The 144,179-nt window shown below is 36.3% G+C and overlaps 2 protein-coding genes across 12 annotated transcripts; one reads left to right on the top strand and one right to left on the bottom strand.

The window, feature by feature from the left end:
- Positions 1–87,832: 87,832 nt before the first annotated feature.
- LOC139116753 (INO80 complex subunit D-like) lies at positions 87,833–115,788 on the bottom strand. 5 transcript variants are annotated; one of them, XM_070679389.1, is made up of 10 exons: positions 115,633–115,788; positions 107,078–107,315; positions 99,851–100,566; positions 94,760–94,853; positions 93,953–94,177; positions 93,232–93,335; positions 92,304–92,437; positions 91,561–91,738; positions 90,632–90,988; positions 87,833–89,865 (listed from the first exon to the last, which is right to left on the bottom strand). In XM_070679389.1, the coding sequence occupies exons 1-10, from the start codon at positions 115,664–115,666 to the stop codon at positions 88,994–88,996; spliced, it is 2,952 nt and encodes a 983-aa protein (XP_070535490.1). In that variant the 5' UTR covers positions 115,667–115,788; the 3' UTR covers positions 87,833–88,993. The 5 variants fall into 5 exon arrangements, with proteins under 5 accessions (XP_070535490.1, XP_070535493.1, XP_070535489.1 ...); XM_070679392.1 differs by lacking the exon at positions 115,633–115,788 and adding an exon at positions 115,206–115,342; XM_070679388.1 differs by having other exon boundaries at positions 88,083–89,865; positions 93,232–93,338.
- Positions 113,130–143,977, top strand: LOC139116754 (WD repeat-containing protein 37-like). Of its 7 annotated transcripts, none has more exons than XM_070679397.1 (13): positions 113,130–113,149; positions 119,837–120,062; positions 121,214–121,339; positions 122,523–122,578; positions 126,017–126,158; positions 127,059–127,175; positions 127,871–127,938; positions 128,539–128,608; positions 129,392–129,568; positions 130,116–130,257; positions 133,548–133,682; positions 134,608–134,722; positions 136,661–136,988. In XM_070679397.1, the coding sequence occupies exons 2-13, from the start codon at positions 119,846–119,848 to the stop codon at positions 136,793–136,795; spliced, it is 1,500 nt and encodes a 499-aa protein (XP_070535498.1). In that variant the 5' UTR covers positions 113,130–113,149; positions 119,837–119,845; the 3' UTR covers positions 136,796–136,988. The 7 variants fall into 7 exon arrangements, with proteins under 7 accessions (XP_070535498.1, XP_070535499.1, XP_070535496.1 ...); XM_070679398.1 differs by lacking the exon at positions 113,130–113,149 and adding an exon at positions 116,225–116,444 and having other exon boundaries at positions 128,542–128,608; positions 136,661–140,959; XM_070679395.1 differs by lacking the exon at positions 113,130–113,149 and adding an exon at positions 116,237–116,444 and having other exon boundaries at positions 136,661–143,977.
- Positions 143,978–144,179: the final 202 nt, after the last annotated feature.

Raw genomic sequence — 144,179 nt, 5'->3', positions numbered from 1 at the left:
ATTGTGAAAAAATGAGCACAGTGACCTACCGAATTTTTTTTTTCAAAAGTACAAGACATATACAACTTAGATGCCACTTATAAATTTTTTACAAAATTGGCGATACTGGAAGGTTAAAATATTCCAGGAAATTAATGTTTTAATCTCAGAAATTTTGGGTGTAATAATGGCAAATTTGATAACAAATAAAACACTCCATTTAATCACACATTTTTCCATTTAAATTACAGTCTTTACTGTTCAGAATTTTACTTTTGTGTTATTGGTACAATGAGATGTGAAAATTTCATTCACTGCATGAACTTGAAATGAATGGTTTTATATATTGATTTTAAGTGATTTTAGAAAAACTGGTTTTTCATCGTACATTTGTATAAGATCAAATATGGTGACCCCATCTTTTTTTTCTAATATTTGATGGTTCTCATATGCCAGAATTCAAAAATTCATGGTAACTGTTAGTCCCCTAGTCTTCTATGTGTTGCTCTCTGGCTGGATCTTGTGTACAAGTATAAGATGTATGTTTCACTGTCAATTGAGTGTCCTATGACCGAAACTCTTCTTAAACTACATCAGAGTCAGAGCTACATGTATCACTGTCACTGCCAGTATGTAGTAGCAGGGCAGTAGTTGTATTAACTTTTCATTTTGACAATATTTTTGTTCAGTTTGTACAATTGTGTTCTTGTTCTACTCCCTACAGAATGTTGAGCTATCCAGCATTCATCTTGCCAACACAGCCTACGTGTACCGTGCATTTGCATCATTCAATTATCACCAATATTTAGACAAACGGGCTTTGTTGACCAACTGAATATTGTGTTTTTCAGCAGCATGCTGTAGAAAGACACCAAGAAACTGTGTTTGATACATTGCATAGAAATATTGAACAAATTATCAACAGTTGTAGCTCCTACCCCATTACAAGGCCAACTTGTTCTATGAAAATTTAATGGCATTCATACATTTTTAGACTTTTTCGAGATTAATGGCATTCATACATTTTTAGACTTTTTCGAGATTAAAGACATAAAATATGACAAAACAGTTCTAGATTTTGTTTAATTATTACTAACATTAGAAGCATTGGACGACATCAAAATGTTGGGAGTCAAAATATTTTCAGGTCCCCCCTATAGGCAGAGCAAAACTTCCCCCCCCCTCGACTACCCCAAAAATTTTCGAATCCCCCCTGAATTCCTCCAGCCCCCCCCCCACCACTTTTTTTGAACGCGGCCTTACTTGTATCTGATACATATTCTCTTAAAATTGATAGTGCCTGGTAAGAGTGAAGACAGTGTTAAATCAGAGAAATATACAATTATCACAATTGGAATAATAATAAGATTAACAACATAAATTTCTTACTATAGGGACATTTTATGTCAGAAATATTTTCTATTAATTTTAAAACACAATTCAAATCATGTCCGTTCCTTTTTTCGGATAGATGAAGCTATGCGCTTGTCCACACATCTTTTTCTCCCAGAAAAAAACGTTTTCAAATTCCCTTTCCAATTTTCATCATGTTGTCGGCAAATTGCTGGATCGGTTTAGGTTATAATTTTCGACAAAAATGATGGTGATTAGTTTTAAAAAGTAGAATAGTACAGTGAGGGCCTACCACTTATTATTTATATTGTGATAATCACAAACGTCATCAGCACGAGCCTATTAAGAGTAAGGTGTGTTTTAATGCTCTCGTTCTTAGTCACACTAGAATGTCAAACTTCACGTTATTCAAAAGACAGCACATTTAATATAATACTAGCGCTGAACTTATAAGCTCGCGCAGTTATCTCATTTCAGTTGAGTGACAGTTTACCTTTCGTAGTAGATCGTTTTAGATAAAGATATATTTAAGACTCCCTCTTCGTCACAGGTGTTGATAGTCTCATGGCCAGCGCAATGCAAGCTCGCTGAGCTAAGATGTATATCGACAACTTAAGGCTGCATGCAGCGTACTTTGTGCCGCGGCGGCGAGCTGAGCGGTGACCTTTGACAAAAGATGGTTGCCAGCGTGCAGAGCGCACAAGGCTGATGTTTCATACGAAATGAAAATATGTGGATTTCTTGTGATTTATATTCATCTTTAATGTTAATTTACTAGCATCATAACTTTATTGCTAGCAAATCTTGCTCAAAATACAACACAATCGAAGCTGGGCCGTGACGTACGATGACGCAATCACAAGAATCACATGATACAAAGAATATTAAAATCAAGGAAACTTGTTACGTTTCTTAAGTGCACGATTGGTGTGTCAATAAACCAAAATGAATGAGATATCAGCATTACATTAAACATAAAGTATCTTTTCATAATGCCTTGATTTTCTCGCAACTTTCATTGTACATGTAACGAACTTGTAAATGTAACCCATGGATGCTTTGGTTGTGTTTCAATACAAGCGGAATCATGTTATATATTTTTAGGGTTTCCTGGAATGTCCATATTGCCGATTGATGGACTTTATCCTACTACTGAAAATATGCCAGTACTTATGAATAATATTGACTGTTCTTCAAAAGTGTCGTATCAAAGTTTGCTTGAATGCCATTACAATCAAGAATCACAAACTGGAAATAGTACTAAGGTTAAATGTGAAGGTAAGGAAATTTACTCATAAAGATGATTGTGTATGGAGTTAAACGTCAAAAAGCCTATGCAATACAGTAATGTCTTCATCGAGTTCGAACTCACAATGTCAAACAAACAAACACCACAGTCAAAACCGCTTGCCTAATCACTTTAATGTAGCAATTTTAGTGGTTACAAATAGTGCTGCCTATTTGTAATATTTACTTGAAGTCCGCTCTTGAGCATACATTTCCCCTCACTCTGATACACAATTTTTAAATTAGTTTCCTCTTCCCATGGTACGAAACCTTCACAAATATATTTGAATATTGAAATGTCATCTGAAAGTCAGAGATGTTCTGAAAATGAGGCTCAGCAAAAAATGACAACGCAAGGCCGGGCAACGGTGCAACATGAGTTTGCCAGTGCAATAACACCTGTTTTATTGTATATGTTTGCTATCTTTTTGTAGCAGCTGCCCTACAAGACCCCTGTAATTACATAAGATTGTAAAAGGCAATTATATACAATTTGATTCATGCGCTAATGATTTATCACATTTGCATGATTATGAATAAAATACAGGGTTCAATGATTTATTATATACATAATATTCCTTTAATTACGGTGTGTATCTCAGATTAAACCATGATAGCAAAACATGTAAAAGGGTATGATTCCAAATATTATTTTGCAATATCACACTTAACCTGTTCTCTGCTTTCCAGCACGGGTAAACCTTACAGATGGTTATGCCTACAATGATGGTTTTCTTGAACTATATTACAATAACACCTGGAAAGGAATATGCACCAGTGTCATTGACAATGAGATGGGTGATGCAGCTTGCAAGGAGCTAGGTATGTCATTCTAAGTCAGCATCGAACAAGTTTAAATAATTATTATGTATTTCTTAATATTAGCCATGACCATTCAACAATCACAAAGCGTTTTAAAGGGCTGTAAATTCATTTGTATTCGATTTCTACGATGAGAGAAATCTCATCTTATACAATTGAACAGGCGTATTTAAATTGTCTAAAGGCTCGGAAACATCCATTTAAAGATTTGAAACTTGTTTTACAGTTCATGAAGTTATATATATGTGATACTTATACAAGTATCATATTAAGGGGACAGCTTAGGGATAGCTGCCATAAAATATTGGTGTCACACATTGAAAAGTGGAAACTTTGTCGTATCAGAAATTTCTTACACTTTGTAAAAGTTTGACTTAAAATGGGCTGAAGAATGATGATACTGTCTTCTCCACTGATGTGTGAAAATGCGTTCAAAGTTCATATTTATTGCTCGGACGAATGTCAAAGTAGGAGTAATTACTATCATATTTTGAGGGACGTTCTGCTTAAAATATCAGCAGAAGCAGTTATATTTGATAAAAGTTCAAAGTTATTGCGTGTAAAAAATACAAAAAGTAAAATGTCATTAGTTTTCGGTGGTATCAGCCTGCAAGAGAAGTAAACGGTAACCATGTCATACCCATGCTCATCTACAGACCTACTAGACTTTGAATAAGAAAAGAGTTACATGATTTGCAAGTGTCATCACGATCCTTGCACAGTGTCAACCCTCGAGTAATGATGTTTAGATTATTGTTATAGTGATTTGTTCACAGTTACCTAAAAAAGACCACAAAATATCAAGTTTCCTGTTGAAACGTTGAATTACCACAAATGTTTAGGTCACTTCAAAAATCAACATACATCACAGAAAACCGTCGTCTATTCGTCCTGCTGTACATTTATTCATGCATCAACGTTACTTCCATATTGTCAGACCGCTGACAACTGCCGGCTGCTAGATACCTGGAATGGTCATCTGAAAATGTTACATTTATTTTTACTGTTTTTAACAAAATGAAATATAACTATTTTTTCATGCATTACAAGTATTTGAGCAGCATCGTTTAGTGTTACTGAAAGACCGATCGCTGTTTGAATACCTATTTTACGACAGTTCAAAGGGACCCTTAACGTAATTATCATCAAATGTCTTCGTAATTTCTAAATCGTATGATTCATTTTGCCGATGGATATTCCTCAATATGTTCATGGAGTGTTCAGTTACTTTGATAAAGTTTGTGTGGGATTTGTGATAGCGAGTGTGTGTGTATGTGGGTGTGTGAGTGTTTCATGAACTCTACAGAGTGTGGAGGGGTCGCAGTCGTTGTAAAAACTTTGTTTGGTTAATGAAGGTCTCTTTTTAGCTACTGTGCTTGGCCAACAAAATGCAGCAAAGTAGAATGTGGTAATCTTAAATTGGAAAACTGTAAAGGTTCTAAAGGATTGTCAAATATTATCACGTAGCAGTGTTAATATTCATAATTGTACGTCAAATCAACAAGCCTGATTTCAAGCTTCTACGGAGATAGTTTGGAAAATAGGCGTTATTCTCTTCATATTTTTCTTATCTGAAGTCATATCACTGTTGTCTGTATACATGTTATATCCGTCTTAAGTTAAATTGTTTTACTTATGTAGTATCATTTCATGTAATCAGTGGGTAAATTTGCGTGCACGTTTGGTGATTATGTTGCAAATTCGTAAATGGTAAAGAGAACAGAAGAGAAGCTATCATCGATTGCGCATTGCGTTACTTTTTATGAATCACCGAAAGAGAAATAATTTGTATAAGCCTCAGATAAAGATATCTATGAGAAAATGATAAACAAATTTTGAATAGATATATTTATTTTTTACAATCCTTCTCTCCTTTATCATACCGATTCTCAATTAGATTGTCAATATGTATATTAACTTTATATGGTCACAGGATGTGTAGCAGTTTTAATAATATTATAAACATTGTGTCGGTGTCACTGAATAAGTGACTTTTTAGGGTTGTATGATTGAAACTTATTTGTAGACACATTAACTTCCTTAAGTTATTAATATCATTCTGGGACAGCTATGTTATAATGCGTTATTACTCAATATAATTCATTTCTTGTGTCTCATTAGAATTTCGTGCTATTTGTGCTGTACCCGAAGAAGAATGTCTAATGTAGCAACAATATTGTTAATGTTCTTATGACAAAACACATCATGACAACTATTATCAATCTATGTTCACTTTCAGGATTTGATGGCATGGCACAAATTCTATCAAAGTTTACACATAAGGCAGTGTGGATGTCACATTATGATTGTGGTGAAACAAACTCACAAAGTCTTGACTGCCCTTTTGGGAAGATTGGCTGCAATGACAATGGACTTGTGTACCTCATATGTAAACGTAAGTTTAATTTGAAGTGGCTTACAATCAAGTTGCATTAGTTAAAATATTTTTGAACACAGCAGTCTGGCTGGTGCATGATTTAAAGCATTCTGTTACCCATAATGCTTGTGGCTTATGATTGGTCGTAGTCCGTAAATTTACCTGTCTACCATTTTATGTCGTGTGATACCATACGTGGGATTCACAATTAAATAGCTATGCCCTCCAACTGTAGCAAACGCAAATTACAATGCACACCCTAACTCATCAAGCGTATGTGACATTCCTATCCCTTGCGGCCAGGTAGAACACCCTCTGCCAGAGAACGCTAACAACATCAGCTATCCAGCCTGACATCCAATTAAACTGTTGAGACACCTATAAACATCAACTCTTTAGGTTCAGGTGAAGAGGTTATCATTATGATGGAAATGAAGAATGGTGAACACGGTGGCTCATATTGGATTGCAACTATCAACAACAGTAGCATCCAAACTATGTAACTAACCCTTCGAAAGTAACCCACCGCTATAGTTGCCAAATTCGCACCTTCCTCCCCTCCCAAGGCAATCTGATTACCCGAAATCAATCACATGTCATTACAATGACAAGCTGACAAAGCACAAAATAATTATTCATAATATGGAAGAGGTGGTCACATACCAGTTATAAATCTGAGCATAACTATTCGTAGCATATATTTTAATATGATATAATATATATATTATATATATATATATATATATATATCATATTAAAATATATGCTACGAATAGTTATGCTCAGATTTTTAACTGGTATGTGACCACCTCTTTCATATTATGAATAATTATTTTGTGCTTTGTCAGCTTGTCATTGTAATGACATGTGACATTGATGCCATGCAGCAATTTTCTTTTGAAAAATAAGTATATATATATGTAAAAATATATTACCAGTGTTGCCAGTACAAACACCAGTTCTTATAGCTTTTGTCTAAATGTATGTATCATTTTGTATTCGTATCATGTTGCATCAACCAGAGTATCATATCCAATAGAATTGAGAAGTCCTCGATTTGATGTCGCTTTTTCTAAGCATTCAAAAGCTTTCAATTCAACATCACACACAAAACGAATGGTCACATTTTATGGTCGAGCTTGCCAGCAAAGACAATGTCTTGGAATAAAGCCAGCATTCATGGTTTAAATTGATGAATAAATACAATAACTTTTTGTGCCACTAAAATCAAAAAGGTTCTGATCAAATATGAGGCTATTATACATTAGTAAAACATAGAAAATTACTGCAGTCTTCAGGAAATTCAAAGGGTTATTTCAATAAATCTCCAATGACCCAACAATGATAAACATGGTCCGACATCAAGCAAATATTAAGTGATGTCAAGAGGTATATTTAAGTATATCATTATATACAAAATTGTTTATACTTGTGCATCTACTTTTGTTTACGGCTAGGAACGAGGAGCTTTCGCCAAATTTCACTTATTGAAACGTGTTATCAGCAACACTTGGACCTGATTATATCGAGCAGCATTTTTGGCAACCGATCACTTAATTGTCACTAAAAATTCAAATTGACCTCTGAAAATAACTTTGAAAACAACAAAGATATATATTCATGCCATCTAGAGTTCAGCCTATTTAATCTTTGACAAGCAGATACATACTGTTCTCGTATGGTTTCATTATTTCAACACGATATCGATAGTGGTAATTTGATATTGCTTATCACTCCTTTACAGCACACATTAGAATAAACGGTCAAGTTCCCTACAAAGGCTATCTGGAAGTCTATAAAAATAACCAGTGGTATGCAATGTACCCAAATGATGATGACGACTATAAAACGCAGGGGAAAGTGGCCTGCAAAGAACTCGGTAAGTACTCTTTCGATACAGATAAATCAAATAGTAGCAATCATGTTTAGTGTAAGCAGTTTACTATCATGCAGGTTCATCATTCCCAAAAAGCAGAAGTGAAACTGTGTCAAAGATTTAATGTACTTTCCGTAACAGCCATAATGTTGATATGCTGTGCATTTTGCCAAAACAGATACATGCTGCACGACTAAGGGGAGACGTCGAAAATCATAACCCAAGCCCCCTTCCCTTTAAACTTCTACGCGGTAAAACTGCCAACCGTACTTGAACATATAAAAGATAAGTGACATTGCAAAAACCAACAATTTTCAAATTAACAGCAATGTTACTTCTTTCCCATAAATAATATAAACACCAATGACACAGTGTCTACTTCAAACAACAAAAATTGGTATTCCAGTGGTAATATCAATGCTATATGTTTGATATTGTCGATGACACAGACGTCGTACGATGTCAAACGTCTTTTGGCTCCATAACATCAGAATACAACTATAATTTTCTGCATAATTTTTATCGAGTTAATGTAGCACTGGTAGAGAAATGAACATGTTCAGATTGGTTTGATTGCGCAATGGTTGCGTGATTCCATAGCTAGTACGAATTCATATCTGAATGGAACACTCAGATAATATGATTCACCAGAATAAGAGGCGGAGATTTACTGAATTAGTTGAGATATTGAATTTAATGATAAAAACACCAAGTGACTAGAGGGTTAATTTTGTGACTTGCTAACCACTTTCTCTCCTCTTTATATTTTGATTGACAGAGACGATTGGCAACATATAAATTGCTGTTTCAGATTTATATACAATAACTGATTTTCACCTTTAGCTCACTAATTGAAAGGTTTAGGCTAAATGTAAAGAACACCAGGCAAAACCTGATCCTGGCTTTATCAATAAAGCAAACAAACCAAATAAGGTAATTGTTAATGTAGCGAAGAAAACGAAAAAGCAATACTTGAGTTCAAAAGACACCAAAATATGCAAGGGAAGAAAGCAACTAATGCTCTCTCGGTAACAAAATTCTCAGGGCTTCGACTTCAAATTATACCCAAGGCGACAAGAAAGCAAACAAACAACCTGATGTCCTGAACTGCTCAAATTTTATACAATTGCTCATGTTTCATTACTAGTATAGGTGGGACACTTCTTGATTTGTCCGCTTTTCTTGCCGGTGTGCGATATATGCAATTCCTAGTTCACCAGGTTGGGTTAGCATAATGCCATCGAATATCTGTTCATCTAATTTTGCCAGACAGCCAACACTTATAATCCGCGATTTTAATGGCAACATGTCAAGAAAAATAATGTGGGCAGGAAAACAAAATTATTATCATGTACTTGCAATTATTTATGCAGCTAATGACTGTACACATCAATTATAAACTAACATTTTGTTCATTTTTGCTTAAATGTCTTATTTGTAAATTTTTGAGCAAATTATCCTGTAATTGAATCACAGACTTTGATTTCTCATCTGGGGATTTTGCCGAGCGTTTCGATCTCTGAATTATGTGCTCGATGTGTAGATACTGTATGTTGTCAGTTTGAATCCGATCACGACAGTGGTGAATCATTTTCTAATTATTTCATGCTTATGTTCTCTATAAATCAATGTTGAATGGCCTCTCGATTGGTTCCAAACATGATAAAACACTAGAAAAACTGTTACATGGTTACTCAGATTATATTAGATAATATTTTGATTTGTAAATTCACGGGGAATAATTCATTTGAAAGCTAATGTCCAAATTATAATTCATTGTTTTTTACTCAAAAACGATAGCAGACTTACTTGAAAAGGGGACATTCACGGAGATTGACACCTGCGGTCTTGTTAATGTTAGAAAATATGAATTTTCTGGCTCAGCCCAGAATATTCAGAATTACAAACCTGTAGCTAAATTTGAAATATATATTTAGTAGATGGACATGGATATTAGATGAATTTGATTTTTAGATAAGCATATCCAATTTATATGTATACAAACAAGGATTGGACATCTAATATACATTAAGTAGTGCAACATATATACATGTACGTTCATTATGATCCAAGGTGAGTACAGCATCATGCATACTTGTTGGTATTGTGATGTTTTAATATAAGTCAGATGAATTCATTGTATTGATGATAATTCTTAGGTTTGTTAAAGGCAACAAGAAGAACTGAAAACTATACGTACATTCTGTATATTTCTAACATATAGGATATCCTGGACTCGTGAGTTCCCAACTCGAAAGCTTATCTTTGAACACACATCAACAGCGATATGTCGATTGTACAGGAAATGAAGTCAGAAGCTGCATTGAGTCGTCATTTACTGAGGCAGTTAATGGGGTAGTTCACGTAGAATGCAAAGGTAACTATAAGTTCATTTACTTGACATACACAACTGAAAAATGAGCTTTGTCGATATGTTTTAAAAGATGCCGGTTGATATATTCTGGCACTTGTCATGATACTTAAAGTCAAATAATTTGCTTTTCAAATAGTTTCACGCTGATGATACGCACACTCATAAATCTAAAAACGTTCCTTGTTCAGGAACTCACCGTGTATCAAAATTATCTAGACTATGATATCAAATTTATAATTAAGATGAAAAAAGATGTCTCTGTTGCCCTCAAATTCTACTGAAACCCAACATACTAATCAGTGTTTGATTTTTATAACATTACGTCGCACAAACTTGTTACATAAGCATGACTTTGTCATTACCATTGCGGCATATTGTGTCGAAGATAAACAACACATAATGCAATCCCCCATTTAGAGGATATCCATCCTTGATGTTCAATCGTGTCACCAAACAAAAAAAAACAAACAAAAAAATTTAAGAACACATTAGGCCGGGGTCATAAAGGACAGATTTTTATGCCACATGAGAAGGGCATCTGTGAGGCCCGAAAGCAGGCTTTCTACAGCATGAGGTTTTGTTTCACTCTACCCAGACAGTACGCCCATTACTTAGACCCAAATAATATACTAAAAAGACATAGCATGCCATGTTTATATCTGATTCCATGTTAATTCGAGACTGATTAAAGCCCCCAATTGGAATTCTTGACTTGGGAAACAGAGTTCACCCAAAACGACATTTCTTGAATAGCGATGAGGTGTTGACATTAAATACATACTTTCCGTTTTGATTTTATTTCTGTGAGAATCATCCTTCACTTGTAAAATCAGAGACTTCTACCGGTACATCATAGTTAACACAATTTTCAAGTGCATTATAACATTTCAATGTACCAATTACAGGAAAAGTGTAATAATGGTTTACCTGAGAATAACACATGTCATTGTTCCCTTCGTGCGCCCCTTCGATTTTAATAATTCTCTCCGAAACTCCATAAGCAAGGTGCATCCGGCCTTTTTGCTCGCAACCAGTACACAACGCACTGCCTTTGTTAAGCCATAATGGATTCCTCTTGCGTGTCAGTAAGCCTCCTGTATGACCTCGAATATAGACAGTGCACAACCCTGCCAACAACTGGCAACTGACCGCAAACATGACCGTCACCATGCAAATTATCTTCTAAACACCTATAACAGCATTTCAGATGCATCATCCAACAAGTTATAGCCACAGCCATCGCGACCCTCAGTTGCTCCAATGTATTCCACAAACACAACACTCAGTCCAGTTCACTAGAAGGACCATTAAGCTTACTTAGCCCCGGGCTTCAGAACACGAAGCCCACTGTCACCTGCCTACGCAATTGTAGCGTGACATCAGATTCAACTCCCGCGGGTCCATAACGCGCGCATCTACACACTCAGATCAAAATATTGTAATCTTGATTGAAGTGCCTCGTGGCACTGCCAAACGCAACGAAACGCACATTTCATTAGCCAAGATAGTAACCCCTATAGACCCACAATCATCGATAACAGCAGAGCACCATATTCGTATAGCTGCAAAACATGCCCAAATAGACGCATTCACTTGTTTTCACTGTGCAGCTCCTCTGACCTTGAAGTCAACCAATACTAGATCAAGACACCTCATACATACACATCCCATTGAATTGAAAGTAACAGCCTCATAGTACATCACTGGGCACCTTGATGTCCATTTTTTCAATTTGAGGGAAATCTTTGCTCTGAGTTCATCAGTTGAATAACCACCATCGATCATCGCACTTAACAGTTAAGTGGAGCGCTACAACATGTTTACTCATATTGATGAGGGTGAACATGGAGAAAAGGACAGACTCATTGTTCCCCCACTGAAAATTTCCATTTGAACAGCTCACTCTAAATTTGAATATAAGAGAGTGTTTAAAACCCTAGAGAGAGTTTTCTTTGTAAGGGTTATATTAGCCTGTTGTCCATGACGACTTTGAATACCTATACAGAATGTTTTAGATAGGTTCTCTGCTGCCAAAGTTAATGTAAATATATTTTTAAACATCGCTAGGCTGGATCAAACGAGAAATTAAAAACCAACCAGAGAAAATAAAAAATTGGTGACGGTTAGCTTCACTGTGACCTTATTAGTACATATACTTTGCCAACCAGACAAACTGTGACAAACGCATAAGATAATGTAACTGACATTCGAAAGTGTTCATTGGGGTAGCTTACAGTCTATTGTTTATTGGTGTGACTATTAAGTTGCTTCCCATCAACCTAATATGGAAAACAGGGCTCAAATAAAGTCATAAAATATATTGGAAGCTGGCATAATGAGCCATGCGTGTGCAGAAATTGATTTCAGGTTATACTCTTACTCGATAAAAATCATTCGAGGTACTCAGTCATGTTAAAATATTGTCCTGCATTTTCAGTCCCATTCCGGTTAGGAAATGATACCGTGACAGACTCTGAAGGCACCACAGGTTGGGTTGAATATTATCAGCTTGGAAGATGGGGTATTATATGTGATGACTATTGGCACATTCAAGATGCTGTAGTGGCTTGCAAAACATTAGGTGAGTATGTTCATAATTATTTTATTTTATCCATGGTCTGCATTTCATCTATAGTAAGTCATAGTCAATGACACTTTCCCACATGCTACAATGTATCTTGATTATATGAAACTGAATAAAGGTCAGTGTGGTGTATAGATTACAATGTGTGAAGTCACAGCGCATTATCTTCAACAAAACCGGCCAAATTCAATTTTACCATGACAAAAGTGCACGTTTATTGCTTACTGGCATAGCACACGTTATTGTCCTATGTTGTACTAAATTTACAAGAACTCGTTGGCCGATTGGTCATTAGGGTGTGTCTTCTAAAGTTTGATTCATCCAAACCTATCCAAGCGGAGCTGTATTGAACCAAATTGTCTTGCGTAATGCTGCATTTGTTGCAAAGACTGATAGGAGAGTTTTTTTCAATTCTGCTGTCAATTGATTGAGCCTATCAGTACAATTAAGTGCCGTCAGCGATACTGTTGGAGCCATAACATTTAGTTCAATAAGTAAAAGAAAATATACAAGCCATGCAAGATATAGTTGCTGTAACAGCTAACCGTATTTCAAGAGTTATCAAAGTTCACTCCTAATCTTGGAAAGAAATAAGATCCTATACTCTTCCATGTCCAACAAAACTGCCGATTAAATCTCCGTGTCTTCAATTAGTTTAGCAAATGTATAATGGGGTACGTGTATTCCAATTAATAAAGACGTGGTGTGCCTATTACAAATTAAAAATGAAACTGTATCTGTCGCATATGCTGAGATCTGGCTATGAAATGTTAAAGTGTTTCTAATGTGAGACCAGTCAAACACACCTTTCCGAAATACCGAGGGTTTTTTTGCCAAATTATTTCCAAAATGAATTTCAAAATAATACATGTTATATGCACTGGCCTCGTTTCCTCAGAACATAGGAGAAACGACAGGGACTCGCTATCATCAAAAGTGACCCTTCACACAGAAAGACTAGGTGAAGTAAACTGTCTTCAGATTTATTGCATATTGGTCGGAACTTGTAAAGGTCATTCATATTCGTAACCCGGATTGAAAATCTGCCTAATCCGACACTGTCGGGTCGACAATAAGTCACTTGTCACAAAAATTTAAAATCACGTTCGGAAAGCTCGAATACTTCTCCTGTATCATTCCCTCATGTGTGGATAAAAATTCTGATGAACGTGAAGAGAAGGTGGTTTCAGGTGTCACGAAACTGCATGCGAATATTTTCTGAATTGAATTATTTTCACTATTATTCTGATTGATACCTGTCAATTTAAGTTCGGTTCGTAGCTTTTCTTGGTGTAACTTTAAAATGATAGGTGTTTTTCGATTACTGTTCGACTGGGATACCATGGATTACATCATTTTCAATATACACTGTAAATCTTTGTAATTCTAGGTATGAGTCGAACTCGATTAGTGCCCAGGGTAATTATTTTGAGTCTTGTTCTCACCATCAATTTGTCATAAATAGAAATGTTTTCTTTAATTAGCATATGTTGTTTGCAGATGGCATTTACATGAGAACAAATATTATGTACAAGCATTCAGAAAACGTCAATCTTTTAATTTTACTGCTACCTGACTCTAGAGTTTTGAGATCTCAGAATTTCCTGGTATTACGCGGAATTACGAGATTCCAGCATTTTAAAGAAACTCAGTTACCAACGTTTTAAATAGGTTCAGAAAAGAAGAACTCCACTGGATACTTATTCAACATTGTACATAGCGTATTCAGAGTTCGTTGTTTGTGGGCATGTAGTCGTTCTGGGTTATGGAAGTGGTGATGAAGTTTTTACACGTGTTACTTTCCATGAGTATTTATTTTTGGTTGAATTTTTTCGTAAAGGAGCTTATAGCTTGCAGATACCATGAAAATTTGTTATTACAGTTGTGTCGAAATGATAATTTTCTTATGTAATGTTTTCGGCAAATTGTCCCTTTTAAGTTTAAATCTTTCCTCTCATCCCAGGTTTTCGATTTAGTATGCAAGGCATATTCGTTCTGACTAAGTATTAAGAAATATCATCACAACCAACTTATTCTTAAGAGAAGTATCAGAACTTGTCTGTAATGATTTACTTATGTATCATACTTCATCTCAAATGCTCCTGCCATTTTATCCTTGGTTCGACTTATACCACTCTTTGTGTTATACCCATTGGTCGAACAGTAGTGCCTACTTGAATGCTGGCGAGTCTAACACATTGTTCATTCCTAGTTCACAAATCCTATTTCACATGAAAGAAATGCACTGACTGTAGCTGTTTTCTTGTTTGAATGGGCGTCAACAATTTTGTTGCATCATTTGTACTTTTTTAATTTTAAAATGCCCCATCCTTGCAGGTTTCAAGGGCAGTTTTGATGCTCTACACAAGACGCCTCATAACATTGAAGATGCAGACATCTGGCTTGCTAACATTGACTGCACTGGAAGAGAGAAATATTTGTTAGACTGTGACTATGATTCTTCCAACCAATGTGACCCAGAAGAAGCAGCAGGAGTCATTTGTACAAGTATGTCATCAAAATCGTATGTGAAATACCTAAACGACTCGGCCACAATATGGCAAAGTCAGAGGCTGGAATGAAAAATGCCTGTGTGTATTAACAGAGCTTAGGATAAAAGTTAAAAACACCTCGATATCAATATACTTCTATTCTTGATGACCCGTAAAATTGCTGTATGCTGATTTATTCAACATTGGACATGCTTGTATGAATTAAGCCGAGGATATAAAATGAATAAACTTTCTGCTATTATGTAGAACAATACAATATAATTGCCAATCGACAATTTAGAGAGACAGAGACTTTCATTTTCAACTACGCTATAATAGTGGTTGTAACTGACCTTTCTTTGTGCCCGAGCAACATTTCACTCATGTGCAGTATTCAGTAAGGTATAGAACCCATGTTAATGGAGCGCCCTGGGAATATTTAGACTGTTAAACTTTAACCGCTGGAGGGCGGCTCATTTTCAGGTCATTGAGTAACTAACGTTTTCACCGGCAAATGTTTGGTAAAATCTAAATTTCTATTTTCGCCCAAGAATTAACAAGTCGATATTTGAATTTCAAGTGTTGGCATATCGGGTAATTTGTTTCTCTGGTACCAGATTTTGCACATCAACCCCTTATTTATGTTCTTTATTTCAAAAGAGAAATTAAAGCAAAAGTTTCAATTTTAAGGTCCATACTATCATAAGACACACTAATGGTACGAGATTTTTTTTCATTATAAATACATAGAAGTTGTAGGAGTGTTCTATTTATATCAATTGTGACGAGCCTATACAACTAAAGATGTCGTTCAGAATATGAATTCCAAATTTTCTACAATTTTAATATTATGACGTGGTATGACATCCTTGTGCAAAATATGAAAGAATCAAGTCAAGAAAGTAACAGATAGCTCTATTTATTAACAATATCTACCAAATGCATATCTTCAATATATATCAGCATGAGTCTTCTCTCAGAAGAGCTAATTCAAGTAATGAAAACATTGTTCTCAACTCTCATATCAGATGAATTCGGTGATGAGTACTATTGGCCCCTGGACGAAGCTGCTTCAACACCATCCAGCATCCGTATAGCAATGCAAAACAAAGTCAATGGAGATGCATACTATGTAAGAGCTGACAGTACTGAGTTTGTTGTCATTCGTAATGCCAGTGACTGGGTGGATCTTGGTACTTTACCAGGAAGTTGTATTGAAGACATCAGTAATTGCACCATTGGACTCTTCACGATGTCGTTTTGGTTGAGAACAGGTGAACTGAATCGACCACAAGTATTTGTATCAATGGGAAACAATCAGTCAATCGGCGGAATCACGTTTGAATATGTAGACGATTACTTTGAAGTAACACTTCGAAAGCATGACCGATTCTGGCAAGTATATATGTATGGAAGCTTCAGCTCGTGGTCTGAGATCACCTTAATTTGTGACAGAAATACTGGATTGAAAGTATTTGTGGACGGTAAAGAAATTGCCTCAAACTCAGTCGGAAAACCAAGGATTGCTCACTCAACGGAAGCATCATATATTACAGATTGGGAAGCCAATCAATGACAATTGGCATGAAGGGATAGCAGAATTTTTCTTTGATGAGTTGCATTATTATGAACGCTCATTGATTCCAAGCGGTAAGTATCGTTATAATAATGAATGAAAGTTGCAGAATTTAATTCCTCAAGTACTATTGCAGTTCATTTTGACAGAGAACATAATGTATTACAGTTTCTTAAATTACACGTTCTTACCTATGATAAAATTCACACTTAAATTGGACAGTGCTATTAATTAATGATTGTTTAATGTAAATTTTCTTATATTTGCTTTCTTTGGTCGGAAATTTGTTATCAAATAATCGTGTTTAACATCAATGCATATTTGTCAAAATACTGATATGTGCACATATATTCACAACTATGTTTTGAAGTCTTTTAATCCACTTTACAGGCACACCGGTAAACATTGCATTTGACAAACGAACCAGTATTGGTATAAGCAAGAATATGATTAGCAAAACCTTAACGGACTCCTCTGCAAATGCTGTAGATAGTATCCTTGACACTTACGTGTCTATCAGTGTTGAAAGTGAAGAGAGATTTCTTCAGATTCACTTTGGTGATTTGCGAGCTGTTTCACACTTTGTTGTCTTCACAGCAGGTAAAGTACAACTTTAACATTAAAAATCTGAGTTATGCGTTTATGTACTTAAACACTTCTACTCAAATAGTACAAAGTACACGCTGCCTTACGCTATCAATACCTGCTACCATTCATTGCCATAAACATAATTTTTTGATTTTATAGATGACTGTACACTCTGGTTAACACTTAAAATACAGAGTAAACAGTAGCAGTACCACCCACACTTGCTTGTAGTAAGGTACACTCACTTATGCCCACAGACGTAGAAGAAAATAGAAGCTACTGAACAGGATCGCCATGATAAACACCTATCGCCAATTTCGATCAGTATTCTCTTAGTAGCAAAACGGCGCAATTTATTCAATCAGTCAGCATCAATGGCTTCCAATCATACCTGTCTTATTCTATTTCCATAAAAAATCGACCTCTCTGTATTTGGTGGGTGATTTCCGTTCTCAGCACAAAGAAGTCACTATCACACAAAGGCTGCTGTACATGTAGCGCGCTAATCTAATCTAAGTGTTTCAATTGATCGGACCCTACCAGCGGACAGTCGATCAAAACATCATGAATGTATTGTTGTCAAAAATAACTCAATGCATTGTCATTTTCAAGGGAAATAATAATCACATGGTTGGAGATGCCGACGTTTGACCATAACAATTTAATAAACGGTCAAATTTCTTTGTCCAGCATATGTCTCTTTTAAAACATGGATCGGAGATGCCCAAACTTGACCATAAGAATTAAACGAACGGTAAAATACGTTTGTCTAGCATATATCGCTTTTAAAAACTGAACAGACAAGGTTTTGCAAAATCCTACCATTTCCAAATGGTCAAACAGCAAATAGTGACATTGATCACGCCATATTTTAATCTATTAACTCACTATTGGGGCTGTAGCATTAACTAATTGAATTTCTATTTGGATAATTAATTATGGTTAGCACAGAGGAAGGACGCATATCCAACGGCTATGTCCTACAGTGTTTGGGCCGTGTCACATGGTGGCATATGTGTCACACTATTCATACTCAACTAACATCGTATCAATGCAGATCACATTTGCTTCACATTCATTATTTACTGCCATCTTGCATGAACGTCATGTATACAGTTGAAAACAATTAATCAGTTTCCATCGAATCGCAATCACCAGCTTGCATACTCTCTCTCTCTCTCTCTCTCTCTCTCTCTCTCTCTCTCTCTCTCTGCAACGTTACAGCCATTTCAACTTCTGTATTATAACTCTGACGGTCTAATTGCACTTCCTACCTACCAACTGCCTTGGTCATAGCAGTTAAAGAAATGCCCTGATAAAGGACTGTACCCATAAATAGACAAGAAAAGGTAGTATAGCGACCAATATAGCAACCACAACGAAACGCATGCTGTACTTGTACCAGATTCGACATCAACGACATAGTACACTACTGTCAAAGTTCTCTACTTAAATGCTCAAGGTTCATCAAAAGTTCCATAGGCGTATTGTTGAGCGTCTAACAAGGAGCAAAATACGATGTAGTCTACCATGCAACACCCTGCGCCTTGCATGGCAGTAGGCACACCCAAAGCAACAGGCTGCTCGTAACTTTAGGTCAACCACATTTCTAACAATCTTCCAAGGAAACGTTCACTAATATGCCTAAATGTGCCCAACGCTCTTTGAATTAAACTAGTATGCGTCTCGAAAGTGAAAGACTTGAACTTTTGCTCAAACTTTTCTCAAGAAATCTTTCAACCAGTCTCATTAAAAATCAAGAATAAAAATCGTAATTTAACATTCAAAATGGCCATAATCCCTGCGTTAACTCTAATGAGAAAAATAACATTTTCGAATTTCGAAAAACTAAATCAGAGAAACGTTTTCTTACACCGAAAAGAATTGTAAAACTTTGAGAGTCCGAATATGTGTTCCAAGGTGCGTTGTACCTTCAGATCCACCCCTTTCTCTGAGTTGCTTCTTTGCAACAAGTCACTGTTATTTGCCAGTTCTGTGTCAGTTCATCTCTTAGAAGTATTGTCTGTTTAAAACTGTGTCCAACTATTGCCTTACCATATTTATCTTCACAGATATATCACAGTCCCTGCACATTTTTATTGGTCTGAATAACTCCATGAAAGAGGAATGTGGAGGACCATTTGAAGTACAACAGAGTACCATTTTCACTCAGCGTTGTGGTGTGGCTATTCTTGGTAGTTATGCTGCAATCCAACCAGCAAATCGTACGAAGGATAACCATTTAAGATTAGGGGAAATCCAGTTTTACTATGGTGAGTTCATATCATTAGTGCAATTGTTTTCCAAAACCTAAGTACGTATGTTTCCTTCATAGCACAGGCTTTAATAGGTGCATCTGTCAATCCTTGCTGCACTTTTGCCAAACGGAAATTTTACTGTAACCTCAGTCCTGTCACATTATTATTTTGCTGTATATATTTTTTATCATTTGATATTATTGTTATGGGTGTATTTGTTTATATTTTCTTCGAAAAAGTGTTGGTTCAAATGTTTTACCTTATTTTAAATGTTCAATTGATAATGCAATTTGCATATTTTTGTTTTAGGTGGCATTGTCAAATAATTAGATCATTTTGATTTTTTTAGGTGTTGAAAATGTCCACAAACTTCGCTTCTAATTCTATGAATATGATTCTCCATCATACTGTATAATGACACTTATTTCCAAACTTTTCGAAGATACCTGTGCGTAATGATCATAGAACTGTAACAACTTCTTGCTTGCAAGTCGATGATCAATTTTGCCGTAATAATCTATCCCTTATGACGTACGTAAAGTCTTCACTGCCGGTATCAAGTTTTATGAGATGAAATGTTTGAAGGTCAATCTCAATTTGATTGAGGCATTACGATTTGCCATCTTTGCTTTGTAGTTGTTATTTGATGTTGCTGCTCTGGATCTGACAGAGTGTTAGAGAAGATTTCATTCAAGTCTTACATATCAACCAGAACGCCAAACAACTTGAAAAGAATTTACAACACATACTTCTTTTGATTACTAGTACCATGAGGGGTAGGCAGCTAAATTCGAAGGGTAGTTTGCCCTTATATTCATAGTACCACCACCACCGACAATAACAACAACAACAACAACAACAACAATAATAATAATAATAATAATAATAATAATAATAATAATAATAATAATAATAATAATAATAATAATAATAATGATGATGGTTTATTCTCTTTCAATATGGTGACCAATCGGTAAAATTTCATAGAGGTACATTCTAAAAACGTCTCGTAAATAAAACAACAATATGTCATACATCAGTTTTGCGAATAAGGCTAGGTACCACAGACACGATGGCACTCGGTGGCAGTCTTGGGTAATTCACTACATTGCTTTTATCTTTTACGGGTACGTCTATTTTTATGGCTGTCGTGAAGATATTTTGCATGTTTTATTCGTGTTTTGGGCAATCTCAATAAATTTTGTTAATTGAGTCATAATAAACTTTTGGTTATGTCCTCTGTCAATATGGATAGGTGACCTTGTAGTTGCAGAGTAGTCTTGTAACTTTTTTAAGAATGTCACTTTTGCCAATGTCAATTTTAAAACTTTTGCGACAAGTTTGAGTTCTAGCGATCTTTGTTATCTTATATTATTTCTATATATTATCAAAGACACAATATACTATCAAAGGCAAAATAGTATCTAAGCACTAATATTAATTTTACTGCTGCGATTTTGGTGCATTAATAATACTAAATTATTAGCTCCTGCACAGAGCATGCAAGGATTGATTGGGTTCTCTGTGGCAGTTTGTCAAATGTAGTACAGTGACTATCAACTACAGGACAAGCAAAGGTTAAAATATCGCCATATCTACATCGGAGTCCAATACGATCTTTAGTGTATTGCTGAAGAGTTGTTACTTTGGATATAATGACTTTATGATAACTTTTTATTATAATTTTACAGATCCGTCATATTTTGGTTGCTTTAACTTAAGTGAAGACTGGAATGTATCAGGTGAAAATGTCTCCATTGGGGAATGTCGAACAACTTGTACAGGATTCAACTTTTCAGGAGTAACAAACTCTGGGTACTGTCTCTGTAGAGACTCTATTGATATTTCCGCAATTTCTTCGAGTTGCGATGTTTTCTTCCAATACTCAGTTGATGTTTTCACAAATGTTAACAACAATAACGGCAATAACCGAGATCAGGTCTACCCGTCTTTTAAGTCGAACACTTCTGTTAGCTGGTTCAAGAGTGGCAATACCATAAAAAAGCTAGAAGCATACAATTGCACTATCTTAGTTAACTGTAGCTCCTTCACAAACCCATCGGACCATCTCTCCAAGCGGAATGCACATGTGTATAATCCTACTGAAGTGATTATATGCGAAACATCTGCACAAGTATATGGTGAAGGAGAGCTGCCTCTTCGTTTACAAGCTAACTTTGGGAAGCCTGAAGATCCTGTGGAACCAGACGACAATGATACATTTTATACATCGTATGAGGAAGACGGAACATACTCTGTGACCTTTACAGTCAGTAACCCACTTATAAAAACTTCAAAAGAAATTACCATCCTTGTGCTGTCAAACATATCAACACCACTGTTGGGTCTCACAGCTCCAGAACACAACAACAGCACAAGGAAGGTAGATGATAAAATGATGAGATCATGTTCCAGTGAAGATCAGCTTTCAATTGTTGGTGACACAGTAGTTTTTTCCTTTACATATGCTTCTAATGTAAAATCAACGTGTACCATCATGTTTGGTGACGGTTATAATGACTCAAAAGTTCTGTTTTCTAGGAAAACTGTGATTTTTGAACATATTTATAACAGCAAGGATGATTACACAGCTACCCTTGAATGTGACAATATTTATAGTAAATCCAAACTGAACTTTATTCGCTGTGTAAGGCAAAACATATCCGAGTTAACCATTCCACCATTTAGTGTGGTTAATAATGAAACATCACTTGTAAACTGGACGGTACAAGACAATGCTGAAGTCCAATTCGTAATCATTATTAGCAGCATGCCAATGAGGACTGTAAACAGAACACACGAAAGAAGGATAGCCATCGGTATAAATGACACCAACAAACGAGAAGTGGAACTTGAATATCATTACGGGAACTACACTGTGGAATATAATTGCAGTGGTTTCCACTTTATGTATTTAATACTTTTCAATTATCCACGATCTCCTATCACCATTTCAACACATTTCCATGTTGCAGAGTGTGTCTTTAACGAAGAATTACAAATTGTTCGAAACTATAATAGGACTGATTTCAGAAGTCTTTTGCAAATTAATCCCGAGAACAATAAATATATCGAAATTGAGAGATATTCAAATATAACAATTCAAGCTTCAACATCGAACAGGAGGGACGTGATACGTGTCTTAAATTATGAAACTGAGAATATCACAGGTCCTGCAGATATAACGCTGTATGGCATGCTAGCAGAACAAACCCCTTTTGAAGAAAGAATGTATTCATACGTCAACGAAGGGAATGCTACTTTGAAACTTATTGCCGTTAACGAGGTTGGACTATCTTCCGAACAGTTACATCTTTTCATATATTCTCCATGTGAAAAACCACGTGTTTGGATCAACGGATATGGAAAAGCTCAAAATATGCCTCGCAGGGAATATAGGTCAAGTGAAATAACTGTCACTGGATTAGTAACTTTTATCTGTAAGTTTGAAGAACTCACTCAATCTGCTGTGTTCACATGGAAGGCTGAACAGATACTACAAAATGGTATTTCGGAGGTTATCAATGTAAATCAAACCAACAGATGGGTAATAACATTTCCAAGGAAAACATTCCCACTGGGAATGATACGCATAGATCTAGAAGTGCAGGTCCCTGCTTTAAGTCATGACGATGAAGATGAACCAGGTAGGGATAGTGTCTACATTCAAGTAGAGAGAGCACCACCAGTTGCAGTAATAGATGGTGGAACTTCAAGGATGCACCCAAAATTCAAGGATCTTGTTCTAGATGCATCAAAGTCTGGAGATCCTGAATATGATTCTGTTGAACTGAAAAAAACGTGGACCTGTCATCGATTAAGTGTTGCATATGACTATGCAAAGGCTGATGTCAACCTGAGTGGCTGCGGCATATTAACATATGATCTTTCTCCCGAATCTAACATACTGACTGTTTACAACACTTCTTTGAACCTTGGCGAATACCACTTTAGTGTTAAAGTGACAGCTGGAGACGGTGCCAATGCGACGTTTGAACAAAATGTGCTAGTTGTGGCAAAGTCATCCTTTGAATTAACAATAAGGTAAATTCATTTATTTTGTTGTATAAGAAAGATGAAAATAGCTTTTTCTAAAGATTTTGACTTTCTTCTACTGACTACTTTCCCTATATAACCTGTACAAGTGATGTATAACATAAGTCATATGTGAATGCAGACTTGTTGTCACTCTCCTCCAATCAGTGAGTTGTGGCCTGTGTGTTTGCCTTGTGTAAATGACGATTGTTAAGAGACGCCGGTCTATTTTATCAGTGATATGTGCGACTTTGTATGTATATATGCATGTAAAGTGCATGCATGCATGTACAATGCATACAACTGGAGCCCACAATAATTTCCAGTCATTAGATAAATGTTTGAGATGTATGTACAATCAATTGCTCAGGAGGCAGCATATGTCTGTGACTTAGTAAAGGAGTTTCGGTAGCTAATCGTGTAAGACGTGTCAAAACTCGCACTTGATGACATTACCTGATCTGAAGCTCCACGTAATGGGTACCCTCGCTCTTGATTATTGCTACCAATAATGTGAAATGACAAATAACATCGGTCATATGAAGGGAGATAGAAATACCTGAAAAGGACAAAGCTTTGTACATTCGTTAGTAGGGAGGTCAAAACATGTTTCTTACCTTTGCCCTTGACTAGATTTCACTTACTTTTGTTCTAAGGCAAGACAAAATTCGTGTTTCTGTTTGCAAAATATTCACCATCACGACACAGTAGAGAGTTTTAAGGTAAGTTAACTGTAGTGAAAGACTTGTGGTATTTTTCATAATCCAGCTATATAACATGTTACAATGGCCCAATCAAAATTTTCGGCAGATAGTCAATAGTTACTGCGTTGTTGCTCTTTCACATTGTTCCTCTCATGCCTGGATAGTTAATAGATTACTCTGAAAGGGCAATTTTAGATTTGAGGATACAGTCTGTCATACTACGCTGAGTGCCATTGCGGTCATATAAAAATGTTTTCTTGAGATCGAGTGCTTTCTAGGACGGCGCTCGATTCCTGATAGTCGATGCCTAACTTTTAGTATGCAGTGTCCGATATCGTTCGCTTAAACCAAAGGTACTAAACTATTGGAATAAATTTGTGTAGAGAGCGATACAAACAAATATGGCAATGAAACCAACTCTTGTTTGATTAGGGGAAGAAGATAGTAATCCAAAACATGTGATTCTGGAACGCTGATTTACGACTAAGACTACCAGCTGCAATAAGATCCATGTGTCAAACACTAGCATATTTATTTTTGAATTCGTAGCAGAAGTGCCCAAATTCATGCTTATTTAGCAAAATATGGTGACGATTCTGTAACCCCGAATATGTATATAATAATGGCGGGATCCAATCCTTGAGGCTATGGTATACCTGCTTCGTGAGTCGTTTGCATTGACGGGAATATGTCAAGCTGAAATTATCATAACGCTCTCCCTTGTAATCATTTTCCCTAAGCGTCCCTCACGTGGCAAAGGCGTGTGAAGTTTGGTTTAAGATCGTACGAGAAGGAGATTGGAGATAGCGTCACAACGTTTTATTAAATATCATTCAATTAAAGGAATGTCAATGCCATATCATTTTAGCATTTTTACGATTTTTCTTGGTCTTTGAGGAAATTAATCACTGAATAATTTAAACACTATTCTCGTGCTTACACACCCTGAACAACAAACAACAGTATCTCCATTACAGCTCTTCATATGCTCTAAAATAGACCGAACGACCTTGAAAGTGTTAATAGGCAGTCAGCTACACTAACTGTCGTTTGAATAATGTGCAAGTTTAACTTTAGTTTTTTCAGTGTGCAACAACTTCGCACATGTGATCGTTGAAGTCATACTATCGTCAATTTCTGGGTTGTGATTTTTTTTTCTTTTTGAACTAAGCTAGGGAGGGGTCTTATGCACGGATGTATATCATTTTTGAAAATCATCTAAAAGTTGGGGGTTTTTATACTCGAGCAGGGTCTTATAATCGAAAGAGTACGGTATTGGTTAAACCTGAATCAGACTAATCGAGAATGGGGTATTCCATGGTTTTATCTTTTTTAATCTTAAGAAACAATCAAAGATTGACGGAAGTTTCCATGTGATGATCATTGTATAATGATGATCATTTTGTAGTTATATAAGTTGAGAAGAGTATATAACTTTGTAGAGAATGCCCAATGGAGACAGACACACGATTAGTCATGTTTGCCATCTTGTAATAAAAGCCTTAAGTGGTGCATCCCATAAACATCTTGCTGTGTCAGGTTCAGTTACTGAAACATTATGATCAAGACTGATACCTCGACTCGTATTCCCAAAGCTACGAGCGCAACACTATCTCGGATGTGTTTTTCTAAATTACTTGTATCCAAGGCTGAGTTCAAGAACAGGGACCATACAGGTGTTACGGCTTTGTAGATTTGATAAGCTTAGAGGTATTATCAAAGGTGAGGGCCTGATCTGCATTTTGAACCCACATTGTGATAAGGTTCTGAAAACAGGAGACTAAAACTTGTTGTTAGTTTAGGAAATCGAGGTATTTTGATCCTTTTAGTGATCACTTTTTGGTCATGTACCTCTCTGTTCTTTAACGGATTACCATGATAAACAAAAATCGCTCCATTCCCTGATTTTGAGAAAACTTTTCGTTACCATTGTCCCCTGGTAGTATAACCACCAGGAGAAGACATCAGCAGAACTTGAAATTGAAACATCAATGAACTTGAAAATTAAAGTTCCTCGCAAGATATGAGTGTTAATCGTATGCAAATATTCACCAAAAAATGTTTGTATACTTGTATTGTCATTGTTCCGTTTTAAAAATGATGTACTTCTATTCAAAGAGAGTCTTGTATACTGCTACAGCTCAATTCGCACATAAATTCCTGTGGACATTTTTACAACACACCAGAAGAAAGAACTATTTTACATGTTTAATGTTACACAATTTGCTGAATGTGACTATATGGCATAGAAATGCCTTCAACAGTTTTATACTTGAAAATACCGTAAAGTAGACTGCTTACATTTACAATGCAGGCTTCTACCACCGCTTCTGCAACTGAATTATGTCATTGGAATACTAAAGAATATGATTTTTATATATCCAAGGTATTAAAACAATTGAATACACCTTACGCACAATTATCAACACTCGTACTTTGAAACAATAGAAATAGGAAGTGTTTATTCTGAACACTAAAAATAGGATCATGCCAAAAGCAAAGCTGCCCGTTCCGGGAAAAAGAAGGTGGCCTGTATAATAATACCAGCTTTTGGCATCATAAAAAGAATTATAACTACTGGGTACAGCTTTGACTATGACACTTTTGGGGAGAATAAATGTGACAAGTATGGAAAGCCCTTTTAAAAACGCAAAATAGGCTTGAAATGATATGGTACCATACGAGTGAATTCTAATATACTTTCATGATCTTAACATTCAACATGAAAATCGTAGCAGATAAAAACAGTGTCGCGGAGCAGGAGATCCCTGGTGGATTGTTCAAGGGATAGATAAATTAAAAAACTATGAAACGCTGACACTCTGGTCATTTCGTCTAGACTAAGATAGATTTCTTGCGTACGACGTTTCGCTCTATACGATTAATCAGTCGATTCTGACGAATCCCTGTGAATTTCACGTTCCACGGCTAGCATTGCGAGGTCAAAGCTTATCATAACATTAGTAATTTATCACAGTTCAAATTCAAACACCTGTAACTCTTTGCATGATAACGAAATAAATCTTATTTTTTCTTTTCTTAGGTTTTCTTCCGTCAGTGATAGATCTCATTATCGCCTTTACTGAGATTGCTCTGTGAATTTACTTCTCGAGAGTTCAAACCATTATAGTGGGCATTTACTCAGTCAATATGTGTACCTTTTATCTACTCCTATCTGTAGGTGTGTTCTCAACTGTGGAGAGACGATAGGTGCATCACATGAAACTTCACTTCAGGTAGTTAATAATGCAGATGCAACCGATATTGACAGCAAAACAGAAAGTTGCTATGAGTGGAGCTTGGAGGAAGTCGCTGGAAATTATAGTTTGTTTGTTGCCGAATTGGCTGAATTTGCTTCTACGGGTTAGTATCAATTGTTTTCATATTGATTTCATAACACCATGCCCGCATGCATGTCGATTTTACTCCCTAAGATTGCCCCTACGAATGGCTGTGCTCAGTTATACTCCACAAACATAGATTCTCGTATGTGTCACATGCTTGTTAGTATTCTCTAACATTTGATTATAAAATTCTCATATCCTAAATGTTTGCCAAACAGAAAATTTTACTGGTGCCACTTTAATAAACATACTCTCTCCTATGATGCAAAGGAAATTGCGGATCAACATTGGTCATACCTGGAGACTTTCTGAAGAAAGATATGAGATATTGGCTTAAAGTATTCATACAGGGGAAAACATCGATTGAAGATGTTAATGTTACATACACATTCCAGACAGCGAAGCCTCCATACAATGGCACATGCGAAGTCATTCCTGAAACAGGTATTGTTTTGCAGTTCATTTAAAGTCGAACAGTAAGAGAAGTAGACAATATCTCAGATAAACATATTTGTGCCTAGACCTTGCCATTCACTTTAGATCTTATCCTTTTCTTTTGAATAATTCACCGGAATATAGCCAAGGTATAAGCATTTTATAATATCAGTGTACCCCTCTGGTACAAAGTCACGATCATGCGCAGCTTTCCAATAATTATTCAAAGCTAACATGGTCTGCCATTAAGTGGCTTATATTATCTGAACCTTTCAAATTTCACCAGTGTCGGCAAAAACAATTGATTACTAGATACACGCAATTTGAATAAGTAAAGAGTTTGCAATCATCAGATGACTGCACTAAACTACCAGTAAAATGTCGCTAGATTTTTTAGGAATTATTAGGGTTATGCTTACATAAAAATGCAATAGATTCAAAGAATTTCATTCGCACATGTTTCCTTCAATTTGACAAGCAATGCCTCACATGTGAAAAACTGACATCAGCTTAGTTATATAGTCATATAAATTCCTGGTTTACATGAATTCAATGCTTGCATACATATTTGTAGTAAAACCACATGAGTGAGATTGTTGTCCAAAAAGAGTAGGTCAGGTCGAGCTCATAAAATTGCGTGATCTTATTTTAAGCATTACTGCCGTAGCCAGTAAGCTATTGGTATCGTTTCATGTCTGTAGAATAGGATAGATGGATGAATGGATGGATGGATGGATGGAAGGATCGATAGATTGATAGATAACAAAAATGTGTTCGTAAACCGTTTAAACTCGAGAACCCCTGCACGGTAGTTGCTGACAGTAGGTCACAACTTGGCTCGAGGTATGAAGATGGGAATTTTTAAAATCAAGTTGATCCGATGAATCAAACAGGAATTATAGATTTTTGAATGATTATTTCGTGTATTTTTGTTGAACTTTTCCTACCAAGTCACATGACTCTTTTTGATGGGTAGGTAAGCTCCACTTGGAGGGTTTTTAAGTGAACATAGTCTAAGCATTGTCGAAATGGAGATGAGACTCAAGCTTTGTTTGAGTGTTTTTAATCAAAAACAATAAATATTTTCTCAGTAAAGGCTTAATTACGAAAAGTAATCACACTAAACTCAATATCATATGATGTTTGGATGATAGAAAGCACATGATCAATGCTTGATGCTCGATATTAAAATGGTACAGCCCAAGGCAGATCATGTGCAGCTGACTGCCAGGCTAGGCCAGACAGCCGACAGGTCATTTGCATGTAATTAGGGTTTCCGAATGTCAAGGTCAGACCCAGCCAACTTTGAGAGAAAGATCTTTAAAGTATTATTTTTGTGATTTTTCTATGACCTTTGATCTGCACTATACCTATGCAGCTAAGCTATGGCAATGGCTCATTCTGGCCAATGAAAGAGCCCGAGAGGGTTTGTGTCTATTGAACAGTGACCAGTGGGGGACTAAATTGCACACGAAAAATTTTTGGAAAACCCCTTGACGTTTGACCATGACATCGTCCCGCACTTCATAAAATATGCACATATGTAATTCTGGACCACGAAATAGAGCTAGACGTCTGAGGTTTTGTATATAGAGGTAAGAAAGGGAGCAAAGGTTTTTGAAAACATGTCATGTGACATCCTTACCTAATTAATTAGGCGCATATCTAATTCTGGGCTAGCAATGGAACTAGAGGTCTGATTTTACGTATATAGGAATAACTATAAAATATAATTTTTTGACAAAATGACCTCTATGACCTTTGTTGTCAAATATAAATCTATGTCCATAACTCAGTAATCCCAACTGCTACACCCATAATATTTGGTATGATGGGAGACCTCATGACGCCACATCCTGTATCTCATTAATTTTGCGTAGATGTAATTCTTGACAAGCCAATAAGGCTAGAGGTCTGATTTTTGGTATGCAGAAATAACTTTGGGATACAATATTTTTGGCAAATGTCACGTGACCTTGATGACCTGCGACCTCAAATATAGATATATGTCCATGACTCAGTAACCCAAAGCGCTACACCCTGTATATTTAGTGTGATGGGAGACCTTACATCCTGTGCCTCATTATTTATGCACATATCTATTTCTGGGCAAGCTAATAGAGCTAGATGTTATATTATTGGTATATAGGGATAACTATGGGATGCAAAGTTTTTAACAAAATGTCACATTACCTCGATGACCTTTAATCTCAAATATACATATAGATCCATAACTCAGTAACCCCAAGCTACGCCCTTTATATTTAGTATAATTGGGGACCTTATGACACCACATACTGCACCTCATAAATTATTTGCATATCTAATTCTAGGCAAGCCAATAGAGCCAGAGGTCTGATTTTTGGTATATAGGGATAACTATGATAAAATGACTTAATTACCTTTAACCTCGATTACACAAATATACCCAGTCTGTTATATTTTTGCATATCTATTTCTCTAATTGCCCCTCTTCGAAATGTCTCGAAACCCGGTCAGCTCGATTTTGACATGGTACAGGTCAAGGCTGATGATGTTCAGCTACTCTTGATGATGTGCAGCTACTCTGCTCTGAGCTAGCTGCCGGGCTAGACAAGCGACCAAGGAGTCATTTGCATGTACTAAGGGTTTCGAAACCACAGATTTTAAGAGTATTCTTTTCCTAATTTTTCAATGACTTTTGACCTCCCCTATAACTATGCATCTGATGGCAAGCCTATGCCAGAGTCCGAAAGTACTTGTGTCTTTTGAACCATGACCGGTGGTGGACCAAATTGCACACCAAAATTTTGTAGATGTCCCTAGACCTTTGACATTGACATTTGACATCATCCCACATCTAATAAAAAATGCACATATCTAATTTTGCCTTACAAATAGAGCTATAGGTCTGATTTTGGTATACAAGTGTAAGTAAGGGAACAAAGTCACATTGTCACATGACCAGCCACTTCCTCTACCTCATCAATTATGCACATATCTAATTCTAGCTAATAGAGTTAGAGGTCTGGTTTTTGTACACAGGGATAACTATGAAATATCATGTCTTACAAAATGTCATGTGATTTTGATGACCTTTGACCTTAAATATACATATGTGTCCATAACTTTGTAATGCTACACCCTTCATACTTGGTATGATGGGAGACCTTATGACATCATGTCCTGAAGCTCATTAATTATATGCATATCTTATTCTGAGGTAGCAAATAGAGCGAGAGTTTTCATTTTTTGTACACAGCTTAAATTATGGGATAATTTTTTTTCAAAATGTCACTTGACCTAAATGACGTTTGAACCTAAATATACATACGTGTCCATAGCTCAGTAACCGCAAATACTACATCCTTCATATTTAGTATGATTAGAGACCTTATCATACCACATGCTATACCTCATTAATTATGTGCATATCTAATTCTGCGCTTGTCAATAGAGATTGAGGTCTGATTTTGGTACACAGAAAAACTATGGCATAAATGTTTTTGACAAATGTCACATGACCTTGATGACCCTTGACTTCAAAATACATTTATACCTATAAATCAGGAACCGCAAGTGCTACAATTTCATATTTGGTATGCTGGGATACCTTATCATTCAGCATCCTGTACCTTATTAATTATGCACATATCTAACTCTTAGCTTGCCAATAGAGTTAGAGGTCTGATTTTTGGTACACAGTGATAACTATAGGATAAAATTTTTAAAATGTCATTTGACGTTGATGACATTTGACCCCAAATGTACACACTTGTCCATAACTCAGTAACTACAAGTGCTACACCCTTCATATTTGGTATGATGGGAGACCTTATGACGCAACTGACATGAGCATGTTCAATAAGCCATGGCACTGCTGCGAAATCACATCTAGAAGTAGATGTGGTATATTCATGTTGGTTTATATCCGGAGACCTTTTGTTAAAAACAAGAGTCGTCAAATGCAAATACAGGACCTGGGTACTTGAGCGTGTTTGAATTGGGTTGTGCCTAGACAATAGGCATGACTAAGGTTTTTGGGTTAGGCTGGCTCTCATATTATGTCTGATCACCTTATTGTAAATTGTGGTTATGCTCACGCCACAAATGTAGCTTCAATCACAGGCAGTCATGCTTTAGCGACATTGGTGCTATTTTTTATGTACTTTTAAGCAGAGTATGAAAATTTGGCTATGAAGGGCAGAAATTAGGTACCTGTCCACCTGCCAAGGTTCGGTACATCTTGGCCAGTGCACTTAAATTTAAAGTGTTTAAATGATTGACAGATTGACATACTTTTAACTTGGTTTTCGAAGACGAGAGGTAATGCATATAGGAATACAGTATGTCAGATATATAATGCAACAGGCACTGTTTTCCTTGGCCATGTAGCTTTAAATTTACTTGTCCGCACGTGTAGTTTTATTTTTACGTAAATTTACTTCATTAGCAGTCTTTTGGAAATTAGAATTAACATCCTGTTTAGGTCTTTAGGCATGATTTGTCACAAAGACAAATGAATAAACAATTTCTGACATTAATTGTATACAATGAAATAAGACATCATTACAGTGTATGACATATTGAGAGTAGTTCCTACGGTTGTTTTTTGCATTGTTTAAAGATTAACAACAACATCTACACCATACATAATATTCCCTGAAAATACAAAGTATGACATAATTAAAGCCAGTTCTAATCGTTGGTAGGTGGAATATGTGAACAGCTAATTCTGATTTAAAGTGGAATGTGGCAGTGATTGTGCTTAACTACATTCCTTATATTTTATTGCTCAACAGGATATGCCTTTCAGACAGACTTTTATGTGTTGTGTGAAGGCTGGGAAAATGGTGTTGACGACAGTGATTTTTATCAAAATGTAAACTTGCGCCAAGGAATGTTTTATAGCCTTCAGCTCACAAGTGCAGGTGTTGTGCATGGAAAGGACTTCTATTTTGCACCTGATCCACTAACGCCAGTGATGAAGTTTCCAGAAGGACCAACAAAAACAGGTCATGTTTGGGAATTACAGGTGAAAATACATAACAGATACAATGAATACGCTACAAAAATGCTGAATGTTACAGTAAGTATCTTTTTTCGGTTGCAGAAGCTTTTTTCCAATAGTCATCACATTACACATATTTTCATACCTGTGTAAACTTTCTTACTGGATAATGATAGAATGTGTTCCTAGTCTAGGCCAATACATTTCTGATAATAATAAAAAATATTTTTTATAAAGGCAAGATATTGGGCTTTTTGTATATAGGGCATATTTAAGGAAGTAATTAAAATTATAGCACAACTCATCCGCAGTCTGTGTTCTGATTCATCAAATTATTGTCATGTGGGATGCATTCTTTTTGAATCGCAATGCTTTTCATTCTTCTTCTATGATTGCAAATTTCAGGTCTTTCCATCTGAGCCTCGTTTGAAACAGGCTGAGAAATCATTGAAGAGTTTTGAAATTCTCGATAATCCTATTCAAGTCAATCAAGTGGTAATGACAATGGCAAGTGAACTGAACAAGGTATGTAATCGCAGAGGAAGATCTGTGAACATGATGCTATTACGTTACTGAGATGCTAGTCCATTGACTCCCCCTCCATCATTATGATGCAAGATTATTCGGTTTCTAGAATGTCTTGAAACAAGCACAGTTTCAAAGAACATAATTTCCTCCATTTGTTTTTGTCATTATAGTATTTTATGTAAATGGATAATACCATCCCACATCCTTTTGATCACACGGCTTTATACTAACTTCTCATGTGACAATTAGGTAATTGATTGTGATGATAATCTTACATTGATATTAGATATTCAATATAGGATGTTATACAAATAGATTTTAAATAGCACGAGATATTGTTATCCATCAGAATGATGCTTAATGGAGATAATTGCAAATTGTTAACTAATCATTTCACACTCTTTTGAAACATCTCCTGTCATGTTGTAAACTTTCCTCCAGACATCAGTCACCATAGTCAACCAATCGCACACAATATTCCCCTAATAAGAAGTCATTCAGAAAGTTCGACACCTGATCTGATACAGGCCAGGGACATGTTGTTCACTTAAATCTCCTGGTCAAGGTCAAGGTACCATTATTACAGAAGAAGGAAGTGCCATCTGGTATTGCCAAACACACTAACACTTATGACCCAGCAATCGACTTGACAATACCTGTAGGACCACAGCCTCTCACCAATATAGCAATGTCCTTCTCTCCATAAACCAAACAAGTGACTGCTCAAAATGCCTGCCCAGTACTTTAACAACTTCCAAAGTGGTTACGTACCATTGAGCAACTACTAAACACTAATCTCAGCCAAGGCTGAAACCGACATTTTGCTAGCATACCACTACCTGGCATCTATGCATATCTGACTTTGTCAGGCAAATCAATGGGATAGAACCAGACCAGCACTTATGATTCCACTTCTTCCAACAACTGCCACTCATGCTTTACCAAAATACCATACCTTCATCCAGATAGGCTAATGCTAAAAGTAGACTATCCTGACTACCAAGGTGTTCATCCAACAACAGCAGGAGACCACAACTACAACCAACATATGCCACTTCACCCAAATCTGCTGGAAATTTGGAATGAGCAGTTGTACCAGGCGTGTATGGCAGCCTATATGAATGCACACTGTTATTCCCTAGTCAATGTGTAAGAACAACACCACGTCTCCAAGAAAGCGCCAGCTCTATTGCCCCTTTGAGTCGCTAAGCAATAACAGGTCTTGTTATTCACACCCTGTACCTAGAAATCCATCTCACATAGCAGCATGCATCATCAAGTGGACTTGGCACCAACCAAGACAAAATACTATTACATCCACTCCTTGGCAGTGTAGCATGTGAAGGTAACTGATAGAAGGAGTACTGGCCATCACCATGAATGGTTCACAACAAACATCCAGTGTGCTGGAAACAATTCTATAACTATCATCAAGGCCCTAACAGGTGATCTAAGCTTAGACACTCCATAGGCAAATTCTCCCAGCCCCAACAGCCTATCTTAAATGTCAATTTAATGTCAGGCCATGTCAATACCCACTTCCATGAAGAAATCTCTCTCCACTGTACTCATATCAACAATGCAATAGCTATCACAATGAAATATTGCAAGGGCACCTGCTGAAGAAGATTTACATACGGCACCGAGCTTCTGTTTGTACAAGTTTGAAGGATGACTTGACCTCATTTGGTAAAAGATCAACATTGACACCAAGTGGGCAAGAATGCAATTACCCGTTATTTCAGTGGTTCATTCAAAATAGAGGGGCAACATTTGCTAGCATTGAACTTGACATCATACAGATGGTAATATGGCGGCACACAAATACACCACTTCTAACCACTCTCAAAACTTGTCTTTACCATTTATCCTGCCTTAAATGCAGAGTAATGACCTTTGGTTTAGCTTAACATGTAAATGTACTACTGCAGACCACATAATTCTATGGTGCCTGATTGGCTGAAACACAATGGTAGAAACCCCTCTCGCAAAGTAGTTCCACCTTCACGTCCAGTGATTACACTATTAAATCTTCCTCATGTAATAGGTGGGTGTGACCTTGTCCATCCTTACAGCTGAATGGACACAAAGAAAAACAATACAGTTCAAAATTGATACGTGCCGCCTAGTACTGTGGATTATGGAGGGTACTCCATGGGACAGTGGCTCACCATACCATAGCAACCAACTGCTCCGTATACATGAAATGAAAGCATATGAATCCAGTTTTCACAGAATGCTCATTGTTGGGCAACCGTGGGAACAGTGGCAATGTACTCTTTCATTGCAAAGAAAGGAGCTCGCCAATATCTAGAAAAAGCAATCATCACATTACCAAAAAATTGACGTCATGAGATGCATGATTCTTTGTGATGTGAAAGGCAATTTCTACAATATGACAAATCACTAGAATGAATAAAAGCGATGCAGCGGGGCAACCTACAGCAACAGAGCTTGTTTTACCAAGTGGACATTAACCTTGTATGCGGATTTCAGCATACAAAAGATGTAGATATATTACACACATGAATCAAAATGTCATTTATGTTACTGTTAATACAACATCATTGTGCTTCTTGTATTTACTCAATCCTCTCTGTAATTGATAAGGGAACGTACAAACAACGGATCCTATATAAGCGCATTTAACCGCTGGTCAAGCCATGCAAGGGGAAGCTCAGGTACCAAGGCAATCTTGCGGAAAATGTGATATTTGTAATGACACCAAAAGGAATCAAGCTTGCCAAATGATACCTAAATTTGCTCGGCTACCAACTACTCTAATGATATCGCATTTATACCCGAAAGAATCACAGCATTCCTGCAAAGGAATATATAAAAGCATCTGCTCCTGTCAGATTTTATTATCACTTATTTCGATTTCTTCTTTGTCGATGTCCATCACATAGCCAACATTACTAGAGGCTGATGTCCACCTGAAAGACATCTAAATCCACCTGAAGGCTTCAAAGGCCAACAAATTTATCATCCATGCGGCTGCATGAGACTAGAACTTCTATGCACACTGCATTAGCTCTGCTTGGAAGGGCCACAGACAAATAGAAAAACAGACTAGCAACGGGTATTGTTCAAGGTGTGAAGCGCTTACGTAAGCCCTCCATGTTCGCCTCGCCTCTCCCCGGATTTTCTCCAATTTTTAAGCAAAAGTATGTTCGGCAAAGTTAGTGTTGTTGTTGTCGTGTGGTGCTGAGCAGAATTGGCGTGCTGGCAAAAACGGGAAAGTTTTGAGCTTCGGGAAAGTGAGTTTTACCATTTTAAAAATTCCTCTCACATTTTATGAATATATAATGAGTGTGTTTGAACCAAACTTGAAAGTCTTTTATCGATACTGTCTGGTTTTGCTCAATGATTTACGGTCAGTCATATCGTTTTTATGAAACTTCTGGCGTGTTATGTTTTGATTGGCTTGAAGCAGTATTTCTGCCCTGAGAGCTCACAAAGTAAGTATGGTTGCTACGCGACTGGCAGTACGATGCCATCTCGTCGTACGTTTCGCATAATCTCGTACAATTATCAACCACGAACAAAGTCTCTAAAAAATCAAACACCAGTGAAGCTCATTTTAATATGAAAAGGCCATAGTCTAACGAGACGACCATGGAACAGAAGGCATGCCGCGTTGCTAGTCTGTCTTTCTATTTGTCTGTGGCAGGGCTGTGTGTTACCGGCTGGTGGCAGGCACAGCCAGTAACACACAAAGCCCTACCATGCAGAGCTGGTGCTGCAGGTGCTTTATTCATGGACTTGGACGGTCGTTGTCGCTTTGGGCCAGGCTTTATTATGCTAAAGGTCTATGTAAGTGTCATTTCTTCACATTAATCAGCATAACGGGAAAGCTCCATTAACTTAGGAATACCCTACTTCCCTACTTAGTTATCTGAGGATCAATTTCACAGACCTGCCTTTCCTACAATGGCACTACTACAATGGCACCAGCTGGATAAGATAAACATAACAATGGAACATTCACACCTTTGGGGGATAAAAAGTCTTCTGTTTATCACCCGATTTGGTCTGGCAAGGAACCGGGTTTCAGGTACCATGCAAGTTAATGCAGTTTTCCCCTAATGGTCTGGATACTTAAATCTATACAAACTTTTACAACACATTCATACTTTAAATTGACCTGAAACAAGTCCTTGAAATTTTGTCTTTCATTAATTTTGACTTGGTGTCAGCCACGTGCTCAATGCTCAATTCTAAGTTATGTTGATATCGGCTTTGATAATTTTTCTTTCAGGGCATAGGTTCTGAAGAAGAACTGGCAGATATAAAAGAGGTAATATTCCAGATTTGGCGGATATTATATATTAAGTGTCTGTATGTTGGTGCTGTATCTCAAGGAAATCATACCGATATCACAGCTTAGAATTGGCAAAAACTTGTTTTTGTATGCATGAATGCCTTTATATTTGTCCTTCCAGAGTCATTACTCAGACACGAATGAACTTATATCATTTAAACGTGGCACAAAAATAATACTGTGACATACAGTTGCGTATTAACATATTTCACGCTACCATAAATACGTAATCTTGGTGGCAAATTTGTTTAAATTTTCGTCGGCCTTCGGTCAGTATCAAAACATGCCTTGACATATTGTAGTCATTTGTTACTCTTGTACGTTTTGGCAATGTGAGTTTGAGGTATGAATCTGGATTGCAATGCTTCCATGACCGAAGCTAAGTCACAAAATGTTTGTTTTAAGTAGGGGTTTAGATCATCATTTCAAGATGGCGATGTCATTATATTCCAGATCTAAATTCTTGTTTTACCCTTGTGCCAAGACATACAAAGCAGATCAATTGTTTCGTGATATTATCTAATATGTCCAGTGATATTACCTAATATGTCTAGAAATTATCTTAATTTTTCTGTCCAAAACTCAGAAATTTCAGGACTGATTTCAATAAAACATGGCACCAGGGCGAAGTACCATGAAATACATAATGTAAACCAATTCCTTTACTGTTTTATTGATAAAATCTAATATGGCCATCTAATATGGCCACAGGCCATTGTTCTCCATTTTTGTCAAGCTACAGCCATAACGCTGACTTGCCAACACCATTTTCCTTTAAACTTGACATAAAGACAAGGTACTAGAACGTTCAGCTACGACTATATGTAACTATGCTTCCATTCACACGTTTAATTGGTACCTTATTTTGACACTCGTTCAATTACATCTTATCAAATCACCCTACAGGTGCGGACTGTGTCATTTACGTGGAAAACAAACTGTAAGAAGTCAGTGTGACTTGTTACACTTTGTTTTGCGTGCATGATTACTTTACCTGTACTTTTCCAAATGTGCTTTTGCATTTATTCTATTTCTCTTTAAATAACACATCAATGTAACTATCAGTCTTTATGAATTCCTGGTTGTTGTTATTCTTTGTTTATAATGTCTTGCCATTCACAGAAGCGGAGAAAGATGAGTGAAGCACTTGATTACTCAACAAAACTTCTATCCATGCCACAGGCAGTTTATCAGGCTGCCTCGGCTCTTGAATTGGCAGCAAGAGTTCCAACAGAAATTGAGGAAACTGCCCAGGTGTGTGTTAGAGCCTGCTTTAGCATAACATTCTTGGCTATAGGCGTTATACCTGGATCAGAAAGTATGTGTGGATGATGGTCTGTCTGTGTGTCTCCAATATCTCTATTATGCTATTTGTTTTTGAACACGATTGGAACTATTTTGGGTGATTGGATTGCGTAGTAATGTTGGTTTAACGTAAGCTCATCGGCTTTTCCTTTTTTTGCAATGCACTTGTTTTATGGTTAATTTGTAAAATTGCAACTTTCGGCTATAGAGCATCTAACCCTTTTAATAAATTTGAACTTTTGAAAGACCAAATTCTCCAAAGTAGTTCCAGTCGCGACATTGGTTTTTCATGGCAACATTAAAGAACTGGTGCAATTGTGTTTCTGCTCGATTTATTCCTAGGTTCTTTGATTCCTAATTCGAATAGGTATTTTTAAGGAGCGGAATGAGGAATTCAATGATATATAAACAAAAACTACGAAGTACATTGAGCTGAAAGTCTCTGAATGTTAGTTTTTTATTTTTGATACCTGTACTTTTACTGTGGCAATTTGTATACTTTGATATTCGATGTAGTAGTGTGAGTGACATCTCTTCACACAAATACTCGCGTGAAACGCGAAAATCGTATCTTTAATTTTCCAGTTAACATGCATACTCATATTCATAAACAGAGGGAGACATGCATACATTCGTGAAATGCAAAGTGAAACCAACAGCTTTTTTATGCCATAAAATATTTTCAGATCTGTACATTAACCTAGCATAATTAATGCATTTTTGTAGACTTCGATGGCAACTGTATTATCAAGAACCTCTGATGCTTTGAAGAACATAGCAGAAGACATGTCATTACCACAGGAAGATGTTTTGAAGACGTCCGAAGGTAGAGCCTTATGTTAAACGTTATAGTAGAGTACGAAAGCTAGTTAATATGTATTCAAATTTAAGGTTGATTTTGCAAATACACATATTTAATTAAGGTGGAGCTGCATGTTGCCAACAAAGTTTTTTCATAGCAATGTATCTCATCAAATATGACAAGAAACCCCCCCCCCCATACTATATATTTTCAAAAAGCTGAGACCCCAAAGTTTAGTTTGGTGGTAGTAGCTTACTCGAAGGATGGAGTGGGTGTATATTTGTGGTAAAAAACCTCAATTTTGGTATTCATGATTGAAATTAATCTAAGTCAAAATCTTGACGCTATTTTCCTAAAAGTAATATTTCCTTTGAAAGAAGAGTACATGTAGAAAAAAACGACTATTTTATTTTGCATTGTCTATCCTCATTCTAAAGGGTCATGGGTTGAAAGACTGGCACTTAAAAAAGTTATTCAAACCATGACTAGCAAAATTAAAATGCCTCTTATTCAAAATATAAAAAGTTTATTGCCAAACAAAAAGTCGTTTTGTCATAATGTGAAAATTTCAGAAAATTTGACCCAGCCAGAGTGGAGTTAAATTCTTTTGAAATCTTAACATTTGGAGAAAAAAGAAGCCAGGAAATCGGGTGCTATTAACACTTCTCTATACTTACGACTGCTTGACAAGCTAAAAAGTGAACCCAACCAATATTTTAATCTTGGGTCAACAAATTGATTAAAATTAAGTGAATATTTGCAAAAAAAGTGATTTTTTGGGGCAAAATACGCTGTGTTTGGTGCAGCGCCCCCTTAATTTTACTGTTAAAATTATGTTTATTGCATCAACAAAGGTGAATTATTTTCACAAAACAAGGTACATAAAATGTTGAAACGGCATACTGAGTTTACCACCTATAAACACAACCAATGAGGAGTTATTTTATTAGCAATATATATGCAGCATGGCAAAATGTGATTTTGAAGTTTGAAACAAAAGAGAGTCATATTTATCTGTGCTAGTATACTAATTGCATATCGTTTCAACTATTTCCAATGTTATTTCTCAATTAACAGATACGGTAGCATCATCATCTCACCTAATAGATGCTTTCTATCAGTCTAACACGCACCATTTTCAAAAAGACAGTGTTAAAGAAGATGATGACCACTACTCACACTCAAATGTAACTGAATATTGTTTATTCTATTATATGACATACCTTCCTTTGTTACTCTACTCCTCAAATATTCTTTAAATGTTTTTCAAACAATGTGACAGGGCAGTGATTAGTAAATATTAAACCATTCTTATCAACTGATGTAGCCTGTCAGTCGTGAATCCACAGGTCCTATTTGCTATACCTACATAGCCGTTAGAGTCGTAGTCTAGTCAATCTGGGATATTTTGGCATCAACCCACGACATCTTGAAACAATGGTTTCTTCAGAATACGTTTCCAAGACGTACCTAGGACATATATTGGAATTTTACCGGAATCCACTGAAGGGAATTTGCAGAAAGTCTATATGAATGCCACCACTTCCTAGATGTAAGATGTTTGGCCATATACACATTATTAGACAATTTATTTAAGTGATTCTAAAGTCTAAAATTAACTCTTTGGCTCGGTCAATCATTTTTCATATGCAAGGTTTTACATTTGCACTTTGAGCATTTGCATAAAATCAAAATGGCTGCCAGCATTCCTATAACATAATATTTTCGGTATTAAACAAGCTCATTTTACACAACTTCTGTGTAGCAGTTTATGTGATTGCTTTGATTTACGGTTCAATTTTTCATAAATGTTAATGGATATGTTATATAAAATCACTCTTTTGAAATGTGCCGTACACACTTGCATGTTAATCAAAACACAATATAAAAGTTGTAATCAACTCATGGAATGGATGCGCGTATCTAAATTAATAACATGCAAAAACCGTCGCTAAAACTGTTAGCAATATGCTTCATCTATAAAGAAAAAAAATTATATTGAATCTTTTCATGTGACATTAAGGTGTAAATCTTTGATTTATTTCCTTAGGTTTCTAATTTGACGAACAGCGTCATCGACTCGATAGCTAAAGTGTCGGATTCTCTGCTGCAGAGAATGTTGCCAGGACAACCACCTGTGAACATATCACAAAACGGATTGTCTCTCCAGCTTGAAAGAACGACAGAAGACCAGTTGTCGAATAAAACTTTAGATTCGGGTGTTGGAACCTTTGTTCTTCCTTCTCCTCAATCTATGTTCGGCCATAGAAATCACTCATCAATTGATTTGAAAGTAAGACCTTTCACTTGTTTCTTTTTTATGATTGAGGTTGGGTAATCGCTCATTGTCTATAATGAAAACGGCTTTGAGTGGTGAAAACAACTGTAGGTACTTGTTCAAATTTGATACAAAAACAACTTGTTCTTTATAACTTTAAAATTAACGGAAGCTAAAGCACATCAGCAAAGACCTAGTTCCGATGCACCCAACCTGGAATACAGACACGCCCCTTTTCACTTAATGAAAATGACCATTCTATTTCGCATTTGTAACTTGAAAAAGTAAAGTTTGGGCAATGGTGTTTTACATTGTTGCGAAAATACAGCGACGTTTACACGAACTTGATGCAGTGTAATGATCGACGGTCAGTAAGGGCGGTGGTTGGCGTGCATTGTTTACAGTACCTTCGCAAGTACCATTACATCCTTAAGTAAATTTGAAGTTTTACAAAATCTTATAGGAATTCAAGACACTTAGACGGTCGTTTTATTCGCATTCTATAGTCAAGTACTTCTTGCTTGATACAGGCACCCATGGCAATTCCATTGTCAAGTGATACAAATTTGAGCGATTACTTGCGGATGTTATTTTTATTCTAGAACAGCCTACCAGCCTTGGTAGGCATATGCAGAAATCTTATTTATCCATATCAACTTCAATGTGACAATAAAAGAAAACTCACTCTAACTGATATCATTACATCTTTATTCAAAATTGGTAAATAAAGAACATGAGACTTTGAACTTCGATATTTAGTTTTCATCTTGCTGTGACGCATGAAGCCGCGAGTACTCACACCCTATACCTTGCTGTTTGGCCTCCTACGCTCATCTGATCACAAAAATTCGAAGCTACTCGATGGCCTTTCGGCACTCTGATAAAGAAATTTCAGATTGTACTGCACTTATGGGCAATCGCTTGTTGTAATATTTGTCACGAATCGACTGACTGTGAATGATCAAAACAAACAAAATGGCTTATGTAGCGAGGGATTTCAAAACCTATGAAACATGACAAAATTAGGGGATTCTGGGACTAAACACGGCAAGTCTGATTAATACACAGGCGTACATTTAAAATAATCCGGCTTTATAGGGGAGATTTCTGGTTAAGCTTTTCATCGCGGCCAACAAGTCCACAGTCCGATTCATTTGGATATTGGATCAAAGTCAAGACTGACTTCATATAATGAACGAAAATAATCATCACACATGTATAGGCTACGTTGACAAGCATATAGTTTGCATGCATCCGTTCTTTCGGGAAAACAGCAAAACAAATTAAGAAAAAATAAAAAATTAAGATGTGGCAAAATTTTTGGCTTCCGTCCCTTATTCATTTATCGCTTGTATGGCAAAGATAGTGTGAAATATACATTAGCAACCATCTTTTAAATTTCGGAAAAGAAACAAAGGCTTTCGAGGTAAAGTTTTTAGTTAACTTTTATTCTTTCTATTCGAGAAATTTTGAGCTTGTAGTATAAGCAATTGTGAAGAGGTGTGGCCCTGCCCCTTTTTCGCCCCATTTATTATGTTTTGTTTGGGGCAGTGTTGAACGCCGGGACTGTCCTTGGTTGTGCGTTTACACTATGTGACGTAGTGGACACATCACATTATGTAATCTGTGTATGATAAGGTCCAGTCTTGTCAATATGTCTTTCCATTATGTGAGGTTGTTATGTCATTGTTATACGTAGTCTTTCTATTGTGTTATGTCGTGCTTCCAATATGTTCAGTCAAAGACAGTTAATCAACACTGCATCATGAGACAGTCGTGTTTCTCTACGGTCTATGGTGTAGTGGTCTTTCCATTGTTCTTTATCGTTTCCATGATGCAGTGCGTGCTAGGGTATACAAAGCTTACGTTACTTACAGAACTTTTTAGACACAGGTTATACGCAGGGTATGTTACTGTCAGAACAAAAACCCTGACCTATATTTTCATCCCCGATTGATGCAAAATACACACGGCATTTTTCACATTGCAAATTTTTGTCATTCTCTTATAATAATCCGCTGTACAACACAAAACATGTATGCTTTAGTTGTTTTGAGTGTGTACACGTTTGATACAGCAAAAGTGATTCATTGTGAGATAACCGGAAAAAGGTTTATTACATGGTGTCATCTTGTCAAAATGTCATATCATCTTTCTATTATGTGGTACACTTTCGTCATTATATTATGTCGTCTTTCAATAATGTGTCGTGGTCTTGTCGTCTTATTGCCAAACTTGGGAGTTTTCCTGTATAGCGGGCTCTCTTCAGGTTGTGCCTGTTTACTATGCTAATCAGTTGTACGCATTATAAACAATCTGGGAGAATAATTTTGACCGTAATACAAAGTGTATTTTGTGTTGACAGCAATTTACTATACTAACCTGTGGTAAAATTTGTAAAGCAATGAACTCAGTATTTCTGATGGGCACAGTAGCTTCTGTAACACATACGGGGAGAAATTTCGTTTTGCTATTCCAGGTGATGTTAACGTTGCCATGTGAGGTGCAATGTTTTGAAAACGGCGCTAGTGAGAGGGTTATATCATGTATCATTGTTTGCATTGTAAACATTCAAAATGACATACATTACTTCTATACTGCACTCTTTATTTGATATAAGTCGTCGGGAATACAAGTGATTGTCATTGGTTTTATTCCAAAGATCCATGTATGTATGGTAGACAACTTTCAATTTTGTCAACTTTTAAGCACTTTACAGAGTCAACATTTGCCAACGGTTGTATTGAGACTTGTACCCATTCAGACAAGCTTTACATGAAGTAATTGCTGATCATTTATATATAGAATATTGGTACAGTTTTTGCATGAATTTCAATTTTGCTGAGAGGTACCTTGGATTATATCAGTCAGATTTTTTCTTAGTGTCCTGAAATTTCCAATCATGTTGCTCAAAGAAAATTTTCTGTGACGATTAACTTTGTAAAACTGGTAACCAGATAGCTCTCGATGTTTGAATTTTGTGTTCTTCAGTCTTCATTCATTAGTGTTGTATCTAAAATCAAATATTAACGTTGCCCTTTCGAAACTATAATCAGTGAAATTAATAATTTGATAGTGACTAAAATGGCATCCTTGTTTTGATTTTCAAGTACGATGCTGTGATTCAGTTTCATTGAGTTTTATAAATTACCAGGACTTCACTAACCTTATGAGATAAAAACATGCCATCTTCATGATGCCAAGTAAAATTGGATTGTTTTTCTCTACTTTTTGCATACGTATCAAAAGGAGATATTCGTCATCAGACCACTTATAATTCATAATAAATTGTTGACATAGGACAAAGACTAATTCTTTACCTTCAGTGTAAAAAGTGCAGACCAATTCACATCAATGCGGCACACATTGCAGATGTTCTATATATTTATGTGTTTTTGCAGATCATAGGATATAAGGTCAATCCATTTTTATGGGATGGGTCATCCAACATCAACAGTAGTGTCATATCAATGGAACTGTACGATGAAAATGCCACACTCCTAAGCCAGGAAAACACAACAGAGGATTTCAAGTTCATCATGAAAGAAATGAGACAGAACAACCGAAGTGAATCCGATATGGCGATTGATATATCAAAGCTGAACGATTCCTACTCTACACCAAAATATTATGAGTTTTCCGTGTCCAATGAAGGAACCTACGTCAGACTTTTCCTCTCCACTCTCAAAGAATCAGATGCAACGTATGCAATTCTAATAAGGCATGCAGAGAAACCAGAAATTGACAAATTCGATATAAGAATGGTGGTGCCTGTTGACTTACAATTTGATATGGGAACTTCACTTGCTTCTGCCTGGAATCCTCATAATATACTTCCAAATCATGCGCAACCCCATATGATTCAGAGAAATCAACAAGCATACGACAAAATAGCTCTAAATGCTCACACGTACGAAGTCTTTGTCCCAGCTGAGTATGTCAGAAGCAGAGGAACGTACATCATAAAAGTTGCTGAGTACAAAGGCCTAAGTGAGTAATTGTACAATTATGTTGTCTTTTTTGCGTTTTCGATCCAAACATTGTGATGACTTACTAGTATGATGATATATTAAATTAAAAAAATTACGACAAGATCCCTATTTCAGTACATTTATAGCGTTTTTCTTACGCAACCATTAAAGATGGAATTATGATGTATTTTATAGTATCTTAATTACTTTAGCAGTCACTAATTTAGGATTCATTTGCCATGAGCATGTATAGCATTTTGGTAAGCGGGACCAGTCGGCATCTGTCTGCTTTATTCATATGTGTATGTGCCTTCACATAGGTATCTTGAACACTACTAATTCATCCGTTACCCCAAGATTTTTCACGAAAGTACACAAATTTTTCGGACAGAAAATCCAATGTCGGTGTACAATATCCAATGACTTTACAATTGGTATCAAAAACGCAAGAAGGACAACGATGATGTCGTTATTGTTACACTCAAACAAATATCTTTAGGTAGCAATCTAGTACCTTGTCATGATATCTGTACCACAGGAGATAGAAAATACAGAAAATCAAACCATAGTATCCTATATTGCATGCACGTTTAAGTGGCATTTCTGCCACCAAAAGCTTTTAATAATAACAGGCCTTCGCCTTGGTTTATATCATGAAAAGGGGTGCAGAGTAATTATGTTGTATAATTATTCATGATCTCTTCACTTGTCTGCGTGCATAAGATGAAAGCGGGTACCCCATTGTTGGACGTCCTTCACAACCATATGCATTCAGGATCCATACATCCACCTGTCAGCACTGGAATGAGGAGTCAGAGAAGTGGATTCCAACTGGTTGTAAGGTATTACATATTTCATTAATTATGTACATCCTGGAGGCACTCAGCATGCTTCACTATGTATCTTTGGATCCTTTTTCCTGAATATCCAAGGTTTTTGTCAAAGCACGTCATGAAGTGAAATTATAATCGTTAGCAATGAAGTTTTTGTAAATGAAAATATTGCAAAGTCAATCTCAAATAGTGGTCTATACGAATCAAAATTATCTAGATTTGAAGCTTTCATAAGTTGGGAAAGGCAACTCGTGTATATTATTTACAAATTAAAGCCATGCAAGCCCTGGTATACAGCTGCTTTAATGTACTTCAAAAACATCATTGATCGTAGGATGAACGGTGTAAATAGATTTCTATTATCTGTATTTTGCGATAAATATGCTTTATGACATAACGTTTAGGGTTGAATCCACCAGGTTATATAATTGAATAAGTACTGGAAAGATCAATGTAATGTAGCAATACCTGAAAAACTTTCCACATCATATTATTCACATTCATTAGGTTGATCCACTATCTCTACCATGGGAAACCACATGTCTCTGTAATCATCTAACAAACTTTGGCATTGATTCTTTCTACGTACCTGTCAACACAATACCTTGGGAGACTTTATCATTCTCCAATCTGCATGATAATCCACTTGTGATATGTACAGTGTGTGCAATCCTGATTGCATACTTCATCCTCCTGGTGTACCTGCGAAGAAAGGATAAGAAGGACTTGTTAAAGGTAGTAATAATATTGTTAGTAACCTTGATACAAAGAATTGTTCAAGACCTCGGGTTTTTAACCTTGCATACACGTGTGTCATAAGTACGCGCGAGATTGATTGAATAATTCCTTCATATTTACCTGAATCCTATCAGTGGGAAATGTATAGATGATATGTGAGAGTGTCCATTGTCAACCAGCACTGCTGAAGATTCTGTATCAATACTGTCATATAAAAACACACGGTCAAATATGTCCCTGTGAATTCTGAAGGTGTTGTGCATCTTAGGGAGCATTCGTTTTTTACAGGGAGGGGGGTCGGTGAAAATCAAGGGGGGGGGTTGACTTTTACAAAACCGTTTTTTAGGGGGGTCACATTTTACAATCAATGATTGAAGAGGGGTCAAATTTTACAAAGGTTTGTATTGAGTTATGGAAAAAAAATTGACTTTTGAATTTTACCAAAATGTTGCTTGTGTAACCGATGTTTCGAGACGGCAGGAATAATGACCGACCAAAGCTCAGCCAAATTTATTTCTCTAGCAGGGCCAACAAGTCCGAGACTGGTGTTAACCTCTCTAGAGCAGCAACAGAGCATGTAGCCCTGCATACAGGTCTGTGTGTTTCCGGCGTTACACGGCCTCTACCACAGCCCTGCAACGGTCTGTGGAGATAACTTGGGTCTCTGCAGCGAGATTAAAAATGGGGATCTCCATGGGTAAACAACTTGTCGAGTACATTATGTTTAAGAAAATGAGCGGTTTTGGACATTAGGAGAAGTTAATCGCATCTTTTCTGTGATTTGTTTGGAGATAAAGGTAGGCAGGGAAAGGATTTTGCCCCAAAGAGCAGAATTTCGGCCCAAAAGACCGTTTTTTCATTGCGGTCCAGATCCAGGCCGCAGAGACCTCAGTTCTCTTCATAAACCGTTGCAGGGCTGTGGTAGAGGCCATATAATGCTGGGAACACACGTGCACAGACCTGTACGCAGGGCTACAGAGCATGGGGCATGAAATGAGGAACTGACACACAGTCATATAATGTAACAAACAACTTCTGTATATTACTATATTGTGTCAAATATCGGCCCGGGGTCTACATTTAAAATAGTAAAACCATACTTCAAAACTATAAATATTACTCCATGGTAACAATAACCGCACAGACCGACCACCCGACGGCAGGAGTCGAACACACTTTCAGAACAAAAACTCTGTTCAAACCCTTTCTAAATGCTTAACAATTTCTATGGAAAACTTAATGTTACCGCAGAGGTACCTCAGACTTGACCACGCGGTTCTCAAACACAAAAAGTTCACACGCGACTTTAACTAATGTTCGATGATGAGCACAATTGTAAGTCCGGTGTAATGTCCGCACATGAAAGTCGGCGACAACACACGCAATTCACTGCTAAGCAGCGTCCAGTTCAGCTGCCACGGGCGCAGCCATCTTGGATCTTTGTTTACTTCCGGTCAGCTCTTCGGGGACACTCGTTCTGCCGAACTAATCTGAAGTCTTCCTCTGCAAACTCCGCGCATCGACAAAAGTTCAGTGGAACAATCACAAATAATGTTCTCATGACAATCTCAGACATCTGACTGAACTCATAAACGGAATAAAGTTCGCAGTTAACACACAATTTGCCGCAGAAAGATCAGCTTTCAACTTGTGGTGATACTATCATCTCAGCGTGCAGTGCGTATTGCACATATACGGCATGGCACGGCTTCACTTGTGTGAGCAATGTTCGTTCGATCGACTAAAGTAGTGGATGGCGTAGGGTTTAAATAAACAGTCCGATCCGCATAAAGTTCGATCTCTGCCACTCACCGGCTTCTTTACATATCTGCTGACTTGAGTAAAACTCAAAATAGAGAAATATCTGACTTAAAAAGCACACGCTCATACTCAAACCTTCCAGTGCAGCATGCAACATAAAACACTCTCTGGAAAGTTCCCGTCTTGGACTCCCTAGGTATACAGTGATAACACACAAGAACTCCCAGGCTAAATAGAAAATACACAGGTCCTCCATACTTAATCTATGAGAAGCTATGAATAACTTCTTTTAAATACAAAACTAGCTAAATCTGTGTATTTATAGACTCTTGGTTATTGATATTAGTGTACTTGATCAGACTAGGGTAGTTACCAGTGCATGTGTGAACAAGAAATTTGATTTTGGAATTTCATCGAATTGTTAATTCACTATCTTGTCAGAGGAAACTATGAATAATTTTTTTCTAATACAAAACTAGTTGAATCTGTGTATTTATGTACGCTTGATTATTGATATTAATGTACTTGATTAGACTAGGGTGGTTACAAGTGGATGTTTGTGCAAGAAATGTTATTTTGGAATGTCACCGAAATGTATGAATAATTTTTTCCAAAACAAAACTAGGTAAATCTGTGTATTTATGTACTCTTGATTATTGATATTAGTTTAATCGATTAGACTAGAGTGATTACAAGTTCGTGTGTGTGCTGATTTTGGAATTTCACCAAAATGTTGATTCTCTAGTATGTGAGGAAACTTTTTTCAGCCTGAGTTGACAGAGTGCGAAGGGTTAATGAATCAAATCTGATGATTTTTTTTTTGGGGGGGGTCACATTTTACAATTGATAAATTGAGGGGGGGTCAAATTTTAGAAATTTGATTTCAAGGGGGGGGTCGCTTTTCACATTTCATTTGTCGCTCAAATTCCACCGACCCCCCCCCTCCCCGTAAAAAACGAATGCTCCCTTACTTCCAATTTCAATTATCTGGTATTACTGAAAAGTACCTTATCAAATACACTGAAATAAGTCATTTTGGAAGTGTCGTTTAGTTACATTGATATATGATTATACTGATTGGGACAACGACTGCAATATAGGTAAACCTACAGTTTAAAGAGTGGTAAATATTGCTTCCTTGTAGACTAACAGACGCACAGGTAGACGATACTAATATAAGATACTAATATACAGTCTTCTGCTAAATCAGGATTGCCCAGACGCTCATCAATAAACAGAGCAAGGTTCAGGAAATGCAATATGTACTGAACATCCTTCAACAGAAAGATTCTCCCAAGCTGCTTACTGTGCCACAATTAATTTCATTTTTAATCTGAATGGTTTAAAATCACAAATTGAGAATGAAACTAAAATCGTTGTTTTTTCAAGAGTTATCAATCCTGCTGATCATCGAAACTCGCTTGTTATTAAATTAACAAGCCAAATAAAAACATTCAACAATATGTTTTAGTTTATGTGTTTAAAGAGTTGAGCTTTGTCTGTGAACTCAGGTCTGTATTTTTCAGTGTTGTCTTTTAAAGGCGTTGCCATAATTGTGGTCAGAACGTTTACAAGAATGGTCATGGTCACTGATCGTGGTCAGTTTGTCGTCGATCGCGATCGACCGCACTCAAACGCAAAAGACTGCGACATCGCGGTCAACATGAAAGCAGAGCTGGATTTTGATGTGATTAGTTTACACATTAAAAACCATAACAGAGATATAACTGAACCGATTTCATGCAAACATAGTACAAGGACAGTGCCTATGACATGCACTTTAATTTAATTTACACCGTGATAGAATCCCATTTGGATGCCAAGCCACCATTTTATTCGTGTTTCGTCACGCCATCAGCCATTACCTTTTCTTTTCTGAAGTTTATTAGTGCAAGGATATTGTTCCATGATTTTAATATGTACATGAATTTTTTTGACTCTGAAAATTGCATCAAATACATAAATGAACAATCACAATCACAATAGGGATTAACAGCTCACAAGAGCAACATTTAATCCACCGGGAAATAGCATCGACAACATCGACAGTGTTTTGAGTTTGCTAACACAAAGATGGAAAAAGTAATATGTTACAAAATTACATGTTTAATTTCAGTGGAGTGCAAGTCCTTTGATTGACAACAGACAAGAGGATGGTGTCGTCTATCATATGACTGTATGTACCGGATTTACCAGGCAAAGTGGCACAAGATCAAATATTTATTTTAGACTCGTCGGTGAAAACCGTGAAACTGGCATCCGACAACTCAAAGACAATTTTGGAAAGGTAATAAGACTTTGAGTTTTGGCAGCTTACATAGTTCACTCATAATGACACCGTCATCAAAACAAATAATTTACTTCAATAAAGTAGATTATTACACTTTACAATATAACACAGTACTAAAAATATACCGCTGGTGTGGATACATGAAAATTTCTCGCCTTGAAATTTGAATTGCACTTTAATATTATTTGACGTTTTCTTGAGTGCCCTTTCTTTCCGTCCCAGCTGGCATAATAGCAGCTATTCAAAGTATGGTATTATAAAACAGAATCTGAATTTACTCAGTTAACATTCCTCTGGTGATAAGTATTGCTTCCAGGATTGATTTCTTAATGATTCTGTATCTACAGGTTTTCACAGGCGGCAGCGTCAATCACTTTTGATGCATGTTCCCAAGAACCTAGGTAAACTCCTGTATCTCCATATCTGGCATGACTCTTCAGGTCTCGGTGATGGTGCCTCATGGTTCCTAAATCGTGTTAGCTTTATTGACGTTCAAACCAAAAAATGGTAAGTCTATAGCTCTGTTGATCATCGCAGTGTCATGTCACCTTCCTACACTGTCATATATATACAACTACTAGAATGCCTCTTAAATAAGCCAATGCTATATTTGTATATATTGCTTCCATCGAAACCTCATGGACTTATTTGTGTCTATTGCACCTGCTACACGTACATCTGATACAAATATTATATATTATTGCCTGAATACATGGGTTTAGGTTCCCGACAGCAGGTGACAATTTGCCCGACGCCAGGAGGGCAAATTGTCTTCAGCTGCGAGGGCACCTAAACCCATTTATTCAGGCTATAATATTTTTATTACATCCCTCTTCACAGTTAATGCTATATAACATTTAGTTACATATAGGGCATTTTCAAACAATTTTACCATTATCGACCACCACCAAACAGATTTTAACGAAAGTCCAAATAACAGTGCGCGCATGGATATTTTACGTCTAGCATTAAGCGTCTACTTTGACGTCGAAAACATCGAAAGCTTCACTGGCCCGGGTAGCTATGGAAACCGGTCAGTACATCGTTCACCGGCCCGCTAACATCCCGGATGTTCCTATTCAAATCAATGCACTGATTTGCAGTCACCTCGAGGCATGTAATAAAAGTGAATCGTTATCTGATACCAAACGTCAAAGTGCCCAATCAGTGCTTCTTGATGACACCAAATGGTCGACATGGTAGGGATTTGCGTCTCGTTATTTTTATTCAAATAAGAAAAAAGTATTTCCTGTTTACAGGTACATATTTCCATGTAATCAATGGCTTGCTGTCGATCAAGGCGATGGAAAGATTGATCGCATTCTTGCAGTCGCCGGAAATGATGAGCTACTGAATTTTCAAAACAGATTTGGTTTACAACGTCAGAAAAGCCTAGCAGATGACTACCTTTGGTTTTCCCTTTTCATGCGACCAACAAGAAGCACATTCACCCGTGTTCAGCGGTTGTCATGTTGTTTGTCCCTGCTGTTTGCCTACTTGATTTCAAATGCTATGTTCTACAAGACCAACAGTGAAGCAGAGAAGGCAAATTACACTATGGTGCAAATTGGTCCCATCAAGTTTTCCCTCCAGCAAATCTATATCGGTACAGTCAGTGGTTTGATTGTACTTCCCGTGAATGTCATCATTGTTAATATCTTCAGAAAGAGTCGCAGATCAACTGGCGATACGGTCATTGGGAAGTGGTGTGGGCGACTTCTTGATATGATGTGCCGGAAGCAAAGACGAGTAGGTCATCAACATCAAGGAGGGAGTGATAACAAGGTTGAATTGAACATGCTCCTTGAGAGTAAATCGTCATGTATGCTACCTTGGTGGTGTGTTTATATCGGCTGGGCAGGAATATTTCTTGTGACTGCTACATCTGCTGTATTTGTCATCTTGTACAGTATGGCATGGGGCAAAGAAAAATCTGCTGAATGGTTAACTTCTTGTGTTACATCATTCCTTGAATCGGCGTTTTTCATTGAACCTTTGAAGGTTAGTAAAAAAGACGTCTTATAAGTTGGGTTTTTTTTGGATGGGGGGGGGGGTTTGACGTGAACATTTTTATTAACTAATTAAAGTAAATAAAATCATCGGACAATATCTAATTATGGATAGTGCATCCTTCATCGCATGGTAATAAACTTCCTGGAAATGGTCCTGGAACAGGATACAACGTATTCCCAGACAAAGACGCAAATAATCATTACAAATTTGCAGCAAAAATGTTTAAGTAGGAAACTACTTTTTATGAAAAATCATTACCTGCTTTGGAAATTTCGTTCCTGCAACTACAATATTGAACATTTAGCCGTTTCTAAAGTGAGGTCTCATTAAAAATTATAGAAAGAATATTAACTTGATTCATCTTTCAAAAAGCCTGCATGGATTATCAGCAGTCTCGAGTTACATAACAGTGTACACCCATAATTATATTTTCAACCCCTTCATATAACAAGATTGCTGCTGCAGTTACCATCTAGTGAGAAACCACCACATTTTCCCAATGTGCTATGTATGTATGTATGCATTACAAAGGTAACTAAAAATATTGTATAACCGAAAACTTATCATCAACAATTTAATGTCGGGCGAAAATGTAATACTTATCTATTATATGTAGTCAGGTTGTCTTGTCCCCGAGGTTTCATACAACAATCAATTGAGTAGACGGAGAAATGTATATTCGAGTCAAATGGGAGAAATGAACATGGACAGAAGTTTTTGTTAGACATGAGTTACGCAAAAGCCGTTAGACCCTGATGTTTTGCATAAAGATGGACTTTTTACCTTTTTTCTTGTCATGAAAGTCATACGTTACATGCGTCTGTTATTCAGTAAGACGTGGCTAGTTACACTTATAGGGCTGGGACACTTGCAATTTGTAATATTTTGCCGAACTAATATTGGTCTATGTGTATCTCTCTTAGGCTATAGCAATTGCAGTCCTATTTTCTCTTCTTATACGTAACCAAACAGTGGTAGACAAAGATGACGTTCACGTAGGAGCATCAGAAAATGAAGATGAAGATGAATGCGCAGATTTTGGAAAACACCTAAATTTTAAATCTGGTAATGATAATTGCTTTTGGGTAATTGTGGGGCTTCTTGCATCTGTTATCGCCATGGTTTATGATGTTTTAAGATTGTCCAGACAATACAAGTTTTTTTTCAATTGTTTCCAGTCGTTTCTTAAGTGAGGTCTCATTAAAAATAATTGAAAGAATATTAACTTGCTCAATAATCTGTTATTTAAAATTTCTATTCGGTATTGTTGGCTTAAAATAAGAGTTTTACAACTGCAATTAATTTGGGATAATTTGACAGTACACTAATGTTGGTTTAATATGCAAATGTAAGCTCATCTGCTTTTCTCTTCAAGCAATGCACTTGTTTTCATGAGTACTTTGTAATATTGCAACATTCAGCTGTACAGCAGCCGACACTTTTGAGAAATTTGAAAAACATATAGATCCAATTCTCCCAAATTAGTTCCATTCGTGTTCATTGTGCTGTCGTATAATAATAAGCCAAACTTGCATTTGTGCCAAAAATTCAAGCATTTCTTTTTTACTGGTATTACGACAAGATCTATTACATTAGGTATGCTCATAAGATATTTATCTTACGTGTTACAGACTGCTACCAAGACAGTCCTTTTGGTCCATTAACTGCGGAGGGTGTGCATGAGATAAGACAAAGGAGAGCGCGCGAGAAGAAAATGATGGCAGTGCTTTATGGGATACTTGTGTACTGCGTGTTCATTGCAGTAACCATGGTACTCTGCTTTCATGTCAGAGATCCACTTGCATACCACATGAATAGCAATCTGAAAAATACTTACGTCAATGGCGAGACTAACTTTATGAAGGTATTTACAGAAATATGACATAAAGTTGTTTTCTATTGGTGCTGAACAAATAAATGACACGTTGAATTTCAAAAACGAAGGGGTTAAATTCCACTTTGTTTCTAAATGAGAAACCTAATCAATGGACAGAATTTTAAATTGAAGATATACATTCTTACACTCAATTGTCAGTCCAGACTGACACTCAAGTGACTTTGTGAAAGTCATCTGTCTGTATTCGTTAACGTTACTATTATTATAGGGCATCGGTTTCCACGCAAATAATTCATTTTTATAATGGATTTTTCTGGCACCGTTGAATTTTTTCTATTCTTTATACTCAGTGCCAGAGCCGCAAATAATGTACGAATTCTTTGTCTGAGTTTGAGTTCAAGACGTCGGTCTTCTGTTTTAAACATTCATACATGGTTTGTATGACATTTAGCACACATCAGTATACCATCACTGTTCAATCAACGTGCTTGGACCCTTGAACTTTCACAAGGAGGAACAGCAAACCTAAGAAATTCTTGGACTTATAAATAGTAAAACACAAATATGATAGTGCAAAACCAAACTATCACTTGAGCACACACCCCCTTGCCATTTTCCTTTTGTTCATCTTTGCTGTGTTTAAAGTTATTAAGTCTATCGTGATAGATATCCTCTTTCATGTGTGTCTCTCTCTCTCCCTCAAACTTTTAAACGTGGCCTAATGGTAAGGAAGACTGAACTTGACAGAAATTGCCATTGATGAATATGAATAGCAATTGTTTGTGACAGTGCAATAATGGTTAATATATCATACCAGTATATTGATGGTGCAAATACAGCGATCTGATTGGTCGAGACGCGAAAAGAACCGTGGTATATTCGCGATATACCACGGCTGGCACACGCGCGAGCTCTCGGCAAGAGCCCAAATCCTTTTTTGACGTTCCATGCCAGAATTTCAATATACTGTTATGATATAATAGCAATAAATCACACCCAGCGACGGTATACCACTCGATTTTGACCATTTCACTTCATATATGCACTCGCTATCGCTCGTGCATATATGTCGTGAACTGGTCAAAATCTCGTGGTATACCATCGCTGGGTGTGCTTTATCTCTTAAATATAGGCGGCTTCTGAATAATGCTTTGCTTGTACATTTCCTATAATTTATGAATCATTTGACTAGTACAGCCTGCATTCATCAGAGTGTTCTCCACTTGTTACATTCCTCAGAGTGAACCGTGTTACCTTTTGAAAGCACTTGCCATTGTTTCTCGTTTTCATCACCAGAAGTCAATCTATCTTTAATATTTTCCGCGATTATAGCAGCTACTGTTTAGAGCCTCAGTCAATTGTCTGCCTTTATTAATTTTTGAATATTTAAATAATTGCTGTGACTATAAGATTTTAAGACTTTGGATAAGATTGTTAGCTTTTCCCTGTGAAACATACTAATTTAATTTCAGATACGGGAAGTTGAAGATTTCTGGCAGTGGATGGATACCACATTCATCAGGAATATTTATCCTTCTACTGAAAAGGTTCAGTCAAACGTAGCCTACGATGGTCGTTCCTTCCGTGTAGGCAATCCACGGATCAGACAACAGCGAAATAAAAGGGGTATGTCTATATGCTCTTAACTTAAGATATAAATACAGCTCTGTTTATTATATTTCATCTTTCATAAAAACAAACATAGAAAATACCACTCATCTTCCAACAAAGAATTCAAAATGCAACTTCAACAATAGTGACTTCAGCTTTTTTTTTTTGCTAAATTCATTTTGTTTTATTAAATTGAGTTTCTAATTCGTAGTTTAGAACCACTTCATGAACATTTCTCGGGTACCTGTCTAGTTTGAGTATCTGATAAAACATGCTTATCTGACAAAACGCCCACTTTCGCTGTATACCTACTAGTTGGTAGAAAATAATCCCCAAACACAATTCATGCATGACAACCAAGGTAAACCATCCGTAAATTAAAAATATTCACAAATTGAATAATAATTGTCAAAAATCAGTAAAAGGGAGTGATTGAAGATTATAACTCAACTCCCTGACTCATTTACTGTCTGCCGCCGATAGACACTGAGCCCCGTCTTGCGGGTCGGAGATGAAGCCGCTTCTGAGGCTTATGGAAATATTGTAGTCTGGGTAAAAGTCAAATTAGTTACAGCTCTGCCTCTGCCTTGTGACAAAGTATACCATAAGCTGAGTCAATAATTCATGCACATTGCCCAATAAATTTCATCTAACAAAGTTTACTGCTATATGTGCATTATATCAGAAGGTTTCTCACAGAACTCTAGTAAAAAACTGTTCGTCAGGATTATAATTAACTACGGCTCGTTTCATCATAGATTGCCTTGGTTTGAAATTGAAAGCTTCATGAATTAGACAATAATAAACATAATATTTATTCTTCTTCAAGAGATAGTGATATCTGATGATACCAGCCTCTGAGCATACGGGGCCTCCGTAGCCTTGAACAGCCTTTATAAAATTAATATAGTCGAGGGTTCGTTGACATGCAAATCTTAGACCTCGAGGAAGCAAGCAAGCATGAGACATTCCAATGCAGTAGTATTTATTTTGTTAGTATAATAATAAGAGCTTCAGCAATCATTCCCCTTTCAATGACACTTTAAAGAGGCGGATATTTATATGAAGAGAAAAGTGGGTATGTTTGCCGATTAATAAATTAGGAAATTATCGAATGATATTGCATACCAAATTAAATGCAATGGAATAAAAGAAATGATGAGTTGAATCAGGCTTCGAGAATTTGAGGGATGGTTTTTCAAGTAGTTAAAGATCTTTTAAAATGTTCACAGACTGCCCATAAAAATGCTAATTAATGCTGTGTTATTGTTCAAAATACATATATTAATGTGGCATTGTCATCACTTTGGCCGAGCGGTTCTGTCCGTTGCCTCTCCGCTAGGTGACTGGATGCCGTATGTTGTGAGTTCGAACCCGATTGAAAGCTAGCCGTATTTGATATTTAATATTTGATTTTTTTCTTTTCAGGAAATTGTGTATTACCAGTGACCGGTGAAGTGTGTGAACAGCTTGACGAACTAGAAACAGCCGACTATAATCCAGGATGGCAGCCATATTTACCTCATAGTAATGAGTCAAATGCTGGAAGTCCATGGATATACCGCGATTCCTCTAAGTTGTATGGTACCCATTTTGTAGGAAATCATGGTGTTTATAGCCCTGAAGGTTATGTGGCAACCCTTCCTGACAGAGCAGCCATTGCTAGAACATTTATTAAGTCGCTGGCTAAAGACTCATGGCTCGATTTGAATACAAAGGTTGTGCTTGTTGAATTCGACCTTTATATACCTGATGGTGGACTCTTTGGGAGTATGACATATGCAGTAGAATTCCTAGAAACAGGCAGCAGTGCAAGCAAAGTATCCCAACAAGTGTTTCGTTCCCTTGATTTGTTCAACAGTCATGCTGTTTATGATACTCGTACTATAACCACGTTCCTTTGTTTGGTTTTATATGGAATCTTTGCCATTATTCTCTTGGTGTCTTTGCTGCGAAGAATCTTCACACAGGGGAGGTTTTTTGTCAAATTGGCTTGGAACTATTTCGATGTATGCTTGATAACTACCAACGTGTCATCATTCATATTGTTCATCATCTGTGATACACATACGGCTGATGCATTGAAGCAGACAAAAGAAGGTAAGCTTGTTTGTCATTTTCTTATTTTAGTTTTTACCATATCGATGAATTAAGGTCCACTGAAAGCAACATATTGCATGTTGTGTAGATCATTGTTAGCTGTCATTTTATGCCTCATAAAATTCAAAGCCAATTTTCCCTTTGCTTCTCCATATTGCTATCCACATTTTTCAGAGGTACATTTGGGCCTATCCACTAACTTTTGAAATTGTGAGATCCTGGCAATGAACCTATCCATTTTAATTCAAATGATGATAAATTTGGAAAAGTTTTCCGATATTTGGTTGAAGTATTGTTTTGCCGTGAGTTACTGCAGCTTTGAAATTCAATTTGAAGCTTCTTAGAAATACACTATTTTATACAGTATAGATACAGTATAGATTAATAATAAAGTATAGATATATAAGCACAACATTTCATATTAATATTACAGAATTTAGGTTTTTCCACAATTTTCATATAAAGTATGCTTCTCTGAAAATGTTTGACAATTTCCATCAAATCTGAATTATTAGTTTAAGGGGATGACGTTATTCAGTCTTTTTCAAATGATAATGAAAGTTACATATGCAAAGTTGCAGCTGGTTTTGTCATTTTTGGTCAAAATATTGTTTGTGGCAATGGCCTAAGAACTTCGAAATTCTGTATTAAGCTTCTTAGGGAGCCGTCATTATTTACGGCCTGGGGGTCGGAGGAATTTCATCGGAAACTCAGAAATTTCGAGTAATCCACCCCCCGCCAACCATCATGATGAATTTGAGTAATCTCCCCTCTCTAACTTAGAAATTTTTACTGACCCCCCCCGCCAAACATTTAGAAAAGTTAATACCGAAACATGTATTTGTAAAATTTACTTAAATACAGCAATAGTAAAGACCTTTCAAATCCTGGTGTACCCTGTTAGATCATCATCATTTATCTCGTGACGGTTGAAAAAGGTGAAACCAACAAAATGAAATTCAAAGTGACAACAAAATACAGATATAAATACTCACGCTATAACCAGTATCCAACCATATAGTATTGTTTACAACTTAGATAGGTATCATGACAGGGTTTTCACTAGGATGTCTGACTTGGCAGAATTTGAAAGTAAATGGAAGAGAACAGGCGAGAGGCTGAGGGGGAAGTTCAAGAGGGGCTGTCCCCTATCTTGCGTTGAAAATTTTGAGAATTTGATGCGTGCAATGGGGGCAGCTTGGTGCAATCTGAGAGGTGTTTTTAATTTCTCTTTTTAGTGAGTAAAACTGTTAGAACACCCCAGAGGGAGAGTACGAGAGGGGTCCCCCTCTCGTATCGAAAATTTTAAGAAATTGATGTGTGCAAAGTTGCAATCGAAGAGGTGTTTCAATTTAATTTGTACTCGGTAAAGTTGTTTGAAAATGACATTAAACACTGATATTTTTATATATTTTTTTGCATGATCAGTGTTTGAGTCACAATATTCAACAACCAAACAATGACTTGTCGGCTTTCTTTTAAGTCAAGTTTGGAGTGCTATGCAGCGAGTCTCTATTCTTGCTTTCAGCAGAACCAAACTGTGGAATATAATTAGTCTCCACTATTAATTTTTTATCAAAATTATACCTCGCACAACGCTTCATACGTATGTTATTTAGTGTTTGTGTTCGTTTGTTCGGTTTTTTGGTTCATGTGTTCGTGTTCGACTCTTAGGTGTATTCCCATCATGTTCTTCTCATTGTGATGAAATAATTAAAGACAATTTGAGAACAGTTGGTATTTTGTCAAAATATAGACGGTTTTAATATCTATTTATATATTGATTTCTATGTTGTCCACAACGGTAATTGTATCAAGAGTAGGTATGACCTACTTCGGGATAGCGTAGATACCAAACTGGTATTAACCAATTTTAAAAACCTGCAAAGGATATATGTCCTACTCTGGGATAGATTATCACTTGATTAACTACACAGTGTCACGTGATGATCATTTGATGTCCTGAACGGGATATCCAATCGATTAAAAAAGTAAATTAGTGCTCATCTCTGTGAGGGTCCCTAACGGAGGTTCTGCGTAGCACTGAGGCAGTTATGTTAGGGGTTATGCCTGAAAAATATTTTGTCACCAATTATAAACATGGCAAGCTATTTTGGACTTTGAGTAGGTTTGAACCTCAAGCTTAATGAAATCCAAGATGTGAAAATTAATCAAGGTATAAAGACTGGTCAGAACAATACGGATGATTACATATTACGATACAATCATGCTGAAAAAATAACATTTTCTAAACTCAGCTGCAGTACATCAGCTTGAACACCTGTCAATCACTTGAGTAAGCTAGTAGATGTAGATTCAGCCAGCATACATGCAACCATAGCAAGCAATGATGCAAGCCATTTAGTTTCAGTTGAAATGATTTTCCCCCAACCCACCAGAGTTGCTGTTGTAGTGGTCTGAGTGCCCCTTGATAAGTGCTCAACATTCCCTAAGTATTTTTCTACGATAGCACTAATAGATAATGTGAGGTGCATAGATGGATGCCAACATTGGACCCAAGGCTAAACTTACTCAGAATTTCACTGCATCTAAAAGTCAAACCGCTTCGGGTATTAATAGATACGCAAAGCCAGTTGCAGACGAGCTGAACATTGCTGAATGGTATTGTAGATACAATGTCCATACTAGCCAGACCCCTATCTGAAAGAAAGTTATGAGTATCAAATGTGGCAAAGAATCAATTGAACTCATCTTATCAGAATTCAACACTGCAATGAATATATTGCTATAAATAAACCAATTAAGGCTCAATGGTTTTCAATTGTACAGAGTTTAAGAACTGAGGGTGAGCATGGAATCAATATAAAGGTAGACTAGGCTGCGATAGGTGCTATAATCATACATGCTGATGAGGGACAGAGTGACATAAATATTGTTTTCATGGGTGAAAACAATGATCCAGTTATCCGCCACTCGATCAGAGGTGAGAAAAAGTCTTGACATTAACGCTATTGACCAAAAAATATCATTACAGAAATCCTCTGTCTTCCTGTCTTCCTACATATGTGTAAATATTATAGGAAGATATGGCACATTGCATGTAAAACCCAGCGCTGAGTGGTTTACGAGACCCAAAAAGTGTCAATGCATCTAAGCACACTAGGAATGAAGGAAGATGAACAGGAGTCATTCCTGTGTACAATAGTTATGAGAACACACTAGGCTTCGCTCCTCTAAACACAACACTGAGTGATTTGCAGGACCTGAAATGAGTTGATCACTTGAAGGAAAAGAGGAATGATGGGCAAACTTACAATCAGGTATACAACAAGGATTTTGGTGCATTAGAACTCAAATCCACGGTTCCTCCTCATTCACTGCCCACGCTGGAGCAAAGCTATGCCCTCTTACCTGAAGAAAACCGCAAGGGACGATACCGGAGATTATGTCAGTGTTTCACATATCTGTGTCACCAGAGGCAACAGCACTGACAACAACAGCGTTAGTCAATGCAATTTATGATATGGAATAATTGACACAGAAGATGATGAACAGCTTCATCCCCACAAGAATATTCGAGTGCTTTGGTAAATCGATGAAAGATGAATTAGGCATATTTTTAGACAGATGGCAATATTAATGTCAAAAATGTGGTACCTCGTAACTACATCAGTGCTATGCAGAACTGTCGGTAGGAATCCTTACAAGAGTAAGGCACAACCTTTATCCCAGCCAGGACATCACATGATCATCATGTGAAAAATGTCAGTCACATGATCAACCATCCCAAAGTAGGGTACTATATCCCTCATACTTTTTAACCGCTTCAAAATGGTTTTGTATCCGAGCTATCCCAGAGTAGGTAGGATCTCACTGTAATTTATTAATTACTATATGCTGTATTAAAGAATCATTATATATGCTTATGTGCTATTTGTATAATAAAATACACGATATGGCTTCAAAGCAGGTCAATCGTGAATATTTGTAAAGTTATGTTCCATTTAGTGTTCAGAGCACATTGTTAGCGATATATGACGTACCTTATCAAAATCATAATTCTTTTCGATATCTGAATTCTGCATGGTATAATGATAAGAGTATATTCTCTTTGTTCCAGGGACAGGACAGAATCTGCAAACCGTTGCTGCTCTGAATGAACTTTTGAATCATTTACTGGCGGTTGTGGCATTCTTTGCAATCATTCGATTTCTGAAGTTGTTAAGATTCAACAGAAGAATGTTGCTATTGTCGAAAACACTGAGAGAAGCAGGAGGCAGCCTCATCAGTTGTATCATCATGTTGGCCATTGTCATTGTTTCATTCGCTCATATGGGTTATTTGCTTTACCACTCTTCTGATGGAAATTTCAAAAGCTTCATCGCCACATTACGCCTAATGTATACAGTCACTGTTGGCAAGTTCCCTAACCCGGATATGTTTGATGCCACAAGTCAAAGTCTCCTGCTTTTCCTGATTGTGTTTGCTGTATTTAACATGATAATACCACTGAACATCTTCATAGCTATCATCAATGCTGGGTTCATGAGAGCAAAGAATGACACTATGAAGACCAAAAACTATTTTGAGATGTTGGAGTATCTGACCACTCGACTGAAGGACAGGGCTATCAACATTGGCTTTATGAAGGACAGTAAGTGTTAGCCCATTTTATCCTGTCCTTCTAGATTCACATATAGCAGTCAAGTCAATCTGGTTAAAATCGGTAGAGGACTGTGCCGAATGTGAATATATTTCGAAAAGCAGACAATATTAAGACTACTGGGTGCGTACATATACACGTCTCATGCTAAACAATTATAAAAGTGTGATGCTTTTTACTGGCATAACTTCATGGTAATGATAGTGATAGGATTGTGGACATCGACGTTCTGACTTATACTGATTGACTTGGCAGGACATACATGGTCCAATGCAATTGATGAAATGGTAATCTTGTGCAAAATATTACAATGCTCCACATATTGCCCAGTAACCGCGAGACAACATGGCCTTTTAAGCTGCGGATTTGTCATGAAAGGTATTGGAGCTTTTAGTAGAGTTGGCTGTATGTATGAAAGTACGCACCTGGGAAAGTATAGAAGTTATCATCCAAAACTACACATTCATTCTAAGAAGATGGTTTATGAAGCGACCTGTTTGTCAGAATATCCTTTCATCAAATGTATCGTATGAGTACTAGTGAAGCAAAACGATCCTTTCACATTGTTTAAGTTGTAAAAATGCTCAAAATACATAAAAACACATAAACAAATTAACAGCAAGTTTACCAACTCAACACACTGTTATAAGCCGTGTAATACCTTTGCTTTTATTGTCCTTTGTAATTTTATGAACGTTTTAATGAAAGGAATACTGAAAGTGGTATGTTTCTCTTCTGCTACAGAAAAAAATGTGGATATGCCAACAAATCCATCAGAAGACCTCCTTACAGAGATTCAGCTGAAGTTGGACAGCGTTGACAAGACAATAGAGAAATGGTTAAATAACAAATAACCTGAATAAATGTATTCATTTTATACATCCAAAGCTGATGCAAATAATGATTCTTTCTCACTGTACTTGCAGACATGTGCTTTTTAAATTGTTTGATGTTAGGTCTATTGAACACGCTGAAGATTTCAAATAACTTGAATATCAACAGATTCAAATATTCCAACACAAAGGTAACAATATTCTCACAAAATAATGTCTTTTTTTAATTTGGTAGGCAAGATCTGTTATGATTACATATCATTTATGATTAACAATATATCAATCATACGTTAAGTAGTTCGACCATCGTGGGGTACCTTGAAGTTGTTTTGTATGTTCATGTACTACAATTACCTGTATGTTGCTAATAGAGGATTGTTTTAAAGATGCTCCTAAATAATTTAGACGATTTCCTAATGATGACTTTTTCAATTTAATTACTTAACAAATTTTGACAAAGAAATATTGTTGAAGTCTTTGTATTATTTTCAAGGTATTTTACAAAACAGGCTCTCTCACACGATGCCAAAGATCACATTCATTTTGAACGTCTTTTACACTGGAAAAACGTAAATATAATATACCTTATAACAATGAGCAAATGAATATCGTTGCTAAATAATCAGGCAATATAAATATACCACAGTTTTCTCATCCATGTAACGACTTAGCAACAAAACTGTATGATTAATAATCATTTAATTATAAAGGAAATTGATCTTTAAACAGTGAGCACAGGTAGGTGATAAGAACCGTATTGGAAGAATATATGTTTCACACGTAGTACACAGTCCTTCAAGGTCGGATTGTCATCCTTTGACACAGCCGTAAAAATTTCATTTATTTTCAAACACATCATATCAATATTGAACAAATTCCTAACATTTGAAAGCCTTGATTTCTGGCAACAGAAGATATTTGAACGTCTCTAATGGCAAAGTATAATACCCTAGGTAAATGTCGACAGCTTAATGTCTCACATATAGTGTGATCATTAATCATGGGTATTGATTCATATGTTTAATAAAGGAATCAACAGAAGATTGGTTTCATTAAGAAATGCGTGCATAACATTAGGTTCCCTGTGCACTGAGAGGACATTGGGAAACCGAATTTTTTCCCTATCCTAAAATTTATTGTTGTAGGACCTCTACGGTTTCATTTAAACAAGTGCTTAAATGTAAAAAAGAAACATTGGCTTGTAGTTTATTAGACGCATTGGAAAATTTTCAGGGGTTAAATCTCACCCATAAAATATCAACGGTTGCTGGAGAAGTTGCCTGAGATGTCAGACATGTCCTATGAATTTGATAGTGTTCAGGAACACTGTGTATCACTCACCTGTGAATTTGATAGTGTTCAGGAACACTGTGTATCACTCACCTGTGAATTTGATAGTGTTCAGGAACGCTGTGTATCACTCACCTGTGAATTTGATAGTGTTCAGGAACGCTGTGTATCACTCACCTGTGAATTTGATAGTGTTCAGGAACACTGTGTATCACTCACCTGTGAATTTGATAGTGTTCAGGAACGCTGTGTATCACTCACCTGTGAATTTGATAGTGTTCAGGAACACTGTGTATCACTCACCTGTGAATTTGATAGTGTTCAGGAACGCTGTGTATCACTCACCTGTGAATTTGATAGTGTTCAGGAACGCTGTGTATCACTCACCTGTGAATTTGATAGTGTTCAGGAACGCTGTGTATCTCCCACCTGTGAATTTGATAGTGTTCAGGAACGCTGTGTATCACTCACCTGTGAATTTGATAGTGTTCAGGAACGCTGTGTTTCAATCACCTGTGAATTTGATAGTGTTCAGGAACGCTGTGTATCACTCACCTGTGAATTTGATAGTGTTCAGGAACGCTGTGTATCTCCCACCTGTGAATTTGATAGTGTTCAGGAACGCTGTGTATCACTCACCTGTGAATTTGATAGTGCGCAGGAACACTGTGTATCACTCACCTGTGAATTTGATAGTGTTCAGGAACACTGTGTATCACTCACCTGTGAATTTGATAGTGTTCAGGAACACTGTGTATCAAACAAGACCACATTGAATTTTTATCTTGGCAGAATTATACGATATAAATTTTTAGTATACTGTATACTAAGAAATGCAATGATGCAACTTGATCTTGTTTCTTAGTTTTTGTGCAAAATGATAGGTTGAATCAAATCGAGTCTAATGTTTGAAGTGTAACTTGTAATATTAATTTTCCATTCTATCTAAAGACCAATATTTATCATGTAAACATTTATTCTAATTTTCCTCTTCTTGTTCAGTACCATTGCTATTAATTTACTTGATGTATTTAGGAAATGAGAAGTCGTATCTTTGATACTGGGAAAGAGGATAATTGGAAGACGCTTAGCTTGTTTCTACTTGCTTTGTCTATGAGCCAAAATTGGTATAGCGTAATTCTTTGAGTTTAACGTGTTAAAAGAGTTTTTTTAATTAAGAAAATTTTTAAGGTTTCAAAACTTCATGCACATGTATCCCCGTCATCATATAAAATATAGCTAGTTGTTGACAAGGAAGTCTCAATCTTTTGCCCAGTCACTTGTTAATGTATTCACGTGTGTAAAGAATTGGTATTTTACTAACTTTGTGAATTTAAGGTAGCATGCGCTTAGAAGGTGAAAGGTAAGTATAAAAATCAGGGGTAGCTGTGCAAAGTTTGGTATTAGAAAATAATTACCTCTAACCTTTACCGTCATATGAAATTCAAAATGACCGCCATCCCTATGTTATTCTATGGGGAAAAATAAAAATTTAATTTTCGGAAAACTAAGATCATGAAATTTTTTCTTACTTCAAGAGCTTTAAAATTAGCCCCCCCCCCCAAAAAAAAAAAAAAGTGGTAGATCACAAAAGAATTGTAAAATTTTGGAATTCTGAGAAGCGCATTCTACCTTAAAAGTATTTTAATGTTTTAGATATTTGTTCAATGAAATGTTTTTGAATATTTAAAAATACAATGCACTTGGATCACCCACATCATATGGATTGCAACATCATATGGATAGTGGTAGTTGTTATTTTTTTTTAATTTATCAACACTTTAAAGATTGTCTTCACTCAAGAACAATAAGAAGTCCACAAAAGGAGCGTCAGTATACATTGGAATTTTCAGAAAAAAATGAAAACATTACATGTCTTTTATGTATGATGAATTTATTAAAAGTATGGCACTGCCAAACAAGATCTGTGGTCTACCAGGGAAGTGGAATCTGAAAAAATTCTAATGATATTGAGAGACCATGTTGTTTTATTACAAAGAGTTTTGCTGAAAGACAATTTTGTGGTATGTTCTTATTTATTATTAGTTACATTTTATTGGTTAATGTTGCAAATTTTAACATATACTTTTCTTATAATACAAAACTGTAAATGTCTATCGTATAGTAATAATAATAATATTAAGATGTATGCAAATTGTTTTATGTGCGTTGCTGCAGTTATTTGAATATTTAAATGCTCCGTCTAAATATTCACGTATGAAATTTTTAGAGGTTATAAACGGCAAGCGAGGGTATTTGGTTGCGGATATAAGACCTCTGGGGTGAAAATTAGCATATTTGGCGGGAAATAATCACCGAGCGAAGCGAGGTGATTATTTCACCCAAATATGCTAATTTTCACCCCCAGAGGTCTTATATCCGCAACCAAATACCCGAGCGCACCGTTTATAACCTCATTATAATATGCTAAAGTTAAAAACAAGTGGGCAGTTTCGTTATTTAGGGTCGAAGTTGGAACGAGAGTTCAGGAGCGCTCAGCCTCATACAAACTCTAAAAAAGAACGTTTCAGAACGCGCGCGCGTGCACAGTTGAATTCATAAAATACGGTTACGCAACGCATCGATATCGCGATCAGACATCGAACTTGAAGAATTTTACTGATAAAAAAAACGCTCAAAAACTTTAAAAACTCATGTTGTTGTTACATAGCCTCCGCTCCTTACAGAAACTCTTCATTTGTTGTTCGTCAAGCTGCACTATACTAAAATTTAATAATCAAAATCAATCTGAAGCTATAGACTTGTTCAACATTATGGCGCGTTGAGCTCTCAAGTTGGCGTTCGAATTTGCGCGAGCTCAAAAATGTTACGCGGCGCGCAGGTCTTCTTGTGGAGAATATAAACCCCGGCTCCAGCCAATCAGATTGCCGGATTCCAGCTAAGCATATTATAAAATTTTCCAACATATATTGGACGTTTATGATGGAGATGCTGTATTCACCATGACATCATGTCTGGATCTTTTAAATGATCTGCCACTGCAGCTGAAGGAGGACCACTTTTTCAAGTATTTGCATAAAGGTGAGATGTTGAAAATTAGAGGACGATACAACAGAGTGTGCGGCTATAGAGATACATGTTGAATTAATTTCAAGGTATCAGATTTCGGATTTTCTTCAAAAGTGTAGATGTCATTACCAAAACATTTCAATGATTATAATCTGGATATACGTTACATTTTGCTTTCATCGCAAATTTGCTGACTTAACCATTTTACAGCCAGTTTTTTTAAACCGCGAGAACGGTCGACATTCTATTCGTAAGTTTCAAATTTTCCGCGATCAAAATCTTACTCTCTTCATATATTGTCAACGTAATTTTATGTTAAAGTTAAGGACGGAATTAAAAAGGTGAGAAAAATTTTTATCGGTCTTTCTTGATTGATTTTGAAACAGCAGCTACTTTGACCAGGAAAAATTTGTTTTCTTTGTTGATGTTTGACATAGTTATTCCGTCGGCAATTTTTACTGCTATTATCTCACAAATTTCTCTTGGAACTCACAACACAGAATTATTTATTTTAAAAAAAAAAACATTTTAATGCATACTCAACCTTAGTAAAAGTAGAAGTTAAGAACATGTTAAATTACTGTAGAATATTGATGTTATCATGTAACTGCCCTGGATAAGTCAAAGTAGGTCAAGGTGGCGATGAAAACCCTCTTTTACAATGTATTTTCAAAACGTTGAGAATCTAAAGTTAAGTAGGGTAGCAAAATTGTCCTCGAAGGATGAAGGGGTGTATACTTGGAGTAGAATACCTGAACTGTTGTATTAAAGGCCCATGACCTGCAACTCTGCAAAGTTTGTCCAACCTCAAGGTACCCCCAGTTTCCTCAGATATTCATTGCAATCTGCAAATTGAAGGATATAGTCATTAACTATGCCTCAACAACGTTTGCTCGTGGCAGAATAGGCAAAGAATTGAACAGATTGAATAGGCAAGAAATTGAACAGATTTCTGTTCATTTTAAATTTCCCGCCATTTTCAAAATCTTGCAATGTTATGTGAAAAAACGGAGAATTTTGTCAAGGTAGAGTGAATCCCTTTCCCGTCCTTTCAGTCTGTTGCACCATGTTATATTTGTGAAGATTCAAATGTGTACATGCACCGTTTACGCTGTTTATCATGCAGTTGTATGGAGGCGGCCATATATGGGTGCGGCACCCGTTTGTTATTGTCTTACTGAAACTTCCCCATGCAGTCCCACTCATGGATAATTACACTTGAGTAAGTATCTCTGAGTAAGAACATTTCTATGGACTAATTTTAATCTAAATATAAAATCGTGAAAATAATGCCTAAAGTTACTGCTCATGTGCCTTTAATGACGAAAATTAATTTAAGTCAAACACTTGATACTACTTCATGAACTTTAACATCTCATTTGAAACAAGTATATGTAGAAAAAACGACAGTTTTGTTTTGCAATTTCTTGTCTCATTCTTAAATGACAGGAGTTGATAGACTAATTTTAAAAACAGTGAATCAAGGGACAAAGTCGGCCAATTTTTCATGAATTTTGTTTGATAAGAGATACTACTTATATTGTTTGACAAGTTGAAAGATACTGAATGAATGGGTGATCATGCCTATATTCGACCCCAGTTTTAGACAAATGAAACCATCGCGAAAAAGAATTAATAATCATGACAATTTATTCATTTTCGCGATGATTTCACGTATCGTGTCTAAAACTAGGGTTGAATATATGCATGGTCACCCATTCATTCAGTATTTTTCAACATGTCAAACAATATACGTAGTATCTCGTATCAAACAAAATTCATAAAAAAATGGCCGACTTTGTCCCTTTAAAATCATTATAAACATTGAAATGAATCCGAAGTTCAAAATGTAAGAATCTTATTGCCAAATAAAATTGTTGTATTGTTATAAAGTGCTTAAAAACATAATCTGAAAATTTCAACAAACTAGATCCAGCCAGAGTGGAGTATTTTTTAAATATTGAGAAAAAAAAACAGGAAATCGGGATATTTGGATGAATTTGCATCAATTTGCATATCCTTCTCATCCAAACTACGACTGCTTGTCATGATAGAATATGAAACCAACCAACATTCCAATCTTTGGTTAACGAAATAATGAAAATTGTATGAATCTTTAAAAAAAGTGATTTTGGAGCGAAATACTCTGTGTTACGTGCTCGGCCACATTAAATGTAATTAATAGTTGTCATTGGGTCAAAAAAACTGTCAGTTGAGTGGCACAAGGGAACTCTAGACCGACGAGAAGAAGATGTACCTTGGGAGCAACAGCGTTAAATTTTGTCACCATACATACCGATCAGGTTTCAGTCGTTTCTGGCAGCCTGCGTCACAAATATGAAAATTGCTCATCAAAGCACGGAAAATTGGCCAAAAATGTGACAGGTCATGAATTTGCACCCTCTATGTTGACGTTCCACAGCTGTCGGAACACTGTATATTGGAGTGTACGTATGAGTTGTCACGATGGCTGCCTGGCTATATGCAGCTGGCACTGAAAGTACTTATGTTGTTTCAACAATTTCCTGCTTACTTTCAGTTGGTTGGTTGGTTGAGGTATAAAAAAGTGAAATTTGGACCGGTCCATTGTTAGTCCGAACTTTGTCGATATAATATGATGTCGGCAACATCACGGCAAATGCAATCCGTTACGGAACGATGCGATGAACAGACTGATGAACGATGTTCAAAACGACAGAGTCGATTTCGTCACTAAAAGGAAGGGGTCGTCGGAATTGCGCCTGTGTGACTTTCCTATTTACAAACAATGCATTCCATGCGCACTATTTAGCTAGAGGCATCACGAAAACATACATGTATCTGTACAATTTAAATGCTACGGTGTACATTATCATAAACATCATTTAACTTTCATCAATCGCCAAAGTATCTTGGATGCCGTGTTAAAATTGGTCGCACGATTCCATATGACCTTTGAACGCAGCTCCGACGACCTCTTCCTTTAATCCGCGAGAACTTCAGTGAGATCTATCTGTTCATGCTACAAAAGATGCAAAATGACAGGTGTCAATAACGTGTAAGCAGTTTCACTGAACAAACACGATCACGGATACAAAAATCTTGGCCACTTTCTGGCTGCTCTTATATCGAGCGGACATTCGAACAAATTTTACAGAACGTCATCCAGGTTTTCGTCGTTGTACAACTCACTCTCCATGTGTTAAATGTGCTAGCGATATTGCTGGGCTGTTCATACGTGCCGGTAAGGCCACGGAGAACTTCAACAAAAGGTATATTCGCTTTAGTTATGAGAGACTGCAAGAAGATTAACAATGACTAAAACTTGAAGAAGTTGTGAAAGAAACTACAAAAGAATATGAACGCATTCATGTTCTTTGAAGATTTGTAGTTTACAAAGGCTCGGCACAATTTTGACTAAACAAGACAGAGCATTGATCCACACGATTCGAGGACTTTGACAACTCTTTAGTACACCGTTTAAGTATGAGATATAGCCCGGGTACGAGGATTCTCTCGCATATAAAGCCCGATCCTACGATAAATTGTCTCGGCCTTCAAAAGGAGCCCGATTATGAGGGTTTTATCGAACTTAAAACTATCACCCAAAACTTACATCTTTTTCGTTTTGGTTGTTTTTTGCCTTTGACTATCTCGTTCGTCGAAGTAAAATTTTAGTACACAAAGCCATGTACAAGTTTAATAGAACATTCCATAAAGCCCAAGGGCATCTTATTCTATATCTGTGCACAGACAATGGAGAGTTTCTTTGCGTTAGCTCCAAGTGTGCCAAAATACATGTATTTCATATGATATCAATTAATACTGAAGGAACAGTATTTCTCGAAAGAACCACTCTTCTTTGCTACGAAAAAATTGTGTTTAGGCATAGACAGTCGAGAAAGTTTCTCAAAAGTATGTTTTGTGTGACAGTTTTATGGTGATTGTGTTTATAAATGGGTATGCAAATTCGACGTAATTTCTCCTAGACCAGTTCGTTCAAAGGAAATACCGCACCTTCCCATCCTGTTTCTCTATGATATGTGGCAATGCAGTTTGCGTGTTCAGCTTTGGTGTTAAGGGAGCATTCGTTTTTTTACGGGGGGGAGGGGCCGGTGGAACTTGAGCGACCAATGAAATGTAAAAAGCGACCCCCTCCAAATCAAATTTCTAAAATTTGCCCCCCCCCCAAAAAAAAATCATCAATTGTAAAATGTGACCCCCCCAAAAAAAACATTCATCAGATTTGATTCATTAACCCTTCGCACCCTATGATCCTGAGCTGAAATATTAGGCCCTTCAAAAGTGTTTGCAAGAAAAAGAGTTACCCACCCCAATTTTCATGCACAAAAAACAGCGACCCTTCCTAGATGTCACAGTCCGTATATATAATATCTTAATTGAATTATGATTTCCCATTTGACCTTTGAACTTTTAAAGAATCCTTTTTGAACTTTATAAATAATCATTGGGTGAAATTCCAATATCATATTTCAGATCTGATCTTTCAAATATAATATTCTCGTCACGTACATTTATATCAATTGTCAAACTTTTTTAAAGGACAAATTTTAATAGCTAGTTTTGTATTGTAAAAAAAATATTCAAAGTTTCCTCACATACCACAATGTATAGAGAATCAACATTTTTGGTGAAATTCCAAAATCAATTTCTTGCACACATGAACTTGTACTTGACCTAGTCTAATCAAGCACACTAATATCAATAATAAAGCGTACATAAATACACAGATTTAGCTAGTTTGGTATTGGAAAAAATTATTCATTGTTTCCTCATAGACAAGATAGTGAATCAACATTTCGGTGAAATTCCAAATTCAAATTTCTTGGCGAGGCCATTGTACTGAATGAACGAAATCGCATACATAGAGATCAAGTACATTAATATCAATAATCAAGAGTCTATAAATACACAGATTTAGCTAGTTTTGTATTTAAAAGAAATTATTCACAGCTTCTCATAGACTACTTATAGATTATGTATGGAGGACCAAGCAACATTTCGGTGAAATTCCAAAGTCAAATTTTTTCCCATAACTCCATACATACCTTTGTAAAATTTGACCCCCCCCCTAAAAAACGGTTCCGTAAAAGTCAAACCCCCCCCCTCCTCCCTGTAAAAACCGAATGCTCCCTAATTGAATATTGAACATTACAGCTGTCTAGGGGATATGGCGTGGTCACTTATGATTGGACAACGCTTTATTGGCGATATTGTCATTCGTATTTGGCTTTCAGTGACGTGCATCCCTGACATGCTAATTTAGGTCTTTTTAGTATTTGAGCCGAATGTGCAAGAGTCGAGTCTTGTTACCTTGATTGTGGTTGGTCTAATTACTTTTTTAAGGCAATATTCGACAGATGTGCTGTATGTGTACGGTTTTGTAACCAGTCTTTCTTCCCAAACAATGAGTACTTTACCCCTGTTTCAGTTCGAATCCGCCAAGTGCAGTCTTGTCAACTGTCTGCTGCCGTCGCATGGTCATTAGGCGTCGTCGAACGAAAGTAATTTTTCAGGTATTCGCAAAACGATAGTACCAAAATCTAGCACACAGTTGAACAAAATGGACTGCTCAGGTCTGGAAAGATTTGGCTGAAAACATAAATTCTCAAGGTGTCTTTCGGTTTTGCGATACGACACAGCGAGGTGAGTGCCACCGAAGTAAACTTTTGGCTGCAGCATTTCTTCGTGGAAGTCCGTAAGCAAAATGGCGAGAGGTGTATACCAAATACACTTTACCAGGTGGCGTGTGGGCTCTTACGGCATTTAAGAGACGATTTTTCGTCGTTTTCTATTTGAATTTCTTAGCCGAAAATGACAAGGCCTTCGTCATAAGCTGTTGAATTCTTGATGGTATGGCGGAAAAGATGCACGCTGAAGGTTTTTGACTCAACTTTGAATATTCAAATTCGTTTGAAGAATTTACTCTATATAAAAGTTTGTATATAAACGCTCTAGGCCTAATTGTATAAAAAGCCGCGGCCTTGTAATGTATTTCTATGGCGTGTAATACGCCACTTTGCGTTATAAATAAAGCAGTTCATAAACTTAGTTCTTGTGTTTTTAAGATTTACCTCACAATTTCCCTGTGCTTCAATGTCCCACTATTGCGATTCACAGTATGATCGTCACGAAGGGCCTCATGAATAGGTATAACTTCCGAATGTAGCATTCTGATTGGTCAATTGCTACATGATGGTTTTCAATAATATGCAAAATGTTGATTTTTATATTTCAGCACAACGATCCAGATAATAAGGTAAGTCTGTGAAAAAGCGAATTTTCAACGACCTTGCTCCGATATAATATATGCATTCATGACTGCTCACAGTATACATGCTCATGACACGTCGACGACACAATGCGTCAGCGTTGGGGACAGGTTTGAGAAAAAATAAATACTAGCTTCAACGTTGCATTATTTTCACCGGTTTCTTTGGTATAAAAAGTGATTTTACCTACCGCAATGATTTTTAACAATTCCCCATCCCTGCTAGACGTATCCTCCTTACACAGCTCATTAGCCGTTTAAACAAGCACTGGTATAACTTCCATTGATGCACTGCCAGTGAAGATATCTTCCAAATCCATATTTGTCATATCCGATCGATCCAGCCATACTATGGCCGATATCTGAATTTCATAGTTGAGACAAGGGAAGCCAGTTATGGAATTATACACAGATATGCAGCGTTTTCAAACATCCTCTCAAGGTGTACATTATAATACGTCACTAATAAATAAAACTACTACTACTATACACGAGCAAGGGCTATGTTCGCACAAATATTCTAGTTGATGATAACAAATGTTATGTGTTCATCTTCACGTTATTCACATGAATGTAATCATATAAATATAAACGAATCATAATTTCGGTATCCTAAAACCTGGACTGTGGTCAATGATAAACATCTCAGTCCCTTGCAGAAGAATTGTTATGAGACCGTTCACTTTTGATGGCATTCAAACACAAACAACACTACTTTCAAGTTTGTGTTGTGATATAATAACACTAACCAATCTTAAAACGTGGTGTGGAGGAACTATTCACCGCTACATTGTCTTGAAAAACGGTAAGATTTGGGAATTCAGGAGCAAAAACATGGAAAATAAAAAAAATAATTGGCAAAATTCCGGCCTACTTACTCTTATTTTTGAAAAGCATGAAATCGGAGCCACAGTTATTTTTATTTGGCCTAATATGAGGGCCCTTTTTAAGAACCAAAACAGACTGTTGTTTTTCACCTCCAAATTTTACGCAACGATGCAATATTCTGCATGCAGGCAGGTTCAATTTTGTCTCGCCTTCCAGACCTTGTTCGCTTTGCTGAACCATCAAAGTATAGTGCGCCGCCGGCGGTAGGGACAGACATTTCTGGAAGCAGTGCATTGGGATAGTGTTTTCCATCACACTGAGTGCTCCGCGATTCACTGCCAAGGCACACTGCTCAACGCTTACTTACGATTATGAACTCCCAGCATCCTCTGCTAAAACAGAGTGTCCAGTAATTTAAAATAAAATTATGAAATTGGGATTGTTATGTTTGCTATGAAGTTTTAACTGTGCCCCTGAGCTTTACCTGGAAAGTCCTGTAGTTAATGCGCAACTGGTACTCATTACAAAGTACATAAATCATATTAATACCATACCTTTTTTAATGTCCACTGCAGTTGACTCCTGTATCAGTTGTTACGGTAACAAAATTTTGATTTTGATACAATTAACTATATCAAACTATAGTCAGCAAATGTTAAGAACTACCTGATGGCCAAATTACAGCATCATGGCCAAAATATTCAAAAGTTGCCATGTAATATAAACTGCAAGTCAACTTTTTCAACTTTTTCCTCTTGTTTTGGGTATACTTCACCATGTTCCTGATACTATGAGTACATCATTCTGTAAGATGGGTGGTATAAAATGCTTGGCAGTGAAATAAGAAGTTACCCTACTGAACCTGTAGGTTGCCTCTTTCGATGTTTATTTCTTTTCTTCTATCCTTTAAGACATAATATATTTATACTTTGATATTTTTAGGGTTCCTACATAATGAAAGACAAGTTGTGGTGACAGAATTTTGATATTAAACATAAGAAGTAAGATCAATATCAAAATAAATAAATCTCATATAGAACACTGATGACCAATTTACCAACTCCGGAGTTAAATCCAACTTTTTCAGTAAAATTAAACTTAAGGTGCTAATGTAAAGAGTCACTATGTTTAGTATGTCAAGGGCACGGGCGGGTGCCCTAAGCATGAACTCCAGTTTTAACTGGACAAAGATAAGTATGCCAGTGTTCTTAATTTAACAAATGGTTCAAATAACTTGTGATCTTTCTACCAATTGACTGCTATGCAACTTCCCCGAATATTGGCGAGAAATGATCGGTCCTTGACTTAAGAGGGGCATACATTAATATTAAAATACCCCATACAGCAAGACTATTGATATCAATTTGGAAGCCCTTGGTACAAAGAAAGAATGTAGGCATCCAGACAGGGTTGAAAACTCGTCTCTCTCACATAATGCATTTAATACAATTCGCTGTTGATCAGTTTCTCATTCGAGGGAATATCTCGCATAAATATCACCTGAGAAGTTGCATGATTCCTATTACATCAGGAAGTACTTGTAGCCATTACATCTTTTACTGAGCAATCATATGTATAAACACAGAAGTTGATACTGGCAAACAGGTCACTTCATGATGGCTAACTGAAGAAAGCCCTATGACGCTACACCTGGCCCCATTAAAATAAGGATACAACATTGTTTAGTGTTTGGCTGTGAAACTGTCACAATAGTTTAATCTCTTTGTTAAAAATTCCATTTGGAAAAAAAAATGCAATTTTAAAGGAACGTGAGGTAAGCCAGTCTGATTCCGCATTTGTCCTCGATAACGGTGCAAGTCCATCCATTCTGGTCAGTCCTATGAACCCCTGTATATAAGAAACAAAGTTAAATTACTATCACTTTGTTCATGTATGCAAAGTCAAACCTGACAAACTTGTCCAGAATATCATTGAAATACTATCTTTATTTGGTTACTTGAGTTTTCAATATTCAATGAAACTTTAAAGTCGCTATTTTCTGCATCATGAAATAAGCTCTATGAATTATTAAGTCACTCAAACACTATTAGCCTTACCTTCATCTGGCAGATGATCTGCCTAGTTTGTAAAATGTGATATTGAGCTGAAACCTGACATATTTTCATCCACTTACCATGGTATGTTATAGGTTTAATCACTAATAATTGTCTTTTCAGTATCTCTGTTTTGAGGAGCCGTCAAATTTTAAGGTCTTGTTCAATTGCAATATATATGTCTCACTAGTTTTACCTTATCTTGATGGTGACATGTGTACTTGGCAAGATAACGTTCAATGCACAAATGGACAAGCAACATACAGTGTGCACACATTTCATTATCAGACATTGACCATGTAACAAGAGAGAGAGGTGAACTCAACAGAATGGTCCTAAAGCTTGGGAGACTGGCAACTTACACAATGATGTTATTTATTGGAATGTGGATGAGCTTGACAAAGAAACCAATAAAACCCATGATGGCGAAACCAATTGCTGTTGCCATGGCAATCTTCTGAAATTCTGTAAAAGAAAGAAAAGAACAACAACGCCATTAATTCAGTGATTACAATCATAAGGATGTTAGGAAGAAGACTGTACACAAATTGGACATAAATTATGAATTGCCAGATAGAAACTGGCCAAATTACATGTCCTTTTATAGAAATTGAAATGACCAAAATGTTAGTTTTAATGCTTTCAATGTTTTGGTGAATTATGTTGAATGTCACTGTACCAATGACATCTCAAAACTAAGAAATTAAATCCAAAACATTTACCGTTTTATCAACATGATTTTAACATCTACACATAAATATATGTAACTTCAGGTCTACATGATCACATGACTTGCCACATCACATGACATGCTTTGAAGATAGTTTGCTCTGCCAGTAACATTCACATACACTCCATAGCAGTTACTTTGGTAAGATTCATGAATAGTCTAAACCCCTTGCAAATTGGGTCAAAGAGGATTAAAACGGTCATTTCAGTCTTTAAATACATATAATAAGAATTAATCAGAAATAAAGACTTGAAATTTGATTTGACATTTTACACTAGAACATGAAGCAATAAATAAATCAATAAATAAAAAGAATACTTCTTGTCTTTCCATTCAGTAGTAAGACATTGTCACAACTACGGAAATTAATACACGAGATTACATTGGGAAGGTGCTCTAACCTTTTCTGTCAGGCTTGGTACATCTTTTGACCAGTCTGTATGAGTCTTTAGCAAACTGCTTGGCTGGGTCAATGAAGGCTTGAATCTGGTCCATGGTCACTGAGTCAGAAAAAGATGTAAAATATGAAGTTCTAATAGATGTAAAGAATCAGTTGTTTCCTGTTGTCCAAAATGTTCCACATCAGATCCGACATGTCATCTTCAGTGGTACATGTATGTCTGTGTTTAATTTGAACATCATACATGTACAATGAACTATTTCATGGTCAGACTTTGAAGGGTTCTCATTGTTTTCAAAAGGGCAGTTGATCCATATTCATTGGACATACTGTGATGGAACAGGCAGATTCCAAAATAATACCCACTGAAATTACTGGTTGTTATAAGCATAATACTCAGACACACAGATGTGATGACAGTCATCCACTCTTGCTACCTACAGTTGGGTTGTGTTGCAGCATGATTGGACAAAATATGGTGGCATTGAACAATGGATGTTTGCCAATGGTGTACCACATTGCTCAATGAATGGCCACCATCTCGATCGTGCCCGGATTTGTGTCCTAAATTTTGGATGTCACTCGACGTTTGTTAATTTCTTCCATGTATATCTGTATATTTGTGAATGTAAAAGCGAGGCCGATGGTGAAATTTACGAATGTCGGAGACTCACTCTGTGAGTACTCTGAAATATTTCATCATCCCATGTACCTCTATGCATTATCCATATGTGTACGGATCATTCATGGTTTTAGTTAGGATTGAAAATAAACTTGCAGTTGCAAAGAACAGTGTCCATAAAAGTATCAAAAGAATGAGCGGGTTAGAAATGCGTGGACTTCAGCACCTACAAGCATGAAACGTTCGCGGAGGTTACCTTGAGCTCTATGAAACGTCCAACAAAATTGCTCCAACTGCGTACGATACGTTTCACTTCCGGTTCAACGACGAAGACAGGAAATTTAAAAACCATACACAATTGGATCTTTTGCCATGATGAACAACCATTTTCCAAAAGATCAAAACTTATGGTGGGGAAATTTCGGATTACAACATATCATAATTGTAGGTTGAACGTTTAACTGAACAATAGTAACATGTAAATTAAAACGAAAATCTTACACGGAAGCCATCTGGCAATTTAGATTGGAGTTAAAAAAATGACTCCTGGTAAAAAACCATCGGTGAAAGATACGCCACACGCTCACAAACCGTTATACAGGTATTACGAAAACGATTTACTGCCGAGATTTATCACTAGCGTCACGGAGAACGGTGTACTTACCTGTCTTGCGAAAAGGTTCGTCAACTATAGTCCAGCTGTTGATCTTGTCCAAAATGAAAGAGTGGCTACGTTGCAATCAAGTTGCATGCTGGGAATTTCATGCTGCCACAGCGCCGCCACACGAGGTAGCATGTATCTACTAATTCGTTTGTTTTCAAGTTCAGACTATTCGGACAGACTTTGGTAAAAAAACATAAATGCACCACTGCCTTTTTGATCATAAAATGATTAAAAATTTGTCGAAATGTATACAGCTACTTAAAATGGCTCAATTTTAAGTCGCCGATCAAACAAATGGTGATAGAAATCACAAAATGTAACAAAAACAAAATTTATAGCATCAAGCTGAGCTGTGGTATATTAGAACATTTTGTGACCCTTTAACCCCACCACCAAGACATTTCTCATACCAGCATAGGGTCATAAGGCGTTATCAGTCATAACAAGAGTGAAAAAAATTAATATATTTATCATTACGAATACTGTACATAAAAGTTATATATTTCTGTCATTGTTGTATACTTACAAAAGAACCCTACTGCACTCGAATCCTGAATGACGACTAGTTTTCATGCCAAATTCACAGAGTTGTACTACAGACCCTGTTATAATATATTTATGATTACGAATATTCTTGTTAAAAAAATAATATTTCTGTCATTATTGTACAGTTACAAAAGTACCCTGCTGCACTCATATCCTGAATGATGATAAGTATCTATGTCAAACTCACACAGTTGTGGCACAGACCCTCAGAACTGTGGTCAATATTGCACGGTAATTTGATGCACGCGGTCACTGTACTGCCTCGGCAGACTCTCTGGACAGTAAATAATAAGCTGTTTAGAGAGTCTGCCAAGACAGTACTGTGACTTTGCATCAAGTTACCGCGCAATGCTGCTGCTGCAACTATTATTTGAAGGTCTGTGCTACAACTGTGTGAATTTGGTATAAATACTTATCATCATTTAGGATTCGAGTGTTGTAGGGTACTTTTGTAAGTAAACAATAATGACGGAAATATTAATTTTTTATCAAGAATATTCATACTCATAAATTTATTAATAACACGGTCTGTAGTACAACTGTGCGAATTTGGCATGAAAACTGACATTTAGGATTTGAATGCTTTAGGGCACTTTTGTATTAAGTATACAATAATGACAAATATTTAACTTTATAAACAGTAGTCATAATCATAAATTTATTACTTTTTTTATACTCTTGCTATACTGATAATGCCTTGTGTCCCTGTGCACCAGTTGAGATAAGGGTCGGAAATAAACAAAAGCTTCTTTAACTGTTTTGTGTTAGACAATAGCTGTTGAAGTTGTCAAAAAGAATATTATTTTAGTGTAACATTTCACACAAAGTGAATTCAATTTAGGGCAAACAGTACTGTTTTCCTTCTTTACATAATTAGTAAGATTTATTTTTACTACCAGTGTGTGAGGTAGTTATCCTGACTTTGGGCAGCAAACACAAAATATAAACGAGCATTCTAGTTAAATGGGTCTTTGGGATTTGCCATAAATGCATGTACATGATGATGTAAAGAATGCATATTGAAGAGCAAGGAGATCAGTTCAAGTCAACAGTCCAAGGCAATGTTACCACAGTTCTAAACAAAAAACCATACACAATATTATATTGCATCATCTGCAATTGAAATTTTAATACAATAGTAATTCTAGTATGGGTAAATATCGGGAAAGACTTCATTCAACAAATGTGTTTGTTTAATTTATTATCATTTGATACTATATGTTTTTTTGCAAATTCAACACAGTTGAGTAATCCATGGCACATTTCGGCCAACCAATAAAGCAATTGGCACTTTCAAAAAAGAAAAGTGCAATGGAGCTGATTTTTAATCTTCAAATTGTTTTATCGTTTTGATTATTAACTTTTAGGCCTATTTTTAAACTTAAACCTTTGGTCTGAGATTGAAATATAGGAAATAGGTATACATTGTTGTTAGGATTGCACTTTGTGACCGTCCAAATTTCCCTCTGACAAACTTTATTTCCAACAATGCACAAGTGAAACATTTCCTTTTGAAACCAAGAATAATAATCAGGCGTATCATGGAAATTTGGTGATAGAGAAATAAATCACCCAATAGCTACCAACATTTCAAAATGGCCACCATCTCCTAGGGGAAAATTAAATTTTCAATTTTCACAAAAGCCAGTGAAAACTGGGCCCCAACAAGTGACAAACAAAAAGGTATTGTAAAAGTTTGAGAGTCCAAATATCAGTCCTCAGGGCACATTCTGCCCTAAAACCAATTCCTTGTTTGATTCACATGTACAGCATTACATCGTTCCAAATATATCCACCAATTTCTCTATTCCCAGACGACTTTACTGCTTTCTCTTGTTCAAACATGTTAACCATGGAGAATTAAGAAACTACCCTAAGGGTTGTCAATCAAAAAGCTGATGCACTAGAAATGTTAGTCCTTAGTTTAGAAGGGAAGGGGTAACACCCAAATTTGTCTTGCATGTGTCAAAATCACAATAAGGATTCTGCAGTAACAAAAATCAGACAGTGAAACCAGAACAAATGAGGAACAATAACAATACAGACACAGGGAAGTGTTGGTGTGGTTTTAAATGTGTGGACTCAAATAAATGTGATTATATGGTTTAGAAACAGTACTAAAAAAGCATTCAAGAACAGTTCAGTTTTTTCTTGAAACATTTATTATCATGCTTTTTAGTTATGACTCAAAACATTTGAACTCTGATAGAAGAATATAGACTACTTGGAACATTGAAAAAGTAAACACATAAACTTTATCTATATTCATGTGTGATTGTGCATGAAAGACAGGTTGGTATTCTCCATACATAATAACAGTTTTCCTGAAACCAATGTTGCATTAAGGATATTCATTTTGAGGGCAAAGGGGATTGACACCAAAATAACTGAATTACGCTTTCTAGCGCATCAGGCTTTTATGATCAAAGACCCATTTCTGTTTGTGCTTTTCTCACAACATAATTTTTTTGTCCTTTTCAAGCAAATAATTCATACATTTCTGTTATGCCATAAGTTGCTGGAAAAGAAAAATTTGAAAAGTAGTTCTTCAGACCATGTTGCACAATATATTTCCTGATTCTCTAATTACCTGAACCTCTGCGATAGATTGAATCAAGAACTATGAAGCGTCAATCATATTTTTCCACATCAATTTGCCAGATTGAAATACCATGAACACAATTCCACCTGTGCAGTAAAGAATACACATATGGTGATAGGCTCAGTTTCAGTTTTTTCATGAAACATTTATTATCATGCCTTAAATTTAGTTTTGACTCAAAAAATGTAATTCTGTAATGTCAGCACTTAATGTTATCTGTGATTATTGGAAATAAAACAGAAAGACAATCAAAGTCATAAATTTATATGAAAATAGATTTTATTGCATGAGAAATATTGGGACAAATAAAACAAATGATGAATCAATGTACAATTGAATGAGAAAAATGTTTAGAGAACAAATTTCCACCACAATACTAGGAACAGAAACAATTAACTTTTTATGCCAGTGTACACTAAATTCCTAACAAAATAGGTCTGAAATCATCATCATCAGGTGTGCAAAATGTCTGTCTTGCCATTGGAATATTTCATTTCAAAAGTAGGGTAGGTAATACTATGAACACAGGGGCTGCATCATATACCAATTCATTATACCGACAAGCACCAGGCTTGCCATCAAATTCACTATCAATTAATAAGTTACTAAAGCACACAATTTAGATTTAGCTATGTAAAATACTATGTACATCCTTTGTTTCTGTATGGTTTATATATATATGTATATATAAGAGTTTTAAACCCTTTCAGGGGTCTTCCACCCCTACTTAAGAAATGGTTTCATCCAATGGAAAACATCTAGTCTTCATACACCTGAGTTTCTAGAGTACATTTTGTACAAAATTCATGGCTTGATTTTGTCATGCAGGAATTCCCTCCCAGTGACCCTGTCCATCCCATGACAATTAATCTGTTGGTATGCTCCTCTGTCTCTGGTAGATCTAGCACACCACAAACTAGTGTGGCGGGAGTTGCAGGGTGCCAACCATACTTAGGAAGGCGCTGTAAGAGAGGCTGTTCTGAAACTTTTCTTCCTGGTTCAGAAATATTTACAATGTCCAACATGGAAAAATATTTTGCAAGAAAACCAAGGGAAAGAGAGAAATTTCTGGAGCAAGCCAGGGTTTGGCTTTTTTGGGTGTCAGACGAAGGATCTGAATGACAAAATCCTACACAGGTTAAACTAATTGCTCATAAAAACATAATCGCAATCTTAACATTGTTAAAAGTGGACAGCAAATATCATTTTTGATGCATCCAGTCAAGACACAGCATTATACAAGGCTTAAACCTTCACAAGAATATTGGAAGTACAGAGGAAACATTGAGATTTGTTGCTGTGCGCAACCATTCGTAGAAATTGTATACCTGAATCATTGTTGCATCCACCTTCATGTATAGTATGCCAGCTTCCCCTAGCATTTACCCCATTCCTGAACTGAGCTATCCCAGCAAGCATTGTAATTCTTCTCTGATGTTAAAAAGGATGAGGTGACAAGAGAAACCCAGCTCTTTATTGTTTCAGTAAAGATTTGGGAAGTTGCAAGCCTGTTTTTTTTGTCATTTTTGATTTCTTGTAGAGGTAGGATATCTAGTTTCCACTATTCATGCATAATACAAAATTTGAAATGCTGAGACATTTGAAATGCTGTGATGATCTTATGGCAAATGACTTTCTGTGGCTGAATCTGTACAAACTGCATGATGCACCCTGTCATCATAACACTTTTCAAAGGTCAAAGATCACATTTGAAGGTCAAAGATCACATTTGAAGCACACTGATGAATTTTGGTGCCAAGCAATCTGAGTAAAATCAGCTAGCAACATTTCCAACTTTGCTTGTTCTTTTGCTGTTCTCCTCAACCGGTGGTTGCTTTACTACATCTGATCCATTGCTATAGGAGATCTAAGTTCAAATCTCAGGCATTGAAGAAGGCATTTCAGGTTGTATTTGTATACAAAGCCCCCACTTAAGTGAAAACCACAGTGTCATAATTCACTGCACTGACACCATACTGCTTGTCTACACACTGATGACATGCCCTAGACCCACTCAGGCAACTCATTAGTCCATTGAGACCACAGAGAGTCTATTATATGAAGGTAGTAGAAACAATAGCAAGCTATCAGAGATTTTGCAGTATCTGATGTAATGAGAGGACTATCAGCTAACGAGAACAGCAAAATCCAAGCAAAGCTAGCAATGTCGGCATCTTGGCATTTGACTTTGAACAGATTGGGTGCGAAGTGGTTGGGTTTTACAGAAGCCATCCCCAGCAAAGTATGGTAAGAGTGTGAATGTGAAACAGTCCATATAACCCATGTTATAAAACATTACATTTAACAGAAGCAGACAAACCTTTGGTAGGATGATTGTAACACACTTCCATGCCATGCAGTGCTTGGCATGATCAGTAGGGTCTGTTTCCTTGGCGATTGGATCTGATGTGCCAGTAACCATGGAAACTGTTTACACCAATACAGTATACTCTTATTGATATAAAGCTTGACCCCCTTTTTCAAGATAAACAGGCAATGAATATTGGACTTAAAATGCTTTTAGAACAGTTCAGCAAATATTGGACTGCAAAAACGTCAGCAACAACTCACTACAGTATTTTGGCACATTTGCTTTGGAAACATGAGACCATGTATAATAATGGCTGATACATGTCCAGAAAACTAAACTTTAAATCTACAAATACATGAAACTCAGAATCCTGGGAGGAAAATGTTGGTCAATGTTATGGCGAGACAAACAGTATCACATGACCAACATGTGATGATGATCAGGTGACTAATGGTTGACCAATAAGGGATCAGTATTATCACTTTCAACTGCAATCTCAACATACACAACGTTTTCTATGCAGTTCTAAAACTTACACATTCTATGTTGCATTTACAATGCATGAAAAAAATTATAAATAAAAAAAAATATGCTAAAGCAGCAACTTGAGTGTTTTTCTGTTCTTTCAATAAATCAAGATACCCAATTTTGAAATAGTCTAACTATAGCTTGGTTGTCCAAGAAATGAACACTTTCAGCTTGCAGCTGTGAATATTGTCCCCCCTTTGTAATTTTGTTGATGGATAATCAAATATATTTGGAGTGATCGACAGAAAAATGCCATAATTCCTGTGCTGGGTGAATGCTGCTGATGACATCACCACAGCACCCCTCACCTTCAGTACATCCTTTGTATATCCATTCAATTCTCTGGACCTGAACATTTGAAGTTGGGGTGAGTGGGCAAAATGAAAAGATTATGACATTTTTTGGTTAAGGCGCTACATCTTTCATTTTGCTCTTGCTGTTGACGAGTAATTGTGGGTCACATAATATAACACGTTTTCTGTCTGTGGCTGTTTTTCTGGGGACAAATTGCACACATGGGCATTCTGTCACACCAGAGCTTTTTACCCCTTCACCACCGTGATCTGGCCTTTACCCATTGTTCTCAACTGCAAGTTTTGACTTGTTCACAGAGAATTGGGGGTGATCAGTTAAAAGAAGTACCAAGCATGGAAGGGAACCGAGTTGAATGAGACTGTCTCACAAAGGCAATTTTTGTGGAGTTGGACAAAATGTGATTTTCAACATATCAAGTACCAAATATATTTGATTATCCATACTTTCCAAGGCTACACATCAAAGTAAACTAGTGATACAAAATCAGACCATGGTAAGATTCTGTCTAATGTGAGGTATCACACTAAATTGTTATAACATGCTTTCCAAAGTCCATCCACCTTTTCACCACCATGACTATAGTATCACTTGATTGGTTTGTATTCAGGTGGGACCCCTACACTGGGTATTTGGTTGAAGAAAGGGTTTAAGTTGAAGCGTAGATGTGGATATAACTTGAATAAAACCTCTGTATTTTAAATGAGACAAGCAGTTCTGTTCTGGTGTCTGTCTTTATTTTGAAGTCTAAATGAATTACTGTGATAGATTAAAAAACTATTGAAATGTCAAAAACCTTTTTTATGAAAAATATAAAGAAACACAGTTAGCAATAAAGAAAAATGTGGGAATACTTCAAAAATGTGTTAATTCTTTATCACTTGTACTTTTCTGTATTTGTCGTAAAATTATAATTTCACTTTGGCTGTATAAGAGATTTTTTCCTTTTTTTTGTTTTTTTTTCTATTTTTTCAAAAAGACAAGGCTAGAACATCTGCAATATATACACATAGATGTCACAGAAAAGGGTAAACACATTATTTACAACAAAAGTTATATGAGGCTCTGACATATGCATATACTTTTGGTACAGATTACAAATGAAAAATCTGTCTTCACTAAGGCAAATGTCCGACTCATGCAGGTTTCTGTTGAAGCACGAGAAACATACAATTCCTGGAAAACAGAAAAGTTATAAATTCATCCAAATAGATGCTTTGGGAACAGCTAAGCTTGTTCATTTTATCTTCCTCCTATGACAGTAAAATCTACCATACTTACTGATTTGATATCCTGGGATGAATACGTGTGTCATGTTCCTACCATTTACAAATGAAAAAATTTCAATATTAACCCGGCAGTGAAATAGCAATCTTCATTTTTTTCAGCTGACTTCAAGTTTAACATCAAACACACCCCCAACCTGTTACCACCGGCTAAATATCAAAAGGTAAGGCAAAATCACAAAAGGACTACACTACTCTGTCTGGGAAAGGGGTGGAAGGTTTTCCTATTCATGGCAACGGAACACAAGGATACTTCCTGTGTTCTTCTTCAAGCACTTGTAAGTACAACTAACAAGATTATTCAACGACTTGAGTTTGCCATCACCTGCTTCAAGTATAAGTTGGGGGGAAAAAAGGATTGTGGGAAGGGGAGGGGTATTTAGGTTTCAGACCCTTTCCTATGGACTCAATACACATGATATTGTAGGGAAAGTTTACAAGCGCAAACTCTGAACGACAACTGCGTATCCACCAAGAACCTACGTAATGGGGTCAAATACCTTCAACAACAAAATTCCAGCTTGTATTTTCTGTTGGTAAATTCAGTCTTGCTCCCTGAGGAAATAAACAGGTTTTAAAATCTGTTTTCTCTGAGGGCTAGCTGGTGCTTTGCTGATGAGCTGTTGCAGTCGTCATACTATACGATGAGATCATCGGACTGCTCTGTGTCTGAAGTGGCTGATCTCGGTTGCCAGGCTGTGAGATCTGATTGTACATCACCTGATCATGTCCATGCGCCACATTAAACTTGTTGGCTTGGATGAAGCCAGGATTTGGCGAGTACGGTGGCGGCCCGTTCATCAGTGCTGAAGGCCCATTGTTTTGGTGGTTGACCGATAGCAGGTTGGCGTGATCAGCGCTCGGATTGAGGGCGGTATAATTCCAGGGCCTCTGATTGGCCATCAAGAGGTTCCCACTAGGCGAGTTCAACATTTGGTGATTAAGCATGGATGCGGCATCGTGTGGCAAAGTTCTAGGCACGTCAGCTTGGAAGTGATTCCCGTGAGGTGATATTGGCGCACTGTGAGGCGACAATGTTGAAACGTCAGTATTGAATCTGCGATTGTTTGTCATAACAGGGTCCTGATTCATGTCTCTCATCCCATGATTCATGATACCTGCCCCGATCTCCAAATCATTCTTCACATTTGCTGGTGATTGTACTGCTGAATTTTGCACTGACCCTCGACCTTCCTGGAATGACCCCTGACTCCCTGATACAGGCGTCACAGTGTATGCCATAGTGGACCCCATATCCATAGAATGCACCATGCTATCAGATATGATATGATTTGAGTTGTGGTTGTCATGACCACTTGGTAGTATGAGATTGGGTAACCCCTGAGTTTCAGGAGATAGATGGTGAGTCAATTGAGCCAGAGATGCCTTCACATCCTCCGATGCTTCTTTCAATGCCCTCTCTAGAGCCTCTTCCTCTTCCTTGGTGGGAGCAAAAACACCATTTTTACCTGCATGGGTAGAAAAGACACTTCTGATATATCCATTTTACATATCAATTTGTAAACTATCATAGAGACCTCAGAGTCATTTTCAAGGACTTTCCAGGTGGCTTTTAAAGATTCAAGGCTTTTCTAGGAGCGTAAGGATCCTATCTAACACTGTTGACTGATGGCAAGGATAAAAATGTTTGAAATGATTAGGGTAGGCTCATGACTGATCTGTGTGTGAAGCAGTTTTTACAATATACCATTGTGCCCTAGAGGCTAAATTGATGTACCACAGACTCAAGAAACTTCCCTTCCACGCAAAAAGACTTACATGTACAGGTATAGGGCTGACACAAAGCATTATCACAAGTTTATGAATTGACTCAAAGAGTTCATGGGTCAGAGGTCGGAGTGTAAGGGGATGCTGAACAATACACCTGAAAATCAATGGGCCAGATTTCTCAAATGAAAATGATATGGGTTACTCGGAGGGCTCTCTAGTGGCTTTGTGAAACAACTGATATCTTGATTTGTAAAACCGTTCACTGTGGCCTGAGATTTCTTCAGTTTTGCTAAAATATTACTCTTCAAGAGGATTTACACATTCAAGGTTTACAAGGATGAATGCAACTTTCCTGCAACCCTGCAACTGGATTCACTATCCTGAGGGATTTCATTTACAATTTAATGCAATATGGGGCATGATACGAGTGACGTTACCATGCAGGAAGGATTTCTGCTTGGTTAGAAATCCATAAATAAGATCATTTTAGAATAAACCACACACCTGCAAACAATTCTAAATCGTTGAGATCATCCGGCAACCTCCCCCATTCCTCAAAATCAGCTCCACCGACACTGAGAAGATGTTTGTCAGGTTCAAGATCTGACTGATGATCACTGTTCAGTGCATCATTGTCCATATGAAGACCATCGCCATCCATGTGGAGTGCATCATCATCCATGGAGAGGTCTGTGGGGTCGATGTGTAGCTCTAGGTTCTTCCCAATCACATCAGTTGAAAGGTCGTTGTCAAGGTGATCGGTAATGTCTTCAGTGTCAATTCCATCTGGAGCAGGGCTGAGCTGCGAGGTGTCTATGCCTAAATTGAGTGTCTGAGGCATCTCTGTGTTTCCCGACGGCTCTGAAAGTACAGTTGTACACTGGTTTCAGGTCTCTTTCTCATGTAAAGTGATTAGAGTGTTCTCAACAATTGGAGCTGTATCAGTCCATATTCTTAAACAGCTGATGTCAGCTACAGAATTACCTTTGAATAGACGTTCTAAATTTAGCCAAGAGTTGGTGGTTTTACCTTTCAGTTGTTTTGAACCTGAGCCAGTGTGGTACATTTCTTTCCATTATAGCAGCCACCATGGTAACCAAATGTTAACAGATGACAGCAACCAACAATGAAAGCATGCCGAGTCACAAGTACAATAGTTTCCCAGAATATCAATACAACCTTGTAGTAATTAATCCATTGGAATAAAACCTTATGTTACACACTGACAAAGAGCTTTTGCAAGAGCCCTCTTTTGCTTTGAGCTAACTTAAGGGGATAGCTTTATGAGTCAACTGCCCTCTATATCTGTCCAGTTATTGTGTACATGTCAATAGCTGCCCTCTATGCCCGTCTGGCTATTATGTACAGCGCCCTCTATAGAATAGAAATCACAGAGGATTAGATTTTCTACCAGGGAGATCTGATCAACTCACTTGCAGGAGGTACAGGTTTTTGTGGTCGAGCATTTCTCCTCTGTTGCTTCTTCTTTTTCTTCTTTTTGGATGGTCTTGTAAGAGCTGATGGTTTCGTCTTCTTTCTGGGCCTTCTTGGAGGAGCCTTGCCATCAGCAAGCAGGGCCTTCCTGTTGGCTTCTCCCTTTTGAACATTAGCCTGGAATTACAGAAGACTGACTTGTAGTAAAATTTCACGTACTATTGTAACTTCTCATAAAGCTTCTTCATGATAATCATATATGAACAAAGCTCACTATAGAGTCACATTCTTGGTGATAGTGTCTCATGTGATCAAAAATGTACCCAATCATAATTGCTGTTATAAAGTTTCTCATGATAACATTGGCCAATTCATTTATGGTTACTGTCTCTTTTAAGGACATCAACCAATCACATGGCATAACTCCATCTCCTATAAATGTATGAATCACATTTAAAATTGCAGTCTCTTATGAATACACAAACCCCTTTTAATGATATTGCAGGGTTGAAGTTTGGTTTGATTGATAAGCTTGTCTTTTAAATCAAATACCTAGATTCTATTTGTCTTATGGAATGCATGCTGATTCATAGAAGAACCAATCTGGGGAATACAGCCTTTGTGAGATTGTGAATTGGCCATCAACGATCATCAGAAACTAGCTTTTCGATTCACCAGGAGATTACAGTTCTATCGATTTTAATCTACCACAGTGCAGATTTCAATGTTTTAGTCTACTCACCATCTTTCTGGCGTGTTCTTCACAAAGAGGCCTTTCATTGACGATGTCAAAGACAGGTACAGAACATTGCACTCCACCGGGAAATTTAGCTGTACAGTAAGCAAATAGCACCTGGTCTTTGTTACACATTATGTCTGAGTAAGAGTTCAGTTAAAGATTATTCACTTTCCAAAGGCATGTGGTACACCCTGTAATTTTTAAAGCCTAGCAATATTTACTGTGACAAAATAGCACATGATACAGAACTTTGCTACAAATACAACAGAGTTTCTGCTATTGGCAGGAACATTCTCCCTGTCATGCCAAACATAACTACACTGCTATTCAACCTGTTCCGCCCCATTTTCTGTAAACTGGTCTGCAACGATAATTGAAAATAATGGGTTTGGAAAGGGTTAAATTAATGTCCATGCTGATTGCAGTATATGAATAGGTTTTCAGTCTGGTGGTCAAACGACTGTTACATGCCTGAACACAGAGGTCCTTGAAGTAGAACACTTTTCCTGGTTGTGTTCATACACAACCACTTGAAGTGTTTCTGCTAAGGTTGGGTACATGCTTATATAGTTTAGGAACCCCGGTACCATTTCTGATTCTGGTACAATAAGGAATAGCTGCTTTTGCACTTCGCGGCACTGGACATCATTTTCTCTGACAAAGTTTTGTACAATATATTAAATTCAAAGTTTCATGTGAATTTGCTCTACACATAGACCCTACCTTTAGGGTCTATGCTGTACATGTGTTACATGTTATTTGGCACACAAACATTTAAACTATCTGAAGTCTGTTTTGTATGATTGTCTTCTGCATTTCATGAGAGCACACTTGCACTTAGATTGTAGAATCATGAGTGTGGATGGAACCATCCAAAGTCACCATTTCACAAGGGAAAATGTCCATGGTCCAGATGAAGTGTAAAGGATACGTTTGACACAGTGTCTTGTGAAAGGTAATGCTTTCTCTTGACATAGCTCTTCTGTTTCCCCTTCATAACTACATCTACTACTGCTGTGTTGCGACCTTTTAAGCCTGCTAAGAAAAACAAAGGATTACAGGAAGTGCTGTCTGTGTCAAATAGATAATTCATGTTCTGACCTTTATTAGCTTGAATGGGTCGGGGGATGAGAATGGGAAGTGATTATGTCTGTGATGTGACAAATCAGCTATTGCATGCAATCAGATAAACTGATTCCGATTGTTGGGTTTGTATATTTCACCTTCAGCTTTTCTCAAAGGGACAGTAGTTGCCACTTTTGAGGATTTTTGTTTCACTACTTTTGTTTTGTATGTCAATTTCAAGTTCTTATTCTATTTCTCAAAGCATGGTGAAACATGCATGCACTATTTAGTTCGTCGACGTAGTATTTATACATGTAAAATGCACTGTTGCTGTTTACATTTGAATGCCAGTCTGGACTAGAATTCACTTGTCAATAAAAACAATACTGTCTACACTTGTACACGTACTGGCTGAGAAGACAAGCTGAATACTGTGTATTTGATCATGCTCTGGGGAGCAGAACAAGACACTGCAGTCAACATTTGCCTTAACACTGACTAGCTAGCGTATCTCTTGATAAAAAACGTTTCAAAATAATTTCTATTGTACATTAACATGACACTGGATGATAATCAAAAACGCTTACCTAGTTTTAAGTGATTGGTTTCTAACAGCTAAAACAACATTAAGAGTTTCTCTTGGACCTTTTCTGATGGCTTCTATTAAACTTTTGCCACAACTTTGATGAAAGCGGTGGCTGGATTTGTGACTGTGTTTGCAGTGTCTAAGCTGACTGTACTCTCGGCGTAGTTGAGATTCTAGTGAATCCACCCTCTGAGACCTCCGCGTCGATATCTCAAAGTCTTCACAACTGTTGGGCAATACAAACAGAAATATGTAGATCATTTTACAGTATTCATGGTCGGAGAAAAGTATATGATACTAATTCTGCCACAATGTTCCACATTTGGTGCAAAAACACCAGTCATTATATCAGTGTATTAACCGATTACAAAAGATTAAGTCTAAATTTTCTGCAGTGGTACTGGCTGGAGTAAATCTCTAAAATAATCTTTCTATGGTTGAATGAAAGTCACCAAAAAACCATAAATGAAACATTTTTTAAACACAAGGAAAATTTCTAAACTCGAAGGGCAAACAAATCACTGAAAAATCTAGCCAGTTTCTTAACTATACGAATATACTCCTGCCATTTTACATGATGGCATGGGAGATTAAAAATATGTTAACAACTGCAGATAAACAATATAAAACCTTCTGTTTTTGTCAAATTATCAATTTTCTGTTTTCTACACCAGTTCACACTGTTCCCTTCACATGCGGATTTGAACACAGGAAATATGGTCTAGACACTGCAAGAAAAGTGCTATGGAATAAATTTTGATTGCAAAACATGGATGGTGAAGGCACTGAAAAGAAACAATTATCAAACCTAGAACTGTCTGAATCACAGTCATCTATTCTTGTTTGTTGCCATGGTAAATAATCATCTGACTCGTCCTCTTCATCGTCAGATAGATTATAACCTGTTCATGATCAAAACAGAATTGAACGAACAAGTCAACAACAGTCAGTTTGTTAAAAACATGGCTAATAATAATTGTGATACAAATATAAAAGTGTGCAATATGAAGAAGGTACCCATACAATAAAGTGGGCTGTGTCTGTTACATCTCTGGACCAAGTAAAGCATTTTAATTAACTCACTAGGGAAAATTCTCAATTATTAAAGCAGGGTTGAAAAATAACTGGGATGTTGTATCAAAAAGTCCTCCACTTTTTCATTTTGGACTACTTTGAAATTGTTGGTCCAACATTTGGACAGTCACAAAATACTACTATTTGGAAAATACATCCATTGTTGTTTGGGAGATGATTGTAACTTACACTTCCCTTTTGTTGTGAAAAGGTCCATAACAAGTAGTCAATGTGGCTACTGTTACATGTAACTGTCACATATTTAGTCTAACTCTACCAAACATGTTTTTATGCCTCCTATACATGTATGATAGGACAGGTGCCAGGGTTCCATGAAAATGACATGAATTTGAGGATGCAACTCATCATGACATTTTGCATCACTGTTGGGCGTTACAAATGGATGAGATTGGATGAGATCTTGAAAAAGCTCATCTTTTCCTGCTAATGAACCATAAAGTGTCAAGTATAATTTTGTTGTATGAGATTGGAAAGATCACATTGCAAAGTCAGATTTGACTAGACTCTCCATGACTTGCATCCACGGTACTATGCACTGAAATTCCTTTGACATTTAAATATATAAAAGATTTAGCCCTATCTACATTATGAATTCAGTCAAGTTTCAAGGGCACTTGAAAGCTGAAGCTCAGAGGGAAATGCCTGTTGCAGCACTTGTTCTAGCCAAGAAAACCAAGCTGACGTGGATACGCAGGACAATGCTGTGCACCCCAACAAATAGAAGGCAGAAAAAATTCTAAGTGTTCTGTGAATTACTACCGTATATTTTAATTCAACACAGGAAACACAGAGGAGGTGATGTCAACGACAACATCACTGACCGTGACTTAACTTTGTCAATAATATTAGAATTACAGTAGATGAAAATAATATGTCCACGAAAGGCTGTACTTAGTACTATTGCAGTGACCACAATATTTTCACTTCAGACCACCAAAAATATCCTCACAGACTATCTCTTCAAAATACTGAAATGATATTATATTTAGATGAACTAATATATAACCAGCAGGTTGCATCATTTAAAGTGACTGCGATATTTTCAGTTTAACCACCAAAAATATCCAAGCCCCATAAAAAATTGGCCTCCTCACCAAGAGAAGATATTTTAATTTTAATTTATTATATTATAGTGTAACATACTGACAAACAGCCCAGAAATCCGTTCTTTCAATGGTCTGTCTTCCTTCATTGATTCAGACACTTCTGAAGTTAACACTAGCTTATCACAAGTAAAATGTGGCGATATGATTCTGGTCCAATGTCACAGAATAGACATAAGGTAAATGCAATACAGAAGAGATATGACATCCTATGTAAGGTAACTGTAAACAAACACAGAGGTACTATTCTGCAAATCAAAAAGGCAACAAGCCTGGCATACATGTACATATTGTACAAAAAATTGTTTCTCAGACGTTGATAAACGTAACCATTTCAACAATTTATACAAAAATATTAAAACTGGGATACATGTAGGAATCACAAAATCAGACTGGGACAGATTTTTCACAAAAATGTTAACTTTGAAAAAAATATTCCAGACACATCATATGCTCAAGGTACAGTCACAGAATGTAATATACAGTTCATTATTAAAGCATGGCAAGGGCATACTACACCTACACATATACATATATACACATACAGTTCCACGATCTTAGCCCTTCACTGGAAACCACATAGAATTCAAGAATATAAAGAAAAAGTTGACGCCGCCATTTCTAGTTTTCAATTCTAATAGCTCCTCAGTATATAAAACTGAGGAGCTAACAAGTGAAAACAAATTACTGAATGCCTCATTTGAATCGATTTAATTCTTAACAATGCTCAAACTTCCCTATCTGAGATGACTGTGACATCCACACCAACTGACTTGCCTCTATGCATTGTACATATCACGACTTAACTAGGATTTAAACAGGAAGTATGACGCATCCATCTTGCAAAGCCCACCTAATGTAGAATTTCCTCCTTGCATCTCCAATCCCTAACTTAATTAGGTTGAGGGCTTCTATCTAACACCTTTCTCATAAATTGCTGCATGGCTTCAAGTTAATCATGTCAAAAAGGTTACCCTATTTGATAAACCTAAGTCTTAATACCGACGGATCAAGAGGTAGAAGGTTGATTTACAGTGATGAGGACACTCAAAACGTGCTTTTGTCAAAATGGATTGTGTGGTTGTCATTCTGATTGTTTTATATATTTTTAAACCCTTTCACCCAATAAACAATTTCTTCCCATCTTGGCAATTACAGGGTCATGTAGTAGTTCAATGGTTTATAGGGTGATATGTTCACACAAAGTGTTCCTCTTTCACTTTTGACAGAAATGTCAAGATGTCAGACGCTAACTTCATTTTCTGAACCAAAGTTGGTGGACAGGGACAACATTCTATACAATGGAGTGGTCAATCACGCAGACATACCTAAACTTTTATCATCTGTCCATGTACAAGTAATGAGCATTCTGAAACTACACATGCAGAATCAAACTGCAAAATATCTATATTAATCTCAGAATATTTTGTGATTTTTGGGGAAGTATTTCAATCTGGAGGGAGAGAAATATTAGTTCGAACAGACCACAAACTTCTTTTATCCCTAAAATAAAGTAAGCATGACTACACCTGCTAGTGAATAGGCTGAAAATTTTCATGTTAACCATTCCACAGTAAGTGAGGCTACCCACAATTCCCCTTGATTTGTTCACTCAGACATTTTTTGCTAAAGGCTTTTTCAATTTTATCATTTTCTTAATAATTTTCAACTTACAATTTAAGTTCAGGATTATTTGTCAAGACTATGTTCCAAAATTATTGATTATGTTTACAATTCAAGAGTAAATTGAATGAGAAGTTGATGTTTGGAGGTGCTAAAAATTGCACACTTGTCAAGATAAAGTTATCAGCAACTAAGATGGTCTCATCATACCACCTGTCAGACATGCAAATTTCCTTTGTTACAAACATTAAAAAAATCAATACCCTTTCTTTTGCCAACACAGATGCAACTTATTCCCTTAGTTTCCTTGAAAATATTGTGTATGGCTGTCAAAATATTGTGTATGGCTGTCAAAAATCTATGTCGACAAAATTACAACATTGCTATCTCCTCCGCGGAAAAGGGGTTGATCTTCTCATTATTCACAGTGAGAAATCAGAAAATTATGATGATCAGAACTATGTTGCCAGAATTTCGAAATATGGACCGAGTTGTTCTGTGTACAGAAGAAATTTGCTTCAATTCAGGGAGTGATCTCCGTGTGTACAGATCATGGAGAATTGTGGGTAGCCTCACTTACTGTGCATTCCTTAAAGTAATATGAGTCTTGTTATTTCATGGACAAATATCAAAATACACCAATATAAAACAAAAGATGAAAACAAAACAACTTTATTAATAATTGAACACTTGAGTTGTGCTTTCTTTGTACCTAAGATGAAATGAATGTCACTCCTATCCCTACCCTAAAACTAACAAGAAAATTTTCTTCTTTTGTCACAGTACGTCACATAAATTCAGAGAATATCTATTGAAATGGCAACAAAGGAAAGGAGACAAACAAGTTCACTAAAAATGTATGATGAATAGGTGTTCTATTTTATGTAGCAGACTTTTTTAGGTCAAGAGGTTGAGTTAGTTTCGATACATGTACAGTGCTTCCCAGCATTTTATTTTTTTTAAATACCTTTTACTTTTTTGAAATGGCAGGGGGTCATGTCTCTCACACAAGTATAAAAGGTTAAAATTTTGTATCTTGCAAGGACTTGCTTGAAGCAATCGTTGGAGAAATCACTAGTGTCACGACAAAAACACTGAATTCGGTGATAAAAATTTATTTCAGGGCCAGAGGGGGCTTTAACTTTTTATGTCTAATTCTGGCATGACAATTTATGACTTTAAGTTCCCAATTTCGATTTATTTCCTTGTCAGTCGCTTTGATTCGACTTCCAAGTATTGGCGGTGTGGCTTGTAAAGCAGAGAAAAATGTATGACATCTGCTACTGTACACTACACACCAACCCTATACCCAAATCTTTACCCCTTTCACCACCATGGTTTGTCCCAAATCCATTGTTTTCTATGGTAAAGTTGGACCTGTATACAGGGAACTGGGGGTGAAAGGGTTAAACCCTTCTTCTATCATGAGCAATGAACATGAAGTGGTGGTGGTTGATGTGATGGTTGATTAGCAAGCTGTTACTACCATTGCCAGCTCCGATCAAACATCTTAAACACAAAACAATTTTTTTTTTTGTAAACTGATAATGTTAATGTCAATACCTATAAATAAATGGGGCAGTTGCTTTCACAATATTGTAATTATTTTTGCTATACTGCATAATACAAAACATGCACATTTCTTCTTTTTGATGCATAATTTATGTTGAAATATCAGCGTGGCAAACACAAGGCATCAAGTACAAAATGCAGTGTCATCTGTTGATGAATGAATTCTAGTCTTGACTTATCAAATGTCATCAATAACAATCCATTTGACATTACACACGTACAGGCTGTGTTTGACAAGGTGAACACTGGGCATTTTGGCGTGATGTGGAAAGTAGGACTTAAAATGAACTGTACAGATGTAGGAACACAAAGGGAAACACATCAAAGCTACATGTAATGGTGTGTAAAGCATTATATCTACACTGTACACAATATGTTTTACAAAACCATCTATAAGGAACTCAAAAACACAAAATGAACATGTACCTCACCTGAAAAGCAAACATCAGTGACACAATGCAGCCGATCATTCTTGCTTACATAAAGACAAGACAATGTGTACTTACCTAGTGGAAAAAGATCAAAATTTTTCTCCTCTCTGCTCCTGTACGAATTCAATAACTTTTCTAAACATTTATTAGTCCTTTTAGGAGATTTTAACTGCCTCGGCCTTTTTGGTCGCACTTGCACAATTGGTAAACTCTGAGATGTATGTGCTTGGAACCACGGTAAAGCCAAGTCTGAGAAAGTCACTGGCATTGGAGGCACAGGAAAGGGATGATGGTATGGAGGGATTGTTGGAAACGCTGGCGGTTGCTGAAACGTTGATAACGGACCCGCTGGAAAGCTACTTGGCGTTGGTACTGGTGGTATGATCGGTGGGCCAGCTGGCTGCGGCACACGCGATGCTAAGTTCAGCTTATTGCTGTTATTCACTTTTGCTTTCAGCTCCTTCTCTCGTTCCTTTTCCAATTTCAATTTGTTCTTTGTAATTTTATCTTGAAGTTTAGCCTTGAGTAGTTTTTCTTTGGGGCCAGTCGATGGCCGCGGTGATTTTGGCGGTGGTTTCCTTTCCACTGAGGGTGGCGAGGGAATAAATGTATACACATCAGGTTCAGAGTCAACTTCATTGTGATTTTCCACAGTCAGTTCCGGTTTTTCTTTCTTTTTTTCCTTTTCCTTGACAACATCTTTTACTTTTTTGTCTGGTGATTCCCCACTTTTACGTTTCCTCTCCTTCTTGGGTACAATTCCCAGGACTTGAAGGTGACTATTACAGTATCTACAAGAGAGAAAACATATAGAGCGTGAGTTGGAAAAATATTCGAAAGATGTAATGGGAATTTTATTGTGTACTGTGTGGTGAACATAAAACAGCGTCATCATCCTGCACTGCCATTAAGAAAATTGTCAACCAAAATTTGAAGGAAGGTATATCAGGAAATCTAACAGGAAAAACTGTCATGATTTTCTGAATTGCAAACAAAAAGCGGCAAGGAAGTCAACACACAGTACCTTTGCTCTTTGAATTTGATTGTGAGAATGCCAATATTAGCAAACTCGTTATTACCATCTTGAAATATCATCTACCTTTCAACTATATGTAAGTGAAGAATCTACTAAAATAATAGAGAAGTCTTCTAGAAACTACATCACTTCCTGTCAGTAGGCGTAGTTTCAGCATTTGCCAAAGGGTACAAGGTTAAGCTATTCTCATGAAAGCTATCTGAGGTAGCTACTTCATGGGGAAATAATATAACACTCTACTTGAACTTTTTTCCCTTCCTGAGGTATGAAGGCTTTGATGTACTTGATTAAGGCATATCAAAGAGCCCCTGATGATGAACGAAATCCCCCACAGAGACGACTGTGTTTAGTCTGATCCTCCTGACAATTACAATGCATGGATGTAGAAATCTAATGCCAATTTAGATCCATGGATGTACAATGATAAAGCAAGTCATAAAGGCATTCTAATTTTAATCAAAAACTGAATCATGCCATTGTATATTTCATCACAACCAATCATATCTCTAGTTCATGGAAGAGTCATTTTCACTACATAATTAATTTTTTCCTGTTCTTAAGATGTAATGGACGGTGGCTTCAGTATGCATTTATTCAGAGTCGAAGACATTCGTGAGATTATATGCCCCCTCTAGCAAACATTAATTATTATGCTACCCAGAGCCCATACACACAACATTGTAAAGGAATCAAGTCTTCCTTTCATAATCCAAGAGTTCTTGAGGACACTGTGGACTCCGTGAATTGGAATTTACCAATTAGAAAAATTTGAGTTACTAATCAGGAGTCCAGTTGTTGCCTTGACATGTTTACTTGACAACATAAGGAGTCTGTCTGAGTTCTGAAAACTGAATGTACAAATTGTAGACAGCGTGCTTTACATTAACCATTGAGGCTCCAATTTTCAAGCTTGATATGTTCATGTGTAATTTCAAACATGCCAAGCCCAAGCCTGAGCTCTTGAAACTTTGTGTGTGCTGAAACATGCAAATTAGCCTGCTTTGAGTTACTGATAAAGCCTGGGCTTTCAGCTTGAGACATTCATTTAAAAAATACAGAAGTGAACTCATGCACGGACCAGACACACTGCTTAGAAACTATTCTCTCACAATATCTACTCTCTTCAGACTTATCAGCAGCAAATGCCACTCAAGTATTCCTGAAACTTAGTAACGGCCATATATTACACAATAGCTAGGCCTTTGACCTTTAACTTTAAGACTTCTGTCAAATGACAAATACTAGGTTCAGGTACTGTGGAAAACATTAACAGATCCTGGACAATTCAGATATTAAAATCTTATCAACTCTGTCAAACTTTACAAATTGTTTTGATATATTTTTGTTCACCATACATTGCATCATAACAGTCCTAGCCTGGCAGAGGTCCAAATAGTTTCACAATCAACCCTCCAACAGAACCATGCCAGGCCACTTGGGCTAAATCATTTATGGTCTCAGCTGACCCCATTTGAACTTTGTGAGCGCCATCTTTGTTGCCTTGTTTTAGAGTGCATACTTCATTCCTATGAAACTGACTGTCAGCTTTTGTCCTGTGAACTATTGATCAAGAATAGACACAACCAAACCCTAGCTCTCTTCAACAGCTAGTTCTCGAGACATTTCCAGACATGTTCATTCAGGTACTCACCTTGCTAAGACTTGTTAGTTTGTCCTCAGTTTTAGCTGTTTACAATTGTTTCATGTATAATTTAAGCAGGAAAAGTTATTTCAGAGCTGATTAAAATATTGTAATAAAGGCACAGAAAGTCCTGACGTCATGCAGCATTTCAACATTTCCCATTTACTTTTTATGTAAAAAAAATTGTTTATTCCATGATTAAATTTATCATTCACTACACAATACCAGGTACATGTAGGGAACTAGGGCATCGTGTTGACAAAATGTGATATTTTTAAGTCATTCTGACATAGGATTATTAATAACTTCGCACCTAACTTTTTACAGCATGTAAACGTTATTTTAAATTAAATAAAATATGTCCTTTTCAGACACTTACAGTATGCCATACATGTATAGATATAATGTAAAATTATACAGGGTGGTGAAGTCAGTTATGCAAAATAAAACAAACTTTGAGAACAAATTTTCATGCTTTCAACTGTGATAACTCTACAACCATACAGTAATCCTTTGAGTGCTATAATTTTTCTCACCAAAATTATAGTGCAACATTTTAACAATTTTTATGAATTTTTCTGTAATTTTTTTAAAATTTTGGACCAAACGGACATCACATTTCATTGGCTACAGTTTTTCATCAAAATTTTGGCAAAAATCTGAAAAAAATTGACTGAGGTACATTTTAAAAAGGCGACAAAAATTGACTTTGGCACTCAAAGGGTTAAGCAGTTATTTTGAAGTAAAAATGATGATAACAAACAGATCTACACATGTGAGACATGAGTGTATCTGATCAGCGCACACCAGACATCAAAGGAAAGGCATCATTTCCTAATTAGAATGAGACAATAAAATGCTGTTTCACTTGAGATATTCTTGACAGAAATACAATGGCTGATGATGGATTCAAAAATTTCAAAGAACAGGAAATATGACCCCCTACGCACATATGGCAATAAACCCTATTTGTAGCCTGTATATTGATCAAACCAACGACAACATAATTTTTTTTTCTCTGCACCAGACTACACAAGATCTTGCATAGCTCCAATACTGGCAGTACAAGTCTGAAAACACTGGGTACTCCATCTACAGTGGGAAGGATACAGTATATATAATTTATTTTGCTGGGGAATTCCTCGCATTTGGACAACCTTAAATTTTTATATAAGATTCAATGAGACATAGCACTACACAGTAAAACACTGGATAAAAGTGACAGTGAGTGACTAGGTTTCTATGATAAGCATATCTGCAGAGATTTGGTTGACATCAATAATTGTAACTACAGCCCACACCATGTACATCGATTACATTCACATACTACCTGGAGTGAAACCGAAATCAAGCTGGTACATGTATTGTATACCATTGTCATTCAGACCAGGAAAATCCTATATTAATAATTTGCAAAAAAAGTAACTGACTACATGAAAATGGAAGAGATGCTGTGCTGTCAGACTGCACTGTGGACATGACTTGTATTCAGACGTGTGGTAAAAGGGCACATTGCATGAAACCATTAAATTTCCACAGAAAAAGTTGTTATTATATCCTCTTTCCTGCCAAGTTCATATTTCACCATCAGATCAAGTTGGTACTAGTGAAGCAAAACATGTCCCATATGGTGCATTTTAACAATGACTTGAAGATTTGAAGGTCTCTGAAGAAAGAGATACTGTAAACATGATTTTTATAGACTAAAGCTGCTATAAGTATAACATACCAAGCCAAGTGCGTGAAAATACATGTACTTTTGGCTCAAAACTGCATTTACTGACTTGGCAGATGGGGAAGTGATACTGTTTGCTGGAAGGGTTAAAAAGTAGCAGGTGTTACAAAGGAATATATAAATTGTCTTTGTAGAGTCGATAAAATGTACCCAGAACATTCACTAAATTATTCAGCAATCATAATGGGCCAGAAATTTAAATAATATCAATAATTAATATATAATTTGAATTGCTCTTTGTTGTAAATTGTAGTTTCCTGAATTATGTGTATTCCACCAGTTATTGGGTTAAGGAGATGCATACATCAGTAACAATTTTTACTAACAAAGTTAAAATAACTTCCATCCATAGGATAAACAAGTCATCATTGATGACACAGTCCCCACTTGTTAATGGGTACTTTGATTACATGTCCTCAGAGAGGATAGAGTCCTCTTCATTAATTAGGTCTGTGATAAAATACTTTGATACAGATAGCGCTCAATGGCCAAGAATGACCTACATACAAGAAAGACCTACATATGTATGACATAGGTTAATGTCCTTGTACCAACTTTGAATAAAATCGGTTGAGATATGCCTGAGTATTATGGCTCTGTACATGAAAAAATCGTAACAAAATGGCCGCACGGCAGCCATATTGGATCGTATCACATAACAAATTGACATGCATATGTATGACAGTAGTCAATCTCCTTGTACCAACTTTGAATAAATTCGCTTGATACATGTCTGAGTATTATGGCTCTGTACATGAAAACATGGTAATAAAATGGCTGCCTAGCGGCCATATTGGATCGTATCACAAAACAAATAGACGTACATATGTATGACATAGGTCAATGTCCTTGTACCAACTTGGAATGAAATCGGTTGAGATATGCCTGAGTTTTGGCTCTATACATGAAAAAATTGTAATAAAATGGCCGCCTGGCGGCCATATTGGATCGTATCACAAAACAAATCGACGTGCATATCTATGACATTGGTCAATGTCCTTGTACCAACTTTGAATAAAATTGGTTGAAACATGTCTGAGTTATGGCTCTGTACATGAAAAAATTGTAATAAAATGGCCGCATGGCAGCCATATTGGATCGTATCACATAACAAATTGACATGCATATGTATGACAGTAGTCAATCTCCTTGTACCAACTTTAAATAAATTCGCTTGATACATGTCTGAGTATTATGGCTCTGTACATGAAAACATGGTAATAAAATGGCTGCCTAGCGGCCTTATTGGATCGTATCACAAAACAAATAGACGTACATATGTATGACATAGGTCAATGTCCTTGTACCAACTTGGAATGAAATCGGTTGAGATATGCCTGAGTTTTGGCTCTATACATGAAAAAATTGTAATAAAATGGCCGCCTGGCGGCCATATTGGATCGTATCACAAAACAAATCGACGTGCATATCTATGACATTGGTCAATGTCCTTGTACCAACTTTGAATAAAATTGGTTGAAACCTGTGTGAGTTATGGCTCTGTACATGAAAATATCGTAATAAAATGGCCGCCTGGCGGCCATATTGGATCGTATCACAAAACAAATCGACGTGCATCTGTATGACATATGAAGTAATCCTTGTACCAAGTTTGAATGAAATCGCTCCTTGCATCTCTGAGATATCTGCGTGAACGGACGGACGGACGGACGCACGCACGCACGCACGCACGCACGCACGCACGCACGGACATGACCAAACCTATAAGTCCCCCCGGACGGTGTCCGTGGGGACTAAAAAGAAAGACTGCCAACATGAAATGATAACTATTGTAAGTCTGGAAGTTGTGATGAAGTGACGTGAAGTACAAATACATTAAAGTCACTGTTCGCGATCCCTGGGATCACCTTTGTTTTAGTCTGTAAGAGGATTATAGAGGTGTGATAGCCTTTTGTTTTCCATTGCAATCGTAATCTGGTGGGTAAATTTTCTGATGAGACAATCTGGTGCCAACACAGGCCTTTACAGCTACTACATTGGTAAATTACTTTGATGATTTTGAATAATGTGAACAGCAGCCATAGTGTGTCCTCTGACAAACAAAATTTCAAAGCTCTTGTGTCAATTTACAAATATGGAAATTACTGTGTGTCAGACATGTATATCTACACATGCAACATTTAAAAAACATTCTGGGCTTGAAAGCAATCGTTTCTGCATCGGAGATGAGCCAAAATGGCCTTGAGAGGTAACTGACAACCATGCCAATTAAAACTTGCCATTTGTAAAACTGATATGTGGATCTGAGGATACAGCTTAACCCTTTTTCAGGTGACGATAATAACAACTGACGGAGATCATGAAGACTACAGTGACACATGCTACCAGGTGACCAAGTAAACAAACTCCCATTGTTCATGTACATGTAATACAAGTATGTCTTGGCAAGACAAATCAGTGAAAATAATCATAATGCTTTACATTCACATGGTCAGTTCTGTTACAATATGCTATGGTACTAATGTGTATGATAACCCTTTACCTGTCGAGTTCATATTTCACCATCAGGTCAAGTTGGCTAAAACTAGTGAAGCAAAACATGTCCCATATGGTGCATTTTAACAAAGACTTGAAGATTTGAAGGTCCCTGAAGACAGAGATACAGTAAACATGATTTTTACAGACTAAAGCTGCTATAACATACCAAGCCAAGTGGGTGAAAATACTGTACTGTATGGTTTTGGCTCAATACCTCTTTTTACTGACTTGGCAGAAGGGGAATTGATACTCTCTGGTGGGTAAAGAGTTAATTCTGTCAAATTATACCGTACAAATTTTGACCAACCTGACCCGATTGCAACTGATGAACCTGGCACGAAAAGGGTTTTTGATTCCTTTTTATAGCAGCATAAAAACAAAAATACTAACATTCTATCTTCATTCTTTGGAATGGGGTTGGTGCATCTCTGGTTGTTATACTTGGCAACATATTCACACTGTTTAAATGGAGCTGTCTTGTCCTCTAAGACGTGGCGTATGCAGAAGGCATATCCATTCAACCGTCTCTGCTTACACAGTTTGGTACTGTATGAGCACAGCGGCTTATTGTCAGCTTCCGAGTAGTGAATATGCTTCCCTTCATACATCACTTTACTTCCAACATCACCTGCAAGATGATGGAAAATGAAAGAATTGGTTAGAAGGGATACCTCTATGATCAGAATAGTTGCCAGGTCAATTACTGACATGTACCAAAGGGAACTGATCATGGCATGGTAAACTACATTACAGATAGACAGCAAATTTCTTTGATCATGGTCAACTATATTTACAAATAAACAGCAATTTCTTAGATTATACACTGTTACCGAGCAAAACAAAATATATGGAATTTCAATATCCACTTTTCATCCCCTCTCTAATCAATTATGTCCTTCATAGGTATACTGATAACAAGCTGGTGATTAGACTAGAACAGTGACATGTTTCAGTCACAAATATGAAAGCAGGTTGCTGATTGGTCAACGGCCACGTCTTTTTTACTGTAATTAAAATGAGCTGAAAAACGTGACATAGCAATCAATTTAGCTCTTCCTTCTCGCATACAAAACTGTACATACATTTGTACAAGATTTACACTGTGGATGTACTACCTGTGAAAGATCAGGCTGGGTGATGATAAAGAATGGTAGACTGTTCTTAAAAAGAGTCGTTCACCTTTCCTACATACATGTGACCTTGACGCCGCTGTTTACAAGTCATTGTGACCAGACGTTACAACCAATGGGTTCTTTCATGTTGGGTGATGCTTTATACCCTTACTGTATTACAAAGGTCCTACTTTGGAATTTACACTCATCTGACATATTCAACTAAGCAAACAAAAGCACCAAAGCGAACTATGACCTTAAATGACCCTAAATTACGTGTCCTATAACATGTACATATGAACTGTGTTTTATACAACTTAAAACTATCTGGCCCTTTTTTGCCAAAAGAAAGCTACAACCAACAAAACTTGTTAGATTCTGCATACCACTGGCAAAACAAAATGCAGAAAATGTTGTACGTATAGTACAGCCAAACCATCATTTTCATTTTTCTTTGGATTTGAATTACCATTGTAATACAAAACAAATCAATCAAGTTCAACTGTTGCTTAGTGATACTCCACTGAGGACTTCACAGAAAGCTGTCAGTATACCCATGACCATATATCATATGTAGGTCAAGCAACATGTCTGAGTCTTGTCAATGCCAGACTATCATGTTATGTGCTTGTGAAATAGCATATTTGAAATTGCAAAGAATACAACATTACTCAGGGCTGATGTTCATGTGTCATGCAGCACTGCGCAGTCTCAATTCAGATCCTGCACTTGTATGCACATACATGTAATACCAGTAGTTCAGCATTATAATAATTGTTATAACATAGACCTTCGAGAACCAGCGTCTACAGTATGGTTATAACTGTGGTCTATGGTTATAACTACATGTACATGCAAGTATAAGATTGCTAATCTGCTTATTTGCATTGTTTAGGGGATCTCTGTCTTCGTCAATCAGTACAGACATCATACATGATGAGGTACTGGTTGTTCCTTGAAAGGTTTGACAGATTCACACTTTTCCCGCCATGCTTCGGCCAAACCTAAGTTATTGTTATTATTAGTGAGTGTGACCTATTTGGACCTGTTTATGGGGTGGGTGAACAGGTTAAATAAAGTTCACAAAGATGAAAGTCAACTGTATTAATTACACTTAAGCGAGCCCAGGGTGTTTCCTAGGGCAGGGACCCTCCATTGTTGGTTCAGGACATAAGACTACGCCATCCTAACCAAGCAACGCATACCAGACGATGATGTTCAGTATACACAAACTGCTGTGACTTTGACTCATAACTCATTGATCATGTCATGGTTGCTAAAAAAGATCAAATGCTGCTACTAATCAAGGAACTAAAATATCTGGATTCCATACCACAAAGTGAGATTCTAAATTTGGCAATACGGGTTTGCTTAGGAACCATGATATGAATTACATGTCTATTGCTTTAGTATGATGATGCAAATTTATGGAAATGATACATATGGATGCATATTGTGAATTTCATGGGTGATTTAAGTATGCTGTGATTGTTGCCATCCATATGTGTAAATGTACTGTTCACCATGGGAAAAGAAACTTCTTCAGGACTAGATTTCTCCTGATACTGAATATGAAATTCAACTCAATCACGAATATCAAAATCCCACAGTGTACTAGGAAAGGGTAATTTCTTGAATTACTCTTGTGATATACACACATGTATATTTGCAACATGGCTGTTGATACACATACATGTACACGTACACTGTATGCTCCAACATTCTACAAGCCATTTTACTGTATTTCACAGACAGTGTACGCACTGCAGTATGTTAAGCGTTCAATACACACGTAGAAACTTTCTTGCGGAATTGTGTCGCCATTGAACGAACTCTGACATTTCAATTGTCAAATGCTTGTCAATTTTAATAACTGATCATGCACTGGCCATTATACATCAGTCGCCTTCCTTTGGATACAAATCTCTCACTAGACAGTCTCTAACTACACCCATCTCTACAGCTTTGCCTGCTTTGTTTTCATCATCAATGTCTGCTATTGAGTCTTCTCCTGCGGGTTACCACGTGTCATATAGCATCGCTATTACGTTTTGTTATCTATATCAAATGTGTTGACTGGCTACATTCAAACATGGACAGTGTATGTAAACAAGACAACACTGCTTCAGGATATCATGTACTTGACAGAGATTGTTTTAAATCAGTGTGTGGACGACAATCGCTATCTCCAGCAAAATTTAACTGTGTCTGATAACATCTTCCCTCCCCCTTCCCAAATGGGCCATTTTAGTCTGGTACCATAAATCACTAAATTATACACATTCATAATTTAGTTTGTTAATGGATACATCATTTTCACATCTGTTTGACCTACAAACTGGAAACAATTTTCGAAGGTTGGGTACATCTGACTTACAGATGCAGATTTCAACAACTCATTTGAAATTTTATGACAAGAAATGGAAACTACATGTACATTATTAAATTATATTAGACAGAACCAGCAAGGTCAAGTGTATCTGTAGATACCGTTTGTATACATGAAACATCAAGGCCCTACCTGGACTTCATTGCTGTGTCAGAACATGCTTGGTCTAAACCGCAATGTAGAAAGAATTGGAGTGAAATGGTGAAGTAAAACACAAAGTTGCCCATTGCAATAAAATTACTACAATATGGTTCAACAGAAATATATCATTTACCTTGCTTTATGATGTAAATAGCGTATTAAGGTGCCATATTGCTTGCTAAATGAAAACGTTACAAGTGCAAATGAAATGAATTCAAAGTCTTCAATGGGTTTTGAGCTCATACCTTCACCGAGCACGTAATTATTTATCATTATTTATCATTTCAGTACAAGAATATACTTATACTCCACTTTATTGGTACATCATCCATGGAAAAACTTTGGACTAGACTCTCTTCATGGAATAGACGTGTATTTTTTTCTGTATGTACTAAGCACATATCAAGCTGTGACATGCCATATGTGGCAGAATTATTCGTAAGCTGGCTTTTATGTTTCTACATAATATGAGCAGTTAGTTTGCAGTATGGACAAGTGAAATCTGTAGATGGTCCCTGCCTTTGTTGTGGATCTAACTAAAATACCGTATTATGTCGTGAAAAGCCTACAACATTCTAAGAACTTCATAATATCAAATCAGACTACAAGCTTTTACTAGACATTAAAGCATGGTCAGCTGAATTTATAGATTACCACATATTTTGTTAATCAGATGTACAACTTTGATTCATTTTACCTATTGGATGACAAAGACTGGCAACAAGGCTATGATTTGATGCTGTACTGTATCTGTTATTACATGACATACGGCAACAAAAATGATGTACAAAACACCGTTGCCATGTACATGTACACAGAATATCAACACAGCCTGAATATCTAGTGCAAAATATCATTATGTATGTCATTATCTTTAAACTTCACAAACCCTCTTATGAACTCGTAAATATGTAATACTGGTAATTATATAAAGTGAAAATATACAATATTTTCACTTTGATAAACGCACAATTACATCTGTTATAAGGATAGACATCACAAAGAGGTATAGTATCACCATTCATCAAGAATAACAAACATAGAACCCTGACACGTTTGGCATTCCATTCTGTCCACAAGTGTTTCACCTACATGTAGTATAATATGGCACTTCTTTTTTCTCTACTGACATGACAACTGGCTATGAGATGTGAATTACGTACACAGTTTTTTGGGCAATAGAGATTTATCACAATAACTTCTAAATCTTTTCCTTCGAGAGAGCCTACTATCCACATGTACTCTATGTAAAAATATCACATCATCAAAATACCATAAATAGTAAACAAAATGTGAATTGACTAAAACTGATCTAGTTTTATTTGTCTACTATATCCTTAAACTTTAACCACATGAATTGAATTTCAAAATTTGTATACATGTTGTGGCTAGACCTATTTTTGCTACTTGTTTGTTTATTCAAAATAGGATCTTTGCCACTGAAATTTTCAACATCCCTGTTTTGAGAAGTTGAATTGATAGAAAAAGTGAAACAAGTTACCGGTTTTGCAACAGCATGCAGAAGAATGAATTTAACGTTCCGTGTACATGTAATTAGTGAAAAAGGTAGTTCCACATCATGGAATCACGTGAAAACTCTGTTATCATGGCTGGCACACAACAGACTGACTGAGATGCAGTTATACATACATGTAACTAGTAAACAATACACCAATACACACTTGTAGATATCGTATTGACATTATTTAGAGCTCCCAAAAATGTATGAAATGTACTAATTACTAGTTATTTCATGCAAAATTAATTATCGCTAATGACACAGAGGTACTGCCATTCAACATAACCCCTAATCTTGAACCCAGCAACAATTATAATTATTTGGCCAAACATGATGTATGACAAATTACGACATGGAAAAATGACAAATTCAAAGACACCTGCATTGCAAGCATAATATAGTCAGAGGCAGGAATAATTAGCAAAAGTAAATTTTAACATAAATGGAAAACCATACAATAACAATGGAAAGTTATATCTTTTTAGAATCCATTTTAAGGGTCTACCAATGTTACCCAATTTATCAACATTCATTGCCTTCTGCTGTTCAGTGACATATTTTACTGACATGTAGAATTCTTGGAATTTCTTGATAAGCTATAGAGATTTAGGTTATCTTTCCCTTTACAGTAAAATCAATAAAAACACTGTCGATTGACTAAACATATTTGAAGATTACAGTTAACACATTGCATAAATGTAGTCCAGTATGATCTATGGACCACCATGGAATACATTGATGAAACAATAGATGAACTACATATAGTTTACCCAAGATATTACTTCGACCACTGTATTTCAAACCCTAATTGAAATATTGAACTAAAATAGTACCAGTATAAATCATTCAAATATTTTGAGTCAACGATTACTGCATGTAGTAAACTTAATAGAAATATATTTCACTAAAACCCAAGGACAGACTGGATGATTAATCAATTTTGCTGCTGGGTTAAATCTTAGGAAAGAAGTTGGCAAGAATAATTGCCTGCTGTTAGAACTAGGCTAGCTTGTTGTGGGGTACTACTGAACTTCAACGCCCTGCCCTGGTTTAGAAATAACTCTATCAAGTCTCTGTTGTTCAGGCATATTGACAAATTAATCTAAAATAACATTATCTGTATTACATAATGGGGAAATCTCTTTGGAATGTCAAAATGTTAGGAATGAAAATCCTGTGGGGCTTCCATTCAAGGACACAGCAACCAAACCATGGCTGTCACGATGACACTGTTGTCAAATGTTTTGATTACATCTCACAAATCCTGACATAGGTATGGATTCTGTGTACAGCCTGTACAGGTAAATTATTTCAACATTACATGCTGTAGTTTGCATGAAAATTACCAAACTAACTGTTTAAATTATTTTACACTAAATAAGAAACTTCAAAGCCTGTATTAACAACCTTTCTTAACTCATGGAGGTAAAAAGACAGATTCTGAAGGTCAAGGGTATATTCAATAACAAGGTTTCCAATCTCTTAGCAGTGTAATTTAATTATGACAAGAAGCCAAAAATATACTTCCTGTTCAACAGTATTTGCTGCTGAGATGTTTATTTGAAGGTTTTGTATTTTCAAGTACTGAATTATGAATCCTTGAGATTCCTAGGTCAGTTTCTGGAGCTAAAGTCATTGACAATATGGGAGTGTCACAACTTGCATCAAGTCTGTTTTGGCATGTTCCATGACATAGACACCCTGGTATGAATGAACTGCATGGTAGTACTGAAAAAGAACAAGGTTTCTTCTGCACTGTACGATAATACAGGTAACACCTGGAAAAGTTACCTCCATATAAAAACAGCCAGTGCATGAAGCTAAATTACAAACAATCAAAATACTGTATTTCAGAATGCTTGCTAATAACACTTTTGGTGGTCTGTGCACAATCATTACAGGGAATATATCACACATATCACTACAATACAAGCCAAATCAGATTGCTCAGTTCCCTCCTGAAACAATATATCTACCAATTATAAAAGAATTACCTCAGAAAATATTCTACCACATTTGAAAACTGAAAATGTTACTCAGTCATTACTTTCAAATAGTTTTTTTCATTCAGTGACTTCTATTGAACATAATGAAATTTATTTAGTATCATCCAAGCGTATTCTCCTGTGACAGTACTGTTAATCCTACAGAGTATACACATGTTAAATTTTAATATTAGGAAGCATAATAGAGTATACAAGTATTAAATTTGCTGTAATGTACCAATTTATCAATAAGGGTGAAAATGAAGTATTATTATATGAGATCACCAAATGTGTGCGCGAAACTTAACCACATGCATGCATCTTGTACTTTTGAGGCTGCCATCTCCAACAGGATTAACTACAATACTTCCTTATTACAAAAAGAGATAAGTTCTTCTCATAGCTTAATAAATTCTCATGTCACATACAAATTATGATGTTTAAATTGATGTTATTGTTACACAATAACATTAAATTCTACCAATTTCTCTGAAACATCATAGTGTTGTAAACGAGCACAGATTTGACAAAACAAGCTAAACATGATGTACGAGTATCTTTGGTTTGTGTCAAAATGTTGAACAATTAAACAATAACACGACAACAATTATAAAATACCGCAATATTTACGTCATATTGGGCTTCCAAGCCACATCTAAAAAAAGTCTTTTGAAACAAATATGTCAACAACCCAGAGCATTAAGGTCATGCAATATTTACATTACGTGATGGTCTTGTTCTTACTGCTCAACACAAACTGAAACTTATTTCTTTTAATTTAACATTTTTCGAAAATGCTCACAATTTCATGGTAACATTTTGTAAACAAACATCACACGATTCTAAAATATGAAATATGATATTGAGGTCACCGAACTCTCTTATAGCTACGATAATTGCCGATTCTGGGGTAAAAATGTGGATGTAAGTGATTCACATAGTTTTTATACCTTAACGTTTCATGATAATTGTTACCTATATCATTTACAGCGACTGGATTGCTTGCTAGGATAAATTAGGTTCCGGAAAAACGTTCTCGACTATCGCACATATTCCGACGAACACCCCGTGGGCTCATTGCTGCTGTAAGATACATATATACAGCCTACAGAATGGCGCGAACATAGTTTTGATTGTCCACACGCCTAAATCTTATGAAAATAATGGAAATATCTTAGGGCGCAAGCCAAAAATATTGTCAAAATGCCCCTATGACGCAGCAATTAATAGATCGGGTAGGAATTTTCCGAAATTTTCCGTGTGCTTTCACTCCCAACACGTCGCCATTCGGACTGATTCGTCAACAAGCAAGCACTTCAAACGACTCTTCAGCACGCTCAAAACACATTAGAGGATACGATACACAACCTACCGTTAAATTTCTCCCAAATTTACACTCTACACGGCGAAGAAGGTTGGCGAAATTCCCTGTAAATTTGCTGTTTCAAAATGGCTGCCGTGTTCGTGTGAGAGGTTTATGCATATAATTTCCCTCCCCGCAGTCACATAACGCCGAACAATAGGAACACGAAGTGCTACAACGAAAATAACCCCGATATACTCCCATATTGGATTCATTTACCTGAGGTCGTATTTTCGCCAATATTTACCATATAGTCCACAAAATTTGTAACATTGGCCGATATAATCAAAATTCCGATGACAAGGAAACGAATTTTGAACTCTTAGACCGAGGCCGAAATGTAAAAAGACGCCCCCTGTGAGAGTGTACTGGTGCACTGCGAATGGAAAATCACCATACTAAAAACAACAATGCGCCCATATTTGATATTACTTACACTTTCTTTGGTCTTCATTTTTACTATCCAACATAGAGATTACAATTTTTTCAAAACCCGTGCTTGCTATGCGTTTCACACCGTATCGACTTTTGGCCGATTGGCGCGCTGACACGGCGTATTTACAGTGAATCACGCATCACACCCCAATAAAACAACGCCTAGCTGCAAAGATTGAATGACACTGAAACAACAACCCTTATTGAAAACATCCTCATAGCATTTTACTAAAACACTTGTTCGCAGTAAAAAATCACAAGGTACTTGTTCTCGATATCTAGTTGATGTTACTGAAAATTTTAAAGCCCTAAACATTACAGGAAGGCCACATTTTTACATTCAAAGTTGTAAAAAGTACAACTTTCACAACGACAACTCGAACGCCATATTCTCTGAAGAACATTTTCACGTGATATGCGCATGAATGACAGACGTGTTTTTATTGGTTGTAGTTTTAATTGATGGAGAATACCGGGCGTTTTCATTGGGTAGGAGACGCGGTACCTGTCAGATCGATTATCTCTTACCGTTTCTCTGGCAACGAGCTGTCAAAATTTCTGGTTGACCTACCATATTAGCATATTTTACCCACAATCCATTTTCTACCTCGTCCAAAATGGCGGCCGTCAAAACATAGGGTTATTTTGGACAGGGAAGATCACTATCTAAGCTTATTTATCAAGATAAAGGAATACTTGATCATTAACCGATTGTCACGTTCGAAGTGCCTTTGCAGCTTGCGTGGTTCTACCCCGTGCAAAGCGTCTACCTTTCATGAAACATCCATCTAATGACTTCGGACCACGGGAAAGGTTAGTGAACTCTTTCGCATCCTGTGTGATCAGATCATGATGGGCCGTGGTTTCCAGAGATGCCGGTCTCATACTAGTGCAGATTATATGACAATCTTGTAGGAAGTCCGCCTTTATTTGATTAAACACTCGCCTAGAAAGAAAACAGGTGCATGTGAGTTTTGATCTATGTTCATACACTTTGAAATATACGCATTGACATTGTACATTTATTACATCATGTAGTATCTTCCTCCACTTCCAGGATTACATCACAGCCTGGGGAATGAATCAGCCAATGAGTTACCCTGGCCTTGCAAGACTGTAGTTCGACCTTGCTTTTAACTTTGCGACGTGCCTTGCCATAAATATTTGGCTGTAGCATTTCTGTTGCAAGAGATGACAAGCTGCATGTTAATATGGTAATAAAAGTAAAATTGTCATGTTTTGTCATGGCATAACTGCACTTTGCCTAACTAATAACCATACCGTTGTCTTTTTGTTTTATTTTGGTTTGGTTTGGAACTTTTTAATAATTACTATCAGTCTTTCCACTTCTAGTTAATTGGGCTTTTTGTATTCTTGCATCTATTGTACCCATTACAGCAGTTTGTCAACATGACAGTCTTTCCACATTTCTGTGGCATTTACTTAACTAAAATTTCATGGGTAAGCTGAGTTGTGTAATATGTACATGTGTCTTCAATATGGCCATTTCTTCTGGTATCACTTGTAATCCAGGTTCTATTGTTTGTTGTTCATGGCAACATTCCAAATACCAGACACATTTCAAACCACAAGTAACCCCAGATAGGGTCTAGGAAATAAACACACTAGCATAACTCATGCAAGTACAATCCAGTCTATCACAACTGAAGAAAGTTGGCAGCAGAAAATTGATAAATTTTGTGGCATCATATCTTATCAAATACTATTGCAAAATATTATTATACAAGTAATATGGGAAAAATGTGAAAAAGTAATTGTGCCAATTGAAAAAGTAATTGTGCCCATTGATTTCTTTATGCAATGTTCTGAGACCCCTTACACTTGAAATAAACTCAACTGGATCGTATAAATATTACTACACACATTCACTGGATCAGCAAAAAGATTTGCAATTTTAAGTCTTGTCAGATTTTGGCATTATATTTCCTGTTTTTCGTGATTCAAATTTGTTCTCAGGCGGCTGCAAAGAGAGTATTAAAAAGATCAGGGGCTACATAACAGGGTAAAGGGAAATGAATGAATGGTGGCAATGTTTCAAACATGCAACATCTATCAAACCTAGAAGTAATGATAATCACCACACTTACGGTAGTCTTGGCTTTTTTGTTTGGCAAATATGCACATGGTCACGATTATCAAAGTTGTGGAATCAGCTTCATCCTTTTAGCTCAGAAAATAAAAGATTAAGGTTAAATGTAGCATGCATAAAACATCTCAGAAGTTATTCCTTGTAACTCAAGATTCAAAAAGTTTGCATTGGAATGACTTACTTGCCAGGAATTACACTGTCAGCAACTTTGAAATCAATCTCAAATTTACCTCTGCTTCTCCTTATCTAACACAATAACTTAGTGTTTGTCATGTTACTAACCATTTCCTAAAGATCAGGAACACCATCATTATAGTTACATTTCTTGACCAGGTATTAGGTCGGGCTCAGATTGTCATGTGATCATAAGGAACGAAATACGTCCACAATGATTGAAAACCTTCCACTGAAATGAAAAAGAGCAAAGTCTGTTCTCAGACAATGAGTTGAAGTTTGTGCATACCAGGTCTCCATTGAATTCAGTACTTGTTCATCAGTTAAAAGACTACATAATTGAAACACAGTCTTTCAGTTTTAGTTGCAGTGTTTACTGTGATTAAATTTGTTCTTGAATAACATAATCAGGTACATTTAAATGTGTACTACAAAACTTAAGCTAGTTTGGACAAGAAATCTTCACCAAATTACTGGTCAGTGCAAGTATAGTTTGTTACTGTATGTGTGCTCTATGCACAAAGCTAAAAACTTCTTTCTCATTAAATGAACAAATTTTGCTCTTTTGTACTCATGAGACAATCTTGGACCCTGCTTCAGACTAATACCACAGTTTGATATTGTGCAGTTCAAAGCAATAACACTGAAGATGTTTGGTCTTGCATGTAGCTCTCGTGTGCAGTGAACTGAAGTTGAACTGTTAGCTTGTAGTCAGAAACGAGGGCTAGATGGTGGACAACAGAACACTCAAAATAATATGCACAAATAACATGTTGAATCCAGTGTTAATGTGTGCCTCTACATCCTAACAAAGGCACAATGCTTCTGTGTTGTCTAATTCACTGTATATGTACTATATGATGTAGGTATAACAGTCATTATCTTGGTGTTTTGAACGTATTGTTAGGTTTTCAGATAAAAACAGCAGAATATTAGTGTTCCATACATATTGGCATCATACCACTTTTTTTTCAAAACAGGTGATAACATACAAGTTGCACATCTAAAGACACAATGTGCAAAAGTGACAGAATTATTGAATTCAAATTTTTGCAAAATGTATAAAATGAATTTCGAGCTCCTTACAAAGTACAAGCACAGGATTGCACTGGTAAACCATTGTACAGAGAGCCAGCTATATAAACTGTCTGTAAATCTAAGTATAATCAGTACAAACAACCTGAGTTATTTTTTTCTTTGCAGAGATTTACATAATTATGAATTTTTCAGTGGTATCTGTTGTTTCAGTATCAACTGCAGACTTCTATGGCTGCCTAGGATGCTCTACATACTGAGTTTGTGTTGTCATTTTGCTGTGGCATTGTACAATATTGTGACTTGCTCCAGTAACATGCATTCACTCATGAGGAGGTAGTTTGCCTAGTAAATTACAGTAAACAAGAGTTATATGTTAAGTAATGATGAAATTTCAAGTCACGTGTGAGGAGAATGATATTAGAATTGCTATAATTAGCTTGTATCATGTTTTGTTTCATAATAGGGTGAAACCCAGTCACACAGATATTGAATTTGAAGTGCACGGAGATTGAGAGCACAATTGTACATCCAAGCTTGGAAAGAATACTGTACAGGCCAATATGTCGTCTGTCAGCTGAATTACTCATGCTTTTTTGCACACTCATGTGACTCGAAAACACATGCTTCTTCACAATGAATCTAACTTCCTTTGCTAAAATTCTGACTGCAAAGCAGCTGAGTTGCTTTTTAGCATATGCACATCTGCTATTTCAAACTCACACTGGTAACCAATGTTTGTACAAACTGTCTGTCTCTCTCATGCAGCTGTTCGGATAGTTTTGAACTATCTGCTGCTTCTGTTATCACACAGTGTTCTACAAATCTTGAATAATAGTAGCTCAAGTAATTGTGCACTCACAACGGAAAATATTCATTTTTCCAGAATTCTGAAATGCCAACTGAAGGGGTTCAATTGCGACCAAAGAAGACCAACAAACAAAGGCTGAGTATAAGAAGAACACACAGCTCACAAGATGGTGATTCTGATTTCAAAAGATTATCTGAAGGTGTTGACAGTGCGCTTCCTCCAGCCCTCAGATCCAGGCTTTGGGAATTATTTGCACAGATAGAAAGAGAATTTGAATGTGTTTGTGCAGAGAATGCAGTTTGTAAGTAAATTTCGTTTGAATTTTAATTACGTTAATTATTTGAAACAGTTTATACTACATCACGTCTTCAAGTAATTTACTGGTAATCAACACAATAATATTGAAGTTGTAGTGTGAATCAACTCAAATATCAAATATCACTGTAATTTGTCATCAAGCAAAGTTCTGGTCAGATCAGTCATTCGAGGCAGGGCTGTACCCCTCCTCTTTACTGCCCTGCCTTGAATGACAGAACTTCCACTCTGTTCTTGTGATGTCCACAAATTCAAGGAAAGCAACGAACAATGACAGTCTGTCAACAAAAGCACCTTGAATCTCCAAAAATGGAATTGTCTTGTTCTGTGAAAAGTGGATCAATATAAGACTATAGTCAGATGTTGTCATCTTCTGCATCTTACCATAGTTTCAGTATTAAAACAAATCATTTATTAGCAAGATATATTATTTTGACACACAATGTTAACGTTAGCGTGTACTCAAGAAATGCAGTTGTACCCGAAATGTCAGCATAATTTGTGTTGGGGCACACAGCAATGAGTGAAGGTTGTATGAGCCCTTTCTGTTTAACGCTCCCACTAGAATAATACATTTAGACGGAGTTTCAGTACACATACTGGTGGCCAAGGTTGATACCAGGGATGATAGCAATAATACAACTTTTTCACCCGTTGTGATCCTATTGAATTTAAAACAGTATTGGGTTGTATCATAACTTACATATGGCGGTACAAGGCTTCTCACACAGCTGATTATAGGAACCTAATTGCAGCACTCAATCCACATTTCAAGAGAGACATCCTCATATTTGTAGAGCTGCAACTATGATAATTAGCTGTCACATTCCAGGAGACAGATGATGTATTTTTAGGACAATGAAGCAGCTGAACCTGAGACTGTGACAGTTACTAAAAATATTCTGATTTTTAAAAATGATGGTGACATCATCGGAATGGAAAGTCAAAATAGCAGTGATATCTCGTGTGCCTTCGTTGGCCTCCTCTCATAATTGGTTTTCATTTGCATGTTCAGAGATGTCCAAACAGCAATGTGATCAAATGTTTCTCTGTATGTTCAGATAGAAGTGTTCAAAATGCAGTTGTAATGATACTGTATCAGTGAAATGAGATAACACTCTGTGATTAAATTTGCAGTGCAAGATAAAGTGGAGATGCTGACGGAAAAGCTTGAGATATACCAGAATGAAAAAGGAACTGCAGATGGCATGGATTCCGTGGACGGTGCTAGTAAATTCTCAGTGAAAGTGAAAGAAAATAAAGGTAACAGTGGAGTGATCATGTGTTACAGCTAAATTCCCACACCCAGACCCTCCGTTTTGGGGGTTTAAAGGTAGAATGTGCCTGGGGGACAGTCAAACTTTCACAATTATCTTTTTGGCCTACCACTTGTTCAGCTGATGGAGTTTTATTTCTCCCCATAGAGATAACACAGGGATGGCAGCCATTTTGAATTTCAAATAACGGTAAATATTAGGTAATTTGTTTCCATAGTACCAAAATTTGCATGGTGACCCTGATTTTTATTCATGATTTTGAAAGAGATCGGTTGGAAGTTTGCTTGAGTTTAGTTTGACCAAAAGTTTAAATGTCATTTTTAAGACACAAACTACCTTTTAATAACTGTGTACACAAACGTGTATCATATGGTTGAGTGATTTTAACTTCTAGAGAACTTGGGATGTACTATATGTACCAGTAGTTTTCATCTAGAAATGTAAAATTGATATCACAGTTACAGGTGTTTTAATTTGAAGTGAGAGTTTGATGGGCGCTGGCATCAACTAATCCATTCAATCTGTCTCTTTCCCTTCTCGCTTTCCACCAAAAAGTTATTGATACTTTTCCACTGCTTGACAACTCAGTAAGACGCCCAGCTAAAAAAATTCAAAAACAAAAATGAAATGATACAAATCCGAGGGAAAGTTGAACCTTGAAGACCAATAGTAATAGCCGCTTTACAAAGGAAATGTGAAATGTAACCCTTTCACCACCAAATTTTGGTACATTCCTAGCTATTTCAATAGAGTGGGCAAATCTATGTGGAGGATCATGGGGGGAAAGGGTTGATGCATGAAATATGATGATGACTTGGCTGCTGCAACGGTGAAAGACAAGAAGTATTGTCATATGTTGACTAGATCGTGACTGGGAGATTCCTAAAACCCTCTCTGTTTCTTCACTTCCAGAATGTACTATCATGGATCTTAATATTTTTTATTTCATAATGATTTAGCATTTTATTGTAACTATTTTAATCATTTCATGACAACAATGAAACGCAGAGGGTAGTCAGCTTGAGTGAACTGAATTCAAGCCCCACACACAAGGCTCATAATAAATGCCACGCATGACGAGATGAGGTAATTCCATGTTTGCGTGTTCTATTTCAAGAACTTGTTTGCCAACTCACCGGGGCAGTGCTCTTTTGTTTTCTATTTCCCAGGTACCAGTCAATTGTCACAAAAATTGAAGACAACGTACAAAGCATCAACCAGCAAAGTGAGTGACTATATTATCTACACGTTTCTATTAACCCAGAATCTCTTTCACACATTATTACTGACATTTTATTGCCGCGTATAAGTTAATGGCCACGTCAATAAATATGAAAGTGAAACTGAATGAAAATTTTACTTTAATTTCACGTAGTTCTTTGTGGCTGAAGTTCAGTCAATAGAAATTCTAGTCTTTTAAAATATCAATTATAAACTGACACACATTAATTGTTCTAGTTAGATTTCCTCATAAAGAGCAAAAATCGCTGTATTTGAAGCATTTCAACTTTAAATACAATATAATACAGTCATTTGAATAAACTACTATAAGGGTAAGATTAATAAGACAAGGCAATTTTTAATTTTTACCTTCTTATATTTTGCCGTGCTTGTACAGTGACTGTACCGTCATATGAAATACTTCATAGATTTATTCCTAAAGAGAGATTATCATCAGCTTTGTGCTGTTCAAGATTGAAACTAACACAAAACAAGATTATGGCAGCAAAAAAATATTATCCTCAAATTTTCTTGACTGGACAGTAAAATTTAAAAGGGTAATTTTGTGAATATTGTGCATCTGATATTATGACACTGAATGCTTAGTCACTGCAAGTATATAGTATCAGATTTAAACATATTGTAAATTTCATTGCCTATAAATGTATTCACTGTACAATGAAACAGCAACTCAACCTTTGAACAGATAACAGTGCAGAAGTATCTGTGACTTATTTTATAGCACTAGAAACTGGGGTGGAAAGAACTACTAAATAATTTTACATAGATACCTAAATGAAGATACATAACTGTAGGTATAATGAATTATAAATGACATACATCTACATGTAGCACCCTTTAGTTACAAATCATTTTCAGTGTCTCTCAGTTAACGTATGTATTGGTAGGCTGAGTAAGGGTTGCCCTACTGTACCGGTATAACATTATTTTTTATTTACGAAAAATTCTCAAAATGGGTAATATTCATTAGAATCACAGTTTATTTCTGATGACAGTAGAACACTTTCCTTTCCTTTTATATCTGACAAAAACATTAATTTTAAAGATATTAAAGTTAGTTGGTGCTTTGTATGAGCCCTTCACAGAAAAAGATGCCAGTGTGTCAAACTGAGATGATAAATCACATTTCGTAAGTTTTTATTGTACTAGGATGTTGAAAAACAGTATATTATTTTACAGAACTGGAGAGCAGACACTATTTTGGAAATTTTAAATCAAAGTATTTAAATTATTTCCGTGATATGTTTTTTGATTTTTTCAGCCTACATGTATGTCCAAACTGACATGACATCATATCACAAAAGAAATCATTTGTAAACAGCAGTTCTACAAGTGAGCACCCTTTGTAACTTTCAGGATGTTCAATTCTAACCCTTTCCATCCAACTTTTGGTGTAAGTCTATTATTTTGGGGTTTTTTGGACAAATATGGACATCCTCACTGCCACACAGAGAAGGGTCAAATTTAGAATTCTTTGCTGAAAAGCCTATGATTTTAGAAAAATGTTTTCATCTTGTGAGGGGTATTGGATTTCTGCCAAAATAAATTGCTGAATAGATTCATGCAGATGTTTGGTATCGATGATAAAGTATGGTGACAACAAAAAAATAAATTTAGAAAACTTGATTATAAAGGAAGATGAGAATGGGCTGTGTTTTGTAAATTTATGAGTTTCACTTTTATATCATGCTGAAATGAGATTGAAACCGTAAAGTTATGAAATATACAAGACCAGATAAGATTTATGAAAAATGAAAGCATGATCAACATTGTATGAAATGTATCTGGAAATTAAAAAATTTATGGGGTCAATATGAGGTTATCAAATTTTTGCTCGGCTCTCAGGACATCCTGTTCCAAAAATTGAAAGGAAATTACATCAACAACCATCACAAGCTAATAAAGTCAGCTTTCTCTGACATGTATCACAAAAGAAACGTCAGTCTGTGAAATAGGTTAAACCTAGAATTCGAATGGACCATGGTACAAATAAACCCGTGCAATAATACCTGTATTTCTGTACATGCTTGTTCACATAGGTGTGTCTGTATTGCAGTCACATGAACTTTTGGGCGTAATGAGTCGTTAGAATACCGGTACATCGCATCTTTTTTATTCTGGAGTAACACCATTGTACTAGCACTGTGATAGGAATGCCCTACATAATTTGTATTTCACACTTCAAGTTCAAAGAGAACAGTAAGACGTCACCTTTCCAGATACTTCCATGCAGTATGGAAAGAGTTATAAGAAATGTTATGCAGAGATTTGTTTTAAATTAGGGAATAAGTATTCCTGACCTATAGGCTTTGTTTGCTGGAGGTCCTGGTGACGATCAGCTAATCAATAGGACTTACGAAAGGTGTAAAAACTCTGTGGTTTTCATCATCGAAATGATTAGAGGATTCAAAAGAAAGCTTCGTTAGGTTCAGCCTATAATTAAAAATGGAAAAGCACTATCATGCACAAATGTAAGGTTATATTATGAATGTTGATCGATGGAATTGTTAGCCATAGTCTTCCCAGATAAGAATTGTTACCATGGATATTTTGACCCTAATACTCCTGTTTTCCAGTTTATTGTTCCCACTATGTTATAGAGTTGTAGAGTTGCACCATATACAGCTTAGAATATGGGCATCTCTCCTTTGCATTTTAAATTACCGTCACATCATACACATGTCTTGACTTTCAATTTTGTCATGTCATTTCATTTCTTCAAGTTAATTTACTTTTTTAAGGCGATACCGAAGGATTCAAAGCGCGCGTTGGTTGCTATGGCTGGCAACGTTCCAAACGCGCACTTTTGCACGTGCAAAATCTTACCGTTTCGTCGTTTTCTATGGATATTCAACTCCTGGTATTTTGAAAATGCTCCAAATTTTTCAACTCTCTCAATTGTAAACCATTTTAGCTGACTTTTGGTAGGATTATTGAAGTCATACATGAGAATATAGATAAGCATGCGTTTCTAAAAATTCCGGACCGTTTATGAGATATCGCCGTAAAACCCTTCAAAATTTCACAAAATGACACAGTAGTTATTTTTCTGTTCAAAAATCGTTTGTACTTGAACAGATAACCTAATCCATGCTAGGGGCTCTAAACAGATATCTCATGTGTTACATTCTGAAATTTTGGAAAATTTGATGCAAATTTGTAGGAGCTGAAACGTTTTAAAGTAGAGCTGTGAAAATTTGTATATGTGTGACGTCACTGACCAATCGCGCGACAAACCTGCGTCTTTTGGAATTGTATGGTTCTGTAAATTTTTATTATGCAAAGAAAACCATGAAAACTTTGCATTTTGATTGATTTCGGAAATTGCCCTTAGCAACCGTTGCTTAACAATTTGAATCCTTCGGTATCGCCTTAATGCATAACCAATCTAACTCTATATTCTGGTGGTAATACTCTACAGATTGTATCGAGTTTTAAGACAGGCACCAGTGCATCCAGTTCTATGTGTCAGATCGTAAGACCTTTCCGGGGTCACAGAGATGGCGTGTGGGAAGTTTGTGGTGCAAGATTTGGTCAGCCAATCATTGGCACAGCGTCAGCTGGTAAGTGTAACCCACATGACAAGAGCAGTGTTTTTGTTGTAAAAGATGGTAAACTGGTAAGTGTTACCAGGGTTCCCCAGTCATTTGACCACAGACTCCCTCGGTATATCAATGCAATCAGACTGGGGGACATCACTGAAGAATATTACTAGGATTTCTAAATCATTTACCAATGTTCCCAAACCTTAGCAAAAATACTTAGGAGAAAACTACAATCAAAAGTAAATTACAATAATGTACAAATCTTTTAGATTTGTTGTGTTTTAATTGTTCTCAAGTGATATTTTGTTGACAAGAAGCTGTGTTGTTCCAGTAAATATATGCACAGAATAAGTTGCTGAATTTCAAGCAGTCATCGAAAAGATTATTCAAGGCTAGCAAACTACTTCATAATTATTGTTTTATTGGCTCATAAACTTCATAAACAAGCACATAAGGGTCCATACGCTCCTGGAAAGTCCTGGAATTTTGAAGCCTCCTGGAAAGTCCCGGGGCAATCCTTTGAAATGAAACTGAGCCCTCGAAAGTCCTGGAAAAACAATAAGCCACACAATTTTTGAATGTCGCTAAATGATCAGTCATGATACACAAAAAATGATTTATAATAAAAACTATGCTTGGGAAATGCTATTTTGAACCTGAAAAATCTTTGAAATTTGCTGATGAAGTCCTTGAAAGTCCTAGGATTGTAGGTCACATTGAGTGTATTGACCCTGCACATCAACTTCATAAAACAGAGAATTTGATAGTGCTGAAAGTTATTTCAAGTCAAGACATTGTAAAATATACTTTTTACACTGTTTCTTTGCCAGGCAATGGGTATAAGTAAATCATAACTACATAATTATACTGAACACCTTTCAATCCATTGAAATTTATGTCTGATCTTTCCTACTACAGACAGGACTGCCAGGTTGTGGCACATTGAAACTGGTGCATGTCTTCTGCAATACCTTGGACATTCTGGTTCCGTCAACTCTATCAGATTTCATCCTAACGAACCGTTAGCTGTCACAGGTAACGAAAAAATATACATTACTGGTACTCCTTTTATGTGGATCAAATGCAAGTGTTTGTAGTCTTTTCTTGGTAATTTTATCCCTGAAAAAGATCAAACAATCTACGTATCTGCTGTTCATTTTTTGATGACTGAATACCTTCTCATATCGTAAGTAGAACTTTTATTAACAGGAATTTCAGGAATATTTGCTTAAAATATTTCAATAGAAGATTATCAGTCTATATGTACAGCATGGAAGGTCTATTAAAATTGATATTGCTGTCTTTGTATTCCTTTATCTGTAAACTGTCTTTATGCTTTTAGCATTCAGAAGCTGCTTGTACACATTGTCTTGCTTCGTCATCTGTGTGTAGCAGTATGTATTCAGTAATTCACCGTGTATTTTGTCTGAATCAGATAGCCCTGAAGACATGGTAGATTTATCTTTTATGGGTGATGAAAAGACCCAGACACAAAATCATTCATTATTGTTGATCAGAACTTAATATCATAAATTATGTGGCAAATTACTGTCATTCAAAATGAGTGAATTAGTGTCTTTCTTTTCCCTGGTCTTTTTATCAGCCTTTTCAATTTCATGAAATCGTAGTTTTTGTCTTAATGTCATGTGACACAATGGAGATGCAAGTACTGTTATCTTTTTCCTCTGCTATCATCCACGTTTCTAACCAAATGATAATATTTTTTTCAGCATCTGGAGACCATGAAGCCCATGTCTGGAGATCATTTGTCAACCTTCCACAGCTGTCAGAAGACCATGTATGTAAAATGACATTTTGCATTTTCCCCTCAACCTTTATGAATTAAAGTTTGATGACTTTCTTACAATTTTTGTTTTCAATGGTAATCACAATTAATTGTTCTACTCTCTCACAGCATGTTGAGATACACAGTATTCAGCTTGTCGACTCAGCATATACATGTGCAGACTGCATTGTTATTGTTGACAAGGGAATTCTGACCCAGGCTAGAATTAAAATGTGAACAGTAATACTGGAAAGGGTAGTTATTTCAATTTTGCAAAAAATTTACAAAGTATATTGCCATTCTTGCTGACAATGAAAGAACTCAGCATTTGATAAAAGTTACGATTAAAGGACAGTGACTTTTCCAGAGAGTAGATATTTGCCTCTAAGTTTATAGAATTATCATCATTCTAAAATCTATGATAAATTGTTTGTTGAAAATGTTTAACAAAATTACATCATATACTACAACCTTCATCAGTTCTGTTGTGTTGTCATTTGAATGGAGGTAGAATTCCATCGGTGAATTTCTTGAGGAGGCTTACCCTTCATAATAGATGAAAGCTTCAAAGTTGTTGTGTTGTAATACCTACCATTGTATTTTGTTTCCCAGCAGAGATCAAGGCCATCATCAGGAGATGACGACTTGGACGGCTCTGACAAAGATGACGTTGACACGGCAGGTAAGAAAACCAAACTTTGTATACACTACCAGTCAATGAGCAACCTCCTTATCAACCTATGATATAAATCAGATCAGTCAATCGGTGAATTCTGACCTCCATAGATGAATGTATGTGTGACCTATGACCTCTGTCAGCTGTCTGACCCAATGACTATTTATTTTTACATTGTCTGTCAACATGGTATATTGACATAAAGCTTTCTCCCAGCATATGGCAACTTCACAATTTTATTGTGAAATAGAGCAGAACACTTCGAAATTTTTGAATGATTTTCCTTCAAACGCTAAAGAAATTTTACATACACGGCTAAGAAAGATGATATTTGGCTATGCAGTAAGTCCCAGATATATAATTAATTCATAATGTGCAAAACAAAAGGACAGAATTTCATTTCATTTAGATTCAGAGATATTCAGAATTAAAATTGCAAACACCCTGTGAATACAATTTAGGACTGTGGAAAGGCCTTTCCACTCAGTCAAGTATATCCCTCCACATACAGGTGTATCATTGCCCAGAAAAATTAGAATTTATGTTTTAATACAGCAGACAATGAGAGAAATATATTTCCTAGTGGACTAATTGCGGGTGTAATGTTTTCTCATTTGTCATATTGTACGTCATAGCGTGTGATACTTTATCTAGAATATTACGCGGTAAATGTCCAATATCAGTGAGTATAAATGAATTTACAGAGAACAAATAGACATGTTGAAATGTACATAAGCATTACATAGTTTTACGAACCCAATTTTTTCTGTTAAATTATTTGTTTTTCAGTGGACAATGACAACATAACACTGATCAGGACACCGCAGTGTGTGTTGGAAGGTCATGCAGGGGTCATCATATCGGCTGACTGGATGACAGACGGAAGACAGATTGTGACGGCGTCATGGGACAGGACAGCTAATCTGTATGATGTTGAAACCTGTGAACTCATCCATACACTCACAGGTATGTGCGCATCTGCTCCTGAAAGTGGCAAATAAATTTGATCCAGGAATTAGAAATTTCTCAGTTATGGAATCATGTTTCAATTCAATATCTTTGTCAGAAGGTGTACTAAAATTAACCAGAACAGATGTTTTTTTCCATTCACTTTGCATGCTAAGTAAACATTTCATTACAAGAGCAGTTGCCACGGTAAGCTTCCTGAAAATTTTGCACATGATACGGAACTTCCATATCATTGTACGATTATATTTGAGACAAATGACAGAGGGGAAACTGACAGAGACAGACAGTGACAGAGAGAGAAATGGGTTTGATGGGGATTAAAGTCCCGGAGAAGGTGTAGGAAACCTTTTAAAACATAGAGAAAAATCAAAAACTGAAACCAGATTTATGGTCCAAACTTACTTAGCTAAAGATTCAACTTTGTCCTGGTAAATATTGATCAGTTGTGAAAGATAGAGAAATGACAGTTGAAGTCCAGACCCTGGCTGTTTGTACCATACATGGCATCATTTTACAACTTTTATTTGTTCATTCCGTCTCACAGGTCATGACCAAGAGTTAACTCACTGCTGTACTCACCCTATGCAGAAATTGGTTGTGACATCATCAACAGACACAACGTTTAGACTCTGGGATTTCCGAGATCCCAATATCCATTCCGTCAATGTGTTCCAGGGACACACAGAGTAAGTTTGAAGTTTTAATTTTCAACTCTGTAGTTTGAACTTGTGTGGAGTAAGTATGGTGGAGGTTTATAACAATTGTGTCATATTTGTTTTTAGCTTCCATTTGCCATTTGTAAATATGGCAAAAGAAGCTACACATGTAATACAGCTGTCCAGTGTCCGCTGTCTGTCTGTCTATGTACGTCTATGTCTGTGTAAATATATGTATGTATGTGAATCTGTCAATACACTGAGTTTCTCAATACAGTGGCGCTTATCAGTTTGAAATAGAATTGATCGCAATTTCAGGTTTGTTAGCTCACATTTGGTTTTACCAATTTGAGTTTATCGTATAGGCTGAAGTCGATGGCGTCTGTATGTATGTGTGTATGTATGTATGTATGTATGTATGTATGTATGTATGTACGTACAGTATGTCCGTCAACATCAAAAACACGCAAAACCGCTGCACGTTTCAGCTTGGTATTTGGTGTGTGGATGCATCCTGGGCTACAGATGGGATTTTGTTCAAATGAAGTCTGCATTGCCAAAATTATGCAAATGAGCTTACAAAATGTGAAAATGGTTAAGAATTAATAACTCAAGAACCGCTTTTTTGATTGATTTGAAAATTTGTGTGCAAGTACCTTAGGTTAACCTTATACAGTTTTATGAATATTGTGCAGATATCCTTAATTTTGTATTTTTGCTGAATTTTTTTGTGATTTTTCTCATTTTCAGTAAAAATTCTTCTTCTCTGAAACCGCCAGCCCAATCGCTCTCAAATTTGGGTTGTCTCTTTGCAAGGGTGTTACTCTTCTAATTTGTTGAAATTATGACAAAATTGGGAAAATTACTATTTTTGTGCAATTTTGTCATTTTTGGTCAAAAAATCTTAGACAGTATTTCCTTTTTAAAACCACTAGACAAACAGCTTTCATATCTGGTACACAGATGAACAGAGATGACAATAGTTAGATATGTGGAAATTGTCCTGAAATATAAAAAATTGTATTTTTAAGACAATATGGTCATATTTGGTCAAGAAAACTTTATCTCAAAATTACTTGTTTGATAGCTTTGTAATTTGGTATAAAGTCCCTTGTTTGATAGCTTTGTAATTTGGTATAAAGTCCCGAAAGATGTTATTAGATAAATTTTCTGCTCAAAGTGTTGTATATTTTAGGTAATTTTCTCAGTTTGTGACCTTAAATGACCTACACCAACCCAGGATATGTTGTGAGACAATTTTGAAGGCTGTGAACATAATTTTGTCATATTTGGTACCAATTTGTAGGAAAATTTGATCCAGAAAACAAAGCTGAGGTGATTTTTTCATTGCGGACCAATTTTTGCAACTTTTCTATGTAAGACATACAAGAACTGATGAGAAATTTGGATCCAGGATAATTCCAGATGTTGTAATCACCGCCCACAGTGGGAGGCATTTCACTATCTGCAACTAACTTAAGTGCTAAGGTTGTAAATGTACTTCCTGTCATTTGATCTTATGTAATACCAAGGGGTGGAACATTTGATATTCAGGAGGGGGTAGGGTCTAGAAGATCGATGATGCAGCATTACTTTTTTACCAGATCCCTTGTGCATTTTTGCCCACTCCCACCTTTTCTTTTTTTATCAAGCCTTCTCTGTTTTTTGTTGTTGACATTTGCTTATGTATTTAGGATCTGCTTCTCCCATTGCTATAGAAGTTGATATGCATGTTCCTAAAGATGACCTCCAGTACCTAAGTTGGAGACCTTATTTGCTTTTGTCATTCTTGTTTTTCTGGTTTAAATATTTCTTGAATGGACCAATTCAACCGAATGTGAGCACATAGTGTCCTTGACGGTATTTGTTACTAAATATTCCTGCACGCGCACAACATCGGACAACAATGCCTAAAATTCGGACAAATTTTGTTGTTGTATGCATGGCTGTTGTTGCAGCTTGTAGTCTGAGCCATAAATTCATATAAATTAGTGTGACTTTTAGTAGCCATTTAACACCAGCAGGTTTTCATTTTTGTCGTGTATGCAGAAAATGCAGACAAATATTTATTAATGAAAGAAAAAATGACGTCATTTGCTATTTGATGCGTACATATATTTTAGGTCACGATATGCATTTTTGAAATTTTCGTGTCATGGCTACAAAAATTTGCAAATGAGTTCAGTAAATGCAGAAATGGTAAAAAATTTGAGATGACAAAACTACCAGATGTCGTCCATTGAAATTTTGTCAGAATAGTCCTGCTCAGTTGCAGAAGTGAATTTGTTCAAGCCAAGTTATCTGGATGACTTATGCAAATGAAAAACTTCTTGCTTGTGGGTTGGATTCAGTTATTTTCTGAAAACTTATTTGATGCTGATTTAGGCTTGTTCACATGACTACTAAGCAAATAAGCACAAATTATAATAAAAATGGTAAAAAATTCCGAACTCAGAAAGTGCTTTCCCTAAGATTTCAAAATTTGCTTCATTAAATTGCTTACAGCATGTATTGGTGTATTCTTATTTTGTTACAATTTTAAATATGTGCTAACCAAGTTTAGAAAATAACTATATCCTGCTAAAGAGCAAAATAAGTCTTTAAAAAAATTGTCAAAACTTCTATGCCAAAAAAGTTCAGTTTCTATTACTTAGATAATAGGTACGGATGTTCTTATGGCATTTAGGTGCGTGTTTGTTCAAATCAAAGTTGGATAAGTAAGTGATACTTGAATGAGCATGAGAAAATAATATGACAAATGGTCAAACATTGAAACTCTTAAGCCTATGAATTTGAAACTCAGTAAAAGATACCTGTTTTGATGCAAATTGTAGGTAATTCATATCAAATTGATCAGATGATTAATATGCAAGTGACCAACATACATCATTGAATGAAAGAGTCCAAAATAGTTAAAATTCTACACTCAGACAGAGCCCACTCTTTGACTTCAGTATTTGTTAAATATGTCCTAAATATAAAAGTTCGTTTGAACAAAGTAGTTGAAATGACTCATATGCTAATGAGCAAAACAGATGGCCTGAGAGTAGAACAATGTATAAAACATTTACGAATCACCCTTATGAATCTGTCAGAATGTTTTAATTACAAAGCTTTCTAAATGTAGTAAACTGCAAAAGTTTGTGTAATTTTTCCATTTTGTGGTGTTTTCACACTTTCTTCAACTGGAAGCATGCTGCAATAAAATGGCGGTATTTTTTTCAAATACTTGCTTCTCCTTTTGTTTCCAGACAACAGAGCAAAATTGTTTCCATAGTTTTGTTATTTGAACTGCAATTTTTATGTGTTTCTGTCTGTAGGGCTGTAACTTCAGCAAGCTTTGCATCAGGTGACAATGTTGTCAGTGGATCTGATGACAGGACAGTGAAAGTTTGGGATCTGAAAAATATGAGGACTCCCATCACGACAATCAGAGTAGACTCAGCCGTCAACAGGTAATCAGAAATGTTATCATTGTTCAGTGTAACAGTGTTGCTAGATTTAACCCTTTGAGCGCTTAATTTTCTCCCGCCAAAATTTAAGTGCAAAATTTTACCAATTGTTATGAATTTTTTTGAATTTTTTTGATAATTTTGGACCAAATGGACATAACATTTCATTGGCTACACTTTTTCTCAAAATTTTGGCAAAAATCTGAGAAAAATTGACTGGGGTCTATTTTATGAAGGGGACAAAAATTGACTTTGGCGCTGAAAGGGTTAATTTTTGTTTCACTTGACTTCAAGTAACATTGATATCATATCAGTTTGTAAAATTTCTTTGTCACATTTTCATTCGGCAACTTCCATATTGAAACACACAAGTACCTCCTATGGAGAGATATACCATTAAAACATCTCTTACCAGTAGATATGTAGTATGTATGCTTGTTTACCCATGTATTAACCCTTTCAGGGCTGATTTTTGGATAACATACCATATTCATCCATGGGGAGTAACCGCGGGGGTGATATGACATTGTGTTGTTTAATTTTGAAATTTAACATTATTGTTTTTATAGATACTCTTGGCATGTTATTCAACATTTCACAGTTGATGGTCAAGTATAAGAAAACATTAAACTTTACAATAACAATCATCTGTTCTTATCATTGATAAGACAAAGCCTGCAGATGATAGAAAGTAGTGCATAATTTGTTCATACCGGTATTTCATCAAATTTACAAATAATGTGAATCGATGAAAATCTAACTCAAGGCAGCTGCTTCACATCAGAAAAAAAGTCACCTGGATTTTGTAGTGTTCCTGTTCTATGTGCATTGTTAAGGAGACAAAATTAGACAACTCATTTGTTTTCCAATACACCCTAGGATCTGTGGTTTTCCTCTGTTCAAGGTGTGATGTATAATTTTATTTCAGGTTGTCAGTATCTCCACAGTACAATGTGATGGCCATACCACACGACAACAGACAAATCCGACTCTTTGATCTGAATGGTGTGAGGCTTGCCAGGCTACCAAGGAGTAGTAGACAGGTGAGAGATTACTTAAGGTAGTATGCACCTCAAAATTAAAAGACTCAAACTTTTGCTAGTACTCTCAGTAAGGAAACTTTAAAACATTTACTTTCAAAATTCAGAATAAATTCAGGGATCACCACACAAAATTTCACACTTAAGTCATAGATTACCTAATTTTTACCAACACTTGAACTTCAAAGTGGCCACCATTTTATTGTCATGCATCAATTTAAATATTATTCCCAAAAATTGTTTCTTCCTGATGTATAAATGAATATATTCAAATTTTCTAATGTAGCAAATGTATATTTTTATGAGAAACGTCTATGGACATCGAGAACACCTAAATGTGACATCAGTAGGTGTTTGGCCTTTTGAACTGCCCTCAATAGCCTCCAAATTCTAATTATCAAGGACATAAATGGGCCGTAAGAATTACAAAAGAAAAATATGACTAATTTTCTTTTTATGTACAGGACACAATATGTCTCTGAGCGAGTCTTAAATATAATTTACTTTCTCCATGGCAACGAATACATCATTGTACCACGGCCATTTCATGGCTAGGAGCGAGGTTTAAAAGTGTATGAGCTGAAGAGACAGCCATACAATGAAAATAAACAACGAGTTGACCTCATTTCAAGTACTGGTCATAAATCTTCAGTATGGAGAAAATCAAAACTGTAGCGCTGGTAATATTTTATCATAAAACTTGTACAGTGAAACCAACCATTCATCAGAGAAAATTAAGTGCCCCAGTTTTGAAGCAATACCTTTCTCCCTTGGATGAAATATATCATTGTTTAAATTTTTGCCACAATTGCTGTTAGTTGTGAAGTAAATTACCCGAGCTGATCAAAATATGCAATTATCCAATGTACACTCAACAACTAAAGCATGATTGATGAGTTTAAAATGTCAATAATAAACATTTTTCATTCTCTGTTTGCTCAGAGAAAGTCACACAGGTTGACTGAAATGCCTGTGTAATCTGATGATTACAATGAATTTCTGCTGTTGCCATAGAAACAGTTTCCATAAACACTGATGCAAATTGTTTGAACCTGACCCAGGGTTATGTCATGTGGATAATTAATTTCTTCCATGGTTTGTGATTTAATTCCAGTGTCTACAAAAGCATCAAAATTTGTGATTTTTCTTATTGAATACATTATGAATATATCTATGTGGGTCCAATATGGACAGCATTGAATGTAAAAAAAGGACTTTGCAATTTCCAGAATAATTTCTTGGCTCCAAAGGTTGGTCTCACATTGTGAAGATGGCGTAAACTATAAATTAACGGAACCATTTAGTGCTAAACCAAATGACATATGGTCTTTTAAGTGTAGCACAGTTAATTATTTCTATCAGCAGGTGCCTGCGAAATTACCAGCCGCATCTTGGTAAATTCCTAGATTATTTTTAGGTTTTTATACGACACACAATGAAATGTATCATTGTAAAGATGGATTTTAATGAAATCATCATGAAAACAATGATTGTCACCATGTGTCCAGTTTTTGAGTCTCATTCATGAAGAGAAATAATTAAAAAGTGAAACTATCAAATTTGAAAGGATCTAATGAAGCCTACAAAAATATTATGGTAGTTTTCCAATAACATGACCAAGCCTAGCTTCTGACACTAAACTTCTGTTGCATTGTCAAATATAATGCATGAATTTACATATATATGTTGACAGTTTTCATAGACTTCCAACTAGGAACAGTATAAAAAACCAAGAAGTCCTAATTCACCCACCCTGTTCTTCACGGCTATGGTTCCTGTCTTTGCATTTGAAAAATGAAAAGAAAAATGTCAATGTATTGTGTTCAATTGAAACAATAACGTTAGCTTTTAACAGTATATTGAGTCATACATATGCAAATTACGTCTGCTAACATTTTCATCATCATCACATTTCCATGACAATGACCTTATCCATTTCAGGGTCACCGTCGCATGGTTTGCAGCACGGCCTGGGTTGACGAGGGCAGTACATGTAATCTGTTCAGCTGTGGTTTTGACAGACAAGTGTTAGGATGGCACATCAGTGGATTGGCCAACCAGAATGCTGAAAAGTAAATGAAGACAAAGACATAAGTCAATATTGAGATCAAACTGTCGCATACGTATAGGACGGCGGTCTCGTCTGACCACAAAACAGTAAGGAAGTTACCAAGTAAATGAATAATACAGAACTAGCAGTCTCTGTATCCAGGAAGCTGCAAACAAACTGCTCACCTTGTATTTCATCTCCCCCCCCCCCCAGCTAACCTTTGACCCACGATGCAACGTGGCATCAAAGCAGAGTTTTGTCACCATTTCTATGACTTTTATCAGCTAATCAGTAGATAGTATTTCAAACTTGATATCAGATCCTCTTTGCTAAACCTTGTACCGGTACTGCCACAATATGGATACAACTTTATTGATTTCCCATAATTTGTTTGGCAATACAGAGAGACATTTGGAGGGTTAGTTACTTTACACAATATATGAGAATATGAAAAATTTAGACATATATCCCTGATTTTGCACTATCACTGATGTCAATTTCAACCTCCTCACAGCACTTTTTATGGTATAATCCTATTGTTCTTTGCAAAAATTGGAAACTTTTGGAAGAAAAAATGGGTGACACGATGAAATTTGTCTGGCATTGTATGGATGTCACCTCTACCCAAGTTCAAGGTCAAATATTCAAGGTCAAATTGCCTGAATTCAGTGACTCGACACCATCAAGTTTAATGTCAAACCAGACATTCTATAAATGCTTGGTAAATGTCTTAACACCTTGATTAGCATATAGCAGATGAATCTATCGAAGCCTATGTAGATCTGCAGAGCATGAAAAATGCCAACTTTTCTCTAATTTTCACATAATTTCTGTTGCTTCAAGAGCTTGAAGGATACCAAAATTACACAACATGACCGAAATAATATACTCAAGAATCTCACTTTCAGGGTAAAGATTCCATTTTAGTGCAAAGTTATTTGTCTACCACTGGTAGTACCGTATTCCTCTGACTATAAGACCCCGCTCGAGTATAAGACCCTCCCCCACTTTTTGAGGATTTTCGAAAATGCTATACATCCGTATATAAGACCCCTCCCTAGTTTAGTTCAAAAAGCCAACAAATAACAACTCAAAATTGACGATACTATGACTTCAACGAAGTTGTTGCTGACTGGCCATCTAACGATTTAGAAGAGCCTTAAGATGCATATTTCGAATGGGCTGATGTTGCTGATTGCCCATTGACACCTTGAAGGTCGTTTGGTCTTTGTTTGAGTCTATTGAAGAGCTGTAATGGAGATACTATTTTTAGGCAGGGTGTGTAAGCATGAGCACATTGTTGTAAATTATTTAGTGGTTAAAACTCCCTTTAAGACACAGAAAAATCATTAAAGATGCTGAAATGGTGTGACATTGACATTTATTTACTGGAACGGCAGGCAAAACTAAATTTTGTCCTTGTACTTTTCTTTCTGTATCATTCCGTTGTTAACCTTCTGTGGCCCCTGCTCCATATAATAGAATAATCCACAATGACCGCCATATTGCTTTGCTGCATGCTGCAAGCTGATCCACGATGTATGTGTTACCATTTCATGCACGGGTTTACTGTTTGTAGCTAACAGTTTTTCGCCTTGGATCATGAATTCTTGCCGTCGACAACCATGAATTTCATTGCCATATCATTATTTTACTCGACACAGACCTTAGATTGAAAGAAAGGTTGGTTATTTTTACGTACAGCAAATGCATGTATTGTATACGCCATGAGTTATACTGCATGATGCCAATCCGGTAAATACATGATTGACTTTCTGTTTTGAATTGTCTAGGTCTTTCAAGAATTGTTTCAAAGTTTTGTTTCACCTCACAAGTCATTTGATCAGACAGGGATTGTTTGAACAGTTGAAATTTTAACAGCGATTAAAAAACAACAAGTCAGTTAGGTTGGGAAGTCATCGCTAGATCGCTGTGTTTTATCTTTGAAGGAACGGTTGCCATTTACATGTATTTTCGACTTTGTGTATTCTCGAGAATAATTTGTCAGATGTTGCTCATATAAGTAAGCTTTAGTACGTTCTGCCAAAAAATGTGTGAAAGTCTCGAGTAATGCTGAATTGGCGTGAATAAATTAGCATAAATTAGCAGTGTTAGTTCAAAACAGGGGATGGCTCGATTATAAGACCCCCCTGATAATTACAACCATTTCATGTTGCTGACCCCGGGTCTTAGAATCGGAGGAATACGGGTAATAGTTTTGTACGAGCTTAGATGAAAAATTATGGCCTTGCAAATTACAAGAGTATGTTGTATTTAAGACGCACCTTGCTGAGGGTGTTAACTTGACCTTGCATAGCTTAATGATATTCAGCTGTCCAATGTTACATTCACAGCAACTTCTTTCCATATTATCGTGTACATGACTTGGTCACTGCTACCCTGATGTGCTGAAATTTACTCCCAGCTGCTGTGCAGCGGTCCAGTCTATCTCTCTTGAATAGGGTGACATCAAATACATGGAACTTTACAATCAGATAGAGATACATTATGTTCAACACCTTTCTCCCCAAAATGGTGTCCCCGCATATATCGGTCCAACCATCTATTTGAAAGGACAGGTTAGACCAAAGTGTGGTTGTAAAAGGTTATACAGTTAAGCAAGGTCTTTCAGATGTACAGTTACAGGTGCAATTATCTCCCAAGAATGTGAAATGTGTGTGTTGATTACTTTTATTTATTATTCTTAGTTTGCTGTGTACAAAAATGAGTATCATTAGTGTGAGAATGAATAATTAATTTTGAGAGTGAAGTTTATGATATATGTTGTTTTAAAGAATTTATAAATCAATATAGTATACATGTTATTTTTCTGAAAATTTCCTGAGCAAATCATACATACACTGAGTATATGCTAAACTTTTGTGGTCGTATCTGCAGTTCACATCTCTCCATGCCCATGCTCATTATTTGTTTTGAAAACCAGTCAGAATCGTAGTAAGCTAGTGCATAAGTCGGTACAGCTCATAGAAAGGTGAAAGGTCACAGTTCACTACAAGGTCACTGCTGCCGACTCTTGCCAATTTAGGAAAATAAAATTGAAAACTTGCAAAACTGAAACACTGACAAGAGGCTCTAGTTGGCATGAAGAACTCATTTTTTTTATTTTTTTTGCAAAATATTTTCTATCATGTTCAGACAGTATTTAGTAAATGCAGTTCGTATGCGAATATGTTAACAATTTTTTAATATTTATATGATGTATTTGATAAGGCTATAAGACTTCTCTTGATTTATCATAATTTTAGCACAAAAAGAAGTACCAGTGCTTTAAATTTCAGACATAATTGACAGGTATGAGCCAAGTCTTTGCATTGCATGGCATTGCATTACATTGCATTGCATAATTGACTGGTATGAGCCAAGTCTTTGCATTGCATGGCATTGCATTACATTGCATTGCATAAGAGGCTGTTAGTGACAGAGTACCCATCATGGGCATGTGAATACACAGCCAGTTAAAGGTGTACATGATGAAGTGGGTGTATATTCTCCCAAAGACGCAAAACAGTGCTGCTGAAGACAACATCTAGGCTCAGATGACGCATTGGACAATCCATGTACTAATATGTTAGAAATTAGAACCCATTTTTAAGTTAGCACTTGTCATAGCATTAAGTGAAAGAATTGTAGCAAGTTAGGCTAGATTGATTGAAATCATATCGAGAGAGAGAACCTGGTTTCAAGGGAAACAAAGTGAGATGAGTATTTAGGAGCCTTATTTTATGATAAGTGGGTAATATCTGACATAGGACTCAAAGAAGGACAGAGATCCATACAGATTTTAACAAATAATTGGCAATCATAGCAAGCTAAAGAACTTAAAGTACACCTTCAAACTTCAAGAGGTTGACAATAGAGGTTAGGTATTGAATTTAGTTTTGAAACAGAAAAGTGATGGTATATGTTTATATTTCTATTTTGAAGTTCAAAGCTACTGTTTAAATTGATTTTTAGTCAGTACTGTTCCATTTAACTTTGCTTTGAAATGCTACAAATTGTACTACTTTATAGATTACTTCATATCACTCATGCTTGTTGTTTTTCCTTTTGTTTAACAACAACATTGCTGATATTTTTGTGTTCAGATTTTGTCAATGTTTTGTCATCATGTCCAATATATTTGCATGTTGTGTAAATGCATTATTTCAGTATTATAATACTTGAATCACTAAACTGAAAGTTAAGTTGTTTTGCAGACATCCCTTCATGTTACAAAATGTTCTTTTGTGTTATTTTGTGATTGACTATCACAAGGCAGGGGAACCTCTGGAGGCATTTAATCTATTTTACTTTCCATACCAGGCAGGCGTAAGGTCAACTGATTTCTTTTATTCAACATGATGTCCAACAGGCTTAGTAAAGTGATATTATTACTCAAGAAAAATAAAATATGTTTCAATTTTTGGAATGAGATACACCACATGTAGAATGTAACAACAAATCATACAAATGACAAAACTCTTTGCTACTTAATTCAACACTTTGTTGATCTTAAAGGCACCAGTGGTGTGTTTGAATTCAATAATTTTAAAATAATGCTGCTTCATAAGATTACCAGTTTAAAGGGTCTGTAGCTGTAGTTTTGGGTTGGTTTTTCACAAGATCTGTTTCCTACTCCCCCAGCATGTTAGAATACCTACTATTTAGTTTGCCTATACAGTATCTATGTGTATAGAGTGCACTGTAATTGTGAGCTCCATTCATTTGTCAACAATAACATTGTGGTCTAGATATCTACAGGCTGAGTCGACAAGCTGAATATTGTATATCTCTAGCTCTACATGCTTGAGGAGTAGAACAAGAAACTGCAGTTAACACAAAAAACAAAATGGTGAAAATATCAAAAGTTACAGCTAATAGCCCTTTAATAATTTATTTTTGGTTCTAGGAGATCGGATTTTTGTTTTTGTTATCATGCATGTTGTTATGTACAGTCACAATTTGTGATGTGAATCTCAAAGCCAATGCTGATAGTGCAATCTTTGAAGGTCAATTGCTGGAAAAGGTGATGCCTGGCAGACTACACAAGGTGTATGTATCACCTTCAAAGGCCATTGACCTGAAAATTGTTTTCTTTGCCTTATCATACTTTCTAGACTGAAAGATCCATCGCTCAAGGGCCCTCTCTACGCTCCCCCTCTTATGCAAGAGGAGGGAAGCGTAGTGTCCTCAAGCGATGGATTTTTCAGTCTACTTACTTACTGGCCCTTGGAAAATGCTAGTTTGATGACAGTTGATCAAGGGCATAGACACAGCGCCCTCATGAGGCTGTGAAAGGTGATTCTTTGTGGATTGGTTGCTTGAATGTTACTGAACAATTTTACTGTTCATAGTAATGGCCAAAATGATCATTTGCATGAATGAAATATGTTTAAACATATGTAGTACTGCTTGTAACAAACACATAGCTATTCATCCAGGAATAGTTGCATGTTTCAGTTTCCGTTTTTAATACCACTCAGCATTCATCAAACTCCTCTGTGTCCATCCGTCTGCATATAGAAGACTCATATAGAAGACTCTCGTCACATGACTTTACGGTACAGTATTTGGGGTGCTAATGAAAACAGTGTCTCCCAGCCCTATGGGACAAACATGAATGCCAAGGTCTGCAGAATGGTATAGACTATTATAGCTTACGATGGTGAATGGTAACGCTTTGTTTCAAAATTTCTCACCGCTGCTGAACTATTATCCTGCCAAGAGAAAAACGGCAAGACTTATGTTCCAGTATCTTAAAGTCAAATATACTTCTATGCAGATCTAAAGTGAATGTGTTTTCCATCTGAAAATGGACACAATTCTCAAAAAAGTATTCAAACGAATGATATATTGTTAGTTTTTATGAGTGGAATATCAAATCTTGCTGACAGACTTTCTGATGTAGCAATATAAAAGTGACTTTCCTCATATTGTATGATTTCACCTGACATGCAATGCATTTTTCTGCCAATAATTGTTCTGAGTATACATTTTAGGTAGATACGATAAATTTTGACATATAATTTGACATGTGATACTGTTACAGTTAGGAAGCTTCATAGAAATTGAAGTTTGAATATTTGTTGATTCAAAGTTACTACAGTTGATGTACAAGATTTAACTTTATTCAGTTAGTATAATTAAACCATCATTTAATAGTCTTTTACATATAAATACTCAATCCACTTTTACGGTATGCCATCATGTATTGGACTGTTATGAATGACAAGCGTCAGTTCACTTGCCAGGTAAAAAGAAATTGTAAATAATATATAGTTATTTTTTTTATTTTGTCGTGTTGCTCATAACTGCATTTTGCTCAGTTTAATTTTGTAATTGATAGAAATGTAGCTGATATGTAAAAAACAGCTCATGAATTTTGATTGCTAGAGTTGCCTAACATGAGTTTTAAAAATCTTTGCTATATTTTGATCTGTGTATGGGATATGTAAGAAAGTTTTGACAAATATTTTCCAAGGGATTGAAAGCAGTGCTCAAAGAACTGACAAAAGAGTTTGTCTTAGTAAAGCTGCTTTGGATAAGACTCGAAAAACTTTGACAAGAGTTCAACCTGTTTGCATCTTACTAATCAAGAAATTATCAACATGTTGACTTGTCAACAGCATGACAATTGCAGTACTTTAAACCATCCATTGTTTGCTATCAGTAACATTTTTGTTAATTAGAATAAAAAGTGTAACCTCCACTTAAAATACTCTATAAAACTTATACCATTCTCTCTTGTAGTATACAATCTCTAGATTTTCATTTCACTGTTGATTGTGAAAACATTGTAATGATATTTTTTCACATTCTCCTATGTAAATATCTCAAGCCTCTACAAAAATTAACAGTCACCTCTCATGGTTTTTCTTTCGACTAATTGTAGAAATAATGGTAGCTCTAATTACACAGATCTTTTCAACCAGTTTTATACAAGTGTTTTCCGGTACCTCCTTGACTGCCAAGCTTTTGTCACACACATTTTTTTCTGTTAGGAATGTGGACCCCTATACAATAAAATGGGGGCAAAGAGGCTTTATTTTTCTGGCACTCCATAAGCACAGACATATAGACATCTTTATTTACACACTGTAAAGCTTTAATGATTTGTGTTTCTCAGGGTTCTCAATGTATGATATATTTAATTTTTTTTCTTCTGTTTGGCTGAATAAAAATTGAGTGCCACTCTTGAAAATATGTAAGTTCCCAGAGTGTGTTTCAATGCTTTAAATTGTAATAGAGAATTGGGTAGAGTGGGTTCAATATTCAGATTCACATTCACATTCAGATATTGTGTGATTTTGGAATCTGAATCTGACTCTGATCTGAGTGGTTGCTATCGTATCGAAAAGCATGGTGAGCCAACCATTCTAAAACTAGAACGTCTCCAGATTTATTGTAATA

This window comes from Ptychodera flava, chromosome 18 (assembly GCF_041260155.1).
Source record: "Ptychodera flava strain L36383 chromosome 18, AS_Pfla_20210202, whole genome shotgun sequence".
NCBI lineage: Eukaryota > Metazoa > Hemichordata > Enteropneusta > Ptychoderidae > Ptychodera > Ptychodera flava.
The sequence above is the reverse complement of the archived record's forward strand: the minus strand, read 5'-3'. Positions and strand labels throughout refer to the sequence as shown.

What these genes read in the sequence shown, in the direction of transcription:
- LOC139116753 (XM_070679388.1), bottom strand. Translation starts at nt 115,666, where the DNA reads ATGTTGGATAGTAAAAATGAAGACCAAAGAAAGT. An exon ending in AAATGAAGACCAAAGAAAGT is followed by an intron (nt 107,316 to 115,632) that starts GTAAGTAATATC and finishes ATCATCTTGCAG; the next exon opens with GTGATGTTGGAAGTAAAGTG. An exon ending in TTTTGATCTTTTTCCACTAG is followed by an intron (nt 94,854 to 99,850) that starts GTAAGTACACAT and finishes GATCATGAACAG; the next exon opens with GTTATAATCTATCTGACGAT.
- LOC139116754 (XM_070679393.1), top strand. An exon ending in CACAGCTGTCAGAAGACCAT is followed by an intron (nt 127,939 to 128,538) that starts GTATGTAAAATG and finishes TTTGTTTCCCAG; the next exon opens with CAGAGATCAAGGCCATCATC. An exon ending in TACCAAGGAGTAGTAGACAG is followed by an intron (nt 134,723 to 136,660) that starts GTGAGAGATTAC and finishes TATCCATTTCAG; the next exon opens with GGTCACCGTCGCATGGTTTG.